At 34.1% G+C, this 121,896-nt stretch overlaps 2 protein-coding genes and 1 long non-coding RNA gene across 8 annotated transcripts; 2 read left to right on the forward strand and 1 right to left on the reverse strand.

The window, feature by feature from the left end:
• Positions 1 to 13,032: 13,032 nt before the first annotated feature.
• On the forward strand, positions 13,033 to 105,217 carry mgl (megalin). Of its 2 annotated transcripts, XM_065356450.1 has the most exons (62): positions 13,033 to 13,460; positions 64,124 to 64,264; positions 71,022 to 71,153; positions 74,368 to 74,631; positions 82,788 to 83,039; positions 83,251 to 83,367; positions 83,476 to 83,765; positions 85,600 to 85,853; positions 85,936 to 86,141; positions 86,272 to 86,463; positions 86,551 to 86,694; positions 86,772 to 86,981; positions 87,066 to 87,261; positions 87,356 to 87,609; positions 87,705 to 87,943; positions 88,030 to 88,234; positions 88,325 to 88,798; positions 88,882 to 89,021; positions 89,109 to 89,245; positions 89,316 to 89,493; positions 89,581 to 89,764; positions 89,856 to 90,058; positions 90,188 to 90,372; positions 90,453 to 90,753; positions 90,840 to 91,071; positions 91,167 to 91,369; positions 91,442 to 91,701; positions 91,775 to 91,946; positions 92,037 to 92,262; positions 92,345 to 92,566; positions 92,653 to 92,971; positions 93,056 to 93,480; positions 93,602 to 93,813; positions 93,894 to 94,201; positions 94,286 to 94,496; positions 94,571 to 94,831; positions 94,917 to 95,100; positions 95,190 to 95,371; positions 95,459 to 95,682; positions 95,769 to 95,992; positions 96,068 to 96,279; positions 96,356 to 96,542; positions 96,632 to 96,851; positions 96,931 to 97,266; positions 97,359 to 97,602; positions 97,682 to 97,976; positions 98,056 to 98,380; positions 98,484 to 98,776; positions 98,863 to 99,175; positions 99,262 to 99,466; positions 99,555 to 99,795; positions 99,871 to 100,128; positions 100,204 to 100,341; positions 100,416 to 100,555; positions 100,639 to 100,870; positions 100,948 to 101,094; positions 102,413 to 102,673; positions 102,762 to 102,914; positions 103,008 to 103,163; positions 103,247 to 103,496; positions 103,574 to 103,685; positions 103,769 to 105,217. In XM_065356450.1, exons 1-62 carry the CDS (start codon positions 13,361 to 13,363, stop codon positions 104,078 to 104,080), a joined length of 13,893 nt encoding a protein of 4,630 aa, XP_065212522.1. In that variant the 5' UTR covers positions 13,033 to 13,360; the 3' UTR covers positions 104,081 to 105,217. The 2 variants fall into 2 exon arrangements, with proteins under 2 accessions (XP_065212522.1, XP_065212523.1); XM_065356451.1 differs by lacking the exons at positions 13,033 to 13,460; positions 64,124 to 64,264; positions 71,022 to 71,153; ... (7 more) ...; positions 86,551 to 86,694; positions 86,772 to 86,981 and having other exon boundaries at positions 87,123 to 87,261; positions 87,373 to 87,609.
• LOC135840108 (uncharacterized) lies at positions 104,495 to 109,959 on the reverse strand. Of its 2 annotated transcripts, none has more exons than XR_010557693.1 (3): positions 109,519 to 109,959; positions 109,110 to 109,212; positions 104,495 to 108,970 (listed from the first exon to the last, which is right to left on the reverse strand). It is a non-coding gene; the product is annotated as an uncharacterized LOC135840108 (long non-coding RNA). The 2 variants fall into 2 exon arrangements; XR_010557694.1 differs by lacking the exon at positions 109,519 to 109,959 and adding an exon at positions 109,309 to 109,448.
• LOC135840106 (uncharacterized) lies at positions 109,346 to 119,035 on the forward strand. 4 transcript variants are annotated; one of them, XM_065356453.1, is made up of 4 exons: positions 109,349 to 109,485; positions 114,127 to 114,258; positions 114,519 to 114,714; positions 116,794 to 119,033. In XM_065356453.1, the coding sequence occupies exon 4, from the start codon at positions 116,871 to 116,873 to the stop codon at positions 118,782 to 118,784; it is 1,914 nt and encodes a 637-aa protein (XP_065212525.1). In that variant the 5' UTR covers positions 109,349 to 109,485; positions 114,127 to 114,258; positions 114,519 to 114,714; positions 116,794 to 116,870; the 3' UTR covers positions 118,785 to 119,033. The 4 variants fall into 4 exon arrangements, with proteins under 4 accessions (XP_065212528.1, XP_065212526.1, XP_065212525.1 ...); XM_065356454.1 differs by lacking the exon at positions 114,127 to 114,258 and having other exon boundaries at positions 109,348 to 109,485; XM_065356455.1 differs by lacking the exons at positions 109,349 to 109,485; positions 114,127 to 114,258 and adding an exon at positions 114,288 to 114,427.
• Positions 119,036 to 121,896: the final 2,861 nt, after the last annotated feature.

Consider the following 121,896-nt stretch of genomic DNA (forward strand, 5'->3'; position numbering starts at 1 on the left):
TAATAATTTTTTTGGAAGGCAAGAGGAGGCGAAGTGGGGGGAGGGGGTTGAGAAGTGTTAATAGTCTGAAAGTTGAAGGTTCCATGCGTAAAAATTTTTTATTCACTACGAGTGGAGAAACGAGCTTAAGACTGAAATTCGTACCAAGCTACAACACCTTCCCTTCCCTTACTTGCTTTTCAGGGACACTGCCGGGGCTAAAATTTTTGGGGGTGACTTATAACTTAGAATGAAAATGTCCATGAAATTTAGTCAAAATTTTACGACGATCGATTGGGCAGTATTTGAGGAATTGAATCTCAAATTGAGGGCCGAAATACTGAAAAATATTACGAGCACCACTGTCAACCCAAAGCAATCGGGCAACCAGACAAGTGAAAGAAAAAGACGTCAGTCAATACGTACTCGTACGTAGGTAGACTAGGTACCTACCTAATTTCTCTGTATCGAGTCATCGATCATTATTGGAAAAAGTTTGTTTATTTCCATTATTATGAGTTTGTAGTAGAATGGGATCGCGGTTACGTTACGAAAGAGAAAAATGACGAATGTTGTATTTTACGAACACGTTAGTTTAGGTAGGTATAGGTATAATTGATTACCAAACATGTATCATTGTACTGATAACGTGAAATTCTACGAAGTCATCAAATTTAATTACTGACAATAATGAAATACTTATTTCACCGCACAATTTATACACTTGATGCGGAAAATTTGTTTACTATGGCCTATGAAACGCACGGGAGATGAGCTGCGAGCTGCGAGCTGCCAAGAGTCAAGAGTGTACCGCTGCGCTGGATGATTTCAAAATACACGTAATGTATGGTACCTAGCACTGGCAAGTGGCATTCGCGGCTGCCATCAGCATCGGTTTTAACCGCCACAGATGCCGAATAATGAATAAATATAAATAAATAAAAATGACCGATATATAAAAATCAAAGTATGTCTATTCGTCTAGATATTACTTCCCGTTAAATTAGAACTACATTCGATATTTCCGTATTACTTAGTATTTTAGATGAACGATGGAACCGGTTCATTTAATGAGGAATGGAAATTCCCTGTTTGAATTCTCTCATACAAACGCTAGCACAAGCACACAGTGGCAATCGGCTTACGTAGCGGTTAAACCAGTAAAAATGGAAATGGGCTTCTAAAGAAAGGTGCGCGGACAAGGGAACAAGACTAGTTCGAGTGTCAAGCTGTACCAGGTACGGCGGCTTCATCCAGCAACCATTGAGGTCGATTCCTCTCTCCTCTCCTGATCGCACAGCTTGTTATTCTGTTTGACGGTGTTGATGTTTGAATCATATCCATTCTCTTGGAGTCCATCCTGCGTTTGTTCGTACTATACGTAGATTTTTTTCACCAGAGTTACCTACGACGGATCTATAGGTAGGTACTATAGGTACTATTTTGTCATCCTTGCGGAATACATAAAAAGGTCCGAATTCAAAGAAAGCATTTCTATTGTGTTACGCGAGTGTAGGAAAAAAAAGTGACATAGGTACCTATATATCGAGAGAAAAGTAAAAAAGTACCATGTCTTCGACAACTTGAACCGAGAGAGCGAGTTCATAAAAACTACTATGTTTCGCATTGCCCATGCTTGCAATTTTTTCTCGATACGTGATCGACAATTATACCATGTTGATGCATCTTTAGTATAGGTATAGTGTACCCAGATACAGGTAACTCTTGGGCTATATCTATTCTCTTATACATAATCGAGCTGCTTTCTCGTACGATTGTTTTTTTTTTTTTTTTTTTTACTTCTTTTTCACCCATTGTCATAGTTATCCTACCTGTGAGTAAAGGTACCTAATTTCCAATCTGAATTCTGAATGTCAAATTGAAAAATCCATCGATCAATTTAATCGAAGACGATTCAATTATTTCAAGTGAGTGAGACAGTGAGTGAGTGAGAGAGAGAGAGAGCTCAATCCACGAATAACAAAATACTGGTCAAATTCAAATTTATATTTATGTTCGTCTACATACCTACAACATTGCAACGTGTTATTATATGTTGTATAATTTTCGCGATGATTGTGTTTCATAAATATATTGTAGTAAGTATATAGGTACGACGAATACGGGTATTGAATTATTCTCTTGCTACAAATGTACATTTTTACATTTTGTATCGTATCGTGCATTGTGAATAGTTTGTTTAGTAAATAGCAATAAAATTTTTCAAACAAAACAATAATTAAGTCAACTTACACTCGAACGAATTACGTATATACTTAAGTACTGTACATTCGTTTCAAACTATAACGCTACATCATTCAAAGTATACCTACGTATGGTAACCTTTGTACACCATGAAATTAATTCATTGGTCGTTATAATTTCGCAAATGTGTAATAATCTTATTCGAACAATTTAGGTGGCCAATTCGAAAAATAATATTATGTCATTTAATATTAAGGAGTCAAGTTGTTTGCAACTTGGATCACATGGAGATACTTGTACTTATATACCTACCTATTAGGTACCTACTTGGTATTTTTGCTTCAATTCGAATTTTCACAAATTAGTTCATGAGTGAGCAAAATTTATGGATACTTACCTAGCTTTTTGATTCATCCATAAATTTTCGAACTGATTTGATTTCGAATAATATCTATACTTATGAATGGATGGGGCTGCTAAATATTTGATTTCTACCTTCATTTGAGGAGCTCAGCAACGAGAAATTTTTTTCAAGCTGAAATTTGTTCAAAAAAATTAAGCGCTTGAAATGTTCAACGATTAGGAAACGAGAATTTTCATGGAAACAGATTTTCGTTTTTTGAGGCGAGTATCTTAAAAATTGGCGAAAATCAAACTTGCAGTAACTCTGGGGTTATCTGAGAATAGGTAGGTATAGAATTTTCACCAAAAAAACTGACGATGAGAATTTTTTAAATTCAGAAACATTGCACGAAAGCCGAAAAATCAATTATGGACGTTGAAAGAAAAAAAAAAATCAAAAAACATCCAAAAGTCAAATTTCATGAGATTAATAAGTAGGGGTAACGGCCCAGTTTTTTTTACCCTCTCTAGTTTTTTTTACCCCCCAAGAATTTTTTGAAAAATAAGCCACCAAAGTCATGAATTGATTCGAAAACCATATTAACATGTTTTGTGCGTCTTTTGGAACACAGTGCCCTTGAAAAGCTGCATTTTCCATTCAATGTTCATGGTTCAGGAGACTTTGAAAAATGTGATGTGAGTTTTGGTCGATTTTCTTAACAAAATTTTAAGAAAGTGTGTTTTGATTTTAAGGATTGGACGAGCTAATTTTAACCAAAATGAGTTAGCGAGTACATCGTTGAATTCTACACACTCTGGTCTATTAGATGAGCTAGTTATTTTTCAACAAATTTGTTTTCTAAAAATTTTTAAAGGGGGTAAAAGAATAGGGAACGATTCGAGCCCAGTTTTCTATTTTTTTTATACCGGGTAAAAAAATAGAAAATCCATATTAAATTTTTGTTCTCTAATTTTTTTACCCCCCTCAATTTTCAGAATTTTTGCTCGTTGGCGACCATTTAAAGGCGTGATATAAATCTTATTCATTTTTAGGGAAGTATTTGAATGTACTGCTCTGAACTTTTGTGAATAATATTGTCCAAAAAACACTTGCTACAGTTGATTACATCAATGTAAACAATCAACCAAATAAAATGAATAAATGAATGATGCCCCTCTAATGTAGGTTTTCTATGAAAACAAACAAACCAAAAATGGGTATCAAATTGAAGACCTTGAGTATAGCATTAACATGAAAACAGAAAGTTGGAGCAGGAACTTTCACAGCAATTTTTCACCACCTATATCCGCAAAAAATTCCCAAAAAGTAGTTTCTTGTGAAAAACAATGTGTTCATCCGGTGGTCCAGGAATTTTAGAGTCCAAAAATACGTGTATTAAATTTTTTTGTTGAAAATTTGCACAAATAATCTTTACAAATTCTCAATTTTATTCTCAATCATGTTTTCAAGCAATGAATACACTAATGATAACGGAAAGGGCACTTTTTGGCATGATTAATTAATAATTTGTTAAGAAACGTTGAATCAGTGTTGTTAACATTGAAAACACAGAAAAAATTGGGGGGTAAAAAAAATAGCGAATGGGGGTAAACGAAATAGCGAACGGGGGTAAAAAAAATTGCGAACTCGTTTTTTTGCAAAAAATATTTTTTTTTGGCGAACCTAATGAAAATAAACTTTTGGCAAACACTAAATCTTGTCAACGAATGTTTGCTGATTTCAATGCACTTTTCAGTTTTTCTCTAGCTTCATTAGGTCAAAAGAAATTTCAAGATATGTCCTTAGGGGGGTAAAAATATAGGGCCGTTACCCCTATGTTATGGTCATTTTTGAAATTTTAACGAATTTTTGAGAACTCTTTGGACCATCCCTGATGAAAAATCAAAATTTTATCAAATTGCGGTAGAAAGTTGAAATTTGATTTGTCCCAAAATTTCTCATCTTCTGAATTGACTAGTGGTGATGTCGAGCCTTTCTGGAGCTTTCGGCGGATTTTCTGGACGTTTCAAGTACAAATCTTCAAAATCCATTTATGCTGGTTCAAATCCTTCTGGAGACTCCGCCGATCAAGCTGATATTTTTTTTAAAGAAAGCGTTTCTATTTTAACGAACTCTCTGGAAAAATTTCAGTTGCTAAAATTGATTTTTCGATTTTTGTTGAATTTTTGAAAATTTTGATTTTGCTTATTTATTATATGAAAAAAAAAAATTTGATAAAATAGACATAAAAGGCCGAAATTTGGTTCGTACCCTATTTTAAATATTCCAAATTGATTAGTAATAGTTTCGGATTATTTTAAAGTCTCCAGTGAATTTTCGAATTCTCCGCAGTTTTTGAAAAAATTGCTAGAAAAATTTTTAGATTTGAGCAGACAAAAAAAGATTTCTGCAAATTAATATTGAAATATATGTACCTACCTATATCTGGAGACTAGGCAATGAGCATGAGCAGTTTTCAGTTCGACAATGAGCAAATATTCCATTTCCGAGGATGTTTTTTGCAATCATATTTCCTCATACGCAGATATAATTCATAAATAAGAGATTAGGTAGTCGGTACCTCTACCTCTACCTATACATACTCATCTATCTATACGAAGTGATGGGATGAACATCCTTGACAATATTTTTCCTAGGTACAGGTTATATACGAGATGTTTATTCATCATTAATTCAACATGTAGGTACTTTATACTTACATATGTAGCTGTACTTACCTATCTATCTATCTGTACAGGGTACGACTAAGTATTCTTACATGTTCCATATAAGAAAATGATTAATATTTACCGTATTTTATATTTCATTTCAATTTCTTTTGCTATTCTCTCGAGTATTTTCCAATTCACTATGGAAAAATGTAATTTATGTAAAGATGACGTGTGCAAACTAATTGTTCCGGGTTCGTATGTCATTCGTACACGGCACGATGCTAAAGCTATGGGATGATATACGGTTCCTACAGCAACTTATCTGGTAGATACATACGTTCATTTTGTAGTAGGTACTTACCCTATGTGTGTACGTTTTCGCCAATATTTTTATTAAAGACACGTGCTTAATTTTAAACGCTTAAATTGAGATAGTCACCATGAACGAGTAGGTAAGTATATTGCAATTATGTCTTCTAGTTTGAGTATACAGCGCTTTAGATAAATAAGTACGTACATATAGATAGGTACCTTCTTTTATTCATTCTTTTTTGGCGTTTTATAGTGATTAACGATAGTTTTACCGATTATTCTGCAATACCATGTGTACGTGCTGTATGCTTAGTAATACCTACCTAAGTACGCATGTATGTCTAGTACACCGTGACGTATTAACGTGAAATGACATCACGACATCAGTTTGGAATTATTTCCTGAAATGTTAGCTGCAGTTATTCGTTTTGCAGTCTTACCTAAACTTGTCAAAGTTGCGACACGAAACGAATGATTTTAATAATTCATAAGTCGATATGGTGGTAGATAATTATGTTTTTCGAAATGTTTTCATTGCAATGGATTTATCAACGGAGACATTTTTACTTGGTCTGCAATATTATGGGATGAAGAAGTAGAAGAAATGACGATTAAATCAATAATTCAACAATGTGCGAAGGCGAAATACATTATAGGATAGCTTATATGAATCAAATTTCGTTTTGCAGCCTTAAAATTATCCAGAAAAAAAGTTAAAATCCAAAAAATTGGAATTCTACAAAAAATTTTATCATTTTTCAAAATTTATTTTTTTTCCTCCAGTAGTCGAGTTTCCAACCGGCAGAAACATTTTAAATCTGATAAAAAAATTACTTAGTAACGGAAAAGTAAACAAAAATACATCAACATCCAAAATTTCAGGAGCTTAAGTGCATTTTTCGATTTGTGGTTTTTTTTGAAAATCAAAGGGCCAAAATGCAAAAAAATCAAAATTTTATCAAATTGACTGAGAAGACTGAATGAGGCACTAAGAGCACTCTAATTGAAAGATATTATGTACAATATCATATTTCTGTTCAGCAGGTTTAATTTGTCTGAAAACGTGTGCTAGTTAAAAAGTGTATTTTATACAAGTTGAAAAATTTCAAATTTTTAAAAATTCAAAATTCGTCAACATTTGCAACAATTTTCTCAAAATTTCTTCTACTCTCAACAGTCGACATACCCCCCCCCCCCTCTTCATCATAACTTGATTCAAATACACATTTTCACATAATCAAAAAATGAATTTTGAGTGGATGGAACTACATATGTACCTACTTTGTGTTTTGTGAGCGATTTGAAATTACTGGAGAAAAGTCAACTTTTTCTGGAGGCTCCAGGTTGGTCTGAAAATGGTTTCAATCGATTCGAGGAATTGACTTTAAAGAGTAGACAACGTTTTGGGTAATTTGCTGCAAAAATTGGCGATTTCAAAATTTTTCAAATTTGAGAATTTTTAACAAGTAAAAAAATGCACTTTTCAACTCGTCACACCACTAGGCAATTTTTTCTTTCACCATTTTCAAAAATTCGCCAAGAATTGAAAAATCAACTTCGGCACCTGAAAATTTAGTTCTGAGGTCTGAGTGACATGCTCTTTCAGTAAGCCAAATTTCAGCTCTATCGAAGAAGACGAGTTGTAAAAGTTCGCTTGATACATAATATTATAACGTGAGATGATGGTGAGGTTATGCACAGGTATGAATTGGCCGCAGACATTACTTACATCGCCATTTATCATAGCAAAAATACTCATCAAAGTGATACTTACCTACACATTTTTGATTTTATACGGGTACCTACCTATATATTCTGGAGTATACAGCTATGTAGGTACAACGACTGATAAAAAACACAACCATGTTATCATTTGTGATTTCGGAATTCCGATCTCACCTATATGGGCATTAATATACCCAGGTACTTCACCGAGCTAAATATTTTCTCTCAAGCAGAAAAAAAGCTTAGATACATTACATCGTCGACTAGATATGAAAATAATTTCAAATACATTAGACCGGCTACGAAACATTAGCAGCAAAATACGCGAGTAAGTAATTATCTCAACGATGAAGAAACTGCACTCGCCGCAATACTTACTCGTCAATTTTCTGCTCATTTTGCACCGTTTACTCGTTACCGATGTCCGAAAATAGATCGCAGATCAGGCTGCAATGAGCCAGAGCGAGGAAAAACTAACAAACTCGATGGATTATCATTTGGAAGGTTGAATACTTAAAGGAGTAGTTGTGTTTATGGGCTGTATTACCAGGTTGGCGTTTTTATAGATGTAGGCTAATGTGCCGTTATATCGTCGAGTAGTTAAAACAGCCGGACCTATGTTCTCTGTGTGGTGCTAAAAAAAAATAATAATCAAAACTGTCTCTTTCTTGTACATCTGCACTCTGCAGCACGGAAACGAATGTTGCATGTTGTATAGCAAATGGCGAAAATTCGCTGCTAAATTATACAGTCAGGTTGGCTTCGAATACTCGTGGAGAGACCACGCTAACGTCTATTTTCTATTTCGTGATAATTTCTACCTCGTGTATAGGAGCTAGGTATAGGTACAATGTAGAGGATAGATACAAATTAGCTATTGTTTCTAGATAATCGATACAAGCGACCAAGATATTACAAAATATTTTCCTTTTTTGTACCTGGGTCTTTATTTTATCAATTTGTTTTATACTGGGCATATTGCTGAATTGGCAATATTTTGTTATTGGTAAATACCTATATCTCGCATAAGAATGGCCAACATTGGCATACTTCTTAGTTTTTTTTTTTATATCACTAACAATATGTACTTAGTTATATGTACCTATTTTTCGAATGAAAATGTAACGTAGATTGTGCCTAATTGCTTTTATTTTTTTTTTTTAGAAATGCATACAAGATATCTCGGAAAGGCGCAACAATTAAGCTAATTATCCAGCCATATAGTAGCTCTTCTACGATTAATGATATTTTTAGACGTTACAAGAGTCGCTAAAATGTGAAATTGGGCTCTTTACCGAATAGATAATTAGGCTTGAAATTTTCAACGGATCAGAAGATATCAAAACTTGGAAATTTTTAATGAACGTAGGTATGGATGCCCAACACGTGTTTTATTATGCAATGAAATAGGTATATACTACAGTAGTTCATGTTCACTTTTCGGAATTCGCCCATATCATTATAGGTACATATCTACGTAAGGGTCGATTTCTCGATATTCCAATTTTAGAACAAAATTTGATTAGGTAGGTATGAATATGAATCAAAAGGAATTTTCCAACTTTAACCTAAGTGAGGATAATAATTATGAAGTCATTATGGTGAAGTCAAATAATAATTAGGATTTTATTATTTAATAAAACTAACCATTTTCTAAGAACAAATACAACTTGAATACAGCAAAGCATATAGAGAATTAAAACAGAGTAAACTGATTTGCGAAAGAGAACCTATTATTAGATACACCAATGAAGAAGGAAATACACTTGGCTATACCACAAGCTGTACTGTTTGTGGTTATAGTTACTATGGAAATCATTTCACGAGTGGCCAGCTAAATTGGTTTTTCCAAATCGATTGTACGTAGGTAAGTGTACTGGTCAGCACGAGTACCCTGTACCTCTAAACCAACGTCGTCCGACGGTCTCTTATACAAATTAGGCATTTCACAGAATTGATAATTTTGTCGCAAGTGCAAGCTGCGCAGACCAACTGTCAATTCTTTGAGTAAAAAAATACACCTACTCTAACTTATATATAGGTAGGTACTGGAGTAGGGCAACCTGACAGGTAGCGAGAGGTTAATGAACAATTTCCGTGCTTAAGTAATTCTGCATGAGCTGCAACCGAGGAATACGTAACATTTATCAAGAATAGCACTGACGGAACTGCAACGTTTTCGCTATACGTCTTTGTAGTATTTTGATCATTAAAACAAGGAATACTAAAATGTGTTTCTAGTTCTTAATCTTGCTGATTATAAGTCTCATTTTTTTCTTCTTTTTTTTTTTTTTGGTGGAATGAACGTGTAAAGTTGAGATAACGCAAAATTCATCATGCATAGGGAAGTTTTTTGTAACGTTGCCTGCAGTATTGTGTCTACAGTTAATCTATATTAAAAAAATTTAGTATAAAAATCATTTCACAGAATAGAGTTGAGGGTGCTATAACTAGGTATCTAAATTAGTTATGGAACCTTCACAACCCATCAGCACCAATCGAGAAAAAAAATTGGATTATCAAAAAAAGCATGTCACCCACAAAATTAAGTATAACAAATTTTAAACTGCTTAAGTTGATTTTTCAGATTTTGAAAATTTTTTGAAAAAGACTAATACTGTTTTCGGATGCTCGATATAATTTTTTGACGCTTCAATGGTGGTGATTGAAGCATTTTTTCAACTTGGAAAAGCACATTTTTAAAAATCAAAAAATCTAAAATTTGCTATCTGGTCAGTTTGTATGATTTTTTTGCATTAAAAAAATCACTGTGATGAGATTAAAAAATTCATTCACCTACTTATCATTTTATTTTATTTTATTTTATTTTTTTGTAACATCCGAGAAATAAAAATAATTATTGAGAAAACATTTAAAGATGGTCTGAGAGGGAAATGGGAGTTACAGGGCTACAAAGGAATCTCTTGGTTCAAAAACTTGTTTGTTTTTTTGATTTAGATCTTGGTGGCCTGAAACGTTGATAAATCTGTTTATCTTCAAAAAAAAAAATTAGAATAATTTTAGTAATTGAATGAATAGATTCTCGAAGTTTAATCAATTTTTCCATCCATAAGTCGAACAAATCAAAAGTTGTACTCAAAGCTCGAAGTCAAGGTCAAATACGTACCTATTTCAAGAATTGAATGATCGAAATTTTCAACATCTGACACATTTTTGCCAACAATTGGGAAAATGCAACCGGATCGAATCGTTTTTTTTTTTTTATCAGAAAAGCACCCATAAAGTAAGTTTACAGTACTCTTGTCTCGTTCTTTCGTATTTGTGGATTATTTCGACGTAATTTTTCCTTCTCCAGTTCTCCAAACGTGTCTAATCAGCTTAAGTGTACGAATATAACTTGGGAAAATTACGAGCGAATTTTTTTGAGTTGAACGACTGACTGATATCAATGTTCGCTTTCCGTGTTTGTAGGTGAACGTGATTAGCTGATGAGGAGAAACCTTTAAAACACCAACTTAGGAGTTACAGATTTAGATTTTTACTGCTTAGACTGTATAAATGTAGCTAAATGTTGGAAATAGCACAGCACTTACCTACATCTACTTGGTATTCGAATTATCAACGCATATTTTTTTTTATAGGTTTTTAATATTTATTTGTATGGTGGTAAATATGAAAAGCACGTTGCAGAAATCGATGAATCATTATATCATTCTTAGGATCGGTTCAAGCAGAACGTGTTCATCACAATTAGTGTGATGGCTAAATGAATGTTGACCAAGCATAGTACATAAATGATTTTTCAAAGTACTGTGAAAAATTCTACGTCGCAAACTAACGATGTGACGCCTTGTGGGGAACCCTTTCCAAAAATCATGGTTCATATGCATGAAAATAACACGTACTAAACCGATCTAGAAATAGAATACCTAAATTCGGAGCATTTTATCACGATTACTAATTCGGATAGGTCTCGCATATTTTTCAGTTCAGTAATGAAGTATTCACAGCTCTTTGCTAAATTGAACAAATCACTTAGGTCATTTCTGATTAAGTATAAGCATATTATGCTCCTCACAAGTTGAATTTTTCAGAAGTATGTTCTCAAATAAGTCATCAATGTCATCATAACCAATGGTTGAATTCCGGAAGGAAGGGAAATGAAGCTGATAAAAATTTAAAACACTCATTAGATACATAGTTTATTTCATGCCCGCGTCTCTCATAGCTCACTTTAGAGTCAGATGAATCATTCTCAACGATGACTATATGGCAGCAACACAGTACATTATTATAATTCCAAAAATGGGAGGGAGGGGAGAGGGGCTTCAAAAAACATGAACCTCAAACCGAACTGCAAAGAGCCAAAATGAGCTCGATCATTATAGGTATGTTGGCACAGTTCTGAAGAGAGCGTTGAAAGGAGATTCAAAATCATTTTCTAAGCATTATAAAGGACCGAAATTTTTAAAGCCGAACTTTCATATGTGAGGTCGAGTCAAAATCTGGGATCATCTTTTAAAAATTAGGATAAAATTTAGTAGGTACTTAGCTACCTACCTACCCACATAGATTGGGGTGGATCGCGAAAAAAATGCCACTCAGAAAAATTTTAGCTCCAGAAATGCATCCTTGGAAAAGAAGATTTATGAGCTCTTAAGAAAGGGGAATTTTTGAAAAAAAAAACAACTCGATCTATTTTGGGAAAAATGGACCAGTTCCAAAAGATACTTAGTGTCACTTCAAAAACTGGAAAAAATTTGATGATTTTTTGGTTATTTTTCTCGTTTTTTTGAAATTGACAATATTGACCAAAAAATTCGAAAAGAAATTTCAAAACATAAATTTACCCAAAAATAAACGATTTGCAAATTTTCAACCCCTCAATAGAACCCTGAAAATGGTCTTGTTTTTTGTTGGAATTGAAAATATGTATGATCTATTTATAGATCGATCCAGAACCACAAATACTAAGTAATTGTTAGTATTTTTTTTGAACCGGCACCTTTTTTCAAAAACAGATTGGGTACCAAAGCCACCAAAGGCTACTGGCTATAGAGCAAAAAAAACTTAAATTTTCTGAAACAACCCCTCTTTGAGTGCCCATTCCTATTTCCTCTCTAAAGACACCTCCGGGGCCAAAATTTTATCCAGGTGACTTTCGAGTTTCGACTTGATTCGTTTAAATCACTCAAGACTTTTTTTCAATCCATAGGTACATCTTTTCAAAATTTCAAATGAAAAAGATCTGAAGTTTTAACCTAAAATTTTAAGAATCTAGTTTTTAAGTCGACCATGGAGTCTTTGAAATGAGATTTCAGAATTCAGATTCATGATGTCCATTTTTTTTCAAAAATGATCGATTCGTGAAGCGATTTTTCGATTTTTGGAAAATCTACTTATGTGTGTAAATGTATTAAACGAAAAATTTATCGAAAAAAACAACAATTGGCGGTGTCAATTAATTGTGCATAGGTAGCAAAAGTTTTGGATTTTCAAATTGTACATACCTTACTTACCTAAAAACAAAAACTGTAATTTTTGGCATCAATTTTTTTTCTCATTTTTTTTACAATTTAGGCCTACTTTATTTTTATGATTCTATGGCAACTTTTAAACTATTCTAAATTTTGTTGCCAGTTTTTCAAAAATTTTGGGCAACTAAGCTGACAGCTGAGCCTGCTCTTAGGACGAGCTTAGAGTTAACATACGTTCACGTTCGCAGTTGAGCTCAGCAGAACACCAGCACGACCACCACGCTGTCGCTACCTTTAGTAAATAAAATAGTTGTTGTTGCTTGTGCCAGTGCCAGTGCCTGTTACCGATAGGTTTTACATGCTTTAGTAGCGGGGATAACACAACAATTCACCGACTGACAAACTGGAATACGTTCACTTTACTCGACTTCTCTTCTCCGTAATATTAATATTTTTTTTACAAATCTGACCAAACGTGGAGGTGTTGTTGATAGTGATTTTACGTTTTTCGGGGCGAATATTTTCGCGATTTTAAATGGCAAATTCGGTTTTTCAATTTGTTTTCGTGTTGCGACCGTGTTAAATGTTTTATTTTAATTTTTTACTCCCCAGTATTGTAATAATCACGTAGAAATATGGAGTGATATTTGTCGTAGTGCGATACTAAATCATACAAACGGTTGAATATGTCTTTGTACATAGTTCAGTGCGGTATTCGTGCATTTTTTGGTGTTATTTTGATATTATTGTTGTGTTACAATGCGGACGGATACTCAAAATCAACAGGTAATTTTCACCAGTACAACTATTTCCACGTTAGGGTTTGATTTGCCCTTAATTTCCATCTGTTTGTCACGTGTATGTTTATGGAACGCCTGGTATTGGACACCTTTTTTCTACGGATTGGAATCGCATTTTTAAAAAAATTAACGTTCGTAATACTCGTGATTTTTCATTTAAAAGTCTATAGATATGATGTGAGAATACTATTCCTTCATCCTTGTTGTTTAAATATTGAAATTCGGTGCTTATTCTGGCTTTGGGACGTGCATTTGAGTGTCCTGTCCTGTCCAGTGTTCAGTGTTTACCTACTCATTTACCTTTTGGTACGGTTTCTTGAGAGAATCGGTTGCTTTTTTGTACATTTAGAAGTATTATTTCTTATGTTAGTGAGATGGATACAATCTAATTGCATTATTTCAACTCCTTGTAGGCTCTTTATAAAATAAAAATTACAATTAATCCAAAACCCCCCTCATGAATTTGGATCTGTTCGTCATGTGCCTCGAGGATCAGCTAGCTCCGAATTGGTATCAAGCTCTTCAATTTTAGCGATTTGGATTCGGATGTTTGCTCGCTTTTATCCTACGGTTTTGACACTTGAGAATACGGTTTTTTCCTTTTTGAATATTTTATATTGGTGCCTGAATTAGTGCACTTGAATGTATTCTCCCATGTTCACTTACCTATTACAATTTTTGGAAGTAGGTAGGTATTTCCTGTAAGGATCAAATTCACTTTTTGACGTTTTAGAAACTGTATTCCTAATGTTTATGAAACTGAAGTTTTAAAGCAACACTGTTACAACTCATCACGAGTGAATTATTCCATACTAGAATAAAAATTAAAATGCAAATATTCTGCCGAAATTCCAAAACCAATCACCTTATTCGATCCTCGTGTAACCAAAACAAATGAACTTGGCATTACACCAAATTTTCCATCAATGCTTATGTTCAACATTTCTATTCACGTTGAAATTATCTGCATATCTTCAGTCTAAAATACTACATACTTCAAGAAAGTGTGCATAAAATTACCGGAACACCTGTTGCGATAATATGACCCCTCGATTGTTTCCTTTCGCCTATTTTACCTACTCCTGTGCATCTCTTTCTTCATTCGAATGTCGAAAATCAACGACGACGATGTATTCGCGAATAATTTCCAAACCACCTTAGAGACCTATAAATAATATTCATTTTCAATGATAACCTTGGGATTTCCACTCAAATACCTATTTTTTCAAAGGAAGTTGCATTTTCCCATTTGATTATAGTTTTCAAAGTGTAATTTAGCGGTTCAACTCGCGTATTACGAATTAGGCTAATAACGATGTGATAACTTTAATACGTTGATTGTTGTGTCGATTGTTGTGTGTGTAATATAATTAACGCTTTTGTATGCGAAAATACCGAGCTTCTGTATATATGCAATACGATTATTGGAAATCATTTCCAAGATTAGTGACCTTTCATGTATAGTATAATGCTACAGCTCTGTGGAGAGAAAAATGTTGAAAATGTATTCGGTATTATTGGTAGCTGGAATGCGGTCGAAAACTGCCATCTCAGCTGTCGTAAATTGTATTTTAGTATCGTCCAGAAGTCTCATTTAACAGTAAAATTTTTCACGCTGGCAAGTCAACAAATCATTCGAGTCAACCGGTGGACTCTTTTATGAGGGATGTTTCTTATTTTTATTACAATTCTGTTCGAATTTATGATCTACAAGGTATTAGTTGATGGTGTTGTTGTAACGATAATGTCGCTTGCAGGTGTTGTACCTATACAGATCGTATTATCCAATGCGAAGAATATCTTGAAATATGTGTTAAAACCTACCTGTTTTTTGAGCCGGTATTCTTCCCTTGATGAGGAGATTTGCCTCAAATTATGAGTCATTGTGGTGTGATTGAAAGTTCACCGGATATTTGGGCGTAAATCGTGAAAAAATTGCTCGTGTTCATTTTTTTCAGGGGATGAGGGGAGGGGAGGGGAGAAAAAAAGGGATGTTTATGACATTTTTTTATAATATTTTTTTCATGTCCGAAGGATTCTGATCAAGGAAAGTAGGAATCTCTTGACTGACTTTGAGACTTGAGTAGATATTTTTCATAATTTGATTAAAAATTGTGATCACTAAGTTCATGGCTTGAAAAATTCAGAGAATTGGTAGATGCTTCAAATTGTTCACAAGTGCAGACCATTTTTTAAAAGGAAGAAAAATTCGACTCCAGATATCCCTTAATTTGCGGCTTCCATTTATATAGCATAACAAAAATAATGTTGGGTACCAAAAAATAAAATGAACCCAATTAATTGAGCCGGATCTACCTATTCAATCTTTTGAAAAATTTATTTCGTCAAAAGTGATTTTTTATCAATCTAGGTGTCTACAATTGAATCGGTCAGTGCAGAAAGGGCATAAGTCCATTTTTGCGTTTTTCAGGAATAACAAAAAACTGATTCATTCAAAAATCAAAAAATTTCAGTAAACATGCTTAAGGTCATTGAAAGAGGACCCCAAGACACAACTTTTAGCGCAGTTTCCAAAAAAAAATATTCACGTGCGCCAGTGCTGTTGCTGCCTAAACAAATGGGACTTAGACCCTTTCTGCACTGAATTGACAAAATTTCTTTCGAAATTTCTCGGGCACGAATGGGGCTTGATTCTACATCTAAGTACATCATTTAGACTGCTATCCCGTTTAAATTGACCAAAAACCCCTTGAGTTCTAAGACTTTTTGTCGAAGTTGTTAATTTTTTCATCATTTTTCAGTTCAGAGATTAACTTAAATTTCAAAAAATGGTCTTCTCAAAAATGTTAGTTATTTTTCAAGGAATTAAAAAAATTTTACAAAAAAGTCATAAATGCGGATCCGCCCTTTTTCTGCGCCCAAATACCACTTTCCCGGCAGTTTTGCGGAAATCTGACATCACCAGTCGATCCGCCATACTTTGAAACCCCCATTTCCGCAAAAAAATTTTTTTTCAAAAATGTGACTTGTTACCTTTCTGCACTGACCGATTCAATTACTGTCGAGCTTTCATCTCCAAACCAAACCGACCTCGTTAAATAAGTATGCCTATTTTCTACTCAATCTACGCTAACAATTGGCATATTTTATTTGACAAGCTCGATCAAGATAATAAATTAGGTTGTAGGTAGACAAGACGATGAAGAATCAAAACATTCGCAGTTGTTTACCATTATTCGGTTGGAAAGCTTTTCAAGCACCATTCTTAATCAAATAAGTGAAAAATCACTTCTATTTGTAAGAAAATCTCTCGTCGTCATCATTCATTTAATTTCAAGGATATACCTACACGCTGCTATTGAGACTCGAACAAAAAGGGATCCTCGATGTTCGTACGCAATTGCAATTTATCTTCGGCATGAATGAAACCGATCAATCAGGACGACTGTACGAAAATAATAATAATAATAAAATAAAATTTCGCTATTTTATGCGAGATCATCGTCAATTTTTAGAATCGTGCGTTTCAATGTATCGTGTTGTTTTTTGTATCTACTGGTGCTGCTGGTGCAAGCCACGACCACGAGGAACGAATGGTGCTCGTGTAAAGCGCTAGTATCGCCTGTGGATAAATTCAAGGTCATGGCTTATCATCCTTATCAGTGATTTGATCATTTTAATGATCTCTAAAGTTTGGTTTTTTGGTGCTGCAGTGTCTGTTTCTGTACCTTACCTGGTTATTAGTGGCGAGATGTTGAAATGATAATGTCGATATTTTTGGATTATTTCAAATCATTTTGTAGGTAGGTTAGGTAGGTAGGTAGGTGGGTATATTTTGGAAAACATTTCATTTTATTCAATAACTACCTGCCTATACTTATTATACAAAGATTCAGGATTGCTCAACTTCAAAGTATGTATGTACATGCACTGATGCTCGAAGCCTCTATTGGCGATGCCCTTCTCAAATAATGACCAAATTTTAAAAAGAAATGGTGACATTTTAAATAAAAATTGGGAAAATTATTTTTTTTGACAAAAAAATTAAAGCAATTTTTTGCTTTCAAGTAAGTACCTATGTACTTACCTATTTTTCTTCAAGCAATTCGAAGTTTGAAAAAATATTTTAAAGTAATTTTTTTAAGTACTTGAACTTTTTAAAAATTGCTTGGAAATGAAATTTCCTAACATTTGGGGAAATTGAGAAAAACAATAAATTTACCAAAAACATCTTAAGATTTTTTCTAAAGTCTCATTTTGGTTCCATTTTGAAAAAATTCTGGGATTAGTGAGAATTTCACAGAAATCGTTTAAATCCAATCTTTGATGAAGAGTGATATTCTTTATTAGCTGGAAATTATTCTGAATGAATTCCATCTCTCGTAATGCTGTCAATTAGGTCAAAATTTCCTGAAAAAAGGATTACAGATTTTAGAATTTTGTGTATTTTTCCATTTTTATTAATTTTCAAAAGCTTGATTGGAAATTTTGGCCAACTTCAGACTTTCCTGATTTGTCAACACTGGAGCTTATTATTTTCTGGTGGTAATAAAATGAGAAATTTTTCAAATTCAAAGCTTCTTGACTTACTTTTAGCTACATTTTTGAAAAATTTTCACCAGAAATGGGAAGCAAAAATGAATAGTGACCCAGTTTTATAATTATAACTATTTGAAGGAAAACAAACGACATGAGTAAGAATTTTATCAACAAGAAAATGACCTAATCTGCATAGTAATTTAATTCCGGAACGAGAAAAAAATTCCATCGATTCTAAGTGATTTAACAAAATGTAAAAATATTTATTTCTTCATTCTTTTCAGAATAAGAGGCGTATGCGATAATATAACTAATTATCACACGGGTTTTGAAAGAAATTTGGTCACCTGGAGGGCGCAAGTTCGCGATAAGGAATATGGGTTCCATGAATGGTGAAGCATTTCGTATAAAAAGATGCTCATATTTTATAGAGAATGGCTTCTTTTGAATAGAAAATTGGTGTTCTCTTCTCCCCATTTCCTCCACCAAAAATGCACCCACATTTACCTATCTACCTGCATTGAAAATAATTTTACTCATTTCAATTTTACTTCTCTAAATTTTATGCTCATAGTTACAAGGTGTTTTTATCAATTTAAGTAGGTAAAAATTACAGTATTTCAAGCAATTTGAAATCCCTAAACGACAATAACAGCACGAGTTGGACATTATACGAGGCTAAAATTGGCTAAGAAAATTCAGCGACGTGGGTAATTAAAATAATTAAATTCGATACATAATTCAGTAGACGGATACGCTGACGGTTGACTTTTTTAAAAATACACCTCCTCGGAATATGAAAAAACCTAAATAGGAAAGAAAAAAAATATTTTCGGAAATTCTTGCAACTCTATTACCCTTATAATCACGGTAATTGCGGAGCGTTGAAAAAAAAACCTAGCTGAGTGTATAAAGGTAGATACCTATTTCCGTATAAAAAGCATGAAAAATAAAATAGTCAACTGTATACAAATTACGAGTAAATCACAATACTGAAAAACACTCATTAGTCTTTCCCCGCTTCCTTCGCCCTTCTAGTCGGAACTCGGTGGCTGGTAGAGAGAAAAAAATCGTAAATTATACAATTTGATGTACACGATGGTAGAATGTTAAAATAAATCAGCGTAATTATTTTTTCATTTACACGAGACTGGGTATAAATATCAACGAAACGAAAAAGCAGCGGTATTAGCGATGAAAAAAAAAATGATTTATATCGGGAATACGACGACGAATGAATAAAGCACACCATAGAGAGGCAAGAGCAACCAGTTGCTCGAATGAGTAAGAGAAAGAGGATCGGATGATGAAGATTGAACGCGTCATCGTCATTTTTGCGATCGAGGTGAAAAATAAAAATCAGACCAATCACCGTTAATTATGGCTGAAAATTAGCGCAATGGTCGCCAAGGATGAATTTTCGCCAGGGCGTTACGAAGGTCATTCGGTTATTTTCCCTAATTACAATGAAAAAGAAAAATTTTCACGACTACCTACCTCAAGTTAGGTATATTAGATAGGTTCGTCGTTATTATTATTTTTACTCGTATAGCTGCGAGCTAGCAATCTAAATGAATAACAAAGTGCGGGGCGTGGGGTATGCTGAGAAATCGTAATCATCACGTGAGAATTCATCGGTACTTTCTTCGTGTCCGGCAAACAATACAAAATGCTTGGATGATTTTTACACCTAACCTAAGCTAAAAGATTGCGCTATTATAAATAGAGGAAGGGGAACCTCGAGGAAAAAATTTGTATAATCGAACGTTGAGGTGAAGAAAAAAAAAACACCGAGTAAAATCGAGTTTGTTTTGAAAAGCTATTCGCACATCGGAATAGCGAAATTTTACTCTCGCAGTGTGTGACATTCGAGTTTGAACGACGGACGATTGCGAATCTCGACTAACTTTCTCCACGTTCAGACTAACTGGCGCTAAATAGGTATGTAGACAATTTAGTTGGCGTCTGGTACACTGGAGCCAACACGTGGATGTTGATACACATTCACAATAATAAAACCATTCGGTTCTTTTCTTCTCTTCTTTTTTGTATACCTAACTCTGTGTCAATTCGCGACCATTTAAATAACCGCGACTGCCTCTCTAGCATCCATTCCATTCAGTTGAAAAAACCGTAGTACCATTAAACCTGGATGGACCATAATACCAGCGATACCACATGCTGAACAATAAACATTAACCTATGTTAGATGGTACTACTTGGTACCTTGCTTTCGAAGCAACATTTGGAAAAATATACTATGCTTTTCGTTCGCTGGCTCGTACTTACATAATAAATGACACATCTTTCGCAAATTACACCTGCAGAAGAAGAAAAATGAAACATGAAACTACACGTATCACTCTACATATACAGTGTGTTATAATTTCGCAATACTTCCAGGGAACTGTACACACACATATGAAGTTAGAACGAGGGAAAGTATACTGTAGTAATACTGAAACATCAAACAATACAATACCATGATTAAACATTATCTATGCTTTTATTAATTCGCTAATGAACTTCTCTCTCTCTCTCTTTCTCCTTTTTTCTATTTCTTCTTCTCCAACTACTCAGCGAAAGCATATCATTAAATACTACACGCATCTATGTTGGTCTGTCTAGCTAGATAGGTAGAGGTACACAATGTCCACTACATAAGTGAGTATTCGAGGTACACACACGAGATAAACATTTCGTATAGATAGGAATGGTATACCATACCATGTAATGTACCTACTATTGTGTTACGTAACAAGTTGCAGAAGAATTTTAGGAATATATTATAAAGATAAAATTACATCGAGTCCAGGTACCTACCGGTCATTCCAACGGATAGGTAATTATTGTTGTAATTATAGAAGGGTGAGAATAAATCGAATGATTCCATCACAGAGTAAAAAAAAAATGAATTACTCAGTAAAAGTATCAACTATCTGCTTAGGTGCTTAAACACGAGAAGAAGCAGTGATGAAAATGAAAATATGAAGCAAAATTTTACATCGATATATCAACATCAAATTGATAAAATAATATCGATTATGTTGGTATTAATAGAATGGACTTCAATGACTTCATTGGAAATGGCATATTTTTTTAAAATCAAGGTGTCTAACGGTCTTGTAAGTCCTGCAGTTGTCCTGCTTTTTATCGCTTCTCATCAAAAAGTTCAGCTTTTTTCAATCGGACATCAAATTTTCAAATTTATTCCTATTTTCACTGGGATTTTGAAAAAATTTCGTAGAAAAGAACCCATTTGCCGACTTTTGCTCTTCTTTTTCCAAATAAAAAACTTACGATTCAAATTCAAAAAATGTTCAAAGTTCGAATCAGAAAAATTAACACCTCCCTGTATAAAGAAACTTTTTTTTTACCTCTCAAAACTTGAATTTTTGAACGCTTTTGGCCTTGCTTCACTCGGTATCTTTTCTTTTTCAAGTTTGAATTTTTTTGTTAAATCATCACTCAAATTTTAACATTTTGAAGCAAAAATGATAATCTTCTTCATTTAACACACAAGAAAACATCGTTTTTACTTATATCTCTCGAGATACTAATTTTCAAGAGCTTTTGCTCTCGCTTTGCTGAGGCTTGTTTGCTATGCTTTTTTAATTTCAACCTCACAAACCAAATCTAACCCCCCCCCCTTACGGGTGTAATCTTGTAATTATAAACACCCCCCCCCGCAAAAAAAATTTGACTTATTCAAAAAAAAAAAATTATAATTCGAATTCCATTGTTTTTATGCCTCTTGGAATATTAAGTTTCGGGGGCTTTTGCCCTCGCTTCGTTCGGACCCGTTCGCTTTTCTTTTTCAACTTGAAATTTTTCAAAAAAAATCCATCATTCGAATTTCGTAATTTTGAAGCAAAATAATATACTTCTTATAAGTAACTCATCAGCATCACAGAAAAACATCGTTTTTATACCTCCTGAAAAACTGATTTTTGAAAGTTTTTGCTTTCGCTTCGGCCGGGCCAGTTGGTTTCTCTTTTCCGTAATTAAAAAATTTCAGACTTGAAGAAATTAAAAATTTTGTACGTTAAATGAATATTAGGCAAAATTATACCTTTCAAATGACAAAATTGTTATTTTATTTCAAAACTCGTCGTTTTATTTCGAAAAATTGGTACCTACTTATTCGTATATTTTTCCCAAATGTCGTTCAAATTTTCCATTATTTTTTTTTTACATTTTTCAAAAATTTTTGGTACTTTGGAAAAAGTTTTTCATTTGTCCAATTTCATTACATTAGCATGAACCTTAAAATTGAAAAGAAAATCAAAAATTGAAATGACAAAATTATATTTTCAACGTTTGAAAACAGATTTTGGGATGTTGGAAGACATAACAAAAACGATATATTATTTGAATTTAAATCCCCTCCCCCCTCTTCCTCTTGAAAAATCCGAAGTGTTTAAAAAATGTCGTGCTGAAGTTCTTTAGAAAAGGGATAAATATACATAGAAGAACAAAAACTAACACAATTTGAAAAACGAGATAAAAATGAATTTTTTTGAGCTGATTTTCAAAGTACCTACATAATTATATTATAACTGTAGGCAAAATTTCACTCCATAATTTTATTCTGAGTTGATATGTAAGTAAGTATCTGTTTCAAGGGAAGGAGGATAAAACTTTACATAAAATTCTACCCTTTTTTCTCAAGGAAGAATACACATAGGTATATGTAATTCGTTCATTTTCATTAATCACATCCATGTTCAGTTGAACCTAATACTAGTGAAATGGGTCCCTCTGCTTTCAAAGGCTAAATTGTATTTTAAAGCGTAAGAAATGTAGTCTGTATGTAGAATTTTTAAAATTTATGGTTTTAGTTTGGAAAACCTAGAAAAAGTCGAAAATTATGTTTTCAGCTTAAAAATCCACTCCAGTCTTGTAAACTGGTGCTAATTTTCGTTTTCTAGCTCTTTCAGTTATTTTTTCGAAGTACAAATGAAGAGTGATATTCCAAAACTCGCTTTGTCCATTTTTATCAAAGTTGGGTTTTCAGTGGTACCTGGTAGATGAAGTATTAACTCACATTCCTACATCATCAACCTACCAAAATGAGGTGTTAAACTCACCTAAATAGCCAATTCAATAAAAATTTAAAAAAAAATAATGTTCCAAAACGCGCTTTGTTCATTTTTATTGAAATTTTTTTCAGCAGTATTTAGTGGATGAAATGTATACCTACATACACTCCTACATCATAAATCCACCCAAATAAAGTGCTAAACTCGCCTAAAAAGCCAATTTACCCGTTTAAAGGGAAACTGTTTTTCCTCTCTCCTGAAAAGTTATGAAAATGGACAAAGCGAGTTTTGGAATATCACTCTTCAAATACTTACCTATTCCTTTTCCTAGGTTCGTTATTTCTCTTTCTCTCACATTTGTCTGCTTATGACAGCTCAAAAAGTACCTCCAATTTGTATAATAACTCGAGTAGGTGCATTTTCTTTTTCAAGTAACCGCCCACGTCCAACAGAAACAAAAATTGCTAAGTATACGTATTTCTTCCAATTATTTCATATTTTCTTCGAATTAAACTGTATCGATTGTTGCAGTTATTCGTGCATACATTGTCTCGATAGTTACAGCATAAGTTAAATGTATAATCACACCATCATCATCGTCGTCATATGTACCTCTTAGTATATTGTAGGCATAGGTATCCCTACGACTACGATTACGAGAAAAGAAGAGACCTTAATTACACGTACCACTGATAGCGGGCTAATAAGAAGGCGCTATTTTGTATAGCTAGTGAAGTGCTTGCATTCGCGAAGTTAGGTATACCAAATAACGGTACCACAGACGTACTCGTTGGTACTCGTCTGCGGTGCAGGTATTATACCCGAGTAGGTATTCACACATCAAAAGAAGCAAACTCGCGTACCGGCTAACATAGTATTATCAGTCTATCAAATGGCTCGCATATATGTTCATTTCACTATTACAATTGGTTCCGAGTAATTTCCATCAAATTTTTGACAGTTGTTTTGGAACGATCGAATGAAGAATCGCATCCTCGAATGCATCTGGTACTTCGGTACTTCTACGAGTACTCGTACTTACGGCGCTGAATGATGCTCAGACTAACTGACGGTGTTAACGTACCGTAACAATGGTTCTTGATGAACGGTTTTATTTTGGTAGCATGTGTATCTCAAATACTATGATGAGTGCATCAGTTATTGTCTACTTATTGATGGATAATAGCGTGGTGTTGGTAAAAGAAAAAGTCAAGTTTTGGAAAAATTCATCTTCATTTTAATGTTAGACTCCTGTAGATGGAGTTTATTGATGTTTTCATCGAAGGACACTTTGATTGCGGCGGATAAATACTGTAGGAAGTTATTGATGCTCAAGTTTTGTTGTTTTCTAAATGAAGACCGTTTGTAATGAATTTTTATCAGAGTTGAATGTCATCGTAGGAAATGCAAACTAGATGTCAATGGCATGTGCGTAATACTTACGTTGAATTTAGATGCTAGACAGTCACAATGTTGTAGCGTAAAGATACGTATCGTAATTCCTTAGGTACGTTGGTGTATCCCACGAATTTGCACACTGCACACACGTCAATTTTTTCGCATATTTGTATCGTGAAATCGCCGCTTCTCAAGGGTAACTTGGTTTAGATGTAACCTTATTAATGAACTAATAATACATGCATTGTATTGACGCTGATTTCTATACGTAAGATGATATGATTCATAGATGTACTTAGTCCATTTTTCAATAAACCCTCGTGTTTTCTGTAGCAGAAGAACCTCTCGACCTCGTCGTTTGGAATTTGAACATTTCAATTGGTATGTAGAAACGAGATTTCATGGTGCTGATGTAGATTATAGAGCTGACAACCTCCGGTGAAATTCAGAAATGCTTTTAAAAAACTGAACTTTCGCTGGAGTCTCTAGAATGGCTCAAAAATGAGGAAAATTCATTCTTGTTGGTTGAAATTGAAAGTGGCCCGTGATCTTTGAACTTTTTCAACTTGAATAAATTCTAAGCTGGAGCTGGAGATCATTTTCGTAATAGAAAAAATCGAAGGGAAAAATGGGAGAGCAGGGTGTCTAACGGTCATTTGGTGTGGGGGGGGGGGGTATTTTCATACGGTAAAAATGTGAAAAATAGTTCATGAAAAAGTCATGGTTTTTTGTCTGGAAGTTTTGCTAGACACCTTGGAGAGGCAAAATAGTGTTGAAATTTTGTAAAACTGAAGCATGTGTATAGTATTCTTGAGTTGTACAAATCGCTTTTTTTTTCAATAGAAGAAAATTTACTGTTATACATAAATAATATCAGCTGAAGAAGAGATAAAAACGTTGTTTTGATATTCTGAATTGACAACTCATTCAAAAATGTTATCCTTTCGCTTTTTCTAAAAATCAATTTGTTGAAAAGTTTGCTTGTGAAATTTCGGCCTCCCACCTCATTTCTTCCTTCTCCCTCCCTACCACCAAAAAGAAAGAAGTTTTAAAGTGTTTGCAAAATGTCCTACCGACAAAAAATTGAGATAGTAGGTAAAGGTTTGAGACTCTCTCTCCCACAAAATCCTGAAATATCGACTGACATGGGAAACGTGAAAAATCGATACCTGCATAAAATTTTGACCACTTTCTCTCCTGTTCAAAAAAAGAAGTCTTGAAGTGTTTGAAAAACGTCCTCCTAAAAAACCTGCGAAAGCTTTGATTTTTCATTTTAACATTTTGTTAAGAACCTTGAAAATTCAAAATTTTTTTTAAAAAAATAGAAAATAGGAGCTTGCTTTAAAAAATTGAAATAATTAATAAAAAAAATCGAAAAAATGAAAAAATTCGCAGGTATGTTTGAAAAAAACACACTTCACTGTTGAGAAAGTGGTAGACCTATAATTTTTCTTCCTTTTGAAAGTTTTGCTGAGATATTTCAAGTTTAAAATTTGAGCATCTGATCAACGATTTGAATAATTTCCTTTTTTGTGGAAGCACATGTTACTTTTAGTGGGAGGGGGAGGGGAGGTCTGAAGAAACTAGGGTGTTTTAGATCAGAGAAAGTAGATGTCTGCTAAAAATCAAAAACCGTTGAAAAAAAACTAAATTTTGTTCAAAAATTCTGCATACTTACTTATTTTTTTGATATTTTAAAAAAAATTTTAAATTTGTATTTTTTTGATATTTTAAAAAAAATCTTAAATTTGTATTTTTTTGTGACGTATGAAAAAAAATGATTTTGATGCTCAGAAAGCTTCGAACAAGCTTAATTCAATAAATCAATTCCGATTTATTCATGGAATTTTCTGGACTTGTTACGAAGGGAGAACGAAACTTTTTACTTGTGTTTGATTTTAATTCAATTTTTGAATTAATTTTTTTGAGCAAAATTTCGTTTTTTCCTCTTTATAATTTTTTCTTATGTTGAAAAAGATTTGAAAAATTGAATCAGATTTGAGGTTTTCCTCTCTCTCTCTTCCTCCCACCAAAATAACGCGAATTAGTCAAAAATGATGATACTCTGTTTAATGTTGGCTTATTTTTTAGGTAAAAAATTTATATGTATGTATTAGATATGCAATAGTACGTAGTGGAATAGCACATTATATTACAAATGTATTTATTATATATGCATTCATAAACCATACCTAAACGAGTTCGTAAGTCGTAACCTTGATAAAATGCAATATGTTGAAAATTAAAAATTATCAAAGGAATAAATTTCATGTACTCGTAGGTAGATTAAATTTACTTGTATTTTATAAATAACCGACTGCTTATCGAATTTAATTTTGGAAACTCCTCATGCACAGTTTGAATATTTGATGGCCAACTTGGACGTAATTCGAATATCTTGTTCCGTGTACTATTTTTTACGACTTGAAAATCGCAGCTTATGTTAGAAAAAAAAATTGCTCCATAGGATGTCCTTCACGGCAACGTGATAATTTAGAATTTTTTTTTACCACGAGCAGTTTCATAATATACTTGACCCAAACGCAAGTTGAAAATTTTCCTAGTGGGATAAGTTTTCATTAGTCTTTGTTTCGTTTTTCAATCGCACGAGTCTATCAGTCAAAACAATTCCGAAAGGGTTAATAAGGATGAATGCCCTGACCTATTGGCTCAAAATGGAAGGAATTAGTAAGTGTGCGAGGAAAATATTCGACATTCTTTGGCATACGAGAAGCCGACATTTTTATTAAGTATGCTTTTATATTGCGAAAATATGATACAGTATAATTGAGAAATGTTAGTGAATTTCGAATTGAAAAATTGAACGACAAGGTTATTACCAGTCGGCTCGAGTCGTTTGACTTTAAAATAGCGAGAGGAGAGAAAAAAAATGAAAATTAGTAAAGAAAAATTAAAATTGAAATTATTAGAGTTCGTATAATGGTTATCGCCAAGTCGCTAAACGCCGCATTACCAAGTCCAAGGTTATACTGGTGACCAATAACGAAATCATAAGTTTTCTTAGCGAGGATCGCTCGCCTTGGTTGGAATTTTTCCAAGTCACTGTACATCTATGTCGATGTCGTAGTAGTAATGCAGATGAACAAACACAGCGACAACGAGAGCCCTTCCGTGATATGAATGAATCGTTGAAGGACTCGAGTAGGTGTAAAATTTTCTGCGAGCTGAGATGTTTCTGCATAAATATAAATTTTCTCAGGTGACAACACAATAGATAATTCTGCAATCGTAAGTTGAGCTGAAATTTATATTTTTCTCGTGTACGTACTTGGGTAATTATAAATCACAGACAGGTGACTGTTCACTTACACGTTTCATTTGAACCACCCCTTCCCTCCGCTTCCTTTTTTTACACTATAAATTAGCATACTCGTGCAAAATTTTTTTCAACTGGCGATTGCTGTGCCTTTGAAATCACGAAAATGCGGATACCCATTTGACGAAATTACATGACGATTCATGTTTTCAAAAACTATGAAAGTGATTAATGAACATTTCGAAGAAAAATTTTTTGTGAATTGTAAATTTATTCCTGGTAAATTGAATCCATTTTTCGTTCAATATCGACGACGATAAGAAAATTAATAATATTGGGAAACAAACTAATAAACAACAACAACATTATAAAATCAATTTCATGGACAGTAGAAAATTCCTGGAAACAAATCTGGAAAATTTCCTTAATTTTTCATTCTGTAACGAGTGAAAAATCAGTGATACTCATTGATTGGGAGATGGGATTTTACAAATTGAATAAAAATCAAGTGCACAAGAAGCAAGAAATTCATAGGAAAGCACAAAATTTCATATTTAGAAAAGTCGTAAGTTCCACTTTCAAGTCTTGGTTTTTCAAATAAAGGTAAAATCATCAAAGATCGATATAAGACAAACTTCCTCTTTTCTATTTTAGTTCAAAAGATGGAATCAGATTCTCAAATTTTTGGTCCATTAGCACATTTTTGAACTTTCAAGAACTCACCAAATTTAACCAGAAAAAAATTGGAGGGTTTTTGGCACCTTTTTTTTTCAAAAATTGAAGTGGTTTTTCTGAAAAATGAATGTCTTGTGTAGAAAACCCCGAAAAGAATGTCCAATTTTCCATCACACACCCTCGATTCAAGTTAAATTCTTCAACTTCAGCTTGAAATATCTCAAAAAACATAGTTTGAAAGAAAATTCATCGGACTCAGGTGATAGAAAATTTCATTCTTTACCATTTTGACTCTCTTCAATTTTTCCATAGGAACCTCTTTTTTCTCAAACATCGATTTTTGCGTTGGAAAACTTTTTTAAAAATGTGAAATTTTTCGTTTTGAATTATCAATTCAATTCAATTTTATCGACTTCAGTTCGAGATTTCTCAAAACGAAACCTCGTTTCAGAAAATTAATCACCCTGCATCGATTATGAGGTATTCAGTGTTTTACCAATTTCGTTTTTCGTCATTTTTTTCTCAAGACTTTCAGTTTCGCTCGAAAAATTGATTCAATTTGATAACAAATTTTCAGTTTATTCCTCACAAAAAATCGATTTTTGAGAAAAACCAAGCGTCATAGGAAAACGCCGAAGAGAGCCAAAATTGTAAATCGTATTTTCAACGTCAAAATACGATACGTTTTCTTCTGGAAAACTTTTAGGCGCAGAACTATGCATTTCAATACGAAATAGGTAGGTACACGTACTCGTACTTACCTACGCAAAATACGAGAAATGACGATCATTTTACAGGGAATTTCTTGAATCATATCCTTATAAGTCATCTGTCTGAGTAAATATCACCTTGAACTCGTAAATATGTAGTTTAATTTTCACATTTCTAGATTCATTAATGACTTCCACCGTTCCACGTATTCGAGTGGTTCTGTAAATATAATTTTCAAGTGGTTTCTTGGCAATTTTTACCAAATATTTATCCAACCTGTGTACTCAATTGGTTAAAATGTACTTACACGAGGAAACAAATCAATTTACAGATGCATTTTTTCGAGAGCTTCCGATATAAAAACAAAACAGCTCTTCAAAATTGATAAAAAAAATCGCACAGTTGAAAATGATATCGTAGAACAATAATTCTGTTTCAATTCGTGCTTCCTCTTCCTCACTGTGTATGCTTGAAAACGTTTACGTATACTTACTTACTTAGTTATATTCGAAGAAAAAAAAATCCATTTATCTTTTGTATCCAGGTATAGGACAAACCCGTTAAAACAATTCACTTAGCATTAAGAGAATAGTCAGATATATACCTGGTACTCGTATATAAAAAGGTGGGTGTGATCCGAAGCTAAAAACCTCACGACCTCTGCCCTTCGTTTCTACCTTCACTGGCCTCTGCCAATGAACTGGTACCATACAATCATACGCGTACTGTATAGCAAAGCTATAGCTTAGCAATCAGAAGAATTTACACAATTATTACAAAAATTTACGCACAATATTTGTAATCAATATTAATTAATCGATAAGCGTAAATAACACGAAAGCACGTTTCATAGGTATAATATAAGAGGTACCTCACCTATATCCCTACCCTCCTCTCCAGTCAACTGCCATCAAATAAACGTGCATTATACGCATAACATACGATCATCCATGGTACACGTAGTAAGTACATACTATACAGCAGCAGTATGGACATATGGACACTTTTAGGAGGAAGGAGGGAGTATTCGTGTATAAGGTGAACCGTACATGGACTCGGAGGAACCTTGAAAGACGTAAAGTCAACGATTGATGGTTTGTTGTACCTGAGCTGCAGAACTTGGGTCGTGTCGCGGAGCTGAAAAAATCTCAAAGTCCAATTAACGGTTAATTGTCGAAGAATACGAAACCATAAGACAGCTAGAAGAAGAGGAATTTCTTTCTGAGATGTAGTAGAAAATACCGACGATGGCGGCGGAGTAGACGCGAATAGGCTGCTGATGGCCTGACGGGTGATTTTTTTGTGTCTTTTTTTGGTAGTAAAAGTCAAGGTTTGAGAAGATGCGGTTTGGAAATCGTGTCAACGTCGTTAATGAACGTACGCAGAATACGTCTTGTTGGTCTTGGTCGTCTTCGTCGCAGCAGTCGTCATTAATGTGTAATATATCTCGTCTTGTTGCTGGTGTACTGGTGTACTGGTGTGCTGGTGCACACGTACTTAGAGAAACAAGAAGAGAGAGAATGATCAAGAGAGTGTTTCTCCGGCGACTTGGCAGCACAAGCAACGCGCCCATCAGCAAAGAAGGGGAGATGTGGGTAAGAAGCGTGTGTGCAGTGCCACGGGGTAGACTGTTTGTAGGCGTCGATGTTGTCGAAGAGCCTTCTTACGTCTTTGCGCCATTAATATCGTAGGTCATTCAACTGGGTCATTTTGCATCCGCTAACTAGGGCGTCGTGCACGTACATTGGCCCACATATAATATACGATGCGCCTTGTGCCTTAGTCGTACTCGTATAGTCGTACATGACGTTGTTTTCTCTCTTTCTGTCTCTCTCGTATTGTGTTTTTCTCTCCTTTGCGCCTTCGCCGCCGCCTATACCAACTCTCGATAATATGAAACGTTTTAATATTATCGAAACACTATACGAACGTAGGTACCCCAGAATAGATTTTAATACAACCAAGTTCACATGCTACAAGTTGAAGGTTGTGAAATTTGAAGTTCAAGTTGCTTGCGCAGGCAGTTCGCCGCTGTCGTGTGCTTTGCTTTCAAGCTCTCCTCAATTTGAACCAATTTTTAGAAAGTATTTTTCCATCGAATGAATTACGTAGATGATACCTACCTACCTACCAATCAAGTCGACGACAACGATGAGTGGAAAAAAGAAGTAAAAAAACGAGCGTTTGATTAGCCTCGTAAAATATTAAATCGTATATATGGTCGTTTGTCGGTCGGATTAAACCAGATTTTTCTTTTTAAATTATACACGCTGCGCGAAAATTATTACATCGACGGCTTTCCAAAGTGCGCGCCAAGCGTAATATTTGCCACAGCAGTGAAAAAAAAATCAAATAAAGTTCGACGCAGCCGAAAAAGAAATCAAAGCCAACAAACAAGGTCGTCGTAACCATCATATTGTAAACGAACAAATTAAAAAGTTCCTGTAAGTTAATCGTAATTGCTTAACACATCGTTAAACGCCTGACTCGCTGGAAATGCCAAAACATAGACCAATTTAATTGTTATTAATTCCCTCCTAATTCCATACGCACAATATATGTCTACTTGGATATGGTCTTCCTCTGTCTCCTCTTACCTTTTTGCTTGATTCATTTCATTTGTGTTGTGTTCCTTTTGTTTTTCGTTATTTTTGTAGGTATGTTCTAAATAAAAGAGGCGTACCAAAATTTCGGGTGCTGAAGTCAACTTTTGGATTTTTGGCGAATTCTTGAAAATTTCAAAAATTCAAAAAAGCTGTTTTAAGGGCTATTTTCAAACTTTCTCATGATGTTGAAATTTTTGCGAGAAAAGGGAACTAATGTGAAGAATTATTTCTATACAACTTTTATACATCAACAAATACTGATTTTGGGCCATTCTGGAGCCTCCAGCGATTTTTCAATTTTCTCCAGAAACTCCAAATCAGTCTGTAAAGGCCAAAAATGAACTTTTGTATAGCTTTGGTTTGGTCGGTACTTATTGGTCAGTTTCTCGAACGTTTAAAGTGATTACCGCAAAATTCCAGCAGTGGCAGTTCAAAAGTGAATTTTTGACCAATTTTTTAAAGTTCATAAAACATGAAAAAATCAAATACAGTGTATAACGAACGAGTAGTTTTTTTCGAGAAGATTGTATGGTAACATGATGATCCATTTTTGGCATTTTCAGAGTGACTTGGTTTTTCTGGAGAAAATTGAAAAATTGCTGGAAGCTCCAAAATTCTCCAAACCTAGTAGGTAGTTGTTATGATATGGCACTTGAACAAATTACGTACTTATTAACTTTGGTCTAAAAAATTTATATTCCATAAAAAGCTTGAAAATCGCTCTTGAAATAGCTTTTTTAAATTTTCAAAAATTTGCCAAAAATCTAAGAATGAAATTTGGCATCTTGAATTCTGGTCAAGGAGGTTTTAAGACATGCTCTTTCGATCTAGCTCGGTTATCTATTTCAATCAGAGAGCGTCTTTTCAAAAAGTTCCTTTAATGAGTGACGTATACTAAAAGCCCACTCCTCTATGAGTTGAGCATCATCCAGGAGTGGGGATGAAACCTTTCAAAAAATAGAATAGATGTGTTCTTTTTACACGGATTTTGGCAGATTTAGAATCCACAAGAATCTGCTCGGGTAGCAGCTTTTGAAAATGGATTTTGGATTTTACTTAAAAAAAGAAGACTCGAGGTTTTGAAAAATTGTTATACATTATCTCAGAATTGTTAAAAAAAAAGAGATTTAAAAAAACGTCCAAAATCCAGATTCTCGAAAATCTGCCCAAATCCGTGTAAAAAGAACACATCTAATGTATTTGTGAACAGAATTGCTTTACATAAAATTTGAGCCTAAATCTAACATTGGTTATGTATTTCAAACTGTCCGTCTTGAAGTTTTCTCTCATGTGAATAAACTCTCTAAACATGTCCAGAGCCACAACTCAATTTTTGCCACCAACGTGGATTCCAAAATTCAAAATTCAAAAAAAAAAATAATCCAATACCCTCTGGAAAAATTGTAAAATTCTTGAGTTATCAAAAATCGTACTGGAGGCTCCAAAATGGCTAGAAGTGGTGAAGTTCGGTTTAGGGGAGTTGATATGTACCGTTAATTTCAGGACTGATTTCCTAATTTTTCCCAAATAGACAATTAAGCATGCATTTTTTAATGAAGCATAAGTAAATCGCCAAAAATGACCAATTTTAAACTTTTAAAAATTCGCCAAAAATCGAAAAAAATCAATTTGAGCCGTTTAAATTTTGGCCTTATGGGGGTTTCAGATCGCACCTTTTCCGAAAATTGCGGTCCATTCAAATCGAAAGCGGACACCTCGAGATTCGAGAGATTCCCTTCTGAGTGATTTTACTTCAGACTTGATACATACGAGCGTTCGATCAATCGAAATAAATTATCTATACCTACCTACCTACGATAGATTTATTATGATTATGTACATCTATCAAAAGCATTTTTTCGCATGCTGCGAGTTTAGTTTAATTTACTTGTACTATTTGGTCGTGAGTCGGATCAATGTCACGTTAATCTAAGTTCAAGGTTTCAAGGTCGTATTTCTCGATTGATTGTTACAGCTTCGGAAATTGATTCGGTGATCGATTATGCTGTTTTTTTTCCTCTCTATCTTTTTTTAAATACTCTTTTTTCATAATATACTGCAGCTATTACGAACTAGTACCTACAACGTGTACAATACTGATTGGCAAGCAGTTAAGTGGATAATGAGTTTCAAGTATGATGAGTCAACGTGGACCAAAATAGAGAGAAAATGGAATGTAAAAATATTTTTTTACGTGAGTGAAAAGACGTACAGAAGTGCTTAAAATTTAAAGAGGCATGCATTGAAAAAATTGAAATTACCAAGTGTCAATACTTTGAAAGTATATCGTCTTCGATATAATTAGCTTAAAAAGATCAATACTTCTTGTGGAACCTCCCTAATTTATGAAATTTCCAACTCTTTACTACAATTTCACTATTACTGCTCCCACCCCTCACTAAGCAATGAAGAAATATGAGCTGCTACGTCCATTATTGTGTTTTTATATGTTCTCATTAAAAGACTTCTCTTGATTCTGATTGACTGATTTTTTTTTCATCATCAGATTATCTGTTCTTTCAACCAAAGGATTAAATTCGATAGTCAGGATTTTTCAGCGATTACTTTTATAATATTAAAAAAGTTGTCTGCAATTGGGACTAAAACTTGACAGCTGCATGAAAAAAAAAATCATCCTGAAAAATCTCACTCTCTAAATCAAAACATATTAAGAATGATTTTGTTTTCCGTGGATGTTCGCTTATATAAAACCAGTATTAATTTTTTCCCATTGGCGAATTAATCCAAAAATTATTAATAATCTTCTTAGCACGTCTCGTATAGGTACATTTTTTTACATTCGATACCGAAAATACATGTTAATTTATTGATAAAAATGAAAAAGAGTAAAAACCCATCGCCTAACATTCTTCTAATTAAACTCCACTCCCTGAGTAATTTGAATTTCCATCATATGTTTGTATCTATTTACGTTTTAATGGAAAACTCCCAATTTCAGCAGTATAGTTGGAGTCGCTTGGTATCCATACCTGCTTCTTCGAACGTGATTTTTTTTCATCTCGCAATCTGCAGCATCTTCAGCACCTGGTTAACTAACTATACGAGTATGTATGTATATGTGAGCAACTACGACGTACCTACACATACGTAAATTCCAGCCATCTCGTGCCTGGTACGAGGTACCTGGCATCATACCAAACGTAAACATTTGCAAATCTCGGTATCATTAGTCAATTTCGCACTGCGAGAATCCTCCACATATCAATTTCGATTACGCTGCAAGAAAGCGAATGAAAGAAAGAGAAAGAAACACTTACATAAATATATAGATGGACAAGGAAAACACGTACACGTTTGTACGATAGAAATAAATTCGAATTTCCGCGAACTCACCTCGCTCTATAAACCAGAATATCCAGATGTTGATGTTGTTTTTTCATTACGGTCATTAGCTTAAATTTTTGCTTCGGTATTTGGTACGCGAAGAGGAAAAAAAACAGTTCTATCATTTTTATCGTGCTGAACGATGCGACTGAAAAGAAATGCAATTATTTTCGCTGCATAATTGCATTAAACCCTGGTATCTTTGATTAATTTTTTTTTACACGAATTTTTCCGTTTCGAATTACAATACTGGTGTGTTGAAATATGTATTATAGAGGGAGAATTCCCAAGGTGTGTATTTAATTTTTTTTTTTCACATTGATCGATTTAATGAAAAAGGATACCCAGACCTACCTCTAACAACAGTTTGAAGGAAATCTCATTGCCTGGAAAGTGAAACCTCTAAAAATAACTTTATCTAAAGCCACACACGTCACTAACCTAATCGTATCAAATGCCTTGGGCTAAGGGATACATTCTACCGCTTTGCAGGCGATAATTAAGGAGACGATACGAAGTCAAAAAATTGATCACCTTGAAATACGAGTAATTCGAAAACTTTACTACGTAGTTGGATGAATTTAGAAAAAAAATATTTCAGTTAAATTAGTTTTGATACATATGGGTACAGTTTTTGAATAATTTTATCGATTTTTTTTTCTTACAAGTATTAAAATTAGAGATTCGCATCCAGGTATATGTTCTAAAAATAAATTAATGAAGCTTATAAAGATTTTCAATACTCGTTTACTGCTGAAAAATTTTAAAATTTTATTTATTTTGAGAGCATCCGAAATTTATGGAAAAATATCGACATTTTGCTGGAAATAGTCGACATTTTATCTGACGATTTAATTTTTCATAGTGAAAGATTACCTACCGGTGTGCTCGAAAATTTAATTCCGGGCTAGTTCGAAAGATCAAAAAATAGTATAGTCAAGTTGATAAAGTTTTATATTTGAGTATTCCATTCATCTATGTAGGTAGGTACCTAATTCATCTTAGTAAATTTCAGTCAGTGGCATCAATAACATTTTTCAAAATTCTTAAAGAAAATTTTTGAATTGTGTAGCTATTTTTTCGGAGGGGCATTATTGGAATGAAAATCAAATTTTCAAAAAAGTATGTTACCAAATCCTCGAACCTGGAATTTTAGTCGCTTAAACATCGTTACTTTGGTTTTAAAACTGTCATATTTGAACTAAAATGCTGTTGGTATCTTTGAATTGTTTGTTTGTTTTTTCATTTTTTCTGAAAAGTTGGTAAAAAATTCGTTTTTGAACAAGATATTAAGTTTGACTTTTAAGAACAGCATTGAGAAAAAAATCAAGTCTTTAGTATTCGAGGTTTGATTTCCAATGTTTAGAATATCAAGATTTTTTTTTACAACTTTTAAGAAGTTGCATGGAATTCTGGGAGACATTGCAATTAATTCTTGACATGTGGCAAAAAACATATTCATGATTTAAAATTTTCCTTGCAGAAAAGACTTTATCTCTACTTCTTTTGTGTTTGATTCCATTGTTCATTTTTCCAAGAAGTTTTGTAAATAGAAAAGTCAATTTGAGTAACTGATCAAAGCAAATCAAGCAAATGAAAATGATAAGTTTTTGTATGAAACCATAGTTTGAAAAAATTAAAAATTATCTGACATTTTCCAAATTTTTATTCGGAATTTTTGTTCTTAACAGGCTGTCCAGCAATCCTGATAATCCAGCAAGCCCAGCTTTTGTCTTCCTTTTTACTTGTTACGTCCTTGTCCTGCTTTTTATTTTTCTCAATTGCAGACCATGCATTTTTTTATTGGTATGTTTCCCTGGATAGAATTTTGAAAAAATGTCTGCCAAATCCTCAATTGTTAATTTTTTAGAACCTTCAATTTCGGAAAATTAAGACTTACAAAAATTTTATACAGCCCTTTCCTCTATTACAAGTCTTTTGAACAACAGAATTGCATTTTCTTTTTAGTTAATAGGTAGATAGATACAGATAGGCACATTGAAAAAAATAGTAAATTAAAAATGCTTGTTTTGATGTGAAATTTTTCAAAAATTTTACGCACCCAAATTCATCTAGTAAAGGTTCTTTTATAATGGTAATTGAAAAATTAGCAAAAGTAATTGAAAAGTTGAAAATTCCAATTTTCAATGAAAAATTACAGAAATTTCAATTACAGATTATAAATGGTTTCATTGAAAAACGACAGATGAACTTTTCAATTATTTTATTTTATGTTTTTCAATTACCATTATAAATGTGCCTTTACCCTTTTTTAAAAAAAAAATTGAAAACAAATACGTCGGAGAAAGTACGATAAAAAAGTTAAATTTTTGACTAAATTTTTCACAATGTTCCTATCGTCAAAGATATGAACTAGGTGGTATGTTTCATTTACTCAGCATTCAAAAGTGAATGGGATATTCATATCTTGACCAATCCTTTGATAATACATACATTGATACATACTCGTACGAGTTCGTACTTTCAAGTATGGCCAGTTCAAGAACACGATTTAGAAATCAACTCGAGTGCTGAGATACTTACGTACTCGTACCTTGTTCAACTCTATTAGATGATTTTAGAAGAAGATATTATGCCTAGATTCTGAGACATTGCGATTATCACTATAAGGAGAAATATTTCATCCTAGATTCTGTAAACATGAGACCAAGACCTCCATTCATATCTCCAAATTACTCGCATTACTGAGTATGTAATTTCATTTCTCTCATCGAATGTGCCTATATCTCTGTATTTGTCTTATACGTTTTTGAAATTAACTCTCGCACTGACATTCCGTGTTGCCTGCTGTATCGATATTGATAGGTTAGGTACACGGAGCTGGAGCTGGAGAAAAATTTCTGCGTATATGTTCGAACTGGTTTGATTGTGTTGTGTGTAATATGTAGAATGTAGTATATTATCAGAGTAACCCAACATACCGGCATCAGCTCAGCACTCGGTGTTTATATTATGATAATGTTACTTCTAGAATGAGCTCGAGCTCGCGTTCGATGTTCGATGTTCGCGACCGCGTATAGGATAAGTAAAGGAAGGAAGAATGAGTAAGGAAACTGACATCAATAAACCGTGCACCAGCACCTCTGAGCGTAATAAAACTGTTCCGAAGTTATCACCTATAGTATTAGTTTTCGCTGATAAATGTGGATTTGTTCGGTCGGATTACCTGTGCTGTAACATGTATAGCGTATACTTATTAACCGAAGGCGTTCCATGTTCAAAAAAGGTCCTATATAGCAGGATAGTACCAAAGAGAGGCAATGGATGCGAGGATAGGACGGCAGTAGTGGTACATTACAGGCTACATAATATACTACCATGGTGTTGTATACATAGTTAAGTGGTTATCTGCGCTATCAACCTTTCCATCGTACGTGTATTTGCCGTTTCCAAGGGCATCGGCCATCAACGTGGAGGTTCTCCCGGCATATGTACTTTGAGAGTTTACTGCTCTCATTTACGCCAGCTCTGCTAACCAGCGCTGCTGCTGCGGCTAATGATCTGCATAAAAAGAAAAAAAAAGACTCGGCACTCGGCGGATCTCTTTTCAAAAACCACCTTCTTATATCGATCAACTTATTAAAACCTTGAAATGGAAATTAATTACACATCATTTCCATTCTATATCACCTCCTGCTAATCATTCTCAATCGTAGAAAAATTCTATTGTTCGATACTTTTCTTTTCATTTCATTTCATCTATAGCCTCTCGCAGAGTATTCGTTTGTTTGTTTAAGGAGAAAATATCTGTTCGGCGTTCGTGGTATTTAAAAAAAAATATATTCGTGCGAGTACCTACCTGATGTACCTGTCATCTTGGCTGGTTTTCATGTTTACATTATGAATGCTCGTTAGAGTGTGTCATGTGCTTTGCAGATGTGTGGCTAAATAACCAAATTGGTCAGTTTTTCGATGAATTTTCTATGTAAAAGATATCATCTTTCAATTTCTTGGCCGGTGACTTCGACACTATTGTTTGTTCTTTCACATGTGGTCAATTTGTGGTATAGGTACCAATCTACAGTCGTATCGTTATAAGGTATCATAGAAGTATCTGCCTTTTTATTGTTCGGAATTATTGATTTGTCGCGAGGTACTCGTTAAATATGTATTGGTTCAGTGGCGTTCAAAATGTGCTCGAAAATGTTATCAATTTACTGTACATAATGCACGAATAGGTGAATTATTGTTCTTTTATTTTTTCTTTCAATTTAGCGAGTAACAAAGAAAGGGTGTGTAACTCATAAAATTTATTTTTGAGGGGAAGTTTCACCTCCTCCTACCAACCTATACTTTTAATTTTTAATAGTTTTAATCCTTGTTGGGGAAGGAAATTAGGGCTTTTCAGCTAAAAAAAAATGATGAAGTTGAACACTGCCGATGGATGGCAAGTTCAAGAAAAAAGGCATATGTACTTACTACATTATTTTAAACGTTGTGATTTTACACCCTCCTTCCCTCCTTATGACGCATTTATAGGAAAAATTGAGAATTTTTTCTATGTTTTCAATACAGTTCTGGAACACTGGAGTTGATTTTCCCATCGCTAGAATTTTTTTACTTTAAATTATGACAGTAGCCATTCCTGAAATTTCAATTTTGAAGTAGAAAAGTTCATTGACCTGAGCCAAAAGAGGGCTACAAATTGCTAAAAATTCTTAGAAAATTTCTTGCAATTCCAAAAAAGCTTTGATTTTTGCTAAATTTGTCAAAGTCCCTTTTTTTGTCAAAAATAGCAGAAAGTTTCGGCGTATGTACATAATACATATTTTTTCAAAACTGCCAAAAAGTCTCGGTTCTAGCTAAAAATGGCTAAAAATTGTCGCTTTTTTGCAAAAAATTCCAAGAAGTTTTTTTATATTTTTTAAATTTTAAATGGACAAAGTATATCACTTGATGCCGAAAATTGCAAAAAATGCTCACTTATTCGCCAAAAAGTTTCAATAAGTCTCGCTGTTTTACCCAAAGGTTTGCAAAATAGTCCTGATTTTTGAAAAAATTTGCCACAAAGCCCTGTTTTTCAACTTTTCAAAAATATCATGTCCTCGGTTCGCTTGAGCAAAAAAATTTTCCTTACTCTTTTGCAAAAGTACCTACTTAATTTTCAATTAGTTAATTTGCATATTTTTTTCTAGAGCAAAGTCGAAAAAGTGTGATACAAATTCTATTAAAAACGCTCTAAAGAAATTTAAAAATTTAAAACGAAAAATCAAAATGATAGAAGTGTTGTTAACGCTTCTCCCCCCCCCCCAAAGGTCGAAATATCCGAAAGCATTTAAATTGAAAAAGAGCATAAATTGGAATGTCACATTGCGACGACCCCTCCCCCCCCAAAAACAAAGTCGTAAGGTGTTTGTAAAATATCCTGCAACAAATTGAAATTATAAAGGTATTTCTGGTACTCCTTTCCCAACAAACTTTTGGAATGTCCAAAACACCAGGAAATGAGCCCCTTCTCCTCACAAAGAAATGATCCCTACGAGTATTTGAAAAATCTCCTGCTCAAAGTCCTTTTCCATTTTTAAAAGTTGGACGCTCCGAATTCAGATGAAGAAAAACAATTCAGCTTGAGTGAAGGTATTGAAAATTGATAATTCAAGGCTTGAAAGTACCCAAGGGTGTGAGATGTACAAAATATGTTGGAAGTCTCTAGTTTTACAGAAAAAAGTTTCATTAGGTCTTCTATAAAGAAAAATGTACCTTTATAAATGTTACGATACTTTGTCATTTTTTTTCAAATTTTCAATAGAAATTACATACATAGGTACAAAAAAAAATTACCAATTTGTTGAAAAATACTCGAATTGAAAAAAATTGAACAAAATCTCACAATGGAGTCGAAAAATTGGAAAAATTTTATTTTATTTGAAAATTGTGGCTTACGATCATTACAGTTGATGATTTTATGTTTTCTGCATTGGTGCAGAATTTTTTTAGGTTAGTCCATGGTTGATGCCATAAAAAATGTTTCGAAAAGAGCTGCCTTTTATGTACAAGTTGATATTTGTATTCTGCTAAAATTATTCACAGCTCCAAAAATTACCTGCTTCTTCGTAGAAAAAGATTCTTATGCACGAATCAAACGCTCGAATGTAAGCAGACCTCGCTAAATGCAAGCTAATAAAATTACACGACCACCTTCTCAATATTCGACTTCAACATCGAATCAAAAAAGTAATAAAGAAATCAAACTCGACGATGGATACTCACTTCGGGCGTAATTTTTTCATAATCATACACGTTCATTTCGATAATCTCTACCATCAGACCATCTCATCATCTCCCTCTACTCTTCTCACAGTGTTGAAAAACTTGCCAAAATCAAAGATCAACTTGGTCATTGGCATTGTTATGGTGTTTGGTAAAATATTGGCCACGAACAAGTTTTCGAATACGGTGTTTAAAAAACGTGTACTTGTAATAAAGTATTATACGTGTGTTGAAAATGTTCCCTGCTCTTCTTACCCTATCCTCTTATTCTTCTGTGTGGTGTGTAGTTTGTAGTACCTTTATCTACCTCTAGTTGTAGGTATACATAATTCTATCATAACGAGTTTGTTTTGATCACCACGATATCGCCTTTTCTTTGCCTTTTTTTTTTATTTCGAATACAAAAGAGAATTCTTAGAAAGGGAGAAAAAAAATGCTAAATTACTCGAGTCGACGATATAAAGACTTATACGTCGTAGTCGTCGCCGGTACCTTTCTTCTAGGTATTTACCTGGCGTATGATGATCGTGCTTTGGCATAAAATTAACCTCTATTTCAAAACGTCGTAGCTTAAACTCAATTATTGCTGTGAAATTTGTATGTGTACACTGTACAGGTGAGCTAAATGAAGTTGGTCTTTCTCTCTTTGTGGTCTCTGATGCGGGGGAACATGAGGATGGTGAAAAACTGCGACAATTGTATAGGCTACAGCTACAACAAGCTGACAATACAACGATTGAAATTCCATTCGGATTTTTTCTATCCTCCATTAATAATCAATTAGTCTTGTTGGTGTCGAAAAGCATCATCGACTCATCCTCATCGCATCGAGCAATTTACACAACGATGCGATGATGAGAGCGCATCCAAGTCGAAGGTGATTTACAACATGGCATCGGATTACTATGTATAGCTGCTAAGATGAGGCTGTCTCGTAAAGATCTGGACACGAGTATTTCTCAGTGTGGAAGATTTTCTCGCGCATTAGCGACGATAATCGGCGACTGAAATGAAAACAGAAAAAAACATTAATTCGTATTGTGTTTTTATCAATCGTGGTAGTCGTCGTCGTCGTCGTCGTCGTGGTACAATTATTCAAATCACGATCACGGTCTAGGTTGCAAAATAATGACTTCCTTTTTCGTTACGTTACGTTTTGATACCGTCGTCGTCGTTGCGGCGGAGTGAAGACGAAAGAAAGGGCAGATGAGGAAAAACAAAACGTTGTTACGCATGGTTAGCTAAATAAATAAAAAAAAAAATACACGCGAGTCCAAAAAGGTGATACGAATTCGATGATTTTTCTCCTCTTTCTCTCTCGCTGTCTTTGAATCTTTGCCACTGGTGTGTTCTTTCTTTAATAGCTAATGAAGAAAAAAATTGATATGTAAGGTGTGGCTATGACCTTGAATTAGTTTCAGTCATGCTGTATCATATTTTCTTTGGCGTCCGTGCGCGTACATATGCGCAACAAGCTACCTTACCGGTTACGTGAAACAATGTAGTTGCATGTACAATGTACATACGTTACATACGTAAAGTACATACATACGCTTTCTGCGTCGGCTGTCGACTTTCCTCTCTTGGCTCGACGGGCCTGAGTAGCCGGCTTCGTTATCGTCACTTTCAATTAGAATGGACTTTCTGCATGAGTCATAAACGTACTTTTGATATCGATTTGCATTCAGCTGGCATGGAATGGCATCTCTTAAACTTTGAAATTTGGTGAGAGAATCGTTATTTTTTTTTTTTGGTTTTTGTGCAAATTGATGGGAAAAAATGGATTGAAATATTTACTAGTGATATCTTTTCCAAAACCTCTTTGTTTTCTCCTTATCACTTTTCGACCTGTGGAACTTCTTCGTAAGTACCATTTATTGCATCCCAAGGACCTCTCGTGATCTGTAAAAATTTGACAGAGAATTATGAAATTTTTATTTGGTGATTAAAAATTTGTTCATGAGCTTTAGGATGACCAGGAAATAGGATCAACTTGAAATACCTATTTCCAGTTATGGAAAAAACTTTTAATTCAAAATTTTTTGATCCTCAAATTATACTACAGATAGATCTATGGAGAGGAAATTTCAACGTTTTTATAAAATTGAAGTGAACAAGATTACTTACATGGTTTTCAGTTTAAGTTGAAAATAAAGTGATGAATAAAAAACTGCGAGGAGAACTGCATTTTTCATTTAAAAAGAAGAGTTGCGATAAGGCCATTTTTGGGCTCCAGGGGTTCCCAAAGTTGCGAATAAAAAATTATTTTAGGAACCACTGAGTATAAATTTCAAAAATTCTGAGATTTTTACTTTGTTACGTAAAATCGTGAAAACGTGATTTTGACGTCTTTTCGAAGAGTTAAATCTCAGAATTTGACTCAAAATAGCTCAATTTTGAAAGTTACAGGAAAAATTATCAAGCACTTGCTAGTGTGTTTCAAATGTAAATTCTTCAATTTATTTGAAAAAATATGCATGAACACCTTTTTTAGAGGTATTAAAATTGGGGGCTCTAAAAAAAGGGTTCAAATATTACGAATAGACGGGGAGCTTAATTCAATTTTTTCATCTGGATAGTCGAATATATACCTCAAAACGTTACGTTTGGCGCAAATCGCAGGTTTCTGGTATCCAGGGGTTCCCAAAATATCAAAATTACGAAAAATTGGAAAACTGGATTTTTGAGTTACAGCGAAAATTTTTTTGAGCTCAAAATTTGGTAGGATGGTGGTCTTTCAGATACTAATAAACTGTAAAAAGCTTTTTAGCGGGGCTCAAAGGGATAGTTTCAAAATGGTGTTCCAAAAATTTTCAAAAAATTGAAACCCCCACAATTTTTGCCCCCGAGGATCGAAAACAGGAAAATCACCTCGCATAACGTTTATCTGGTTCAAACAGATATTTTACGTTGAAAAAGTTTTTGAAATTTATACTCAGTGGTTCCTAAAATCATTTTTTATTCGCAACTTTGGGAACCCCTGTAGCCCAAAAAAATTGTCATTTTGGGTTAACTAACCACGGATTCGTATTTCGGACATTTATTCCAACATTTTTAGATAGATTGAGTCGAAAAATAGGTGGGGCCAAAAAATGGCCTTATCGCAACACCTCCTTTATTGAAAATAATTTTTTTAAATTTAATTTTCTTGATTGATTATTGAATTTTTACTTCGATCGTGTTCATTTTTACAATAACTTTTAGCAATCAAAATTTGTGCACAAAATTGAAACTTCTAATTTTTTTTTTTCAAGAATTCACATCGTAGGTACGTAGACGATGAACCAGAAAGAGGCGTTGATTTGAAAACCTGCTGGAAGTGTTTTTTTCTCTCTTCATAACTCAATGAGGCCATCAGAACTTGAGAACTTCAAAAATTATTCTTCATCACTGCTTTTTTACATATTTTCAGGGTTTCTTGAAATCTTCATTTTACCAATTTTATGTTCATAAAAAAAATCAAGCAGCGTGAAAAAAAATCGACATTTTCAATTGAGATAGGAAGGGTGGGTAAAATGTTTGCAATTTTTGTTCATTGTCTGAAAATAGTACGATGTGTTGGAATTTTCGGAGTGAAATCCTTTTGAAGAGATCTGAAATTTTTCAAAAGAATTACAGTATTTGTTAATCCATTAAGGAACTTTTCCCACCAAGTTTAAGATGAAATTTGATAAAACAGTGTTTGTTGTTCAAACCTGCTTCAAAATTATAAATTGCGAATTTAAACTCGTAATTAAATGAATCCGAATTTAGTGAGAAAAAAACATGGATGTTCGTAGAATGTCCTCTAAAAAGAATATGTTTTTTTGTTTGAAAGTTAATTACGAAATGTGAATTTTTATATCTTATAATTTTATTTAGTTTTCAAAAGTCTGACGAACTGTCAAAAATTCATCAGATTTTTTCCAAATTCCTGAAAGCCAGATGTAATGTAATAAAACCTACCTACCTATACTCGTAATCGGAATTTATTGATTTTTTTAGAGTTTTTAAAGGTCAGACTTTAGTATCTGAAAGTTCACTGTCAATGTAACTCGAAATGTTGGTAGCCAATTAATTTAAGTCTGACGTGTCAGAAACTAATCCGGATTTTTTCCAAGTTTTTAAAAGATTGACGAAAACGTCAATAATTGTGCAATTCTTTTTTAAAGCCCTAAAAAATGAAATGTACTTTATATGTACCTACTCGAAATCTTGGTAATTGAATTGACTTTCCTTTTCATCAATTTGGTAATCGTTCATCATGATTTTGTTGTATGTTGCCCAATTTTTTCAATCATTTTGTGTAAGTTACACGACATTTTCCAAGATTTTAAGTTTAGTAGTACCTACATAATCTTCATTACTTTGAAGATATTTTGTGATAGGTATAATGTACTTATTTAATTCAGTTTGAATGATTTCTCATCGGTAAATACTGGAAGTTTTTCTGAAATTGGAAAACAAATGATAATTTGATCTGGTAAGCATCTCATTCAGAATGCATTTTTGAAATTGAAGTGGTTGTTTTGTTTTACAAAAGACGAATGAATACCTACACTTACTTATAGAGCTGCCAGCTGTCTAACTTCGAGTAGGTAGATTTCTTTTTACTTCTTGAATTAATTTTACGAGACATTTTTTACAAAATAAGTGAAAGGTACACGTTGGTAAAAAATATTGTGATACATACGTACGAGGGATATTACACCAAAACGATACTATCTCTATGCATCTCTCATCCTACGTTCATATACCTACACAAATACCCGAAATCTGTAGTAATATGCGGAGATACGGAGAAATTGGAAAGATGACGGTAATCCTGTATTAAAATTAAGAAAAAAATGAAGATATTCGACTCTAAAATCCCCTTGCTCCTCCTCCTTCTCCCCACAATACATTAGTTTGTTGTAATAAAGCTCAAAAATACGCATACGATTACGAATGAGGTGCATTTTCACCGTCGTCGGCGTCGTCGACATCGTCGCATTCAGACAGTCATTAACATCTACGATGCTTTCTTCACGTGAACGAATGCACAGACGATAACACCGTTTCGAGAATTTTAATACCTCAATGTGGGTCAATAAAATCAAGAATAACTGAACTACTTTACACACATGCAACCGTACCTATATCGAATCCTTACCTCAGCCACACGCGGTTCCGAGATCAGTTCCGAGATGCTGCACGAGTGTACCTATTTTGATGAAATTACTACTAACAATCGGAATAAGATTTTAATTAAAAACATGTCTTTTTGATTAGGAAGCTGAATTTTAGCTTTATGCGCATACTTACTTAGGTATCTGCCACGATACATATTTTTTCCAACACTTGGTATTCTGTTCGCTGCTGTGATGAGTGATGTAATCAATTCATCACAGCGAACGCTGGATAAGAAATTTCACGAATGTGTCTCTGTCTACTTATTATAAAAATACAAGGTATATAGTGCAGAGATACCAGCACATAATGTAATGCTACCGGTTTTACATAACGTGTACGTATTAGAGAAAGACAATTGTTTAAATTCCATAAATAACGGAAATTCGTCCATACAATTCGTTCAATATGGCATTTCATTAATCGATCCTCCATCCACCGTCGTCGTCTACAACGCCGAGCCGACAAGCCAATAATGCCATGAACCTATCTATATGTAGTGAAAGCACATAAGAAAGTAATCAGAATCGGCTATTTATAAATGAAAACTAGCGGTATTATTCGTATATCTATATTCCATCGGTGTAGGTACATGCGAAACGCCATTGATTTCGCGAGTACGCAGACGTACATCTATAAGTTACGTTGACGACTTTGACGATGCTTGATGGTTTGATCATAATCAATGGTATTAAAAGGTTTAGTCATCTAATAAAGATAAAAATCATTGTACCATATTTTTTTTTTTTTTTTTTTTTTTTTCAAAATGTAGACTGATATTAATGAACATACTTATTTCAATCCTTATTTTTCTGTTAATTTTATTTTGAAAAGGGTAGAAAATCAAAGGTGGAGGGAATTTGAAATTTTTACTTTTTTTTATGAATGCAATTTTTTCTTAAATTTTGTTGAACTGAAATGAGCAGAACTTTCAATGTAATGCTGGATTTTTATTTCATAAATCGAAAATACTTCTAAATTGAATTGGTCAGAAAAGGATCTAGTTGTTACTTTGTTATGTCGTTTCACGTAGAAAGGAATTTACTCGTATTGATAATGAACATTTTTTGAGATACCTACCTCGATTCATGTATCTTAAGTTTTAGTTTATTAGGTAGCCTACTTACTTACCTAATTAAAATCGAATCAACTAATTAACAAATTGCATTTTTTTTTGTTTCAGGTTAGTACGAATGTTTTCTGATAAAGTACCTAATATACGTACCTATCTAATGCAACAGAGTAAGTCTTGTACATTTTTTCCAATTTTTTGTCTGCAAGTTTGCCTAGCCAAAAAATCAATCAATCACAAATCGTATAGCCCACGTGTTTTTCAGGAGGTGAAGAATTGTGGCTTCATGAGTTTCCGATCTTGGTTATAATCATTAATCTATGGTTTGAACCTTGGTTTCATTGCTTTCTGCTTTGAGAACCCCTGTTTTTGCAAGACATTTCAAATATGCCAAAATGCTCAGATTTCGAAGCATTTTTAAAGGTGTAAAAGTGTGTTTTTTTCTAATAAAAAATGACAATTTTTTAGTTGAAATTTGTATAATTTCGAAAGTAAAGAACTTTTCCAGTGAAATTGATATCATGTTTCCCCCTATTTAATAATTCTGGAGTCTCCAACAAAATTTCAATTTTTTCATGAATTTTTAAAATCCTGCCCTAGACCTTTAAAATTTAGTTTGGCTGTTGGAGATTTGATCTCCCTGTACTGTTTCTCACTGAAGTATACTCCGCCAGAAAATCCATAATACTGGAAACGTAATTTCGAAAAAAAATCTCGTATGTTGTCAACAAGCAAAAATTGAATTCCATTATTTCTAGCAAATCTGAAGCATATCGCAAAATATAGTCTTTGTTTTCCATTCGAAATTTTGATTGTTGTTGGATCTGGTCAGAAAATCACATTTGAGAGTTTCGGCTTGAATTCCCTATAATGGTGAATTTTCGGATCGATTGCCTTGAAAGTACAGCTGAAGATCACATTTCCAACTAAAAAATCAATTATTTACTTTTTTGGTAAAAGCTAAGAAGAATTTTGAGAATTCAAGAAAAAATCGGAATTCTATTGAAGGTTCAAAATGGTACAGAAATCATGAAATTCATGCCTATCAAATAGATATTGAAAATCTCGAAAGACTATTCATTTTGAAGATGTGATATTTTTACATAAAATGGTGCCATTTTTAGTATAGAAAAGTACTATAAATTTTTTAACACTTCAAAAGTGGTTAAAAACTTGAAATCAGATGAAATTTTGCTCGAAAAAGTGTTAGAGTATTGGCCACAGTTTTGCATTAAGTACCTTTTTATCTTCAATTTTTTTTTCGCTGCTTGGGATCCTCCATTCAGAAATTTTGGATGTTTCACTGAAAAATTGCCGAATAAGTGTGCAATTTTTTCAAAAGTTTGCTTCCACTTTTTGCACAAGAAAGGAAAAGGAAGGGAGTGGTTGCAAAAAAAGATATATCTATGTATTCTCTCTCAATAAAAAAGTGGAAAACTTTTTTAAAAATGTAGAAGAGGGCATCCCTATCTGTTTTGACCATGGAATTTTTTTTTCAAACAAGTTTGAAAAGTATAAAATGTGAAGTAGATAAGATACCTATTCAGTACTCACCATAGGGAGGTGTCCTAACCGACAGAATAATTTTCAAACCGGTCAGTTTTAGATGCTTAAGTGCATTTTTCGATTTTTCATGAATTTTGAAAAATTAAATTGGGGTCAAAAAATGGGAACAACCCAAATTTTACCTGACCTAGAAAGTTGAAATTCTGTGTACATAAACATATACCCTATTTATTTTTGACACCCCTAAATCGATTGGAGACGGGTTTGAACTATTTTGAGCAGTTCTGGAGCCTCTCGCAAATTTTTGAAAGTTGAAATTTCCCCAAAATTTTACAAAATAAAGTCGGGAAACTAAAATTTACTCCATACGTTAATTTATTCAGGTAACCGGACACTTCCCCGAATCCACTTCCCCGAAAGACGTTTTCCCGAATACCAAAATCCCGAATTTTTTTATCCCGAATCCATTTCCCCGAATCCGTTTCCCCGAAAGACCTACACCCGAAAATTGAAAAAAAATTGAGTTAAAAATTTTTTTAATTTTTCAATCTTGTTGATCCGGCAGCTGGCTGAGGACCTCCTCGGGAACTTAGAACAAGCAGTTCCCCGTTTCGTCGAACTGCAGTTATCGCTCTTGACTTGCACTCTTGCAGCCTCACTCTTCGGCAATCCCAATATACGTTTTCGTTCCATCTGGACTTTTCTTTGACTTCACGTAGACGTACCCTTGCAACAATAATTTCCCGTCACTGATGGCGGCCATTTTTTTTATAATAGAAAATTCAATTTTCATATGGGTAACATAAGGTGCTTACACGGCATAGGTAACCATTACACCTCAGCATTTCTATTTCCATGGTAAATCGGGATACACCGAGGCATTCGGGATGTAGGTGTTCGGGATATATGCATTCGGGTTAAAGGCATTCGGGATTTTGGACGTTCGGGTTACAGATTCGGGTACACGGCATTCGGGAAAATGGATTCGGGATAAAAAAATTCGGGATTTTGTCATTCGGGAAAATGTCTTTCGGGGAAGTGGATTCGGGGAAATGTCCGGTAATCATTTATTCAGTCGACTGGAGCTGTTTTCAAGCACTTCTGAAGCCTTTAGCGATCTTTTGAAAGTTCCAGTTTTTAAAAAAACGTCCCAAAAAGCTGTCCTAAATGAACGTTGGGTGTAGGCTGTATGCTCCTGATTGATGCTTGTTAGTGACTCATTTGACCGAATATGTAGGTACACTACACATAATAATTTTCCAAAGTGGGTGTCGGTCTGCCAGTTCGGAATCATATTTTTTCTAGCGATTCCATAATTGAAAATTTCAAAAATAATGTCCATTTCTTAATTATTGTCAGTTTTGTTTTGCCTACCTATATCATACCGATCGGTATTTTTACTAAAATACCATAAACAAGTTCTTAACTAGTATTTTTCGGTATTTGTCGATGTACATCGTCGAAAAACCATTGAATAGTAATTCGTTCCAAGCCCTATAAATTTATATAATGAATGCTCGTAGGCCAAGGAAACTGATAAAAATAATCATATGCTTTAAGGATGAATTTTCCTTCAAATTATCACCATACAAAATCACCTATGAACGTAATAGGTATACTCGTTCGTTCCTGGGTATTTTTTGGTAGATACGAGTATTGACAGGTATACGTAAATTAGGTAATTAACGCTTATACGAAGAGTATAAAATTCGCGTAAACAATTTATCGACAATTGGTATAAATTTTCCTATAGTACCTAGTACCTACCCAATTCGACAATAGATCATCAAGGTAGAACCTGCCCATATAAGTTAAGGTGAAAAAAGTAACGTAAGGTACGTGGGTTGTAAATATGTCTACGTATAGCGAGTACATTGCAGACGTTACCTACCTATATGTATCTAAACGAATAATAAACGCTTTATTCACCTTCGTTGGCTGGCTGGTTGCTTTTTATATTGAATTAAAAAGAAAATTGTTTTATATTTGGTATAATCAGTTCAGCCGTGGACTAGATTTCCATGGTACGTCTACGACTCGCTATATGGTAGTATAGTATGGTATACTTGCAAAGTTGTATTGTATATCATAAAAGCGTCCTTGTTTCTCGTTGATTAATATTGCGATCGTGATTTTTCATCTTGACTCGTGCCATTAAAATGCGTTTGTTATTCGGCGTCTTTTTTCTACGCTTTTTTTACTTTTATAATACGCGTGAAGTTTAAATAGAAAAAAATTTCACACTTTAAGCGAGCTTAATTGTATTCGGCAAAACGTCTCTGTGATTCTCGAATATGTGTTTGTGTTGTAATTGTTGCATACGTACATATTTGCGAGAGCTATCTCTCGTTTACTATGTACCTACTATAATACGTACTCGTATGTTTGTACAAACACGTGGTATTATTGCTGTTTTTCTTCTTCTTTATAGGGTAAACTCGTGTGTACTACGTATACGAAGTATGTGTATTACGCGACGATTGAAAAAAATAATAATAATAACCAGCTTTACTCGAATTAATGCATTGCAGGTTTTTCAACTGTGCAAATGACAGCAGGAGAAGGAGGAGGAGGAGAGTGATCGCGTCAAAATAAACGAGCTTTTTTTCTCTTGTAATGATGGAAAGAAGCCAAAGTGGTTATCGAAGTGTCGATAAACGAGTATTTATATCGGAATGTTATCAATTGATTATTTTTGATTGAGTGAGAAAAAAAAATTCTCAAGGAAATGTTTATAGTGTATGATTTGTGGATTGGTTGCAAAAGTGTTGCTGAAGTGTGATATTTATGACGCACAGGGTGACAGTACGGTTCACCCAATTGAGGCAGGTTTTTTGCACTTCTTGATTTCGGGGAACTGCTCGACTAGATTTGTTGAACAATCCTTCGAAAGAAAGCTTTCAAAGCGTACTTGTCGAGGTTTCTATCAAAAATTCAAAAAAGTTTGATATAGACATTTTTTTGAAAAAAAAATCAAATTAGTTAGGGGCTTTATTAATGGATATGTGCTGACAAGGAAACCTTTCAAGGTGCCTTCATCTGCAGTGATTTTCTTAAAAAGTATGGCCTGAAATCTTCATAACTAAAATTTCAACTTCTCAAACTGATTTTAAACGTTCAAAATTTACCTTTTCGGCGATGATGTCTTTTTTTTTGAAAATTTTTATGAATACTTATTTACTTATTTATTTAGTAAAAATGATGAGAATTACTCGTAGTCATGAAACTAATATCAATTCTCTCGAACTAAATTTCACTGTATCCCGTCATTTTGGAGCCCTTTGTGTTGTTTTCAATTTCTTCAGAATTTACAATTTCCCTCAGAAGAGGCTGAAAATAGAGTCAAATGTGAGTAAACTCGTTAAATAAACCGAGAACTCGAATTTTAGCTGCCAATAGTAATTTCCGCATTTTTTGCGCTTTCTGGAGAAATTTTAAAAAGTGAGATGGAGGCTCCAGAATGGCTCGAAATAGTGAAACTCGGATTCGAAGAGTTAGTTTTAGGCAAGGTACTGTGATTTGTGCATATTTTTTAAAAAAACCCTACGAACAAAAAAAATTGGATTTCTTGATTTTTTCCCCCAATAGAATTTCTGGTTCCTTTTAATCAGGTCAAGAATAAGCCACAATTCGATTTTTGGCCACCCAAATTAATTTTCACGCGTTCTGGAAAAATTAAAAGATTTCGTAAAAATTGAAAATCACGCTGGAAATGGTGAAATTTTGTTGAGGCGAGTTGATATTTATGGATTTCAAGAATCATTTTTGCTGAAAAAATTTATATTAAAAAAAAATGGTGAATTGCTGAGAACGGTAAATTTTGAATTTTCAAAACTTCGCCCAAAAATTAAAACTTGAAACTTTTGTCAAGTAAGTGGGGGTTTAGATCATGTTTTTTTTTTTCAAAAATCTTGATCCCGTTTTAATCAGCTCGCGTGAAGTGATGGGAACGCAGCATTGATGACTTCCCAATGACTTATCTATTTCTATTCTCATAAGTCATAATATGTTATTCAATTTTGTAATGTTTTGGAAAAGCTACTCTCTAAATTTGAAACAGTCAATTTCACTGCTTAGCAGTCACGACATTTTGCCTTTTTAAAGCAGTAGTTTTTTTTACTGCAAAACAGTGAAAAATTACTGAATTGGTCAGTAAAAAATCGTTTTGACTGACCAATTCAGTAATTTTTCACTGTTTTGCAGTAAAAAAAACTACTGCTTTAAAAAGGCAAAATGTCGTGACTGCTAAGCAGTGAAATTTGACTGCTTTAAATTTAGAGAGTAGAGATACGTACTCGTGGGCAATGTCTCTCAATTTTTCAATTTGTTTGACCTCAATAACGACCTCTAAATCCCATTCAAAAGTTTAAATTATCGTGTAGAAAGGATCGAGGGGGCCCAAATTTCAGAAAAAGACCTGAAAACAGCATTTTTATGTGCACCCTTCAATTTGTTCAATCTCAGCGAAACCCAGCTGGATTAGAAGAGTATATTCTGAACCCTCTGTTAGCAAAATTTATATGTATTATGAAGTTGATTTTTTGATTTTTAGTGCATAAAATTCAAAAAAGTAATCACAATAATGATCTGTGTTTTCAAAAATAAAATAACCATTTTTGAAATTGAAGAAACTGGAAGTAGAATAGAATCATTGAAAATTGGTACCATACTCAGTGTTGAAATTTTTGTGCGTATTTTTTTCATTTCTCACAAAAAGTCATCTTAGAAGTTAGAAGTTGGAGAAGCTCATTTTGAGGGATTTCATTTTCGAAAATATTCCCAAATTCAGCTTTCTCTAATTTTAAAAATGTTAATTTGTAGCGTACGACTATGTTACCTATCTACTTCTTCAAATGGATTATGTGGGTAAAGTGTCTCGATCAGTGAGGTGCTGATATGCATTTCAGAGTTGATCGTTTGGTTTATTTTTGTGAAATAGATAATGTCAGTATCTAGTATCTTCTACAAAAACGACAGAATGCATGGTTTTGTCGTCGCACATAATCCAGTACGTATATAACGGCAAATAGAGGAAATAATCGTGTACAAAACGTGAATAGAATATAAAAGAAAAATTCACTTAAACTTTGGTGATTTACGTACACACGTATTATACACGTATGAGAAATAGGATAAGTTATACCAACATTGAAATTGAACAAAGACAACTTATTGCCGAAAGAATTTGTATTCGGTGAACGTTACGGTGACGTGGAAATTCGTCAATGTCGACGGAAACCGAAAGCAACCAGTTAGACTCAACTGCGAGCATTTTGCCACTACCTACTGAACTTTTTCATCTGTACGAGAACATCATAGTGTTCAAAGTTAACTGGTACTCTCTCTTCGTCTTTCTCCAAGTCTAACTCTAATGTAACACTTAGGTGAATGAACCCCGCCAGCACAATCTCGATTAGCCATTTGTAGAATCGCATTGCACTCTCTTTAAGTACCTATATCCCACTACATATTTATACGGCGACCGGTTACGACTATACTCCTTATGTACACATTATAGTAAGTTCGCCCAGTGCTCTTTTCAACCTCTTCTGTACGTCAGCATCCACAACAATACCAGAGAGTTGATACTAATGAATATTTGTATCTGAATATAGCATTATATTGATACTTATCGAATGTTGCAATAATTATCACCGTCTTATCCCATACTTACCTATTTTTAATTTAGTTCAATTCGTATAGTCTCACGACTGACGCGTGAGGCTGTTGAATTTTTTTCTTTCGCGTTCAAACGCACGCCATCACCTCTCATCGTCATCAGGTTGATAAAAAATCATTTCAACGGATAGGGATGTGGTACGTTATGTGGTCGACTGGTCGTTCATCGAAACTGAGATCGAGAATGGTGATGATGATGATGACGGTGGTAGGTGGTAAGCCGTGACTGGTACCTACGAGATGAGTAATCGAATTGGATTGGAAATTAAGGTTGCAATCGTTTTAATAGGATGATGTTGATTGATTTTTTTTCTCTTAACTGATAAGTCTTAGTCGTGCGATGATTCTTTGAAACTAAGAGGTGTGAAACACGTGGACATTGATGGTGTTTATTACTTTCTGAAGCGAAGCTATACATATACAGTACGTACGAGCGTCATAATTGCGGTGGACTCAGGATTTATGTATCGTTGGAAATTTCTAAGTGATTTTCGAATTGATCGAATTAATTAATTTTTTTTCTGCAGTAGATACCTACTATATTCAAAAAAAAAAAATCCTGTGATTTTGTTCAAGATTATTTCTTGCAAGTTTTTCTCTTTTTTGAAGGGAGGGGAGGGGAGGGGTCAAGGACAAAGTTTCAAATTGCTTTTTGAGATGTCATTTTCCAATTCTTTGAAACATGTGCAGAGAGATTAAAAACAAGAAGAGGATAAATGAATTGAAAATGATTGCTCAAACATTGAAAACAATTTGAACCTATCTTGATCTGAAATTCGGAGAAATGTTTTTCAAGTCAAAGTTTCATTGGTTTTGATGTAGGAAAATTGAAATTGAAGTGATTTTGAATTTTGAAATTCTTTTTCCTGTTTTGATATTCTATTCTTGTAACATCTCATTTCTGCACAATCGATTTTTTGGTTGAAATTTAAAAAAAAAAATGAATACCTTCCTAGAAACATATCGTAGAACGTAAAATTTTCCATCAACAGTTTTTTTTTTTTTTTTTGAAAGCTTACCTAGATTTTCACATATTTTTTGGAAGAGAAATGCAATCGTCATTTTTGAAAATACAAAAAAATAAAAACCTAATTTCTGAAGGGGAAATGGAAAGTTTCTTTCTGGAACAGAAGCAACGTCTTTGGTAAAAAATTTTATCGAAAAAATAACTTCTTTACAAGAGAAAAATAATTAAAACTTCAAATTTGAGAAATTTTCTTTTTGAAAAAACTTTTTCAAAGGAAACTTCGCAAATAAAATTTTTTTTGCTAACGAAATTATCATTTTTGGGGGGAGTGGCTGGAGGAAAGACAACTTTTTCATTGGGAAAAAAATTGTGGAAAAATTATGTTTTGTAAACAACTTATTTTCGATCTAAATTTTTGAAAGAAAAACTTGCTTTAGAAGAGGAAGAGAGTGAAAAATTTTCAGGGGATCTCATCTCATTCCCCTCCCCCCCCAGAAGATACTACAAGTTGAAATTTCAAATTTGAGGTAAAAATATCCTGAAAACTAAGTAAACTTTTTAGAGAAAAACTAATAGAATTTTCTTGATCACACTTCACTATTTTACATTGACATTATCCATTGAATTCTTTTGTAGGAGGTTTGATTAGCTCAGAAAATTTATTTTTATAGTTGAAACGATCGAAATGTGGGAAAACAATTTTCAAACAAAAAATTGATTTCGCAGGAATGTTGAATTACAAAAAAGTATTCTCCAGTTCGATCTTAGTTTCGATATGTAAATTTTTTTCCAATCAAGTCAAGTATAAAAAGAATCAGTTTTTAATTGATTTTCTTTTTCTTTTCAAAGTATTTTTTTTTATTTTTAAAAATAATTTTATGTACATTTTTTTTAAATTTACAGAAATAAGTTCTTCTATTTTTTAAACGACTTTTTTTGTGAATTTTCTACGATTAACTAGATGGAATGTGTTTTTGTTTTTTAATGATGTAATTCCTTCAATTTAAAAAATATTTTTCATATAATAATTTTCTTTTAATGTCTTTGAATAGGGTTAGGTCATGTTTTTTTCCCACTCAAACTAGAAGTTGACTATCAGTACCTACTTTTTATTTGTACGAGGTACAATCACATTGATGAAATATGCTTTTTAAATCAGGCAAACGACAACGAGTTGAAAAAGAATCGAACTCTTCAAAAAAAGAGTCGTCGATTTTAAAGTTTGATTCCTTTTCAAAAAGATTTTTTAATTAAAAGTGTTGAGTTGACCTTACGTAATTGTTTTTGATTTTTTTGTCTTGTAAATTCTCAGTTTTTATTGATAATTGAAAAAATTACCAATTTTTTTATGCATTCAACTTCGTGTGTACTTACCTTCTTATTTTCATTTTTTTCAAAAATTCATTTCTAGAGTGACTCCTTAGCTAGGTTCTTCAGTGAAAAAAACTATTTCACGATTTATATTACCAACTGGTGAAGTAATACCATAATTAAATAAAAACAGTGCTGAGTGCTGTGTCAAAAAAATCAACATTACAAAAATTTATCTCCATTATCGATATTTTCATCTCTTACGTTTCCCAACTTGCCTCAGCCTCTTCACTCATCATTTCATTCTGCGTTAATCGATTATAACATCTTCGGTAATATTCGTGAAGAAGGTACCTAGAACATGTCATACAGTCTCTTAGAAAGTTATTTAGATTTCAAATGCCAGATCATCGAACTTAATTACGCAACTGGATAATACGATATTTTAATCGTGTCTAGATCTTAGCTCACGGGCAAGTTTCACGATCGCGATTACCAGTGATAAAATAAAAATACTCAAAATTGCCAATAAGCTTATGTGTAATGATCATCGAGATCGAGATATGTGTTCAGATTCGTGGATCATGGATCCGATCGTAAAGGTTAAGTACGTCGTATAAGTACGAGTATAAACTTAAAACTTACCCACGTTGAATTATTTTTTTTAAAAAAAAGTTACACTCATCAGTAATAAGGAAGACATGATGTAAACCATGGTATAGGTACGTTGTTTTGTTTTTTAAACATTACGTTCGAGCATTATGGTACATATTTGCGTTGTTGTCGTATACTTATATATTCTCTATTGTCTAATACGCGGTTATAATACACGACGAGTGTGTGTTTTTGGTTTGGGAATAATAATTTTATGAACGTTTTCCCGTTTTATTTGCGTGCCATCATTCTCATAATGGCGAGGTAGAGGTTCATACTTCATAGAATACCTACCAGATACCTACTCGTGTTTTGCAGTCGTTCGCAACTGATGTGCTTTCTGTTACCTATGCACCGCAAATTTACAATGAAATCTGCATACCAACCTTACAGTTTATACCGTGCAAACTGAAAGAATACCATAAGCCGAAGACGAACTTTGATTCTTCTATTGCGTATTGTGTGCATGTGTCTTGATTGAAATCGAGTTGCGTAAATTTATAAAGGTATCTTCTTCACCGCGTGAACTTTGAGCAGGACTGCGTGATTACGCGATTCTCTATTTCTGTTTCTATGCATCCGAGTATGCGTCACCTATGACATCGCGTTTTCGCGCCATCCACTATTCAACGCTATTGCCCGATACTTACTCGTACCGTAGAAGTCTGTAAATCGGTATCGAAACGTATAACTTCTCGAAAGATCATCGTATTGTTGAATCGAAAGCTCTTAGGTAATCACTTCATTGTATTCTGAGCACTTGAAGCGTATGCAGATCGATTATTTGAGATGTGAACGAGGAACGAGGAACGAGCGGTAAGTCGTGATTTGTTCAAATTGATACCGTTTGAGATGAATTTTGCTGGAGTACTTACACAAGCTGATAAGATCTAAGAGATGCCTGTGTTGATATACGCAGTGCAAGACTTAGCGAAGTGATACGAGAGTTCTGGTGCTATATCATGCCAATCTAGGTATAATTCTATGAGATGGCTCACTCTTCTTTCGAAGGAGAATTTTTTCTAGTGATTTTTTTGTGATTTTGTAGCTTTCAACCCCCCCCCCCTTTCGCTCTCTCAACCCTTCCTTTTCAATTTGGCAGTTGACCTGCTACTTGACCTGTAGAAAAGAACTTACATTTTCATTTGAGGTAAATTTGAATCTATCGTGACCAGAATAAACCTAAATGATGGCACTGCTACGTTAAATGATAAAAACCCATCTCGCACTATTTTTCTGCACTCGAATGCGGTCGTGCTGGTGAATTTTTCATCCTAACAACTTTACCGAGTAAATCGCTACTTGCGCGATAAACTGCACTTTAAGGTTCACTTGTCATCAAACAATACACAAAGTAACGGTAACGTTTCCGATTTCCATTAACGAATTTCCTACGCCGTGTCGTAGTCGACGTCGTTGTCGTCGGTGTACAAACAGCTAGGTAGACGCATTTCCATAGAGAAAATTCTTCCTGCTTTTTGCCCCGCTGTTACGTAACCAGATCGGCGAATATTTTGCACAACAGCGAAATTCCTCTTCTTTCGTGTCAAGTTCAGCGAATACTTTGTCAGCGGTTTGAGTTTTGACCTCATAATTAAACTGCGAAGTCTTGAGCTGGTTTTTTCGTCACTGACGAATGTACTAAACCTCGAAGCTTTTCTCTTGGGGTAAATGTACCTAGATACACTTTCATGATACATGCTCTAATCATTTGTTCAGGATATACAAAAGGATGTATCTGTACGATATTATGTTGACTTGTGGCTTGTGCAATGTGCATGCCCATAATAACTCATTTACTTTTCGAGAAAGTTGTCACATATGTACGTTAATAGATCAGGAATTCACTGTTGATTTCCAATGTGTGGAGTATTTATTTATTCATACACGTATCGTATTTTTATGTATGGTACAACTCAACATGCGATGTATTTGTCGTTCATTTTTGAAATGAAACAAAATTTAGGAGTGTTTTTAAAGCAAGTAAAAACAATTTATAGCCTAAATGACGCGATTAGTTTTGGGTGAATTATCAAACTTATTTGGTTTTAGAGAACTGCAGGGGAAGGACACAATTTGAATACACCTGACGAATAGATGCGAAGTTGCAAAGCGACGAATTTTATTTCTTTTCAAAAATTGTACGATATCTACATTTTCCCCTTCAATGGGCTCCTATGAGCAGTGGCGTAGCCAGGATTTTGCCAAAGAGAGAGCAGCGCTAGATTTTTGGTATGAAAAATCGAACTTTGGGGTAATTTTTTGAAAACCCTTCGTAATGCATGATAATTTTATTAAAATGAAGATAAAATTTCGGCTCGAACGAAGTGAAAGTGAAAACTTTTCGAAAAATTGGTTCAAAAAATGAAAAAACATCCATTTTTGTACGTTTTATTTTAAATTTTTATCCACGAGGAGGGGATCGCCCTAGTTTCCTCCCCCTCCCTTGGCTACGCCACTGCCTATGAGGTGAGATTTATTCTCTGGAATTTGATGTCTAGGTTCTGTTTGGTGGATTTATTCTTATAGTCAAGGAAGCCCATAACGATGGTCGATGACATTATTGGCAAAAATTACCAAAATTCTGATTACAAAAATTATGGAGACTTAACCTCCTCTCTTCAGATTCAAAATTCTCACGCTACAAATTGAGGGACTTCAAATTTTTTCAAAAAGATCTTGAGTAAGGCAAATTTCTGACATTCTGTAAGCCAATAAGGCGCATCTCAGTTCCCTCCTCCCACTTTTTTCACCCCATAAGTCCTCATCAGTTCAGAACTGTTCCTCGAGATGTTCACCTCACACAAATTTTCATCTTTCAAGGCCAAAACAGGTCTATGAAAAACAGTCATTTGAAAAAAAAAACAGGTTTCAGAATCTCCCCGAGAAAAATGAGGGCTTGAAAGACGATATTATACGTAAAATTAATTTTTTGTGCTGAAATTTTCAGAATCTCGTTTAGGTACAAATGCTAAAATGAGCCGATAAAAATAAATATCTACTTCCTTGATGTAGGTGTAGCTTTGATATATTTTCCTCCCAAAATTACCGAATTTTGTCCAAAATCTGTCTATACAGGGTGTCCACAGGTCTGGAAAACCTGGAAAAGTCAGGGAATTTGGTCGGTCTGGAAAAGTCAGGGAATTTCGTAATTTTCACGCAAAATCCCTGGAATTTTGAAAAAACGATCAATTGAAAATTCTGAATAAGGACCTGTGATGAAAGAGAAATACTGTTTTTCACCTCTCGAAACGCAAATTTTCAAAAGGTTTTGCCCTCGCTTTGCTCGGGCTTCTTTTCTTTTTCAAAGGCAACTTGAAAATTTCTAGATTATAAAAATCAAGTTTTTATGCCAAAAAATGAACTCCTCACGAAAAAAAACATCGTTCTTAAGCATCTCGAAATACATACAAATTTACAAGAGCTTTCTCTCTCGCTTGGGCCTGTTCTGTTTTATATTTCAAAATCAACTTCCTTCAATAAAAAAAAACATAATTCAAATATTCTAAAATTTTAAAAGCCATAGAAAAAGCTTCTCGTCCTCACATAAAAAAACCTCGTTTTTATGCCTCTCGAAACTCAAATTCTCAGAAGCGTCCGCCCTCGCTTCGCTCGAGCCTGTTCTCTTTTCTTTTTCAAAAGTAGACTTCCTTCAAAAAAACATCCATTCCAATATTAAAATTTAAAAAACCAAAAAAATAAACTCTCTTCACATTCCAAAAAAAACTCGTTTTCAGGCATCTTGAAATGAAAATGTTTGAAAGTTCTCGCCCTCACTTCGCTCGGGCCAATTTGTCTCTCATTTTAAAATGAACAAATTTCACATTTTAAGGCCTTCAAAAATCAAAAAAAGAAAAGAAAAATTTTCAGAAGTTATATGAATACATTATGTATTTTATCAATTGGCCAAACATGATGCATGTTTTATTTATTTTTAATTAGAAAAGTTAATAATCAAAGTTAAGCTGTTTTTTATATCCGAAGAAGTATCCAGTTCGAAGACAAGCTTATGAAAAAAATTTACTACCCCCCCCCCCCAAATTTTTTTTCAAATTAAAGTACGGGGTGAGCATAGAAAATTGAGAAAAATGGTCTGGAAAAATGGAAAAATTGGTCTGGAAAACCTACCTGGAAAAGTCAGGGAAAATCATTTCCAGAGATGAGTGGACACCCTGCTATACTTAATAAATTGGAGAAAGATGGATCTGAAATTTTCGTCAAACCAAAAAATAGTTGAAACGAAATTTTAATTTTTCAGAAATATCATCTTCTTTTTGCTTAGACTTGCTCGTAATTCGTATTACGTATCTTCTTGGACTAACAATTGTCAGGCTAATCAGTTTTTAGAAATGGTATGCAACCTCACCCTCCCCCTTCCCATCAATTCCTTTCCCAAAAAAGAAACAGGAGGTGACGTAAAGAATCTATCAATTTCTTCACCTTAAAATTTGAAATTTTGTTGAACTAATAATATTTTGTTTCAAAAATGTACGTATGAAGAAATTGAGTTCAAAATCGTCAGAAATTCAGTTTTTCTGAAAAATACCCACATTTGGTAAATTTTGTCTGTTAGTTCATAATTTCATAATTTTTCTACATTCTACAAGTTATTTTTTTTTTTACTAAGAAAGGGTGCCTAAAATTCTAACTCGATGGCTTTTTTCAGTTAAATGTCAAAAAAACTATAGAAAATAGTCCATTTTAATTTACTTACGTATTTTCAAAATAGGTAAGCGATTTAATGACCTTTCTAATAAAAAATTATAGTTTTTGTACAAAAAAAAAGAACAACAGAAAACATTAGTTTGATTAATGGCCTCTTATTGTTATTGTGATGTCAGATTTCAAGAACGATAATAAAACAGACTGATTTTGCGACCTTTTCATCAGTTCCTCAAGAAGTATTTTTGAGAATTTTCCATCTCGATTATTTCTGGACACAGTGAGAGCCCAGGGCAGGGTCTAATTCTTCTCTACCAATTTCATCTTTGATTCACCCATCTTGAGATCATTACACAGGTGAAAAGTTTAACTCGGGCTCTTAGATTCGAATTTGTTTGGCTAATTCTTCTTTAATAGTGTTGGTTTAACGAGCTCGTTGAACGATTAATCGTACATAAGCAGTGGTACGATGAACGGAAGTTTTATGACATGTTTATAACTAATTTACCGCCATTACGAGCCAGGTACGCTGTTGTAATTTGTCCAATTGCTGGCTCTCTCTTCCTCTCCCGTCGACCTCTTCAAGAGGTCACTATACTGTGAAGCTAAGTGAAGCCGGGCTCTGTGTCAACGTGATTTGTGATAAAACCATCAGGCAAGGTTTTCTTTGATTACTGCTGCAAACATATACAACTATCAAGCTAAGCACTAAAACTAAAAAGGTCCCCGATGAGACGGGTTAAATGTGCATTGACGCGTGTAATCATCACTCGTGTGTTATACATTTTTCTCTCTTTCGAACACCTTGTGAAATTAATTAGGTTATTGAGGCTCTTATTCCGTATATACCTAGACAGACCTACCTATATAGCTAAGTACGAAACTTGAAAAAAAAGTACAATTGTAGATGAGAAAAATCTTCAATGTGTAATTTTTTTCCGTTGAGTAATCCGTAGTACTCGAGATACTTTATAATAAGAGCTGGAAAATTAGTGAAAGCATTTTCACTACACGATTTGTTCCGGTTTATTCGATTTGTTGCCAGGTACACCTACCTACCTAAGTACGTATGTATATGTGTTTGTGTATGAGTATTCGGTCTTCTTCTCCTCTCTTCTTGTGTCTGTGACGAGGCCAAGAACCCAGCAATGATGCGATTACATAGAGTTTCTCAAGTATATGTGTACTTACTTATGCGTAAGAAACGTAAGTACGGGCTATAAGTACGCACACATAATAATAATAACGGCGAGTAATTTATTATATTAAATAAAAAAATATATAGGTATTTAAAAAAAGAAAAAAGATTGCGGTAAAAACGTGACGTACCTACTCGTTCGTATAAGTAAAAAGCAAACGAGCATTTAAAAATCTAAATTTAATCATCTCCGCCTTGGCCTTAAATTAGCCAGGAGTCGAGGCTCTGGCTCGTGTCTGAGTTACATTCTCTGCCATATTGCCGATAAACGTCTTGAGTGGAAATTAAAACGTGAGTGATAAAAAGGAAGCATCAATTAAAAGAATTACAACTCTATTATTATAACAGCTATTCTATGCGTACACTTATATACATATCATCGTATCCTGTGTCGAATTCGTTTCTTATGTATATGTAATTGAAAGGAAAAGAAAAAGATAAGCTTTGGTAGCACTCACGTCGTCAGCAGCGTTGGTGTACGAGTACCTATCTGTAGTGTAGATATACACATAAGGTGAAAAATTCACCTAGCCGGAGGCACTAGGCAACCGGTGAATTTTTAAATAATAACGATTACGCGAACAATTGCTTGGTTTTTTGATTAATGACTATCTGGCTTTTGTTTTATTATATAGATTTCATTTTTACCCTTTTTATTTTTCTGCAGATGTTTGGACGACCACAGCTACCAGCGTCTCCTGCGGACCTGGAATGTTCCGTTGTTACGATGGTAAATGCATTCCAAAAGATTTACTCTGTAATGATCAAAAAGACTGCGAGAAAGCCGAGGATGAATACCAAAATTGCCGTAAGTCATGTTTATGTTAATAATATAATTAAGGATGATCGCGTGCGTCTCCTCATCCCCCGTGTGCTTAGAAGAGATCTACGTGTACTGTACGCCTCTCACTCTCTCTTTCTCTTGCGCTCTCGGTTGCTCTTTTTAATCTCTATTCTGTTTTATAATTACCTTTCTGTGTATAAACTTTGTTGTACTTTGGGTTTCGAGTTCGAGTCGATTTGACGAGAGGTTATCGAACGAATTAACTCTCTCGAGAGTGCCGAGAATGAGATGTCATTCGGGTAGTATTTCGTTTCGGAGGAGGAGCGAATTTGATGATTTTTATATTAGTCGGGGCGGGGAAGGGTTCAAATGAAATATTAATCTAGTCAGAATTGAGATAAAATGTCTGTCAGCGATTCTTTTCCTAATTGTTTGTTGACGTGGGTCTCAGGAAAAAAATTTCAGAGGATTTTGACCAAATTTAATGGAGACCTTTATTTTGAGTTGAAACTCGCCCAGACAAATTTTTAGCCTCTGAGGTGTCCTTGGAGGGGAGATATGAGCCCTTGAAGAGATTGCATTTTCGAAAAAAATGTGTTTTTTCGCTATTGGTTTGAGTTTTTGAAATTGGCAACAATAATCAAAAAATTGGTACCACTGCATTCCAAAATTTTTCCTCACTTTTAGAAATACACCTTTCGAACTTGTGGCAGAATTTATGCATAAGAAGGTATTTGAGATATATTTTCAAAAATTCACCTAAAATAAGCGATTTGCGAATTTTCAATTATTCAGAAAAATCTTAAAAATTGGTCGTCTATTTTGACGGCCATCGCCAAGGTAGATGCAAAATCTCAAATAACTACCATCATCTCTTGGAACTAGCTGATTTTTTCCAGGCGAGGTTGGTAAGAGCTTGACCCTGAAAATACGATTTTTTATTTTTTGTAAGTTTCTCTTTTTTGAGGGTTTAAGTATCTCGTATTTTTTTTCAAAGTCACCTCCAGCACTAAAAATTTTTCTGAGTGACTTTGAATTCAAAAGGAAGGTTTTCACTGAAATTCGTAAAAATCCTATGATCCACCCTATTAGTCCATCATGTCTGTAAACTATTGATATGTTGGGAAAATGCAGTTTAAGAAAGAAGCTAGAAGCTGCTTCTTCGTCTGTGGAGAACTAGCGGAAGTTTAGTTAGTATTGGAAACTTTTCTGGCAAAGGACCTCTTGAACAGATACTCTCCGAGCTCAAAGAAACCATGTTCGATCGAATGAGCTTGTTTTGAAAACTCCATTACAAGATTTTATGATACTCAAGTTAATTTTTGGATTCTTTGACGAATTTTTCAAATTTAAAAAAAAGGCCAAACACCTTTTCATTTTTTTAAAAGAGGCAGTGTGAATAGTTGACTCATTTTTAACAGATTTTTGGCTGTTTTGGATCGTCTAGCAAGTTTTCAATTTTCTCCAGGAATTTCATGTTACTAACTTTGATCAAATCGAAAACAAACTTGCAAGAACCTACAACTTTGATTAGAACTTATTTAAGAGTTTCTCAATATTTTTAGGTAGTTTGAATTCCAAAAAATGAAATTATTCAAAATAACTCAACCACTATCCTTTAGATATTACTATTTATGAGTCAATCAAATTACCCGTTTTGAAAACATCAATTTTTGAGCCTTTTTAGAGCCCAGCGAATTTTCAATTAGGAATTAAAAATAATGCTGGAACGGTCAAGGATAAACTTTAGATACCACTTATGATTTTGGATGGAGCTTTTCGGAGACTCTTATTCGTATTCGATCATTATTTTGAAATTCCAAGTGTGCCTGTTCGAAAGAGATTTTTTTTGACTCAATACGAAAAAGTTACATGAAAAATTCGTTGGTCAAGAAAATTTATTCTCATTTCCAGAGTAGGTACTTAATTTGAAATTCGGTGAATTTTTGCACTGGTTAGTTTTGGTGGGGAAAACAGTTGACATTAATTCAACGTAACGATCAGCTGCAGCTATTTTGTGTTTTTGGATTTTTAAAAGTTCATCAACAATAATTCAAAAATGAACTTTCGAACATAGAATTTGATTAGGTATGGTGTTTCACTGTTTCAGAATAAATGCGTTTTCGATCTAGCTTAGTTTTATTGAAATCAGAGCGTGCCAGTTCAAATAAATCCCTCTTGAAAAATATGACATTTTTAACGAAAAAATCGAAAAATTATGCATTAAATGGAAAACATTTTCAATTGTAATTATGGTGAAGAAACCAAAAAAAAAAAAAAGGTCATTGCAAAGAACATAATTACTTAAGTATGCAAGTCCTCCAAGGGATTGATTCAATATTTGATTAAATTCTATCGAAGTTTCACCTTCTTATTTGTGGACAATTTGACAACCAACGAAAGAAATTGAATATTTCAAGTACTTCGCACACTTTTTATGCACTTAACGCAAACGAAATTCATATACGAAGAGACGCGTTTTTCCACGTGTCTCTCGTAATTTTATTATTTCATTAATCATTTACCTACCCATTCGAAAACATTATATCTTATCGACTAATAGGAAAATATAATGTGCATAACCGAGGTAAAATTTTCATTAGGTACATAAAGGTCACGAAACTGTATAAAATACCCTATACTCTAATCATCTTCCATTTTCTCTACGTATTTAAAACAGCTACCTAATTGAAACCTCGCGTGAGTAAATTCTGCATCGATAGGACTTGAAACAGAGTTTATGCGTATTTGAAAAATAAAATTCAACTCATTATCTTCGTTAATTATGTAAATAGTTGGAAGAAAGTTTTGAAAAATAATTTCCAACCATATGTTCGACTCACTCTCTAATGAGGTTATTGCCATACGCGTAATTTTCAATACTTACGAGTACTCATCGTATCGTGTTTGCATACACATAATACATTTTTCACGATGTACACGACTTGACATATTATTCGCCGTTAGGTAGATATGTTTTCCTCTTCTTGTTTGACAGTATAAACATTACAATCGTCATGATATTTCGTGATTGATTTTATATGACTTTGAGTTAGGTACACCTTAGCTTTCTTCTTCGTTTAAAGTAGGTATATAATTTGCTCCGAATGTTTTCAAAATTTTCAAATTTTCTCATGTGAAAAAGCACCCTCTTTCATTCCCTTCCCTTTACCAAAAAAACAACGTCGCAATTACACGAGTTTTATTTATCAGATTTTACAAACACGAGATTTTAATTAATAATTCATTCTAGCTTTATGCTTATATTTTTGTAAGCAGTAAGTACTTACTCTAGATTTTGCATCAAGCAGTAAAACACGACGACGACGCGATATGGTACCTAGGTGAATTTCAAAGTCAAAATTATAACCATCTTCAAAAAAATGCCATAAATCTTACGACGATTTATGTTACGATACAGAAGTGTCTAGTGTAAGACACGATATCGTGTTGAAAAATATGGCATATTAAAATTTACGCATTCACGCGAACGCGATTAATATCGTATGCCTAATTTGCCATCTTTGTTTCAACGTACGTTTAGAAACCTGCCTTAATTCAGAAAATGTTGCCAAGATTTTTTTTTAGAAATTAAAAACTCACACGATTCTTATTTTCGGTGATTTTTATCATTTTTCACATCAGTGTATGTCTTTGCAATACTTTCGTTTTTTTTTTAATTAACGAAAGAGAGGGGAAGGGGAGGGGGGCTGAAAAATAAACTCCATCGCTATTATAGCAATGAAATGAAGATAGGTGATATTTTTTTTTTTTTTGTGAAAATTTCGACGAAAAGTTCAAGTTTTTCAGAGTTATTGAGAACGAAACAGAATTTTAATCTTGGAATATTTATTCACTTAATTGCTGAAATTTTCATTGTGAGGTTAAAGTACATACCTATTCCCAAATGTGGTCACCTACCCTAATGTGGCCAGTTTGTGTTCAACAGGAAAAATTAAAAGCCATTCAAGGATTTTGGGTACCTAAGTATGATAATTAATAACTTAAGCACAAAACTAAATCGAAAGAGTATAGAAAAATACGTCACCAGCTAAAATTTCAGGTGGTAAAGAGCATTCTTCAAATTAACGTGAATTTTTAAAAATCGAAAGACCAAAAATGGGAAAGATCGAAATTTTACCAAATTGATATAGAAAGCTAAAATTTGGTTTACCGTCCTAATATCTCCCCCCCCCCACCAAAGAAATAGATTAGAAACAGTTCTGAACTGTTTTGAGTTGTTCTGGAACTTTCAGTAGATTTTTAAAAGTTGAAATTCCCACAAAATTTCACCCAACGAAGTTGAGAAAAGCTAAAATTAACCTACTTTATACCCTGATTTCAACTGGAAGTGGTTCAAACCCGATCTGTAGCCACCAGCTTATATTTTGGAAGTTTCAAATTTTCAAAAAGTGGCGAATGCAGAAAAAATACAAAAAACAATAACTTGAATAGCTTATTTCAACTGGAGATTATCTCACAAGGGAATCCTCCCACACAATAATCTATGATTTGAATGAAACTTGGACTGGTGGAAAGAGGATCTCAAAAAAACCTCATCCCCCAATTTTCAGCTGCTGAAGTTGATTTTTCGATTTTTGGCGAGCGTTTGAAGTTTTGTGTATTTTTTATTACTTTTTCTCATGCTATGTGAAAAAATTCGATTTCTGATGATAATTCCAGATTTGGCCGACGGTAGTGCTTGTAGATCAGGTATCAAGCATAGATTCTTTGCCCAAAATTTCAGCTGCTGAAGTTCATGTGGTGGGGAGAAACGGCCATTTTTCAAATTCACCATAACATGAGAAAAAATAGTAAAAAAATCCTGTTTTCTGAACGGATGGCCGGATTTAGCCAATGATGGTATGAGTCGATTTGGTATTCGGCACAGACTGGTTGACCAAAATTTGAGCCCCTGAAGTTCATTAGATGAGCTTAATTTACTGGGTTTTCAAATTTTTCAATAGCATTTTATAAACCCCCAGATGGACAACAAATTCGATTTCTGATGATAATTCCAGATCCGGTCGATGGTAGTATTAGTCGATTAGGTATCAAGCATACACTCTTCGGCCAAAATTTCTGCAGCTGAAGTTCGTGTGGTGTGGAGAAACGGCCGGCCATTTTTCAAATTTACGCAAAACTTCAAACGCACACGTCAAAAATCGAAAAATCAACTTCAGCTGCTGAAAATTAGGGGATAGGGGTTTTTTGAGGTCCTCTTTCCACCAGTCTAAGTTTCAGTCAAATAAGAAATTATCCTGTAAGAGGGTTCGCTTGTCAGAAAGGAACTAAATTTTTCAATTTTTGAATTGATGAATGCCTTGAAATTTTGAATACATAATTTTTTTAAAACTACATATGTTTTTCCCAGCCAGATTGTATTATTTTTAACAAGGGAACCCCTTGATTCTGGAATCTCTGATCGGAACGAAATTTGAACTGGTTGTAAGAGGATCTCAAAAAACTCCATCCCCCAATAAAATTCTCAAGTTAATTTTTCGATTTTTAACGAATTTTTGCACATTCTTACCTAATTTTATACAAAAAAAAAAGATCAAATTGCATATTTTATTTTAGACATTTTCTCATGGTACGTATAACAAAATAGTCGATCAAGTTCTTACCTAGGTACCTACTTATACATATGTAATTTGTGACAATTTTCTTCGTACCTAGTTATGGAAATTGGAGAAAACAATCGAGATAGAATTTCCGCCACAATGCTAATTTATCTTTGAGAATCGATCGATCAATCGATTCGATCATTCATTTAAGAAATTTCTAACACACTCAGGTATCTGATGTCTCATCGAGATCAAATTGTAACAGGTTTAGGTAGCCAATCGAAATGTAATCAAAGCCAACCAAACCCAGTAGGATTACCTACCTATGCTCTACGATGAACTTGAAAATATGAACCTTTAATGATTAAGGAGGATTTGTGATGCGACTTGGATGATCGATCGATTCACTGGAAAGGAAAAATTTCTCCAAACAGGAAGTGATTTTTAACATTTGAATCGAACAATTACGATGTGTTTGTATCGGTTGATTATGTCTAATTGCTGTGCCGTATCTGTGTGTATTCGTTATACGTGGTATTGTATTGTGTCTCGAACATCGTGACTGGTTATAATATCGAGCATGGATGCGCGCGATATTATAAATAGGGCGTCGAATCCGTTCCCAAAGCGACGTTAAACTCTCACTATTTCCTTTATATGTGAAATTGACCGGCCCCTTTTTGTACGAAAAAATGAAATAAAAATTCGTACGCGTAAGAATAAGTACCCACGAGTAAAGGTTTGTCGCGTAAGTTGCGGAAATGAACGGCGGCGATCGTCCTAGAAAATTGCAACATAAGCTACATTCGAGAAAGAGAAGATGGCCGTAAAACACGACGATGATTAAATTATCGTCGTAGGTGGCGCATGCATTATCAGCAAAAATGTAAACGGGATGTAATTTAAATTATATGGCTGCAAGAGATGCGGCTGTGGATGGCGCGGCGCCTTCGTCGTATATGTTCTATGTTATGTTTTCAACATACTTTGTAATTTGGCCTCACGTCAGTGCAGCAGCCCAACTTTATATTGTATAAGTGGAACGCGAATTAATAATTTGCGTATTTATAATTTTCACGTGTGTAATTCTCTCACATCATCATCCGAGCACTGTCCTGACTCTTGAGAGAGAAACGTTTTATTTTTCTGCCTTCTTTTATATGTACATACTTAAATAAGTTACCTAATGTACGATTTGTATTGTATGATTTCAGCTCCTCCGGAGTGCGAAGTAGGCATGTTGTCCTGCAGACAGTACCATTGGAATAAAACGTATTGTTACCCTCCTCATTATAGATGTGATAAAACTGTCGACTGCGTTGATGGTTCCGACGAAGATGGCTGTGGTAAGCATTCGCCGACGGCTTTGACTGGCCGTCCGCATCTTAACATTTTCCAAACAAATTACTCATCTTATCTGATGCGAAAATAATCGTCCAGTTTTTCACTTTCGCCTTCAAAATCACACCATCTCCTATATAATTTTTTCCACTAGTTTATTTTTTTTATTAAAATAAACCGAGTGGCCGGCCTATGCTTCGCGTAAGCGTGTGTTTTCTGCTACAGTGGTCTTCGAGTGGTCATTTCTCGTTCGAGTGTGTGACTCTGAGACAGCAGCATCCTTTTCTGCGATTTACTCGCTTACGTCAAGTGATTATTTGCAACTTGTGTATATCTACATCTGGTTGGGTTGGGAAATTGTATCGAGGTTTTAATTTTCGGGTTGTTTATGCAAGTAAACAGGCAGTAAAATTTCAAAGAGCTGTGCCTGGAAATTTTTGAGCTGCAAGTCTTCACTTCTCAGAACTTTTTTTGGTTCAAATTCAAAACGTCAAATGAGCCTTCGTGGGTATGACGTTAAAATCAAAATGTTTCCTTTTGTTGATTGGGCATGAAAACCTGCACCTGATTCATCTCTATCTTCCGAGCAATTTCTTAATGTTTTACCCAAAATCCAAAATGCTGCATAAAGAGGGAAAGAGATGTCGAAACCAAAATGTCTCCGAACTGATGTTTTAGGTGGGTGTAACTATCTTGGTCTTGAATCAGAGAAATTTTAACCTTAAAGGAGGAGTGTTCCATAATTATTGGAGAAAATTAGTTGAAAAAAGAGTGGAATTTTGCATTATTAATTTTCTTAAAAAATCCAGCGTGTGGAAAATTTTTTTAAACATACAAAGACGAGTCGACAGGCAAAATTTCAATAGCAGAATTTCGTTTTTCAATTTTTGGCGATTTTTAAAAAATTAAAACTTGGTCTATTTATTTACGATGAAATCAAAATTTTATGAAATTATTTGATCTTCCAAAGTAATTGGTGGGTGATTTTTGATCCGTTCTCGAACTGCAGTATGGGTTTGCACTCTCTACTTCCTGAAAAAGCTACCATTTCTGGATTTGAATCGCCAGGTTGTCTAATACTTACTTACTGTAATTTTTTCAGGAAGTACGAAAATTTGTTTAAAAAAATTGACGTCATTATCAAAATTATTATTTTAAGGTGTGTTCAACAATCCTGCTTTTCACCTGTTTACTTTTGCTTTTATACGTCCTGATGTCCTGCTTTCGAAGAAGTTTTGCTTTTTTTAAAATCAAACTTTAAATTTTTTTAATCCATGCCGATCCATCTTCTGTAGAATTTTTGAAAAATATAATTGCAGAATTCTTAATTTATCAAATTGCCTCCCGAAATTCAAAATTGCAACTTTTCAAAATTTCCAGTATAGCAAATCGCAAGTTACAAAAATTTTCAAAAAAAAATTGAAAAATGAAAAATCGAAATGGTGAAGGTATTGCACTCTTTCCCCTCTAAAAAAAATCATTATGTGTTCAAATGAAAAATTGAAATGTCAACGGTATTTTTGCCCTCCCCCCCAAATAAAAAATTGTAATATATTTTTAAAAATGTCCTGTAGAAACCCTGCTTTTTCATTTTGAAATTTTGTTAGACGCAATGTTTATTATTTTTTGAGCAGTTTAAAGTTTTTAGGAAGGAAATAAATGAAAATTTGTCAGGTAATTGTAGGTAAGTATTGAATTTCTAAAATTCAAGGAAGTAGTCCAAAATTACCAAAATTTCTGATTGTATAGATTTCAATGGATGAGTACTGTGTAAGTTTACTGGCAGTTGTGTTTGCAAAAAATAAATAAATAAAGGTTTTAGAAAAATGTTGACCGTACTTTTGAGGAAAGGGAATGGGAGGAGGGAAAAGGGGTACATCTAATATGGGGGAAAATATCATAAAATTTGCCAATTTTAAATCTTAAAAATCTGCAGACATCTTGATGACTTGAATTTTTTCTAGAGGAGGGGGGCAGAAGACTACGAGTAGAGTTGAAATGATACATTTCATTTTAAAAGTACATTTATACGAGAAAAAAAATATAAATTTGGTTTCTGGGATTTTAGTGAACTCCGTGATTTCCAGAAAAGAATCTCGCAAAGCGGTGTCTGAATTGATCGAAGAGGTCGCGAGAGTTACCGTGAGTTTCTGGTTAGGAGCTTAATTTTTCTAAGGACCTTTTTTTGACAACTTCCCAATGTCGGTTTTGAAATTTTGAAAATTCAAAAATTTTCTAGAGGTTTGAGAACAGCCAGGGCCGGCTGCAGAACAATAAAACCTCATTCTATTGATCTTTCAACTTTTTATTTTACGTTGATTGAACTGGCATTTTTTCATGAAGATCTGCTACCTACGCAATTTTCAAGAGATAATTTCGCCTGACTATGTATCTAGTTTTGAACCTCTTTTGATTTTTCTTGATTCAGTTCAAAGAAAAATCTTCTGTCAGTCAGAATAAGATAAGTTACCTTTTTTCAGGTTCAGAATTTATGAATTCATATTATCTTTAAAATATGATTTTGTGTAAACAGTAAACCGGTTTCCAAAACTTCGCCCAAGCAAAAATTTTGCAAAAAAAAAAATACCCCAAAAAGCACAAAAATGTTTCCCCAAGTACCTACATTCAGTAGTCAGTCGTCAAAGGAGAAAAATTACTATTTTTTAAATTTGATTTTTTATTATGTTACTTATACAGTCCATGAAATAACGTATCTAAAAAGGTCAAGGAATTCGTAATAAAATTATACCGTTTGTAAAAATGTAATTTCTTTCCACGAAACTGATTTTTATGCAGAAAGAAGATTGGTAATTTTCCATGCCTATTTTTAACCCTTCGATATAAAGATAGGCTTCAGGTATACGAGTATCTGTTTTGAGCCGCGAAGGCTACTAAATAGCATTACGTTTAGATCCACTTGTCGCGATTTCGTTGTGTAGGGTAAAAAAATTAAAACAAGAAAGAACCGAATCAATAACATAATCACCTTTAACTCTATACCGACCCTGACCTTCGTACATGTGTACCTACAAGTTTACAAAACGCATACCTACGCCCAAAGGGAACCATAATAAACGATGTTAATTGGTATACGATTTTCGCATCAGATATATAAATGTTTTAATGCCCACCTACCTACTATAAAGGTAGCTCCACATAGGTGTTCCTAATATTATTAATTTTATATCAATAGAGTAATTTTTTTCTTCCTCTGTGCAGTTTTTCGATCGTGCCAAGAGAGCGATTTCTTTTGCGAGAAGCATTCATCGCCAACTAACTCGATATGTATACCAATAGAGAAGAAATGCGACGGATATTACGATTGTCGTAATAAACGCGACGAAGAAACATGCGCTGCGAGTCAAGGTGTATCATGTTCGTTGGACCAATTCAAATGCGCCAATGGGCTAAAATGCATCGACCCGAAACTGAAATGCGATCATAATAACGATTGCGGTGATAACAGCGACGAAACTGGTTGCAGTAAGTACGACTGATTTCGGATCTTGATTCTTGATTTACATATTGTAAGATTACATAGGTACCGGTCAGGTTTTTGCTTCGGATTTCGTTATCGATTTTATTTTTCTTTTCTTTAGATGATTTCTCGATCGTTATCGTATATTTTTCTAGCAATTTTTTTAATTAAATATAATCCCAAATTGATAGGTACAGGTACGTAGGAAAAAAAAGGAAAAAATTCAAGGTTATTTTGAAACGGCTGAGTAAAGCTTGGTCGAGTGTAATTGACACCGTGCGTTTTGCATTTACCTAAGCATGTGCCAGTTTGACGTTTCGTTGATGTCCATCACACTCACACTATGATATACGAGTAATTGAACGGACGTTAATTAAGCATTAGGCAATGTACTAAGGTGTGTTGTACAATTCGAGTACACATAGGAGAAATAGTCTGGGTTTTATTAGATGGATAAGGAGGTACGATCGTATAGGGTTCAATTCATTAGATAGTTATTAATGAACGAAAAATGGAGAAAAAAATCAGTATTTAATTGATGATTTTTCTGCTCGGGTTTACGCTGACGTGAACACCATGTTAAGAGGTATTAATAACCGAATTAATTAGGCGATTAAGATTTTTTAATTATCGATAACTTTGGCAAGTAAGTAATTGATGTAGAGTGCAACTCGATCAGCTGGTCCGATTGAGCATTGAGTAATCGATTAATCGTCGTTTTATTAATTTGTAATGTACCAAGACAAACTGGTTCGTTTTTGTGACAAATTATTCGTTGGTGGGTGAAGAGAAGGAGGGGAAATGTTTTCGGATATTTCGATAGCTTGAATGATGTGTCTTCAGTGTTTGTTATACTTACTTAATTATAAAAAAGATGGTTGCTGCGAATTTTGCTGTAGAGCTGCGACGAAGCGTACAACAGTCTTGCTGGTCCTGGAGGCATGGAAGGTCCTGCTTTTTAAAATTTTAAATTATCCATTTCATTTTCATAAAAGAATTTTGAATGAATGGGAAAACCTTCAATTTGAGTATCAATTTAATGTGTCTTGCTCCGTATACTTAATCATGTTTTAAGATTTTAAAAGATAAGATTTCCAAAATTTTTCGAAAAAGAATTTAAATGAACCAAAATGTTTTTACTCTACAGTCTGGGCCATTCCACGTCAATTGGACCAAGAAGTGGTAGGGGGTTTCGGCGATTTTTTTTTTGAAATTTTTCCTGTGGAAAGACCTTCCGAAGGGATGACCAATGGCGCAAATCGCAGCCCTCTAGCCCATGTTTAAAGGCAGCCAGGGGGTGTCAAAGTTTTCAGTGAACCTAAAATATCATCCATTTCAGCAGTGGATTATTCGATAACCGCGATACCTACCAAAATGAAACATTTTCCCATAGTTAGGGGTTTTGAAAAGCTTTTTGGTGATATCATAAAAATCAGTGTTGCCACTTTTTTTCGTACAAAAAATTAGCTCAAAAAGTTTCGAAACGTAGTTTTCATATCGTTCCGACTCTCAAAAATTCTGAAAAAAATATACCTATTATAGACAACTTTTCATGAACAACATACCTTATTAAAAAATTGGGATGGTAACATGTTCCAAAGTTCATTTTAAAAAATTTAAATTTTGCGAAAAAATGCGATTTTTTGATTTAAAACATGAAAAAAGTTTTGATAGGTGAAGTTGACCCATTTGACCCCTACTTTTATGTATCTGTTGAAAAAGTTGAAAAAACCCTTTCACTCGATGAAATGAACTCCTCACAAAAAAATAAAAATTCGAAAAAATTCAATTTTCAATTTCAAACATCAAAAAAAGTTTAAAATTCAGTTGTCTTATTTTGACCTCTTTCTGCCGTATTTCATAAAAAAGTTGATAAAAATTACACTCGCAACAAAAAAATAAAAATTCGTTCATTTTTTGAATTTTTTCGAATTTTGATTTTTTTGTTAGGAGTTTATTTTTTCATCGAGTGAAAGGGGTTTTCAACTTTTTCAACAGATACGTAAAAATAGGGGTCAAACGGGCCAACTTCACCTATCAAAACTTTTTTTCATGTTTTAAATCAAAAAAACGCATTTTTCCGCAAAATTTAAATTTTTTTAAATCAACTTTGCAACATGTTACCATCCCATTTTTTTAATATGTTGTTCAGCATGAAAAGTTATCCATAATAGGTATATTTTTTTCAGAATTTTTGAGAGTCGGAATGATATGAAAACTACGTTTCGAAACTTTTTGAGTTAATTTTTTGTACGAAAAAAAGTGGCAACACTGATTTTTATGATATCACCAAAAAGCCTTTCAAAACCCCTAACTATGGGAAAATGTTCCATTTTGGTAGGTATCGCGGTTATCGAGTAATCCACTGCTGAAATGGATGATATTTTAGGTTCACTGAAAACTTTGACAACCCCTGGCTGCCTTTAAAAATGGGCTAGAGGGCTGCGATTTGCGCCATTGGTCATCTCTTAGAAAGGTTTTTCCACAGGAAAAATTTCAAAAAAATCGCCGAACCCCCTACCACTTCTTGGTCCAACTGATGTGGAATGACTTAGGGGCATGATCATATTTTTTAATAACATTGAGAACGTTACTTTTGACCCCCCCCCCCCACCTCTTTCACCCAGTATCCTAATAAATTGTGGAAAATAACCAACAAATTTAGAGCAACGGATGACGCGACGTTTGTGAGTTTTTGAGAGCGCTGTAGATATTCAAATATCAATTTAGTTTTCGAATTCGATCCTTTAGGGTTTCCTTTCTCTCTCCAGTCTACCATTCTGAAAAAAGCGAGGAACAGGAGGATCTAGAGGTACGGAATGGTTTAAAAATCTTTTTTTTGTTTTTTTTTTCGAAAAAGGTCCATTCTTTAATTTTTAGGTCATGTGAGGCTTCGAATGATGAGACACGAGCTTTCCAACTTCAAATGAACTTATAGAAATATCAAACATCGAATTCTAAAAACGATCGAGGCAAGTTTTTCAGATTAATTTCATGATTTATACTTCTACAATCATTTCTAGCAATATCTACTCCTATGTGCTAAATTACTCGCACATTATTGGAAACATAACTTGAAACATGGGCATATTCAACCGCGAAACATTTATTGCTTTTTAAAATGCACCCATAATAATAATGAACCTCGGACGAAGCACGCCATTCGTCTATTAGAAATTACACCAGCAGACGTGCTAGTACAATCGCAATAATAGGTACGATTTACATTCCGTATGCATTTCTTCTATCAAGCCGTAGAATAGAACCTAGAGGGCGGACCCCAGGCAGGCATCAAATTCGAAAAAATCCACGACGCCAGCGCCATTGTCGTCGAACAAACCGCGAAACATTATAACGGTTATAAAACCATAAAAAAACATCGATGTACGATGAAAAACCAGCGCTACTAATTTATTATACCAACTTGGCGACCTGGGACTTGGCCATCGTGCAGAAAACGCGTGAGTTTCGAAAACCAACACACGATTGCAATTATGGTTAAAAGGTGCACCGTGTTCCTCACGTTTAACCAAATTTGCGTCACAGATCTTCTCGAAGAAGAAGAAAAAACCTACCGACGAGAAAATTTCCAAATGTTAAATACTACGACCTTGATAACGAAAGATTTACGTCATATGCTTTTTCTCTTCATTGACTCGAGCCCAGGTCATTTGGCCACAGGTTAATAAGCTTATATGATTTGGTAATGAGACAATTGGTAATTATTTTGACTTCTCAATGATCGATGAATCTTCTCTACGAGTTTCCTTATTGCATCTCTTTCGCTTTGGCCATTAAATAAAATGTTAATTCTTGATTCTTTTCCACTTGATGTACGAGAATAGGTATGGCTCTGGTCGCCTCGTCGCATAAGTCTCTTACTCTCAAGAACTCAGTTAATATGTAAAAATCTCGCGTTTACAATCTCTCGCCAATGAAATACGATATCGCGAGTAAAAATCATACAATATTATGTATACGTGTACCAAGATTAATAACCGATTGAAATTATGTAAATGTATGGAGATAATTTTACACAAAGGAGGTGGGTGTGTTGAATTACATGCTCAAACACACCTGGTAGATTAGATCACAATAAGGGCACAGGGTCAACGCATCTTTATTATACGAAAAAGCTGTTAATATAGACTTCACTTCATACTCGCATATATGCGAATGTAGCTATTTTGTATTTTACGCTCATATTTGTCTTTGGAAGGGACACTCGGGATAAAATAACGATATAATACTTCAAACTGTGAATTACCGGTTTCAATTACGTATTTTTTCGAAAAAATTTCCAGCCATAACTCGAACGACTACATAGGTAGGAGGTACCTACTGCTGCATTGGTAGTAATTCAATATAAGATTTATTAATTCAATTTGATTTTTTAGTTAGATAAATTTTTATTCGATGTTTTGCAAGTTTTTATTTTAAGAAATGATCTCGAAAGATTTCGTTGGTCGGGTGCAAATTCTTGAGTAAAATAAGTCATTAGGTGGAGTACCCAATTACGGTGTCACTTTTGAAGTTCATTTTGTGTCAACTTATACGAGAATGTTGGTATGTATACTTTAACGAGCCGAACCAAAAATTACCGTTATCGATATCGAATTATGCAAGCAGGAGGCAATGAGTCATGGTTTCATTTTTATGAACCTATACGTAAATTCTATTAAGATTCTAAACCAGTTTCGAACACAAAAGTCACCGCAGAAAAATTGACGAGTGATGAAGTCATATTGAATTTGCAAATGAAGTGGCCAAATTGTACGAATATCCACATGCCACTTAGGTAGGTAGAGGTACCTCTACATTAGAAAAAAAAATCGTTTTTGGCAGAGAGGTAATCTGCAGTTGATACATCGATAGATTTTTCCCCCTGATTTCATGCTCTAATGGCCGAAAAAATCTAAAAGAAATCTAATGCTAAAATCTAGGATAGCTATCGTTGTACCTGCATTTCTATTCACCAGTTTCTAAAAAAATATGTATAACAGGATTTTTAACATTCTCTAAAAAAGAGTACACTAGGTAGTTAAGTTATTATAATTAATAAAGACATCTAGGTACCTATTCAAGTGCTAAATAGGTATCAACCTTTTCATTTTAGAGCTGCATGTAAGCGGTGAATTTGAGATTAAAAGTGTGGTACCTACTTGAGTGCTAAATTTAATCCAAAAATTTTGTGAGAACCGTAATTTTAAAAAATGTGCTGCAGTTTCCAGAATTTCTCGAAATAATGATTAGTTACCTACCTACAATTTCTTTTTTTTTCATCTTCAGTCCAAATTTGATTTCTGAAAATAGATACACCAAAACTGAAGAAATGGACTCGAAGACCTGAAATTCTGTTTGATTGGGCATTTTTTCGTGTTCATTTGATTTAGTTTTGTTTGCATCTAAAATGTATAGTATGCAAAGAAAATTCATCTAGTCATCTCCTTCCTCTGGTCGAATATGTCTAACAAGCATAACAACTTGAAAAAATACGATTCTCGAATATTTATTATTGGTTGAGCGGGGGGGGGGGGGGGGCAATATCTCTTCAAATCTTTTTCAGTACTCCAAAAAACATTCAAAATTTTCTCCTGATTCAAAATCTTTTTTTTTTAATTTGTAAAAAAATAGCTAAATGGAAAATTAAAAAGAAAAAACATGATATTTTCTCGAATATTCCAATATTTTTTAGGAAGGGAGGATCAACATACACTCATGTTTTGAAGCCCAATTTTTATGCTTCTGCTTAAAAATGACATTTTATGAAGGGACTAAGTACAATTTTTCAAATAGCTGTGTAAGTGTGTGGGTACTGAGTAGGTACCAAAAATTGATATTTCAACTAGAACTCTGGCTATATTATTTTTGCCATCATCACGATTTGGGACAAAAACTGTAGGCACTTTATTATGATGACTGATGATACACCTTATAAAATTGTGTTTTTATTCTTAAAAGTAGAGGACTGGATAATAATTTTGAAAAATCAACTCATGCCGATTCACGTATCTTATCCTTCTACTGCATTTTTGTTCTAAGTAATTCCGTCATAAAATTATGATTTTTGACTAGTCATTTATTTGGGTGTGGGATGGAGGGGGGGCATGGAAAGGCTGGTTAAAAAGTTTTGACTGGTATTAAAAAACATTTCATTTGCACGAGGTGTGTAAGTATCTCCAAAAAAAACCTTGAAATAATCTTTGCTTAGATCATGACTTCGATAGATTTTTTTTTGTGGAAAATTAGGACCCAAAAAATACCTACTTTTTGTCTCACTCGTCGGAAATAGCGTATATAAAACTCGATAAAACTTGAAATATGACCCATTCAACAGATTTTCAGGGTTGCAGTGTCTAATCAGGCTCATTTCAAGATTTATTTTGATTTTTTTTTAAATTAGGGCTCTCAAAAAACACGTTTTCTCGCTCATGTTGGAAGAAGCCATCGAACCGCGATGTTATAATTTGAATATAGTCTCAATAAAAAAAAAAAAAAAAAAACTCTCACCATCAGAGTTGTAATAATTTTTTTTTGTTGAAAAATTGGCATCCTAAAACTCTGTATTATTCTCTTATGTTGCGGAAAGGTGACCCACAAAACCTGATGGAAATATAACTCCATCTTTTCCTATATTTTACACAACTTTTCAAAAGTCGGTCCCCTTTCCCGCAATAATTCGATTTTTTAAAAATTGGAATTAAAATTAAGTCTTGGAGCTGAAATGTGATCTTTACCTTTTGATTTTCTCATGAATTTCTGAAATTTCTGGGCTACCTACATATTTAAAAAAATAAACTCACAATGTGTCGATGGATCGCCTTTTTTTTTTTTTTTTTTTTGTAAGCCACCCATGGGCATGAGCTTCCATGCTTCGCTGTAAAAATGAGCAAAATCGATGGTTGAATGACCGAGACATTCCCTAGTAAGAAGTACCTAAGTATGTACTCTATGTAGTTTTGAATAAATGTATTTGTCTGTAAAAGAATCTTGAAGAAACCTTATTTCAAAAAATTTCTCAACTCCTAAAGTGAGTGTATTGAATCGACTCCTTTTTTTAAATGTAGGTACTAGGTACGTACGTAAAATCTCAATAGGTTTGAAATTCAAAAAATCCATTTCTGGGATTACTTTCAGTTGTCAAAAAGTGAACATAATTAATTCGAATCTATGTGTCTAGGTCTACGCAAATGTATTATTGCCATTTGAATTCATATAGATCATTATACATGTCTTATGAGTACATATTTATGCATTGTTCTGTTGCATCCATATTTTCATTCTTATTATGTATTCTTATCTGCTTTCATTCATAAAAACGCGTTGGAGTAAAATTCAAGTGGTTCTCAAAATAATATTTTGCATCAAAATTCAGCCAAACATGCGGTCAACTTTTCATTCACGACATTCGATATTCGAGCCAAAAAAAAAGTGCTACGAAATATCGATGATAATTGTAAACTGTTTCATAAACAGAACCTCTTTGGATTTCGTTTGTTTTGACTCGATTTTCACTACAAAATAGCACAGAATCATCGCCGAGGAAGGAATTTTCCTTCACGTAGATATACATTTTGCCAGACATACTGCACTTTAGCTCGAGCCTGTCGACACATCAACGATAAATTATCGAATTTTCGACGCGCTAATTGCGAATATATCAACACACACGTAGTGCTTATGCAAATTAGCAGAGTATACGCTAATTTGCTTTCTCACACGTGCTGCATAATAATATAACGCGGTTGAGTTATTCATTTTTCCTTTTTTCTTTTTTTTTTCATTCTTCTTCTTTAATATGGCCTCATTTGAAGAAAGATATCTGCATACAGCTTACGTACCAGTAACGTCTCTGTCTCTCTGTGAAGTATACCAACACAAATATAAGTACGCCTGTATGCCATCCTATAAGATGACTTTTGTCTGCGGTGGTTTTTACGGTTGCTTGGTAGATAGGTAGAGGTACCTATATGTGAAAGATTGTAGAATTATATGTACTATGTGTATGTACGAGATACTACGATGACGGTATAGGAATCGAGAAAAGAAAAGGAAATGCCTATTTAATGGTCGCGCATAGGATGCTTTACTAGTATAGATTTTATTCCTGGAATATTACCGGTGATTTTCTCGTTTAAATAGACGATCTCATTGTTCACAGATTTCGCAGCCTGTCACGTTGGTCAGTTTCGCTGCGCGAATAGTCGCTGTATACCGAGGAATTACCATTGCGATGGTTTCGCCGATTGCAACGATGGAAGTGACGAAGCGAATTGCACGACGATAGCTTGCCCTGGAAAATTTCTGTGTCCCCGCGGAGGACCTAATGGCAAACCTAAATGTATCCTGAAATCGCAGCTATGCGATCAGAAAAAAGATTGCGAAGATAATGCGGACGAAGAAGCGGCATGCTGTAAGTACGATGCACGATAGTTGCATAATTCCTATAGCCCAAGCCACATCTCGACCGGGCAAACCTTGACATTATAGATCGGAATGCAGTTACCCATAAATTCGCGGGTGGTTGTTGGATGCTTTAATAATACCTCTTTCTACCTCTTACCATGTGTGTTGGTAGTGTTAACCGGTTTAATTAGACGTAATGGTAAATTTTTATTATCTAGCGACGGCCAGTTGTCCGGCGTTGAATTGCCAGTACCGGTGTCAAGCTTCGCCTACCGGAGGAGCTTGCGTTTGCCCCGAAGGCTTGAAGATTGCTAACGATACCAAGAGATGCGTCGGTATGTGAAAATCGCCTATACTGTAAAAATTTCAATATGCTATAAAAAAAATTAATTAACTAATTACCCGTTTTTATTGTTTTTTTAATTTTTCTTTTTTGCCAACAGATCGAGACGAATGTCAAGAATGGGGCTACTGCGATCAGCTGTGCGAGAATACAGAAGGCTCTTATACCTGTTCATGTTACCCTGGTTTCGATCTAGTAGATAATAAGAATTGTATAGCTAACAAAATTTTAAATCCTTTTAGTATATATTTCGCACACGATAAATCCATTTTACAAATCGATAGTCACGGCCAGAACCAAGTGGTCGTTGCTAACGGCTCTTTAGTCAGCGGTTTAGATTACCATTTTGCTAAAAACTTACTTTTTTGGATCGACGTTAAAACGAAAAAAGTACGTATCTTACTCGATAGATTAGATGAGATGGATAATTTGGCGTGTTAAATTCTCAAAGATGATTTTGATTGTATAAAAAGATCATTTCATGGGCACAATTTTGTGATCCCGAGAGATATATATTTTTTTTTGAATGCGGAAGGGTGTAACGAGGGATCGAACTCAAAAAAAAAAGACATTCGAATTTAGTGTCCTTAATAATAAGAACTTTAAAATGGCGTCCACACGACATTTTGTTTTTTTTTTTAAATCTCATCATTTTTAACAGGGGGAGAAAGGACGTTAGAATCATTAGGGTCAAATCAAAAAAAATAAATCAATATTATTTTTGACAATTTTTTTGAATTTCAATTTTGAAAACCCCCGAATCTACCAAAGCTTATGGGATACGATTTTCAAAGTTGCTATTAAAAAGCGGACTGCAAACAATTTTTTTCAGCGGTTTTTACTTACCAAAGATATCAATTTTTTCACCTTATTCTGCTCAAAATGTCCCGAACATATTTGTTCTGCAAATCGAAGGATGCTATTAAAAATAATTTAAACGATGCAGTAAAAATAGTTGTGTTAGTGTACCTCCCTCAAAGTTTTCTTATCAAGATTTTAAAAACGTTTATGTGACATTGCACCTCAAATTTTGATTGTTCTAAAACTTCAAAAACATGGTTCGTACTCAGTTTTTTTCAAAAAAAAAAAAAAAAAAAAAAACAATTAGTAGCAAACAAGTATGAAAAAATAACCAAAAAGTAACTAAAAAAGTTACAAGACGTGAACAAAACATTTAACGTAGAAAAAAATTATTTCAATTGAAATGTAAGTTAATGAAATTCAAAATTGAAACTTTGACTATTTTAGCAAAAATCAAGACTTTTTGGTAATTTTTGGCATGTTAGTGAGAATTGTGGCAATTTCTGGCAAAAAAGCGAGACCTCTGTGCAATTAAAAAAAATATACTCCTTGAACTGTTTTTTTAGTACTAAAAAAGTAAGACCATTTGGCAATTTTTGGCATTTTTAGGCAAAAAAATAATTTTTTTTGGAAATTTGGTAAAGAGCGACATTTTTTATTAGTTTTTAATAAAAAGAAACTTTTTAAAGAATACTGATGATGCAATTTTTGTCCGAAATTATACGATTTTTCACGCTGATGTTGATAAAAATAATTTTGAAAAATTCTATCACGTGAAGTTTTCCTGCAAAACCGATTATTTGTTTGAAAGTGTTGTGTTTTTTCAACGTTTTTACTTTAAAAATGGATTTTTCGAGTCAACGAAGCATCCTACAAAAAAAATGAAAAAAAAAATAGAATAGTAGAAAGTAAAATTTCTTGTAGAATAATGCCATTTTTTTTCGAAGAGTGCTCAGTTTTTGAGATATTTTTGCTCTAAATTTAAAAGTTTAATTATTTTTATGTTAGGTACAAATATTTTGAAAACTAAACTTTAAAAAAAAAATCAATTGAACTGCAACTGGTGGAAAATTTTATGTTTTACAATAATTTCGGTTCTATTCATTTTTTTTTCATGAATATTGTTTGTTGGGCTCAGAAAATCTACTTTTACTGTCAAAAACAATTCAATTTTTTTTAAATCAACAAAGAACTGGTTTTGCAGAAAATCATAAGACGAAGAAAAAGTATATTTTTTTAAAAAATCAGCGCTAAATTTCAGACAACGTATCAAAATGAAGGAAAATGTATTCAGAGAATTTTTCAATTGCCTAGCATCTCATTTTTTTTTTTGAAATTTTAACCAGCCAAATTATTCAACTCAGATCCATTGAATTAGAAATTAAGAATAACATTTTAGTAACTAACCATGATATTGTTTCAGGTTCACTATCAAGAGTTAGAGGACATGATTAATTTTGGCTCTGCGACGTCGACCGCAGTAAAACGCGAATTCATGTTACCAGGTTCACCGTCTCCAGTAGCTGTGGCCGTCGATTGGATAGGACATAAGTTATATATAGTTGATTCTTTAGGACAGAAAATCGACATTTTCGAGCTAGATGGTCGTTATCATGCCATAGTAATGGGTAGCAATTTGACCAACCCTACGGATGTAGCTTTGGATCCTGTAGCAGGGTATGTATTGACCTGATCTTTAGTTTAGTAACTCGAGAATTTAATATTGTCGCTAATGGTACATATTTGTGATTTATTGCAGATTAATGTTCGTAGCCGATAGTAACCAGATTCTCAGAGCTCATATGGATGGCACGAATGTCAGATCTATTGTTACCGAAGCAGTCTATAAGGCTTCTGGAATAGCTGTCGATAGTTTTGGTAAACGAGTTTTCTGGTGTGATTCGTTACTCGACTATATCGAAACGGTCGATTACATGGGAAATAATCGATTTCTTATATTAAGAGGTTCGTTTGTTTGTACCTACTTATTTTAAACATTTTTAAGAAAATGTAAATTATCGGAGATTTTTTGAAATTTTCAATCCCTCATCCTACACTTGACCGATTACTGATATACCTATTGATTTATTTGCAGGTCAATCAGTGCCATCACCTACAAGACTGGCGGTTTTCGAAAACCGTGTATTTTGGTCAGATAGTACTAAACAGGGTATAATGAGTGTGAATAAATACGAAGGATCGACTTCCATTCAAGCAGTATTCAAAAGTAGGGAAGTCAAGGATCCAAAAGCTGTGAAAATTATTCATTCGTTGTTGCAAAAAAAAGGTACCTATCCTTCCTATCTTTACCTACTTGATGGTCGTAATTTGCTTGTTTTTATGAAATGATTCAAATATTGTATTTTTTGATTAGTTGAACCGAGTCCTTGTGGAACCAATAATGGAGGATGTCATCACATGTGTGTGGTGACAAAAGTGAGCGAATCAGAAATTCTAGGATATCGCTGCGCTTGTAATATTGGGTATGCTCTGTCGAATGATTTGAAAACTTGTATAAGTACGTATCAGATGACAAAAACAACCTATTCAAGCCTTAGAATATCCCTTTAAATAAATTCTTTTGGGTTATTTCAGTGGTCAGCGAATTTTTACTGTACTCGCAGCAACGTTACATCAAAGGCCGAGTCTTGAACCCAACCTCTGAAGGATTCAGTGACGCTATTTTACCAGTTGTTTCTCGACGTGCTCGATTTGTCGGTTTAGATTTCGATTTTCAAAATAATTACATTTATTATTCAGATGTACTGCAAGATGTCATTTATAGAGTATATAAAAATGGAACCGGTAAGCTTAATAAATATCTAGATTTCAGTTTTTTTTAAAAATATTGAAACCGTTGATTAATACTTCACATTTACCCATTTTCAGGAAAAGAAATCGTATTGGCTTCTCAAAACGAAGGTGTCGAAGGTCTAGCTGTAGATTGGATGGCAAAAAATCTCTACTACATCGATAGCAGAAAAGGTACACTGAACGTGCTAAGCACCAGAAACTTCACAAATCGAAGAGTACTGCTGAAGAATTTAAAACGACCCAGAGGCATCGTTGTCCATCCGAACCGAGGGTAAGATTTTAACCATTGATTATTTTTTTCTACATTGTTATATTTAATAAAATGCCTAATATTATAGTTAACCCTTTATTGTTATTTTTAATAGGTTTATATTTTTCTCAGAATGGGATCGACCTGCCAATATCAGTAGAATGTATACGGATGGTACGAATTTGATGGTATTCCGTAATGTGACCTTGGGATGGCCTAATGGTCTAGCGATGGATTTCGCTATGGATCGACTGTACTGGTGCGATGCACTATTAGACCACGTACAGCATTCTAACTTAGATGGAACGGATGTTAGGACGATAAATTCGAAATTAATAAGGCAACCGTTTTCTATTGCTATTTATCAAGGTATGGTTAATGATTGAATACTAACTTATTCGTACATTCATCTTATGTTTATGATCGAGGCACGTAATTATCATTTTTTTCCTATTTGTTCGTAGACTGGATGTATATTACTGACTGGAGACTGGATTCGATAATTAAATTGCATAAGTTGAACGGCGACATGGAGGAAGTAGTTACCAAAGAGCCTCAGAATAATAGATTGTACGGTGTCAAGGTGTATAGTCAGAGTGAGCAGGATATTGGTAAAACCCATCCTTGTTTGCCGAGCAATAATTATGGTGGATGTCAAAAATTGTGTTTCGGTGTTCCTTCTAATACGTCTTCACAGTTACAAGTAAATTGATCAAATAATTTTAAAGAAAAGAAAAAATGAAAAATTGAAAAAGAAATAAAAATGGAAAATTATTTTTTTCATCGAAGGTAAAATGCGGTTGTCCTTACGGAGAAAAATTAGCCGAAGATGAACGTAAATGTATCACAGACCCGAGTGCTGAACCACCAATGACTGCTTGTCCTAATAAATGGGATTTCATGTGCAATAATCAACGTTGTATACCTAAAGCTTGGGTTTGCGATGGTGATGACGATTGTTTGGATAATTCGGACGAAGAACAAAACTGCACAAGTATGTTTCTTGTTCACATTTTTCTCCGTTTTTTTTTTTTTTTTTTTTTTTTGAAATTGAAATTTACCCTGCATTATTTTTTGTTCTCAGAACCAACGTGTAATGCTGGCGAATTCCAATGCGGTTCCGGACGCTGTGTTCCGATGACTTTCAAATGCGATGGTGAAAACGACTGCGGCGATTATAGTGATGAAACTGGCTGTGTTAATGTTACTTGTTCAATGTCTCAATTCCTTTGCGAAAACGGTCGTTGTATTCCATCGAATTGGAAATGTGATTCAGAAAATGATTGCGGAGATGGTTCCGATGAAGGAGATTTTTGTACGGAGAAGACATGCGCGTACTTCCAATTTACGTGTCCTAGATCTGGTCATTGTATTCCGCAGACCTGGGTTTGCGATGGTGATAATGATTGTTTTGATAATCAAGACGAAGAAGGGTGTCCTCCTATAACGTGTTCGGCGACTCAGTTCAAGTGTGCTGATTTAAGGCAGTGTATTCAAGAGACGTATAAATGCGATGGTATTTTGGATTGTAATGACGGAAGCGATGAGTTGGGATGTCGTAAGTATCCACTGGCATATCACCGAATATCAGATGTGATCTCAATTTATGTTTATGTTGATTCATTTATATTTTTCCTTCAGCTACCGTGTCACCAAATCAATGCGATCCCGAGAAACAATTCAGATGCGAGAAATCAGGCATTTGTGTGCCCAAATCTTGGTACTGTGATGGTACCTCAGATTGTGATGACGATTCAGATGAACCTAAAACTTGCAAACAGGTAAAATAAATGCGTACCCTATTTTCGGATTAATTTCTGATTATTTTTGGGCCGAAACTGAACGAAAAATTGGTGGATATTTTGCAGGTAGCCTGCCAGCCGAATTATTACAAATGTAACAACTCGCATTGTATATTCAAAGCGTACATTTGCGATGGAAGAGACGATTGTGGCGATGGTTCTGATGAAGACGTATCTCACGCTTGTGCTCCTCCTCCATTCAGGTAAATATCTCGATGATTCCATCGATAAACCCTGTTCTAAATCTAAAAATACTATTTTGTATTCGTTCAGATGTGCTGACGGCGAATGGCAGTGTCCAAATGTAACCGAACGTTGCGTTAATCTTACCCAAGTCTGTAACGGTGTACCTGATTGTCCGAATGGTGCCGATGAAGGACCTCTTTGTGATTTACAAGGATGTAAAAAACATGGCGGATTTTGTTCGAATGAATGCAAAGAAACACCTATCGTAAGTATACATCTCCTTTCCTAATTGAATTTTGTAATTCAATTCAACTTCGGATATCGTTAATAAAAAAATGATCACGATTCGCAGGGTCCAATGTGCTTATGCCCTACCGGTGAAGTACTCAATAATACGTATGACTGCATGGATCTCAACGAATGTGAACCTCCTGGTCTATGCTCCCAACAATGTACCAACACAAAAGGAAGCTTTTTCTGTAGTTGTTCCGAAGGCTACATTTTGGAGCCGGACAAGAGGCATTGCAAAGCAGTGAGTAAGTAAATTGGGCCTACTTTATGAATTTACCTCCCGAACTCGAAAAGAGTGAATCGAATTAATTTTCTGTTATTTTTTTTTCAATCCAGACCATAGCGCTGCGTTTTTGATTATTTCGAACCGACATTCGATTTTGGTAGCTGATTTAAAAGAGCAAGGTTTAGAACGAGTTCCTATAGCGGTAGAAAATGTTGTGGCTACTGCATCCAATATGCATACTGGAACGATATTTTGGTCTGATATGAAATTGAAAAAGATATCGAGGTTGGATCGAGGCAAAACTACACAAGATGTGAGTATTTTTTGATCTAATGATGTGCAAGATGTCCGTTAATGAGATATCACAGTGTGTCCGAAAGATTAGAAATTTTTTTTAATGATGTTGATTAATTTAATTTTTGTAATATTTACCATAACGTAGATTATAACATCGGGATTAGACTTGGTCGAAGGTCTAGCCTACGATTGGGTAGGAGGTCATTTATATTGGCTGGATTCACGCCTAAATACCATCGAAGTATGCAAAGAATTCGGCGCTGATCGAATGGTTCTAATCAAAGAGAACATTACTCAACCTAGAGGAATGGTTTTGGATCCGACACCAGGGTAAGTTCCTTACTCTGCTGAGAATTTGATAACCATTCATTCGTGCTGAGCTAATATCATGCAAAATGTGCATTTTACAGAGCATATTGGCTATTCTGGACGGACTGGGGTGAAAATCCGCGAATTGAACGAGCCGGTATGGATGGTACTAATCGATCAACCATCATCCATACAAAAATATACTGGCCGAATGGTTTAACTCTGGATATCGCCAACAAACGAGTATATTTTGCTGATTCGAAACTAGATTTCATCGATTTTTGCAATTACGACGGCACTGGAAGACAACAGGTGGTTGCTGGAAGTCACTATCTGCTTCATCCACATTCGCTGACACTTTTTGAAGATACTCTTTATTGGACTGATCGTCAACTGAATCGGGTACGTTTAATCAGAACTCGTTTGATTCATTTCAAGATTTTTACTTTGAAAGACCCTTATTAATACGAATATATTCCTCTTCGTAGGTGTTATCAGCGCACAAATTCAGAGGTAAAAATCAAACCGTGGTGTCACATTTGATCTCTCAACCACTTAGTATTCATGTGCATCACCCTTCGTTGCAACCAATCACCCAAAATCCCTGCAATGGAAACAAATGCGAACAGTTCTGTTTGCTTTCACCTTCGTCACCTACTGGATTCATGTGTAAATGTAAACCCGGATTTAAAGTTACTTCTGAAGGAAAATGTGTCGAAGGTAATTTAAACATGTTCATTTTATTGACGTTGTTTTCTAAAAAAAATGTAGGTATCAAGTTATATTTTTCATTTTTTTTTTTTTTTTTTTTGCAGAGGATATTGATTATTTATTGGTAATGAAAGGCTCGCAAATTGTCGACGTCAGTTTAGATCCCAAAGTCAAAAGTACAGGGCATATATCGCCTGTTGTTGGCATTGAAGGTGGTGTTATGTTGGATTACGATCACGTTATGGGTAATTTGTTCTGGGTACAAGGCAATAAAGAAGATGAAGATAATGATAACAATTCTGGAAACGTAAGCAACCTATCGTCCACGAGGGCTATTTTCTATTTACCCTCACAAATTTTCATCTATTTTTAATTGCAGTGTACGATTTATTCGATGAATTATCACGGTGGAAACAAAACTGCATTCTTGAGCGATATCAGTGGACTTGTGGGTGCTCCTTATGCCATCGCATTCGACTGGATTGGTCGTAATCTCTACATAGGCAATCAAATTGCATCAAATATTGAGATAGTTAAGGTTGATGGCAAAGAAAAATATAGAAAGGTGGTTTTATCAAACGATGGTAAAAATGTTTCCGTTGCGAGACCAGTAGGAATAGCATTGGATCCTTTCGATGGGTAATTATACTTTTTTTTTCTCCATAATCCTACTGCTGGATGTACTTGACTTAAATTTTATTGCTTTTTGCAGGAAATTGTATTGGGCCGATGAAGGAGGTTTTGGAGTACCACCCAAAATCGGCAAAGCAAATATGGATGGTTCGTTGCCAATCATTTTAGTCAACAATGGGGATGTACCGCTAGCCATAGCAATAGATTTAGATACTAAAAAAATCTATTACAGCACACAATTCCCCAGCCGTGTAAGTTCATTTTCAAATTTAATTTTTTTGCATCATTATTATCTTGATGACTTGAATATGTAAAATAATTATTTATGCTTGTATTTACAGGTGAAAACTGTCTCCACCTACGGTCAAGGACTGGAGGACATTATGTCTGAAATGAACGGTGTATCGTTACCCAAAGCATTGGCTGTGTATGAAAGACGCTTATATTTCTTAGATCCACATTATGATAAACTGGAAAGAGTCAGCTTGGATAATGTATCGAATTCTGAGATCATCCTCGATAACGAATCTGACTTGAAATCTTTCGTCGTTTTCCAAAAACGCCAAAGTGAGTAACACCTCAGCAATTCTCCTTAATTAAGAAATTTCTCGTTATTAATTCTTTTTTGTTTTCTTTTTTTTTCACATAGCCAAAAGCCACCCATGTTTACAAAACAACGGAGGCTGCGAACAGCTTTGCATACCTTTCGAAGGATTTGCCAAAGTTTGCGGTTGCTCCATTGGTTACACAGTTGAAGATGAAATTAGATGTTCACCTTATCAGAATTTCGCCATCGTTACTCAGCTAGATATCGCCAGAGGTTACAGTTTGAGTGGTTCGGCTGAAGCCATGGTTCCTATATCTGGCCCTGGTGAGCTCATTTTAAAAATACTGATATTACAATATAATATAATGTACTTCTGGAAAATCGCTTACTGATGTTTTCTGCCCTGATAGGTCATCATATTTTACATGTTGATTTCCACTATTCGCAAAAATGGATCTATTGGGTCGAATTCAATCGTGGTACTTGGAACGGTATATACAGAATACGTCCCAACGGCACAGAATTACAACCTGTTGTTAAAGATGGTATTGGATCGAATGGCATCAGAGGCCTGGCCGTAGATTGGATCGCTGGTAATTTATATTTCACCAATGTGTTCCCACATGAAAATTACGTCGAGGTTTGTTGGCTCGATGGTTCGATGAGGAAAGTACTCGTCAAAACTACCACAGACTCGCCTAAAGAATTGGCTGTGAATCCCATTAAAAGGTAAGGGTCGATACATGTACCCACCAATCTTAGAGACCTTCCTTTGAGGCTGAATTTTACTAACCATTTTGATATTTTCTGTAGATATTTATACTGGATTGATTACGGACAATATCCAAAAATCGGCAAAGCTTATCTAGATGGTAGTAACTGGACACCGATTGTTACCAGTGGTATTAGTATGCCTCGTGATCTAACTGTCGATATGAATACTCACGATGTGTATTGGGTCGATGCCAGACTCGATAGAATACAAAAAGTCTCGTTTAACGGTGGAAATAGACAGATTGTCAGAGGTTATCTCCCTAATCCATTGGGTATCGCTATTCACAATAGTGACGTGTACTGGGTCGATAGAAATCTCAATACTGTTTACAAAGCTTCGAAACTACCTGGTAATACGAGTGTACCTACCACATTCAGAACTAATTTACCGAGATTGAGAGATATCGCCATTTATGATTCAATCAATCAACCCACCGATGATCAAAACCCTTGCTCAAGATTAGGTACATGATTTTCATAATATTCTAATTTTTTTCTCTTCATTTCCCTTTGAATTATGGGAAATTTTTGGAGTTTAAAAAAATATTTCTAATATTTGAAAAAAATTTCAATTTATGAATGCAGGTAACGGAGGCTGTGAACAATTATGTTTCTCATTCCCGGTTGATCCGGTGAATAAATTCAAATTCAAATGCGATTGCTCCACCGGTGTAATTGCTGCTGGATCCTCTTCAAAATGTGATACTTTATCCGAATACTTAGTATTTGCAACCAGAACTGAAATCAGATCCGTTAGCTTGGATCCGCAATCAACCAATGTGCCTTTCAAACCAGTTGTGAGTATCATGACATGTTCATCTGTCATTTTTGAAGCTCTAAGGAGGAAAAAAATTACAAATTTTGCGATCCATTTCAGGGTAATTTGACCAACGTGGTTGGTATAGATTTCGATTACGCCGACAGTAAGCTGTTCTTTACTCAAATCCGACCCTGGGCTCGAATCAGTACATTACCTAGCAATGAACCATCCTTCAGCTCTGTTCAGTCAATATTGACTCGAGGTATTAATCCAGAAGGAATATCCTATGATTGGACACAAAAGAAGATCTATTGGACTGATTCATCAAATAATTCGATTTATGCGATGAACTTGGATGGATCACAGTTGGTCATGATTGCTCGAGTTGAACGCCCCAGAGCCATAGTTTTGGATCCATGTAACGGGTAAGCAACTTGAATTATCACGCACCTTGATTTTTTTTTTTTTTGAATTCATGTTACACCGGAAAATTATTTTACAATTTTTAGAACGTTGTATTATACGGATTGGGGAAGATTTGGAACTTCCGGTAAGATTTTCCGTACTACAATGGCCGGATCGTTGAAAAAAGCCATCATCGATAAAGATCTATCGCAACCGAGCGGTTTAACAATTGATTTTGATGAAAGAATGTTATACTGGTCGGATGCTGTTCGTGAGAAAATAGAAAAATCTACATTAACCGGAGCGAATCGAGAGGTACCCATAATTCTAATTGAAATCACCAAGCTGCCATTTTTCAGTCTTATTAAATCGTACGAGTTTCTTTGTAGGTTCTCATCTCAGCGACTATTTATCCATTCGCTTTAACCGTCCACGGAAGATTCATTTATTGGACTGATTTACAACTGAGAGGAGTATTCAGAGCTGAAAAACACACCGGAGCTAATATGATCGAAATTGTTAAACGACTTGAAGATTCTCCCAGAGATATCACTGTATACTCTAAAGAACGTCAAAAGTGTTCGTTCAATCCTTGCAATTTCAATAATGGTGGTTGTGCTCAGTCGTGCCATCCTGCAGGAAATGGAACTGTAAGAATTTGTTCAAAAAAGCCATACTCGGTGATTATCGAACTTCAGTCAATTTGACATTGATTTGTTGAAAATATTTTTTCAGGCTGAATGTAAATGCGATGATTATTCGAATTTGGTCAACGACGGACGTATGTGTGTTCCTAAAAACGTATCTTGCGAAGCTTCCAAATTCCATTGTAGAAATGGTAAATGTATCTCGAGAATGTGGGCTTGCGATGGTGACGATGACTGCGGTGATAACAGTGACGAAGATGTTAAATATTGTAGTAAGTTAATCAATTCTTTTTTATAAAAGAGACTACAACGTTATAAAGATCCTCGAGAGTCTTTCTAATAAATTTGTCGATATTTTTAGCTTACCATTCGTGTAGCAGTAACGAATTCAGGTGCGCTAATGGACGTTGCATATTCAAAACTTGGAAATGCGATCACGAAAACGACTGTAGAGATGGATCAGATGAAATCGATTGTAATTACCCACCTTGCGCTAATGGCGAATTTACCTGCGCCAATTACAGATGCATACCACAATCACAAGTTAGTAATTTGATCGGTTTATATGCTATAAGTAGGTAATCATGAACTTGTACCTTAATCAGTAATGGTTTATCTTACCTTGTGTAGGTTTGTAACGGAGTCAACGATTGTAAAGATAATGTTACATCTGACGAAACACACGATCGTTGTCCACGTAATATGACCTGTCCAGCAAATCATCTGAAATGTGAATCTACTAACATTTGCGTTGAACCATATTGGCTCTGTGATGGTGATAACGATTGTGGTGATAACAGTGATGAAAATCCGATACATTGCGCTCAACGCACCTGTCCCACAAATAGCTTCAGGTGAGTTCAGCATCAGCTGTTGATATTTTTCATTTTCTAAAAAACATTGTAGAGAAGAATATGCTTACTCAAATATGATTTATTAGATGTCCCAATCATCGTTGTATTCCGGCCACTTGGTACTGTGATGGTGATGACGATTGTGGAGATGGATCAGACGAACCGCCGGAGTACTGTAAATCCGAAGGAAGAACATGTTTCGGTGATCTGTTCACTTGTGATAATGGAAACTGTATTCCGAGGATTTACATTTGCGATGGTGATAACGATTGTTTGGATAATTCCGATGAAGATGCTCGACATCAATGCAGTAAGTAGCAGATTTTCTCAAAAATGCTCATTTTTCATAAAGGACGAAAACAAAATTCATTTTTTTTTTTTACAGATAACAGAAAATGTGACGAAACCACCGAATTCACTTGTACCGAAAACAAATCATGGAACAGAGCTCAATGTATTCCTAAAAAATGGCTGTGCGATGGAGACCCAGATTGTGTTGATGGAGCTGATGAAAACTCGACCGCTTTGAACTGTCCCAAAACATCTACCTGCAGCTCTGACCAATTTACTTGCAGCAATGGACGTTGCATTAACAAAGTATGTACTAATAATTTTTTCACTGGTATTCTACGTCCTCAATGTACAGGAATATTAATGATGAACTTATTCATAGGGCTGGCTTTGCGATCACGATAACGATTGTGGGGATGGATCAGACGAAGGTAAAGACTGTCAAACTCATTACCAAACTTGTTCAACTGCAGAATTCGCTTGTCAAAACTTCAAATGTATTCGTAAAACGTATCGATGCGATGGCGAGAACGATTGCGGTGATAATTCGGACGAATTTAATTGCACAAGTGAGTTTATTACCCACCAGTCGTGGATTTTTAATCAAATAAATTTGGGTTCATAAAAATATCTAATTTAATCATCACTATTTTTGCAGATAAAACTTCAACATGTCCTAGTGACAAATTCAGATGTAAAAATGGTCAATGTATTGATTACCAGCTTGTTTGTAATAAAGTATCCGACTGTTCCGACGATAGTGACGAACCAGCTCATTGTAATGTCGACGAATGCGCTAAAGTAGAGATGAATCAATGTGGCCATAAATGTGTAGACACACCAACTGGTTACGTCTGCGAATGTAACGCCGGATATAAGTAAGGACCTAGTTTTTTACAGCGCCTCTCCTATGATCATCTATCCAAAAAATTAATTTTTATTTTATTTTTTGTACAGATTGTTAGAAGATGGTAAAGCTTGCGCTGACATAAATGAATGTGTAGAATCTCCAGGAGTTTGTTCGCAGTACTGTTCGAATACCCCAGGGTCTTATTATTGTAAATGTGATGAAACGTATTATGATCGTGAACCAGATGAGCATACGTGTAAAAGACGCGATCGAACGAAGCCTTGGCTCTTGTTTACGAATAAATATTACATCAGGAACATGTCTTTGGACGGCAGCGAGTATTCGTTGATGCATCAAGATATGCTGAACGTTGTAGCGTTAGATTTTGATGTAAAAGAAAATAAAATGTACTTCTGCGATGTGAATGCTAAAACGATATACAGGTAAGGGATCGTGATCTTGGAGCTGTTTCGCATCGCTCTTCTGTTTTAATATCTGCAAATAACATTGGTGTATTTTTTTAAAAATTTTACAGATCACCGGTTGGTTCACCAGATCGAGAAAAAATTATCAGACACGATAGCCATGGTTTGGAAGGTATCGCTGTTGATTGGGTTGGAAGAAAATTATACTGGCTAGATCGTCATAGCAAACATCTTGAAGTAGCTCAACTCAACGGTACCCAAAGAAAAACTCTGAAAGCTGGTATTCAGGATCCTAGAGCTCTGGTAGCCCATCCTGGTATTGGATATTTGTACTTCACCAGCTGGCATCTGCAGGTATAGCTTCTTTCAAAATCATATTCAAGTTGTACCACACTATGCCTCGATGATTCACGTTGGTTAATCTGTTTGATAGGCTTACATTGGTAAAATTGGCATGGATGGATCAAATTTCACTCGTATCCTCACCTACGAGAATGATATCGCTTGGCCTAATGGCTTGACCATTGATTACTTCGCTGATAGGATTTATTGGGCTGATGCTCATTTGGATTACATCGCTTCCGCGGACTTGGAAGGTCGTCATAAGCATATTGTTATATCTGGAGATAAACTAGTCCCTCATGTATTTGCCCTGACTCTTTTCGATGATCACATCTTTTGGAGTGATTGGAACCTTAAAGCCATTTATAGAGCTAATAAATTCAATGGTATGTTATTTTTTAATCGATTTACAAGTTGATGATTTTGAATATAATGAAATAACATTTTGAATTGATTCATTCACAGGAGGAGATTACACTGTATTAAGGAACACTACCCATAGACCATTCGATGTTCACGTCTATCATCCTCTCAGACAAATGCCATACCCTAATCCGTGCAGTAACGATAACGGAGGATGTTCACATCTCTGTCTATTGAAACCTGTACCTGGAGTAGATACTAGTCCCGAAGGATACATGGAAACAATGAGTCCAGTAACTTTCGTATGCGCTTGTCCTAACCAATTTTATCTTGATCCACAAAATGGTAAAACGTGTATAGCCAACTGTACCTCAGGCCAGCATCGTTGCGGTGGCAGAGATGAAAAATGTATTCCTTGGTTCTGGAAGTAAGTTCGTGACCTCCTGGAGTTCACCTTTGATTGATGAATTGGAGTGATTTTTTGAGCTTTTTCCTCCTTCGTCCATTCTAATCAATATTTTTCATTTTAGATGCGATGGTGAAAAAGACTGCGCTGACGGTTCAGACGAACCAAGCACTTGTCCTCCAAGGCATTGTCGTGGAGGTGCATTCCAATGCGCCAATGGCAATTGCACACCTTCTACCACGATCTGTGATGGCGTCAACGACTGTGGAGATAAATCAGACGAAGTGCATTGCGATCTGCCGTGTCCCGAGTTAGAATTCAAATGTAAATCGAACGGCAGATGTATTCTCAATGCTTGGAAATGCGACGGAGAGCCAGATTGCAAAGATGGAAGCGATGAAGATCACGCGACGTGTAGTAAGTTGAAGCATCTGCGCCTCTATCGAAGTTTCTGAGGATCAACTTATGGACTGATTTCAATAATGTGGTGATTTCTCTCTTAGATAATCGACCTTGTGATCCTGAAGCCGAATTCCAATGCAAAAACGGACGCTGTATACCAAAACTGTGGATGTGTGATTTCGATAACGACTGCGGTGACGATTCTGATGAGCCAGCTTACATGTGCAGACAACGTAATTGTACCACTGGTTGGCAGCGTTGTCCGGGACGTACTAATTACAGATGTATTCCAAAATGGTTGTTCTGCGATGGTAAAGATGACTGTCGCGATGGATCCGACGAGTTACCAGAGAATTGTCCTAAATGTCATGAAACCGGGGACTTCCAGTGTAGGAATAATCGTTGTATACCAAAGTACGTTCTACCAGTCCTTTGACTAGCTTCATTAACGTTTCATTAGTGCAAATTTTCTATTTAATTTTTGCTTATTATTATTCTAGGAGATGGTTGTGTGATTTCGAAAACGATTGCGGAGATAATTCAGATGAAAGCGAAGAACTATGCAAAGGATCGTATCGACCTTGCTCCGAATCCGAATTCCAATGCTCTAATACCAAATGTATTCCTAACCAATGGCGCTGCGATCACGATGACGATTGCGGTGATGGCTCGGATGAAATAAACTGCGGCAATTTCAAATGCAAAGTAAGAAACCCCTTCAATGGTGTAATGATTTCACTCTCTTTTCTTCATAGTTCTGATGTGTAATTAATACTTTCTCACTTTGCTGCAGAATGGAACATTCCAATGTGCCAGTGGCCATTGTATCGCCGGATATTTCCGTTGCGATGGTGATAAAGACTGTCGAGATTTGAGCGATGAGATTGGCTGTCCTCCAAGATACCCTGGTGGTAAATACTGCCCAGATAGTAAATTTGAATGCAAAGCTACCAAATTATGTGTCGAAGAAACCGAGCTTTGTGATGGTAACGATGACTGCGGCGATAATTCCGATGAAGCTCACGAGCTATGCAGTAAGTTGGCCTACCAGTTGAAAAACCTTCGTATATTTTTCTGACCTATTAATGACAATAATTTACTCGATGCAGCGAACTTCAATTGCACCACATTACGCCGATTCCAATGCGATAATAAACGTTGCATACAATTTTACCAAGTTTGCGACGGCGTTGATAATTGCGAAGATGGTTCGGATGAGAACAACCTGACGCTGTGTCACAAACCGACGACGAAAACTTGCGATTTATACGCTGAGTACCAATGTGCCAATAAACACTGTGTTCCTAAGACTGCCTTGTGCAACCATGTTAATGACTGTGAAGATAATTCTGATGAATTAGGATGCCGTAAGTATTCCCCTATTCTATGCTTGTTGATGTATTATGGACGATGATTGTATTGAGTTTTTACTTCGTTTGCAGATTACGGTGAAGTTTGCAAAGAACCTACGAAGGGAGGCTGCGAACATTACTGTACCAATATAACCGCTGCAGACGGTTACATTTGTGGATGTTACCCCGGATTCATAGTCAGCCACGAAAATAGTAAACTATGTATTGGTAAGTAGTAATATTACGGTTTTAAATTACTCAAATTCATCTTCTGTTACGACTGAATTTTGTATTTGTGACAGATATCGATGAATGTTCCACCGGAACCCACCGCTGTACTCAAATTTGTACCAATTTCAACGGTACTTACGGCTGCTCATGTAGAGAAGGTTTTGTTTTGAGTGATTCGTTCAGCGGAGTATGTAAAGCAGTAGATCCCAAAGTAAGTCCTCATGACTTGTGTTAAATTCGTCAATCATTTGGAAAGAATTTTTTCGAAAAACGTGTGTGTGTGTTTTTTTTTAGCTTACCATATTATTCGCGAACGGACCAGAAATTAGAGGATTCGAGGTGCACAACAAACGTATGTTGGAAGTGATCGAAAACGAGCACAGAATAGAAGCCATTGATTACGATCCTAGCAACGAAATGGTCTTCTGGGCTGACTCGTATGAAAAATCAATCAAAAGATCTTACATGGTGAATGGTGCAGATGGTAAAGCGAAGATAGGTTATGCCCAAGATCTCAACATCAAAGGTAAAATTATAATAATTTGATTATTTTCGAATATTTGTACATTTGTGCTGGTGAACTGACCGTGTATGTTATTCTAGGTAACTCTAAACCTACTGGAATTGCTGTCGATTGGATTGGAGGCAATTTATACTGGACTGAAGTTGATCGCGGTGTGTCAAAACCGAAAGGACGAGTGGTTGTGTCGACGTTAGATGGTCGTTACAAACGGTCATTAATCACTACCAGTAAGTTATTGTAATCTGTTTTTTTTTTAAATTCACAGTATACCTAATTGTAATTAGTTTTTTTTTGAAACAAATTTTGAATCCCTGCAAAAGTTTATAATCTGAATCTAATATCCACGCTGAAAAGGTTGCATATTTGAACAATTCAAGGCTTCCTGGGAATCGAGGATTATGAATAATCATTTTGTATCGAAAATGTTTTATTATTTCGTTCTTTTTTTTCTAATTAGGAATTTCAATGAAAATTCGAAAAAATTTGCATTTTTTCCATTTTCTAAATTTTTTATATTTTTTTTATTAGTTCTCCGTCATTAATATGAGTATCTGCGCACCTGCCTGTCATAAAATGTTGATAAAAAAAGTACAAAAATTTAAAAAAATTCATAAACACAATTTCTTTTTATGAAAATTTGAAAATTTGACAATTTCTTTCAAGTTGAGACAGGATCAAGTAAAGGAGTGGAAGACGCTCCAACTTTCATATTAAAACAGGAAAAATGAATGTGATCGTAAAATTTACAAAAATTGAAGATTGTTGCGATTTTATCACACATCCTCTCTTCCCCATAATTTTTCTTTGCGTTAAAATTTGTGAAATTCAAAACTGCACATGTGAAAACCTTGAAAATGAAAAATTTGAGCAGTTTTTTAAAAATATTGTCTAATTTACTTTAAATAAACTTTAACCTAATAAAAATTTTTAAAAAAACTGTGGCTCGTGACTAAAATTTTAGTTGAAAAAAGTGCAACAAAATTATTTGTAGATTAATAGAGTAAAATTGTGGGTAAATTTAAGTAAAAATTGTCTTGAAAAAATTCCAAGTGTCGAATGAATCAAATATAAAAATAAAGATGGTCTGATCTGTTGCATAAAATCACATGAAATTAGATAAGGTACATTTTTGAAGACACAATGAAGATTCAAAAAATTAATCTTGGTTCGAGACTAAAATTTTGATTGAAAAAGTGTAGCAAAATTACTTGTACCTAGGTTAATTTAGAGGAAAATTGCCATAGGAATAAAAAGTTTTGCAAAATTTGATTAATTTTAACTTAAAAAATTATACAGATTAAATCTTTGCAGGCAATGTTATAGAATAAAATTTATTCACTTTATTTGTTATTCCTTTTTAAAACACCCTAATCCTCGAAAGTTGTTTTTTTTTTCAAAGTCATTTTTTTCAGTTTTTATGTCAATGTTAATTCAGTATTTGTGGCATTACTCAACCCTCTCACCCTACGCCACCTTAAAAGCGACCTTTTTAGACTCATAAACAATGTGATCCAATGTATTCTAATGAACAAATTCTGCTTTCAGATTTAGATCTTCCATCGTCTATCGCCGTCGATCCTCAATTAGGTAAAATGTTTTGGACTGATATTGGAGAATCTCCCAGCATAGAAACTGCTTGGTTAGATGGCAGCAAACAAAGAACGCTGTTGAGTGAAAGACTGAGAACTCCTACCGGATTGACCATTGATTATGGAATGGATCATACGTTGTACTGGGTCGATGCCAAAATGAACACCATTGAGTCTATTAAACCCGATGGAACCAATAGATTAGTCGTATTAAGAGGTTCGTTGCAGAATTTGTTTAGCTTTTTTGCCATAATTCTCAATATTTTTAAATTGTGTCATAATATTATGATTTTTTTTTTTTACAGATGTTCATGTACATCCTTTATCTTTGGATGTGTTCGAAAATAATCTATATTGGATCGCTGGTAAAACTGGAGAGCTCATTAAACAAGATAAATTCGGTCGCGGTGTACCAGTCATTGTAGCTAAAGATTTAGTCAATCCTTCCAGCGTTAAAGGTAAGAATTCTTCCAACTTGATCCCCTTCCCTATTCACTCACCTAAATATCAATATGCATTTAAAACTAAATCGTATTCATTTTTTTTTTTAGCTTATCATGCTTCGAAATACAACACATCTTTATCAAATCCATGTAAAAATAGTCCTTGCTCTCATCTATGTCTAATCATCCCCGGTGGTATGTCTTGCGCTTGCCCAGACAACTCTAAACCAAGAACTGGTATCAGTGAAGTGTTCTGTGACGCAGGTAACCCATCGGACTGCCTTTTCTCCTCTAAAATTAAGAAATTTCTAGACATCTATGATTAATCTTTGATTATTTTCATTTAGCTTCTGAACAACCTAGAGCTGCGCCTCAGGTATGCTCATGTGAAAATGGAGGCATTTGTAAAGAAGGCACCAAAGAAGAACAGCTGGTGTGCGAGTGTCCTCCCCAGTTCAGTGGACCTTACTGCGAAGTTCACGCTAAACAATCCTTTACCCAAATTTTCAATAGATCCAATTTATTATATCCGTTCGTCATCGGTGTTGTTCTGATATCAGCTATTTTAATATTCTTTGTACTAAGAAAGAGACCATTGTGAGTATAATATTGATGAAAAACGCCTAATTTTCGGGTTGAATTTGCAATGACAGATTTTTTCTTGTGTGTTATAGTGGAAAAGGAGCTGGTCTCGGTAGACTGACGAATTCACAGAGTGTCTCATTCAGGCAAGGAACCAATGTAGAATTTGGTAATGCCGGATTTACCAATGGACCGGCGACAGGAGTAAGTGTGATTGCTTTATTCAAGTTATAAAGAATTCAAGTAATTTGAAGCTCACATTAATATATTTTTGTCTTGTTTTCAAGGAACCACTCGATGTAGCACAGATGACCGATTTTACTAGTAAAAGCAGAGACTTTAGTAATCCTATGTACGACGCCTTGGGCGGCGTAGACGCTAATATTATTTCCGATAATGGCGCCGGAATATACGAAGTTCCTTTAGAAGTGACTAATAATAAAATACAAGAACCATCGTCAGCCATATTGGCTCCGTCCAGTATTATACAAAAGTCTTCTCCTCAAATACATATAAGGCATCGTGAACTAGACCCGACTTCCGTTGATTCGGGTAAAGATACTCAAAAACTTGTCGAAGAAGATAAATCCGAATGTTAATTTGTAATTTTATCTAATTAGACTTTTTTTTTTAAAATTGACGATTTATATATTGTTTGTGTGTGTGTGAGAGTGTTTTGTTTTTATTTTCGAATTTTAAATACGACTGCTAGTAAGTTGTACATAATCAAACCTACCTTTATAAAACGTTTTTTGTAAACTCGTCAAGTACCTAACGAGTATGTTTGTATTGTAAAAATTCGTTGTTTTCCCTCTCTTGCATTTAACGTTGATTTCGTTTTAATTTTTGTTACGAAAGAAGACTTTTGAAAGGACCAAATTTTTTTAAAAATTATTTTGATTATTCATGATCTCATGTGTAAAATTTTTAAAATTCGAGTTGCATTTAAAAATACGAATCCTCGGTCCGGCCACTTACACGAAAACAAAATAATGTAACCGAGAAGGAAACAATTCTACCGAATCAAAAGTCTTCTTTATTTTTTATTTTCCTCTCGAAACGTATAACTAGTTATTTTTTTTTATCTCGATCGAGTGGAATGTTGACATTATTTTACGTAGGTTAGCATGCCTACTAAATTGTTCATTATGACGAAAAATTTACATTTTTATGAAAATTTATTATCATTTTACCTGAATGTTATTATTACGATATTTTTTTTCTTCTCTTTTGTAATGAATCTATTTATTGTTATATTTTTTGTAACTTATTTATTACCGTTATTTTTTTCGCGCGTATTTTGGAAAAATAACGACGAAACGTGTGTGTAAAAAAAAAGAAAAATATTTTTTTAATTATAGTGAGATCTCGACGTACAAACGACATGGAGTCGATAAATGATTTTTTTAATGGAATTTTTAATTTATCAAATATAAATTTTTATTCTGTAAGTACCCGCGTATTGTTTATAACATTCCGCCCACCCTACCATTTTTATCATGTACATTGTTGTGTTTGTTAATTTGTAATGTGTATAGAAAAAATGTTTCCATGTATTATAAATTGTTTATATGTATTATTGTGATAAAAGAAAATTTCTTGTTGTATTAATTATAAATTAACCACAGTTTTTTTTCTCTTTTTTCTTCTTTTTGAAAACCGATGTGTTATAATTGATAATATGTAATTATGTTGTTAATTTGTAATAAAATATTTATGGTCGTTTGAATAACGAATCGTGTGTTTTACTGGTGGTTAATACGTTCGTTCGTATGATTAAGACGAGATTATAACGAAAAGTTTATCATGATGATAAGATACTCGGATTCGTTGGGGATTTTCGCATATGAATGATCGCCAGATGGATTTTGATGCAGGATGATACTAAACGGAAGTGACTAATTATTCTCCTAATCGTGTACTAGTAGATCTCGATGAAATGAGTAATACGAGGAGTGGAAATAATTATAAGCACGTACGCACAAAAAGTTTGAAATCCATCTGACGACACGAATATGTGAAAACACTAAAATTTTGTTCAAATATTACCTACTTGTGGAAGAGAATTCGAGTTTGAAGATCATAAACTGAATATAGACAGACCACATTTCAGTTTTTATGCTCCTGCATTGAATTTTTCCTTTTAAAAAAATTCTGGAGACAATTTTATAGAAAATTGAAAAATTTGAAAAATTAAATTTATGACTGAAAGGCCCGTGTGTGTATTTTTGGATGTTTGTTCAATTTTTTTTTTGCTGAGTCCAAAAATGGTATAAAAAAAAGTACTAGACTACCTATAAAATCTCTGATTCAGCGAAAAGATCTTCTTTTCAGTTCCAAATCTCTTTCAAAATTAAAAAAAAATGAAGTTCGCTTTTATCACCCTGGAAAAAACTTTAACTTAAATTTTTATGAATTAAATACGAAGTAGATGAACTTAGGCGATAGGTAGATAAGAAGATTTAATCAAAGTAAATGATCGCATTGATCAATAATTTTCACTCCTCTGCTTTTCTAAAAATTCCCATTTTTTTCACTCTCAGAATACATTTGAATGAGAGTCACTTCATGTATCCAAGATTTTGCGTGACAGTTTTTCCAAAATTAAAAAAAAAAACACAGAAAACAGAAATCTCTGGAGGCTCCAAAAAGATGACTTGAAACCGCCATCAATCGATTCGCGATGTTGAAAATATCTAGTGTACAAACTAAATTTCGACTAATTATTTCAATTTTATCAATTTTTATTTATGAGCCAAATTTGAAATTTTAAAAAATTCATTAAACATTTATACACGAAGTTCAACCTCTGTAATTTGGCCTGAGATGTATTTTCGGATGCTCTTTGATTGATCTTTTAGGTACTTGTTCAAATTTTTTTACTGTTTAAAGCACTCCCCTCGTTAGTTTAAATCAAAAACCGATTTTTAGCGTTGAAAAAAACAATACGAGCAAAATAAAAAATCCAAATTATATCGCGAACAACTGATTCAACTTGAAAGTTTCAACTTCAGGTCTCATTATCTCAAAAAAAATTCTTTCTAGAAGAAATTGAACCTCACTCTTTTGAATGGAAGTTCCTTGCTTCACAATTTTGATTCCCTTCACTTTTTTTAAGAGCCTTATTTTATCCAAAAAATCGTTTTTCTAGGTTGAGAAAAATTTTTAGTTTAGAATTTTTCAGTCAATAGTACATTTGGTGAGGAAGGTGCATTATTCTTGGCCTTCAAGTGCACCATTTACCACCTTTAACCAATTTAGCCACGTTTCCAAACCCAATAAAAATATCCCAAAAATACTCACCATGAATTATTTACTTTGTACTTGGCAATGGCATTGAAATAAACAATTTTCTTTGGATTCCTCGTAAAATTATCTGCTTAAAGTAATTTATTTTCAAAAATTGGATCCAGGTAAGAAATCACCATTCAAACGATACTACGAACAACAACCTATCTAAATAAGAACCAATGTAAAATTCTAAACGACGACTAGGTACTTATTTTTTATCATAGAATGACTCAATAAAAAAAAAAAGCTCTACCTATATCTATACTTATGCGATGCCACGTAGTTGAGTAAAATATACACATAAAAAAAAACTTCAATAGCGTGGAACATTTTAAAATGCAACTTTAATAAAAAAATTTGCTGTGACGTTAGCTCAAGAAATAAATTATCTAACTGGTTCCGTAGAAATGATTGCAACATTGACTTACGAATCTGCTGATTTGAATATTGTTTCAAGTTGAAAACAATACCTCTCATTAATATGAATACAATGCAACACGACAACTACCTGAACTTATCTACATGTAATCCTAGAATCAGAGTTAGATCGTGGATTTAATTTTTTTTTTTTGTAAATCATTTAAATTCATTCATATTATCTGCAAAAAGGAACATTAGTGATACCTATCTAAATATTTAAACAATTTTATCATCGTGAAAAAGTAATAATAAAATATTGATTTGAAATGGATTTTTCAATTACACTTATTATCTATTTTTCTGACGCTGTGAAAATTCTTGAAGATATCTAGGTTAGTATTATATAAAAAAAAAATTAAGAAAAAATTCCAAAATCTATTTCCATTAAAAATCCTAAATCCATCCTCAATAATCGCTTTATTCATAATACAAAGTTATAAATGGTGAAATTAACATAAAAAATAATCTAATATCTCGACTCTGTATGAATTTTAATAATACTTACCTACCTAAATTTCTATCAAATTTAATTTTAATAATCAATTCGATGATATTTGCTAATGAAAAATTGATTAAATTTTCCAAATCGAAATTCCGTTCAATTTATATTATTGAAATGTTTTTAAATCAGATAAAAAAATACCAATCTAGTAATAATTCTAGTTCAAGTTAAAATACTGGCCAAATTTTCAAACAGCCATTCTTTCTTTTATGTAGGTAAGGTAGGTACATAAAAACAACCGTGTAAGGTCGTACGTACGAGTATTTCACAATCGTTCGATCTAATGCTTAGAATTAAAATTACTGTTGCAATTAAAGCTATCTTGATCGAGACATTTTCTAGTACAAGTTCACTGCACTTAAATCTAAAAGTATAAATAACGCAGACGTAGCAACTAAATAATTAATTCGGTAAACACAAAGGTCGAGCCTGGAGGAGAGTAAGAGGAAGAGAAACGAGTCGAAAAACACAGGTGAAAACTGAGGAAAAGCGAGAAAAAGATTTACGATTGGTAATTTTACGTGATCCACTTGGAATGATTACAATAATATAAACAAATTTTCGTTTTACATGAATTTTAAAAAGGAACACGGAGTGAAGAGAGAAACAACAGTAAAACTGTGAAAAAACCTATTAAATAATGTTGTTATATTTTTCTAACCAAAATGTACGTCAACAAAATAATTTTGAGAAATCTATTCGTCGCATTACCAACGAAAAAATGTCATTCGCAAAATACATTTTAAATATGCAAGTAATTTTATATTCGAACAACGTGGCGTTCTATTAAGTATTATTTTTTTGCGTAAAATTACAAGACTAGATAACTCGATGAATTGGCTGTAATTTTGGTAATTAAATACGTCAAAAGGTTTATCAGTAATTGAAATTTTTTTATCGTATTCACGATGAGAAGTTTTCTTTACCAAGCTTAAAATACGAACCAAAATAATGTCTATTTATACAAAGACGATGAAAAAAAAAATTCGAATTCTTATCTAAATTTAACAATAAAAAATCAAAATAAGTCTTTAAAATCTTGACACGTCTAAAAAAAAATTCAATTTAATCTTAAAATACTGTCGAGTACACGAAAGCAAATATTATTAAAAGAGGAAAAATACTCTTCTGGCATTATTACGATGATCCCATAACTATGAATCGGTCTTTTTCACTTTGCTGTCGGCCTATTAAAAATGCACAACGCGGCAGCAAAGCAGAAAAAGACAAATTCAAAGAAATCTAAACGCGTTCCTCGACTTGACAGTTAATGACGCTGCAAAATACAACGACGACAACGCGTTAATGTCTTTTGTTTACGTTTACAATAAATAAATACAACAGAAACACTTTTTAAAAAAAAACACGATCATCAATTTAAAAAAAAAATCATAAACATTTAAGGAGTTACTTACCAAGAATAGATGAATGTGAGTGGATATTCAAAACACCGAGCACGTCAGACGGGTAAAAACAGACTGAAAATTTCGTACTAGAGTTTCCTCTATCATCGGGAACCTAATAAATAAATTAGTGATAAAAATTCGTATTTGGTTGATAAAATTTAAGTACTTTATGGGAGTACGGTTTCAACACTTAGATAATTCTACTTACACGTAAGATAACGACGCGGCTAAATACTTCGAAAAATATTATCGATTCGAAGTATCGAAAATTTTAAAACAATTTTTTCAAATAATTTCGAGTGGATTTCGATTGAAATTTTTTTCACGTAAATTCCCCCAATTTTCTAAATAGTTTCTCGGTACCATACAGATGTATAAGAACTTGGTAAGCATACCTAGGTATAATAGAGTAAAATACCTATTATGATAAAGATGCGACGAAGAATCATCGATACTTCGATAAGCCAATGGCAGGGATCATCCGGGTGAATTACCCTGCTTAGTCAGCAAAAAAATAGACAATGCAAACGTCACAAAAACATCACAATATAAATCACTTTGAACCATTTCGACTATAGGTCTACTCTCTTCGCTGGTGAAATTCGACTAGACAAAACGATCAACACGTGTACACAAATCACCAAATCTATAATGCAATTTCAGTCAGTTTTGCCAAAATCAAAATTCGAAATCAACGTGCAAATTGAGAGACAGATAGAACTCGTTTTTCAGCAACGTATCGTCATGATAATCGACACACGTACTGAGGAGCATAAAATGACGCATTTTTTTTATCATTATCAGCTTTACGGGGGACTTGGACGAAAGTGATATAGCTGTATACGTTCTTTCGCAATGTCGACGAAAAAGTGGTGTGTTTACTCTTCAAGTGACGCTATAGCATTGAAAAAAATGACGCAAATGATAACCTTCTGAATATATGAGCAACGCATGCGTATTCATATATACCCGATGTATTTACGTGCCAGTGTATGTATCTATTTTTTTTAAAAAACGTTTTTCATCGTGTCGTTCTCGACCCGGCGAGTGATTTAAATAATTTGCTATTCAAAGTAGTCAGCAGACGTAGTCTCGGCAACCACGTTGACAAGGTGAAAGTCGTTCACGTAGATAAGGTTGCGTTTTCCTGCCCCTACAACGGGATCTGCGCCGCGTCGAGAATACGCGCTGGCGCTCAAAGGGTTCGTCGCTAGTGGACCAGTTGTAATCGAGAACCGATCGATTCATTCAGGAGGAGAATTGAGAAGGGACGATACTGCAGCGGTGTATGAGGATTACGTCATTTGGACGATGATAAGGATTCCCCTGCGGATATAATGGTGAAAGTGAACTGATTGACTAATTTGTGTTGCGTGACGTGGGGGAAATGACAGGTGTTTTTTTCGCAAACATTTTCCCATCGGTTTTGGAAACGAGTAGTATGTAATTCGATCAAGAAAATATGTTGGGATGGTGTCAAAGAACGCTATACGAGACAGTGTGTTATTTTTTTATGAAGAATTTTTCCAAGAAATTTTTCTTCAAATACTTTGGATAGATTTTTATCCACCCTGCCCAAATTGTCCCATCTCTCATCCCACACTTGGCTCTCTTCGTAAAAAATGAAGTAAATTTTTCATCAATGATACATTTTTTATTTGCCTATCATTCATCTAATTAATGAGTTGGTAAGATGTCTAATTATTTAAGTGTGTTTTAAAATGGCTCGATTTTTCACTATAAATACTACAATTAAGTAGGTGGGTCGTGAGAAAAAAAATGTTGGGAGATTTTGACTTGATTCAGTGGGAATCTTCATTTCAATTTTAATGTCACATAGAAAAAATCCAACCCTGGAGGGGAAATATGGTTCCTTAAAGATGGGGAGTTTTAAAAAAAAATGAGGGTTCGCTCTATTCCTTATCCAGCCTGCTTTGAGAAAAATTTCTCAGTTTTAAAATATGATAGGTATTTGAGATTCTGCGTTGACCTAGGACATTACCGTCAAAATCTTAGATCAGTTTTAAAAATTGAAAAAATCTACTCGGGAAAAAAATTACCTATCAAATTCTTTCGATTTTTTTAAATTGGCAATAGTGATTAGAATAAGCAATTTTCAAATTTTCAGCCGCTCAGTAGAAACCTAAAAGTGCAGGTCTTGGAGTTGAACGGTAATGGACCAAGTCCACGAAAAATTTCAAATCCATCTTACAAAATTTGGCTATTTTTCCCAAAACAGGTTGAGCAAGGGCTAGAGCGAAAAAAAATCACGATTTTTTTTTCGAAAATATTCACTTTGGGAGAAACCACATCTTCCCTTCAAGGACATCTTCCGAAGCTGAAATGTTTTCTGAGTAGCTTCAAGCCCAATAATGTGAAGCTTTCGACCAAATTTAGTCAAATTTTTGAAGACAAAATAAAAACATTTTTCAAGTTACATTCTTTTCAATTTTCTGTGGTTTGAAAATTTTAAATTTTTTGCACACTTTTAAAATTATTTTTTTACAGTTTTTTTTTTGTTTTTTTTTTTAGTATTTTTTGACACTTGACAGATATGTACTGTACTTACTTACTTGGTTTTATTTATTTTTCAATATCAATTTCCTCTTCTTTTTTTTAAAAAGATTTTTTACTTTCTTGCTAAATACTTCTTCTAAAAGCTTTTCAAGAATTTTTGCCAAATCTGTAGATATTTTCATAAGTGTGTTATTTTATGAACGAAAACCAACTAAAATGAAAACTCCTCCAATAGTTACCTACTTGGTATTTCTATAAAATCTCATTTTTCAAAAAATAAAATAAAAAAAAATTTTATTGCTCTTACTTACTTATAGGTTTTCTCTATTGGTTTTTTTTTCAGTTTACCGATTATGAAGGTATTCCAATAGAGTTTTTTGAATCCACACAAAATATCGTCACTTTAAAATTATAAGTATAGGTAGTATAGGTACTTATACCTACCTAATTTTCCAAGTAAAAAAAATATGAATAGATAGGTTTCTACCGTTTTTTTTTTAGATCTTGTTTTTCATACATATATGTATATTTTTTGTTGAAATTTTTACCTTCTGACTTATTACATACTTACTAAATCTTTTTTTTTTTTGAGTACCTACCTACGATCTAAAAAAAAACTTCCAATATTGGCATTTCATTTTTTCAGTGGCGTAGCCAGGATTTTCTCAAGGAGGGGGCAAAACCAGATTTTTAGGCATAAAAAATCGAAATGAGGGGTAATTTTCTGGAAACCTATCGTGATGTATGGTGATTTCATGAAAATGAAGGCAAAATTACTGCTCGAGCGAAGCGAGAGCAAAATGTTTTAGAAAAAATGGGTCCAAACAACAAAAAAAGCCCATTTTTGCATGTTTTCTTTCAAATTTTTGCTCGCAAGGGGAGGGCCATGGCCCCCTTCGCCCCCCTTGGCTACGCCACTGCATTTTTTCATTTTTATTTTTTTTTTTGGAGTTTTACCAAGATTTGTTAGAAAAAATGTTAACAATTTTAATTTTTAAATTTTTGTGTGTTTATGATGGTTTCTTCTTTTAAAATTTTTACATTTTTTATACTAAGCAAGCGTGTATAATTGCCAAGATTTTTACGCCCTCGTTTCTAGGGGTTAATTTAAATGCTTTCGAGAGAGTAATGCAACCTGAAAATCGATTAATTCTTTTTCAATTTAACAAATTGCAATTGAGGAGGGTGATGATCGATCACCTTATTTGCTTAAAGTGCAAAAAAAATTGCTTAGTAGGTATCTATTAATTTGAAATAATTACCATCAAAACTGAACATTTTTACAACAATTATTTTAAAATATTGTACAATTTTAGTGTTAAGTACATGAAAAATGATTCCCTCAATTTTACAACATTTTCAATCACTTTTCAAATTCATTTTTGAAGAATTCTTATAAATACAATATAAATACGTATCACGTTTTGAACCATTATTCATCATTTCAATAGCTTTTTAATCAAGTAGGTACGCGTACCTATTTCATCACTTTCACATAATTTTTCTGCAAAAAAATCAAATTAAAATAATACAGTATGATTTTTACAATTTCTCGTTCTGAATGAAAGAGGGGAGAGCGGAGGGAGGGGTGAGGAGGGGAAGAAGCAGACTGCTGCAAGTTTCGTATTAAAATATAAGTAGTACAATTTTTCACAAATTCTGACCCAATTCTATAAAATTTTCTCGTATTAAAAATCAAACCCAATTATCAATGAGAAATGTCCGAATATGTACGTTCTAGATTAGCTATGGTAGAAAGAAACGTTATCTAAATAGGAATCAAGAACGTAAAAAAAAACCTAGATTGAAAAATAAATATCGCTCGAAGATTAAGTATCTACCTATTAGACGATAAAGCTAGTTTCAAAATTAGCGGAGCTCGTAAAGTACACTTAATCATTAAAGGTCTTTGTTCAAATTTACATTCGAGTTTCACGGTTAAAGTAATCAACTATGGGAAGAAAATTAGGAAAATTGTGGTATACCACGTAACCATTGAACCCGAACTGTTTTTGACTAAGGCTATATGTACCTACTTCTATTTAATGGAGTGCCTACAAACATATCTTATTTTGTATCAAAATCAAAAACTTTTAATCAGTTTTTATAATTGACTATACGTACAGATGTGATATGAGATTGACTTAGGTAGGTATTCAATTTTTTCGTTTCCTGTATACTTCACCTACTTCGACAAAATCATTAAAAATTACATTAAACAAGATCCTACATAAAAGTGAAATTCGTTTTCATATTTTAAGCAGACATGATCCCTTCCCTTCGAAGAAAACAACTCGTTTATGCGATTTTCATTAAAACACTCGTAAAAGTACGTGTACCCACTGTACTTGCCCAATGCCCATGCATAGGTAGGGTACCTACCTTACCAAACAAAATCGCGTGATTGGAAAATTAGGTATTCTCGGTAAAAGGCGGTAATTATTGTGTTATAATAACAGATTGAGGACACGTTTTTCTTATGTATTTATTTTTTCTTTATTTCATTTAGCTGGCACATGGTTAAACGTCGAGTTTATCGTTCTAATTATCAAGTGCGGTGTTATAAACGAGCGCAAATACCTTGTACAAATTTTGGGCGGTCAATTTGATGAATAATTTTTCGCAGCTGGGCAGTTCTGTTGTAAGTTGTTAAAAGCCATTATTTTATTGGAACGCGGCGAGGTTTTGGCTTTTGAACGAAACTTCAAGTATTACGCGTGAAAGTAATTGTGACAGGTGTAGCGTGACATGTCAAATGAATTGATCTTACAGTTAGTGCTCTTCGAAAATTTTCACAGGCGTGTGCACCTGTATGTGTAATTGTGTACCTAAGTATATTTTTTTTCCCGATGCGAGCAAATAATTATTGATTTTATATTTCGCTTACTTGCATGTTTCAAGGTCGAGATGAATTTGCAAGAATTAAAATCAAACTGATAATCAAAAATTTAGTGGACTATCGTGAATTTCAAGCATTCGCTGTGAGTCGATGAAATGATAAAGATTTATAGATTGGACTACGATAAATATCTTCACATACTTAACGAATATCACAAATGGATTACCGGAAATTTTCGTGGACTTGGTTAAAAATATGGTAGGCATCAAAATTTTATTTATTTTCAAATGTATAAACATCAGTTTATTCAGTCTAAAATATTACAAAAGGACACGCCTGTCATACGATTTTTCGCTCTTAGTTAAGTATATCCAGAAAAAGTGTAGGTACTTGCAGTATTTTTTTTAATTTTCAAACGAGCCTTTTTATAAGCTTCTCCATCGAGCTCCCTAATCGAGTCCGGGGGGGGGGGACTGAAGATGATCTTAATTGACGGGGTGACATTGCTTTTTAAAAGACTATTTTCAAAAGGAACCTGAAATTCAAATGCCATTATTTTTTCTAAATCAAAATGAAAAATTGAAAAATGGATCAAATTGAGGTAGAATGTTAAAATTTGGTTCATGCTTTATTTTTTATCACCAAAATCGATTGATGGCGGTTTCGAGTCTTTCTGATGCATCCGACAGATTTTGGTATTTTCCCATTTTGGAAAAATTGCCAAAAAAATAACCAAAATGAAGTTCATTTATGAACTTGAATTGATAATCTTTGTGACTTCTAAAACTAATCAAATTTTCAGAAATTGTTTCCAAAGGTGGAAATCCAATTGAAATTTATTTTTTGGGAAAACTAAAAAATTGATAAACCCATTGAAGGCTCTCTTGAAAATCCCATTTTAGACCACGGTAAAAAATAATCTACCTCTGAAATTGAAAGAACTGTGGACAAATGAATTTTCCAAGGGTGCTCCATTTCTATAATTTTCGTCAACAGATCCTTCAATTTCCAAAGAGAAGAATTTCACAAAACAACATTTTTTGCATGTTTTACTGAGAAATGCCACACGAATTCACCTCCAAAATTGACAAAAGATTAGTTTGAAAAATGTTGAGGAACTTACTTTTAAAAATCATTCGATTCTTTAAATAGGTGTACATTGCTCATAACTCCTTCTACTTTAGGGATAGGCAACTTTTTAAGTGAACTTTTTCAGTTCGTCTGAAAAAATTACACTGAAATTCACAGTCACTTTCGAATTATGCAAATTTGGGCATTTTCCTTTCAATTTTTAGGTTGGGCATACGTCAGCTGACAGTTCTTTCGGAGAGGATCAAAATAAAGGTAGTCCTTTTCTATTCTTTTCTTCAAAAATAATCATTCAAGAAAATTTTGGATTTATACCTACAGAAACAATTCTTGAACATTTCGATCAAGACTGTGAATTTAAATTATTGGGCTGAATTCTACTTTGTTTGGTTCATTTTATAGAAGTTGTTCCATAACTGGAAGTGGAAAATCCAAGAACCTGTCGAAGGCTCCATATCGGTGAAAAATTATCACCAATAAATGTTTGAGGTGAAAAATAGGGTAGGTAAGGTACCAGTAAATCAAGTTTTGGCTTCACATCTGGATACGTTCATAAACGAGGAATTTTTCAAGTTTCTTAAAATTTGAATTTAAACTGGCAGAAAAGAGTTTTGAAAAATTGTACATGAAATGATTAGAAAGGTCGCAAAGACAACGAACTGAATTTTATTTCAGCCTACATTCCATAATAATTTTTTCAAAACTCACAAATTCAAATATCCAGTGGTGGCTCTGAAATCACTTGGTACCTATACTCTTTGCCAATCGATTCGGTTAGTTGAAAATAATGTATAAGGCATGTTGACCAAATTTAAGCTTTTTGCCTTAATCTGACCCTAAAATGGGACAAATTTAAATTTTTTTAAATTTGCTATAGGTGGAAAAATAAATTAGCCCCTGAAATAAAATTTTCATCTGATTACGTATTTTTGGATATTTTGTCATCCCAATTGTTGCAATTTTTTTTCATTTTTACAGAAAGCATGTGTTTTTCAGAGATAAATATTCATGGTTTTTCTAGACAAAAAAAAAAAACAAAAAACAGATGGCGTTTTTTCCTTGAGTTATTTTCCTCTCAAAAAATAAGTAGGTACCTATCTACAAAATTGTAAGATTTTGATTTTCAAAAAAGTAGGTAGGTACATCTCAAAATACTATTTAGTAAAAATTTATATATATATTATGGAAGTATACCTATACCTACAATTTTTCATGTGACAATTTGTCTTATGTTCTCTCTGTTTTCAGTGACTCGTACGTATTTGATAATAGGTAATTCATGACCACAATTTCGTCGATCCAAATCAGAAACAAGAACGACAGAAATGAAACCACCCATAATCACGCTGGTGCTCCTTCTGATCCTCAAAGTCATCGAAACCACTGCAGAAAATTTCGAATACGATGCGAAATTCATCACCAGCAAATACTTCATAGACAAAACAGACCTGCTGACCGAACTTTTTCTGAAGGGAGGTCTACCCTATCGTTACATCATGTGCCCTCACGGTTTCGGTAAATCGACGAATTTAGCCATGGTTCGAAAATTCAGTCAAATTGAGCTGGATCAAAACTACCATCCCATACACTGGAGAAGGTCATCAGCTTACAGCTTATTCAAACACTTGAAAATTGGAATGGATGATTACATCGTGAGCAGTCATTTGGCTCGCTACCCGGTCATATTCATCAACATGAGTTCAGCCCGTATCGACGAAATGATAAACGAGAATATAATCTCGATGATGAACGAAGTCATAAATCAGCCTTACAAAGATTACGAATGGCTGCTGGATTTCCACGAAAAAAATCGATCATTTTCCAGACTCAACCAGACTGATATTGAATTCATGCGGAAAGCGTTGAACAAACATTTGGCACCATCCGAAGTAATGGAAAGTTTAAACGTGTTGTCTAGAATTTTATACAATCATTTCGACAAAGAAGTCATAGTATTGATCGACGATCTAGATAAAATCCTCATGAATGCGTTCATCAACTCGCAGAGAGAAGTAACAGCGAATAAATATTTCGTTAAATTGATTTCCTTAACCATAGATGGGATTTTCGAATACGAGAGGAATAAATACGTAGGATATGGACTTCTGGCAGGTGTAAGTGGTCTACTATTCAGTATCAGCGATGCCAGTATACAAGAAGTACTCGTTTATACTCATAGATTTCTAGAAGAGAGTAAATTCGCACCGTTTTTCGGATTCACTCAGAAAGAGGTGGAAAAACTGTGCAAGAGGTATCATTGCAATAAAACAATGATCACCGTTTTACAAAACCATTTCAATGGTTATAAGACTAATTTCAAACGTCACAACTTATACCATCCCAGCTCAATCGTCAAGTATTTTCAGTCTGTCAACAACTCAGCACAATTTCCAGCACCAAAAACGTATTGGCAAATTCAAGAACACGAGACTTTTATCGGTAGATTCTTAGGCATACCTCCATATTTGGAAAAAATCTCTCAATTATTTTTAGGTAATCCGGTTACTTTTCATTTCAAACGCTTTCATCATTTTTCATTTGTTTTTGATTTACTAAAAATCAACTATCCAAAGATCCACACCGATCACGTAGATACCTTGATGACTTTTTTATTCGAACAAGGCTTGCTGACATGTTTAACTTATCAGGAACACGAAGCCAAGTATATTTTACCAAATGAGCAAGTCAAAGAGATTTTCTTCAACCAGTTGTTAGATTTTTACGATAAAAAAGGTATCAGAATCGAAACCATCGCAGAATGTTTTTCAGAAGTGCTTCAAATAACCCAAAATCCAGATGCTGTTACATCAATGGCGCAAAAAATACAAGATATTTTGGCCGAACCTTTTGAAAATATACAGTTGGTCGAAGCGAGCGAATATTCTTACTGCGAGGAGCCCGCCGAAGTCATGTTTCAAGCGGTTATTTACGCATCTTTGCTGAAAAATGGCACTTTTAATGTATCTGCAGAGATACTAGATTCATTGACGGACGGTACCCATATTATTTTCAATGTTGAAAACAAGCTGGGTATAATCTTATTGAAATATCAATCTGAAAACATCGAAATACCTATAGAAAGAGCCATAGATGTGTACAAAAGGAAGAATGGTATCGATGCCATGGTCCTAATTGCCATCAATATCGTACAAAATGGCGTCGAGTTGACTATAGATTGCAGAAATCAGCTGGAAATCATGAAATACATTAACTCGACAGAATCATCGATGAAATCTTAACTTAGGGTAGCAATCAGTTATGAATTGCCTCAAGACAAGAATCCATTCGAACAATTTTTTATAATTTTATAAAAATTATTAAAATAAAAATCAGAATTCCCATCAAGACGACGTTTCATTTAACTCGAATCAATCACACTTTTTCTGTCATCGCAATCAAACAAACAAGGTTTTCATCGTAAAATGTAAAATAGGTATTCAGACACGAGAAATCTGCTGAAAAAACGCACCAGATTGTAGACACGTTTTAGAATAAAAACAAAACGACAGGATCGCGGGGCAAATTTTCCTTACTGCACGCGAATGCCATTAAAGATTATTTTTTACCTGGCGGTGCTCGGTTCTAAATTATTTTTAGATTACAAAACGAACCTTGGTTTTGCGAATTTATTGCTTATCATCGTGTGCTTTTTACACGACCATGAAACTTGTAGAAAAACCGCGCCCGAATCGACCCTTCTCGTGATACACCTACCTTTACTTTTACTTATACCAACGTTCTCATAATAGCTCTTTAAAACGACGCAGATTTTCTTCCTCACGTTCTCCACTCAGGTATATAGGCATATACGAGTGAGTGCATGTACCTGCTATACCTATACATACAAACAACAAATATACCATCGAGCTAGTCATCGAATTACCTATATAGGTACTTGGGGAATTCATTACATTTTCATTACTATTTCGCTGGCGTAAAAATAGCCTATGTACATAAGTACCAGGTACTCTATTACGTGAATTTCTCCGTAATTTTTTTTCTAATCCGCCAACGTAGGTACCTATTTACTAGCTCTTGTGTATTTAACGGTGCATAATTAATTGAAATTTCCCATATCACAATCGTAGGTACTAGGTAGGTAGCTATGCTTGTTATAAAATATTCTGAGAAATGATTTATTAGGAGGGAAATTACGCCCTATCAATGAATTTTACGTAAATTAACCCTTCAACGTGTCTAGTAGAATGGTGGTGCTTTATTGAATATTTCCTCCGGTGTTTATATTAAATGCTCTTTTATCCTTATTAAATTTTCTTCGACAGTATAAATAATTGAGCTTAATGGTGCGATATGAAATCAATGAGAAATGTTCAACTTGGCAGCTTGCATGTAAGTACTATACTTATTGCAGGTACGTGCTCATCAGGCTAGATTATTTTAAATAGGTACCTACACGAGTAAGTATCACGAGTTGGAATTTTTCAGGAAAATCTATTGAATTTGTTGTATTTTAACTGGGTATTCAATTGTTCGTCATTACTTCCATTTACTATAAAAAAATTAAATAAGAAGGTACTTACAACTCGTAGGATTCGTCTTGCCAAAATTTCAGGGGTCGTGCTATAGATTCACCAACTCCCAGTCCAAACTTGAAATGAATCAGTCATTCAGTCGTTCATCAAATTATCACGCTTCACTCAATCCGTCAAATCCGTGTCAATATCTCTAAATAAATGAAAAATTTTCCAAGTCCTGTCACGCACCAACTTCCTGCACCGCTGTGTAATTAATTTAATTTCAATTGTTTTTGAAAAAAAATTATGAATAAGTTGAAAGCAATTTTACTTTTATAAAAAAATCAATCAAACTACAAGACTTGAAGCGAATTCTTAAAAAATGGAATCAATTCCGAGCTACAACAAATTCGGTTTACTTCTTGGTTAGAAAGTAGAAACTTAAAATTTTAATATAATTCAATTTGTATAGCTAATCATTCCTACATGAATTTTATAATAACTAGTGTTAAGTACTTACTTAGGTACTTTAAGAGTTACGAGTTGAAATTTCAAATTTGAAAACTGAAACCCATTTTGCTGAATTAATTTTTCGAACTTCTGGAAATTTTTCCCAGGAACAACTACCAATTTTATAACTGTTATCACTTTTTTTAAATTTGTCGATTTTAGTGACTCCAATTTTCCTTTTCAAAATTGACCAATGAAGGCATTTTGAATGAGAAACATACTATCGAGTATCATTTATCAATCAACTTACCAAGCGAAAGAAGTTGAGAGAGTGAGCCGAATTGAAGAGTCATGAAAAGTGAATCAACTGTTTTGGACTGGAAGTCGGTGAATCTAGCACGAGCCAAATTTCAGAAGCTTAAGCTCCATTTTTTGAACTTACGGGAATTTTAAAAGATCGAACGAGTCGAGGCGAAAAAAATCAAAATATTATACCTAATTGTGCTAGAAATAAGCTCTTTGGGTTCCCTCAATTCTCCTTCTCCTAGAAAACGGTTTCGATTTCCAGCCCTTTTGAGTAATTCTGAAGTCTCCAGAAAATTTTTGAAGGTAAAAATCTAATTAGGTAAGTACTATAACTATGTAGATATGCGTCACGCTTTCAATCTCGAAGACCAATTGGAGGTCTATTTGAGTTGTTTTTGAACTTTTAGCAGTATTTTTAGAAGCATGAAATTTCTCAAAAAATGTCCTAAAATTCGTGCAAAAGGACTCTGACGCTTGTAAACACAACTGGTAGGTTTCTGTCGATTCGACACTATTTAAATTTTATACAAAAATTATGAAAACTTGGGAGAAATACTTTGCCTTCCCAGGTCGCTACCTAATAAATACTTACCTACCTATATAACTTTTTGAGCTTAAATTTGAAAAAAAAATTCATTGCAAAAAAAAATGAAAATCTGGATAGGTTTTTTCACTCATGAATTCGCCCTTAGTGAATGACTAAATTTTTCAAAATCCATCACTTTCTCCCAATTTAGGTAAATCAGAACACATTTTTATTTTCCGAAAGTTTATCTGTCGAAATTAAAGAAAGACGAAGGTTTGAGATTTATTCGTAAATTTTTGAGAAAGATTATCAGAACATTAATCTGAGTTTGTTAAGGCTGACTAAAACTCTCTTTGGACAATTTTCAAAGAATTTTTCCAAAACCGTGAATTCATGAAATTTGCTGGACTGGAAGCTCCAGAGTAATTCAGACTCGTCCCATTGGTTTGAAAAGTAGAAAATCACATACAAATTCAAACATCAACATTCTGTCCTGATTTGATCGTATTTTGATGTCATTCATTAGCCAGACAGAAATTTTTACGAAATGGTGCTTAATCACAACTCCAAATTTTTTGAGTATTTGCAAAAAAA

The sequence above is a fragment of the Planococcus citri genome, chromosome 3, assembly GCF_950023065.1.
Source record: "Planococcus citri chromosome 3, ihPlaCitr1.1, whole genome shotgun sequence".
Taxonomy (NCBI): domain Eukaryota; kingdom Metazoa; phylum Arthropoda; class Insecta; order Hemiptera; family Pseudococcidae; genus Planococcus; species Planococcus citri.

Bases quoted from the DNA above. Each gene is read 5' to 3' on its own strand.
- mgl (XM_065356450.1), top strand. From the start codon at position 13,361: ATGTCTTTGTACATAGTTCAGTGCGGTATTCGTGCATTTTTTGGTGTT. The intron at 86,695-86,771 runs GTACGTATCAGA...GGGTTATTTCAG, and splicing joins TGATTTGAAAACTTGTATAA to TGGTCAGCGAATTTTTACTG. The intron at 103,497-103,573 runs GTGAGTATAATA...TGTGTGTTATAG, and splicing joins GTACTAAGAAAGAGACCATT to TGGAAAAGGAGCTGGTCTCG.
- LOC135840106 (XM_065356456.1), top strand. From the start codon at position 116,871: ATGAAACCACCCATAATCACGCTGGTGCTCCTTCTGATCCTCAAAGTC.